Below are 139,596 nucleotides of genomic sequence, written 5' to 3'. Positions count from 1 at the left end.
TAATAACATTAACAGTAAACACCATGAACCGCTCAGCAAACCGGAGTTGAGTTTAAAACCAACGTTTCCCCTGTGAGCTCCAAGTTAGAGAAGATAGAACAACAGAGGGGCTCTCTGTTAAAGTGTTTTTACACCGTCTGACTGCATGAAAAGAAGAGTTCAAACAGACCAACACTCACCGGAACCTTTCTTCTCCAGCACCATCTTTGTTCACGTCCTCTGTACGGCGGCCGTGTAGGTCCCTGTCAAAGCAAACGAAGCGCGTTAGTCATCTGGACCGCTGATAGGACAATTAAAGGGTGACAATTTTTGATGATTTTGATGGCTGATCTTCATTCTACTTCATTCTAATTCTACTGTTTTCTGAAGTGAGTGTTTTATGTTTGTTATTTTAAATAAAGTTTGAGCGTTTTCTTCAGTCTGTTGTACCAAAATATGCTAAGAATTGCGCTGGGAGACACTTAACAGAAGTGGAGGAGCTACCGGTTTTGCGAGGAAAGAAAAGACGAGAGGTAAGTGTGTAAGCCTAACTATTAGCCTAAAAATCTGTCATTACTATTATATGAATCATGATGAAACACACCTAGCATGTTTTGGGTTCCTGCAACTGGTCCGTCAGGTTATTGTCTCCCCAGAAACACTTCCCTTGTGCCTTTGGAAATCTGTTTTTTTCCTATTTCTGTTTTGTTTTTTCCTATTTCCGTTGTGTTATGTGTTCTTTTGCAGTGTTTTTCTTATTGCTGGTGTTTTCTTAAGTTGCAGTCCGTTTGGCCTCTCGGGGCCACCAAAGTAGAATTGCCAACTGGAGATGAAATATTGTACTCGGTTATAGTGGTTTCATTGGACAATGATGAGCTGCCAGGCTGTAGGGAAATAGAAGATTCATAGATGAAGGGGCAGCACGGTGGCACGGTGGTTAGCACTGTTGCCGCACAGCAAGAAGGTCCTGAGTTCAATTCCAACATCAGGCTGGGGTCTTTCTGTGTGGAGTTTGCATGTTCTCCCCGTGTTTGCGTGGGTTCTCTCCGGGTACTCCGGCTTCCTCCCACCGTCCAAAGACATGCAGCTTGTGGGGATAGGTTAATTGGATAATCCAAATTGTCACTAGGTGTGAATGTGAGTGTGAATGGTTGTCTGTAACTGTGTGTTGGCCCTGCGACAGACTGGCGACCTGTCCAGGGTGTACCCCGCCTCTCGCCCTATGACAGCTGGGATAGGCTCCAGCGCCCCCCGCGACCCTGAAAAGGATAAGCGGAAGCGAATGGATGGATGGATAGATGTAATGAAAGAGGTCATGCTGAAGTCACTGAGCAGCCATTATGTAAAGTTCTGTGAATTAGTAAAACTCACATTTAATTTCATAAAAACATCACAAACCTTGAATTGCCTGATTGTACATCATCATCACTGTGGAAGCTTCAAGAGGTTTCACAATAATTTAAGTGAGAAAAACCAATCATGTCCAGAAAAGTATGTGCAGCAAACAAAAACAGTCTCTGAGAAGTTTAAATGTATTTTAGCTTATTGTTATAACTTAGTTATCTTGTGTTTTATATTTGGGAGGGGCATCTAAAGTAAAGGTAAGATATTTTACCTGGGAAACCTGTTTTGATCTTTTAAATGTAACTTATTTGCTTCTAATGGGGACCGAGCCCTGGAGGAAAAGACACACTGTTTTCTTAATGCTGAGAGTCCAGCTAAGCTTTGCTCTGTAAATGATGCAGCAGTTAAGAGATATAAATAGTTTTACCTGAGACTTACATCACTTATGTCTGCATGCATTGAAAACCTGATCAGATTCATATAGAAACTAAAGAGAAGTAAGCCTCGTCCCTCCGTTGCACAGGCACTCCTGACGTTCCTGACAACCTCCCCAACATGTGCAGCTTTGCTCTCAGGTCTGGAATGTAAAAAAAAATTTTTTTTTCTGGTCATTAAACGTCACTTTGTACGTCCCACGGCTCAAAACGGTTTATCCTTTCTCCCTCGTACTGAGGGGACTGAGGGGACTCGTCCAGCCTGACTGCCTTGACATCCAGGTGTCTTCCCTGCTTGCCCTGATATGAAGACACCCGAGAAGCCTTGCAGGTCAAATCTTATCAGTCATATTTATTATGGCCACTCCTCTCTAAATCGTGGTAGTTGTTGATCTGAGATGATTAGAGCTAAAGGCTAGAGCAACCTATTAGAGCTATTTGGGCTAATATAGATTTATACCCAGATTTATATGTTTATTGTTTTACAAGGGTTTAAAAGGGAATGTCCACAGTTTGGACTTTAATTGCAGAAGATTTGATTAAAACTGCTTGGCAGGAGCCAAGCAAAATAAAATAAATAAAAAGAATAATCAAATCACCTCAATTCAACTTATTTAATTAACCCACTGAGGTAATTCTGACTTTGTTCTTATCTTTGGGGGGGAGAGGCTGGTGGTGAGAAGATGTGTTCCACCTCAGTGCTCTGTGTTCATGGAATTAATCAGGAAAGCAGGATTCCTTGATTGATCCCACTTCTCTCAAAGCTATAATCAGCTGAGAAAACCTTGGAAGTCTTTAGAATCTTCTTGAGAATAATGGAAGTCCAAATCCTTCTCAGAATTATAATCCAACACAGTAATTATGATGATGATGATGATGATGATGAACAGAAGTAAAACCAAATCCAAGTCCAATCTGTAATTCCAATCTCTCCTTCATGGCTATGGTGGAATTTCCAAAGGCGAAAAGTGTGTGTGCTCTCATTAACACACACACACACACACACACACACACACACACACCTGATCAAAAACATAACCTAACTGTAACCCTGACACTAAAACCACATTTTGAGTCTCAAACATGCCTTCAAACTCACGGGGACCAGAATTTTGTCCCCATAAATCCCCCATTGTTATTAGAATCACTGTTATTCTATGTTGTGAGACAGTTAAATAAAGGTGTTTATTTTTCTGTGATAGATTCATGTTTAATTTAGTTCATTTATTTGTTGGAAAGAGTTAAAATGTATTAGACAAGATAATAAAAAGGGCAGCACTGACTGAAAACTTGTCTAAAATATGTGATTACAAAATAAGTGTTTATTAAAAGTTATAAGGTGTAAAGTGCTGTGAAGTTTGGTTGAGGTAGAATTTGTGATGGTCACATGACCAGAGCTTAGCTAAGAGCACAACCATTGCATTGTGGGTCAGCACTAGCATGGCTACAGAGGTGCAGATGTATTGCATTTTTTTCCTGCTGGGGCGATCGTGGCTCAAGAGTTGGCTGTTCGTCTTGTCATCGGAAGGTTGCCGGTTCGAGCCCCGGACAGTCTCGGTCGTTGTGTCCTTGGGCAAGACACTTCACCTGTTGCCTACTGGTGGTGGTCAGAGGGCCCGGTGGCGCCAGTGTCAGATGTTCTGGGAATCCATCCTACCCGTTGTTTCTACGCATGCGCACAACACGAAATTCAGTGGCGAACCATCCCACCTCTGTGAATATGAGCTGGAAGCATAATTTTACAGCTAGAATTCAGTGGCAATCATCTTACCTTTAATAACAGCTAGACACATACTCTGACGGGTAAAATTACGTGCCAAACCATGCTACCTTTGTGAATGTGACCTACAAGCATACTTTAACGGCTAAAGCGAAGTGACAAACCGTCCTGGCTTTATAATTATGAGCTATAAGCATACTCTGATGGGCAAAGTTAAGTGGCAAACCGTCATACCTACTTACATTTGCGCTGGAATAACTCTGTGACAGCAGAAATGTGCATAAACTACTTACAGTAGGACGTTTTGTCAGAACACCAGCAGCCTCAGTCAGTGCGCCCCAGGGCAGCTGTGGCTATAATGTAGCTTGCCCTCACGTGTGTGTGTGAATGAATGTAGTGTAAAGCGCTTTGGGGTCCTTAGGGACTAAGTAAAGCGCTATACAAATACAGGCCATTTACCAGTTTATCATTCCTGTTCTGCTAGTTCAAGACTGTTTATGGACCCTAATATGAGATTTTCACTGCTATGCAATTGATACCCACTTTTATTGGTTAAACTGCAGGGATGTCTTAAATCTCTTTATCTCTGTTGTGAACTTCACATGAAGTTTGTGTTAATAAAATCAAACTGATGCAGACCTTCTTTGAAAAATACACACTCACAAGACAAAATAAAAACAGACTGCTCAAAGTAAAAGCAGAGCCCCCCCCCCTCACCCCGCCCTCTATGTGCTCTTTTAACAGCTGGTAGTATAAAACACAGTGACAACGTGTGTATAAGATACACTCACTATAAGCATAAGATATAAAAAATGGAAACTGCAAGAATAGCATCCTAAAAAAAATGCATTCTGGGGGTTGTTACAGTGAAATAAAAACAAAAAACAAAACGCAGACATCTGAAAATGTTGAATTTTAGTAAAAACACTTCTTATAGCTTGATACTGTCATTACAAACAAAGTGAATATTCAAAGCCTTTGGGCGTGCATTTGAAATTCAGTAAGTGTCCTTATCAGCTGGAAGTATTAAAGCCATAAGATGACTTTTGAGAGCAGCTAAAAAGCATTAAACAACAGCAATGTTGAGCCTGTTCCAAAATTTAAATGTACATGCGTTGATGGCGGGACACTTGTTGAATTATTAAACATATTTTTCTTCAATCTGTAGAGGCTTAAATATCAGCCTAGGGTGCCTCTATTTATCATTGTTGAGTCAGTTATCTTTTTGTGCTAGTTTTTTTGAAGGATTGTGAAAGTGGGGATACATGCTCCTGGCTGAGCATTTCCGCTTACATCTTAGAATCTCAGTTTTAAATGAAAGAGTGTGTGAGGGTGTTAGTTGTGTTGTCCGAAAATAAGCTTATCTACAATGTGTCAGTAAAGAGTGACTTGCACTTCTGGCCCGTTGAGCAATGGTTTAAAAAATTTCACTGCAAACTATAAAAGGAACCTGGATTTAAATAGAACATAGTAGTGTCGGATGTAAGTGAAGGCAATACAAGTATAAGGTGTCTATGGAATACATCTTCAACGTTCACACTGACCAAGTGGAGGTCTACAGGCATTTCTCTCAGTCAGCTGATTGTGTTTAGGAAAAAAGTAGCTAAGTACACTATGATTGCTCCACGTTGTTAGTGAGGTAACTCTGGATGTCGGTGGGTTTTGTCAAGGTTGGTGTAAACAAAAGCAGAAAAACGGTAAAAGATGCAGACAGTGAAAATCTGGTTTATTTCATGATTACAATGAAACATTTCCACAGTTGTTTCATTGTAATCATTTTTAAGTAGCATACATGATAAATGGATACTACAACACAACATGGGCAGTGAGAAGAAAAACTCACCATCTTACCAGTTTTTATATTCTTATAAACTTAAAATAAACCTGTGATATTGGAGTTTAGTGTTTTAAGTCATCTGTTAAAAAACACGAGTCCAGAGTTTTTTCTACCAGCATCATTACTCAAGTTACACTTTAACGTACTGCTGATGCTTATACCATTGCGAAATTTGCTAAATAAATATGCTTAAGAGTCTTGTGTTGTTTGACATCCAGCTAAAAAGTTTAAAATAAATAAATGAATAAAAAATTATATATATATATATATATATATATATATATATATATATATATATATATATATATATATATATATATATATACATATATATAAATCAGTGACATTGGATATCTAGAGGAAAATGTTTTTTGGTTAACAAGCATATAGCTAATAATATTGATTTAAACTAAACCCATTGTTTGTTTGTTTATTTATTTGTTTTTTGTTTGTTTGTTCATTTGTTTATTTTTGCTCTTTTGAGTTTTTGGTTTTGGTTTATGGGTTTTATTTGTAATTTATATGAAAAAATATTACATATACATAACTGTATAATTGTTTAAATGAAATTTAAAAAAGAAAGAGAAAGAAAAAGAGAAAAACAACAAACGCGCAATATTTTTACTGCTATCTTAACCATGTAATTCTGCAACATGAACACCATTTCCCACAAGCCCTTGATGAAAGTCTGGTCGCTTTAGCGGCTGTAGTCCAATAAGGTGAGGGTCCTCCCCTATCTCCGCCAATTAGGACTCTGTTGCTGTCACTGCTTATATTTTTAGTAAATTGTTCAGCACCATATGAAACTACAAATATCCCTCCGCCATAGAAACTAGATCGCGCTGGGTCATTTATAATGTTCTAATAGCTGGAAAAGCGCACTCCCCGACTATACACTGGGGTGTTTGGCTTTTTGGCTATTCATGAAAACTGATTAATCAACATCATGCTATTTGTGCAGAAATTAAGGAGTCACTTTTATTTTTATCAGCTTAAATCTAGATAAACTAAACCTATGAAATACAGATAATAATATAGTGGCGACAGGAGCACATTATGCTTCGACAGGAGCGTCAGAACCGCTATGTTGAAAAGATAATAATAGGAAGAAAGTAGTCCCTGCCGTCACGGGGGTGTGGGCGAGTCACACTGTATAAATACGCTGGGTTGTCAAACAGCAAAGTTTACTGGACCCTCCATGCAAACTGTCAGCTGAAGACAAAGTGGGGAAACCTTGGAGAGGCTTTCAATTATTTGGGCAGCAGTGGGGGAGAAAAAAAAAATTTATCATAGTGAAAAAAATGTAAACTATTTCGCATCTGAACCAGTGAGTCGACACATGAAATCGGAGTCCTCGTAAGGGAATTTAAAAAAAACAAAGACAAGCTAGTACATCAGTGAAGCTAGGTGAGTAATTAACCGTCAGCCGGTGCGCGGAATTGGTTGCTTTTATGTTCAATAAAAAGGACTAGATGTTACAGTCGCTGATAATGCAAGGACTGTAAAAAAATTGTATAAACAAATATAAATTTGTTGACAGCGGGATGGTGCTGTTATTGTTCTTCTATTTTCTCTTCTAGAAGCTTTAGCTGTCCGTTAGAGAAGGTGCACAGGGTTGAGCCCCTGGAAAGACACAGCTTTTGTTTTGCCCGAGCCCGTTATAGATTAGCTAAAGCGAGCCTCCCGGAGTGTGTTCAGCTCATGTTTATTTTCCTTCTGCTGTGCTTGCGGGGGTGTTTATGCCGAGAGAGAGAGAGAGAGAGGGCTGCCGCCTTCGTTCCTCAAATACTTGGTCGATAGGCTGCTCACCACTTAATTAGCTTTATAATTTAATTTACAGCGACAATTTGCCAGGGAAGGCTTCTCCACTTGCACATCAGCTAAACCAATGTCCTCTCTGGTCCACTGCCTTTTGACTCGCAAATGTCACTAATCCTTTCTCCTGGTAGACCTTAATGCTTTCTTGCAAACATTGAAGACATTTGTCCATGTTTGTCTCTTTTTTTAAGGAGGCGCATGTGCACAAAATTCCAAACGTAAGGAAAATTAAAGTAGCAGACAGTTTAATTTCTGTTGGTAAGTGAGGGACACGAGTATAAATCCCTGCAACATTCATATCCTTATTCTAGGCAAGCATGCAGGCCTCCCTCTGCTGCCCTTTTTTGTTTTTGTTATTTTCATAGCAAATTGTGTAGCTGTGCCGCTTGTCTGGTATATAGTGGATGTTTAGCAGTACTCTGTCAGCGCTGTGCTAATGCCTGCATGTAAACAAAAAAAATACCACCCCAGATCCTGCTGATGACCTGACGAGAAGGAAAACAAGACTAGAATCAAGTCTGCCAGTGAAAATGCAAATGTTTCAGTTATTCAAGGTGGTGGGGCTTGTGGCTGTGGAAAGATTGGAGTCTTGTTTGTATTCCTCAGATTTCACTCTGAAAGCCATACATCTGCAGACAACAGCTGAGCTGTTTCTCTAATGTCATTGTTTGACATTGGATCTTGTGTATCTTGCTGCTTGCTTCCCTTTTTTTTAAAAAAAAAAAAAAGAGAGGTGGGAAATGCAGTAGGTGGCTTAGAGGTTTGTGCACTCAAGGTTTTTGGAGACACTGATGATGGCTGTTTCAGGTAAAAGACCGGTGCAGTCCTTTCTTTGTCAGTGTAACTCGTTATTAAGGTGAGGAATTTGCACCTCAGATGATGCAAAAACAGGGCCCCTACTTATAGGCTCATCCTAACAGCCCCCATCTTATCCTTCAATGTCACCCTTTTTTATGCAAGGGGAAAAATGCAAGACCTGTGGTTTTGTGTCACCCCTGCAGCCCTGCGCGCAGGCTGTGCAGCTTTATCTGTAGCAACATTAGAATTGCCTTTAATCTGAGGCATTTTTCTAATCTTAGCTTCCGAATCCCCATCTGGCAGGGAAGTGAATGTGAGTGAATTGTTTGTGTGCATGTAGGAAGGAGGAGGGGAGGAGAGGTGAAGGGAGGGAGATGGGGTGGTGTTGAACACATTCAGTGCATTCTGGGAAACCGTGTTCTATGGAGTCGGCTAACTGTCCTTCCATTTTACACATCTTCTCCGGTACATCCTTTTGTATTATGATATGCATATAATGTTGCTCTCAGTGGGAATGTGCATGGTGACGAGTGGACTCTTGTACGATTGTGTATTAAAGCAAGAAGCACTTCATGCAATTGCATTCAGATTATGCAGGATTTACGAAGCACACAGCATCTGTTACATCTATCCTGAGGCTGATAAACAGGAAATATAAAAGGGTACATTTTAGGATTGCTGCTTCTGAGTGAGAATTGTGCAGGAGTTATACTTCATATCACTACTGTTATTTAACAAATAAAATAAAATAAAATAAATACCAGTATGCATTTGAATCCATATCCCAATGCCTTGCACTGGTTGGCAGGTGCATGTATTATGCATTTTTCAATGTTGTTGGAAGCTTGTGACTCCATTAGGATTTTGGCATGTTTTTCTTTTTTCTTTTCCTTTTTGTAATTGGCAGGAATTTCTTCTCTTGTGATGTATTTTGTGTGGGTAATTGTCTTGTATGTAAGACTTCAGGGTTGTTGTTTTTTTTTTTTTAAGCACACTATAAAATAATACTCTGATTACAATCCCCCTGCAGCCCCGTCTTTCTGTGTTCCAAAAATACCACAACAACTGTCTGTTGTGAGAGATCAGCAGCAAAACAAATTCCTCATTTTCACACAAAGTTAAATTGCTCTTCTCTTCTTGTCTTCATAGTTGAGGACCTGCCAACACAAAACAGCTTGCAGCCTCTGCCTTCAAGGTGCCTTTACCATGGTGACACTAAAAGAATCAAACACTGCACAATAAGCCAGAGGGGGACAAAAAGATTTGTTGCCACTGCATTGCCTCACTTTCATCTCATCCCCTTTGAACACTTTGTTCCCACACTGGCACTAACCCGGTGCAGACATGCATCTGGAAGTGAAGGTCGCTCTCAACTTCATCGTGTCCTACCTGTACAACAAGCTGCCTCGTCGACGAGCCGACCTGTTTGGCGAGGAGCTGGAGAAGATACTAGTTTCTCGTTTTGAGGGTCACTGGTACCCCGAGGCCCCGCTCAGGGGTTCTGCTTTCCGCTGCATTCACCTGGGTGCACCGAGGGACCCTGTGGTGGAGTTGGCTGCCAAAAGAAGTGGGCTGGACACGGAGGAGGTGCGGGCAAATGTTCCTGCAGAGTTGAGCGTGTGGATTGACCCTTATGAGGTGTCCTACCAGATTGGAGAGAAGGGTGCGGTGAAAGTGCTCTATCTGGAGTCCCCCCCTGGCCTCGGTTGTGACAGCGAGCCGACCGAAGGGGTCATCAGAGAGGCCAAAGGAGATGCAGAGACGGAGGATGCCAAGAGCTTGGGCTTTAATCCAGATGCTCAAGTGTTTGTACCAGTTGGAAGTCAGGCATCTCCTTCCTTAATGCCATCCCTCTCCAGTTCTCCCACACCCCTATCTGCCCAGTCCTGCCCTGGAATCTTCAGCTACCCCAGCTCCAGCACACCCACCGATCCCAGCATCCATTCCTCCAACACATCTACTCCTTCTCCTCCGAGCGGCGGTCTGCCCTACCTCTCCACTCAGCAGCCACCTGCTGCTCTTCCTGCTGCCCGTCCACAACCAATCACCTTCACCACTGCCAGCTTCGCCGCCACCAAATTCGGCTCCACCAAAATGAAGAAGTGCAGTGGGGCCGGGTCAGGGTCCGCAGGCTCTGGTGTCATCGTACCACCATCCCAGAGGATACTCTCCCGCTCTCCTACCACCATCTCAGCACCAGAGCTGCTTAAGCACAAGCCCCTCTCTCTCTCCTTGCACTCCCTCGGGGGTCCCATCCACAGCCAGCTCTCCCCCAACGCCAAAGAGTTTGTCTACCCAGGATCTCCAGGCCCTCTTTACTTTGATGCAGACACCCAGCCCATTCAGCCTCTTACCAGCCCTTTCCAGCCCTCGCACACTATCAACACCCACCCACCCTTTGATCCGTTCTCCAGCCCTCCTGCCCAGAGCGTGGGCATCATTGGCAGCAGTGGAGGGATCTCTTACATGGAGAAGCCACCATTTGTTGAGGGTTTAGGAAGCTACAACCTGCAATATCCCAGCCAGTCTTTCCAGCCTGTCGTGCTGGCCAACTAAGCCTTCATTTGTAATAAGAATTGTTGCAGGAGCAGTTGGGTGTACAGCAATGACCCTCCTGATATTTTCAGTTTTTCTAACAAATTGTTCTAATACTAATGCGTGTTAAGAATTAGTTTTACTACAAAGATTTAAAATGTCCACTAAATATTTAGTGTGATTTGTTTGGTATCTCTATAACCCGCCCCAAACCCCACCCTGCTCCAACTTCCTGTGTCCATTGCTGTCACTCGTTATTTGTTATTTGTTATTTGTGTTGGCTTGGAATGGGTGCTTCTTTTTTTTGTCCACCTTTTTGCCGTCTCCAATTTCATGTTTATGATTTTGCAATGAATGCTAATGTGAGTTTTTTCCTTTTTTCTTCTTGTTTTTTGGGACTTGTAGTCTAGTGGACTCTAGTATAGCTCCATTTTGCACTGCACTGTCATGCTGTGAAAAAGGACTTTGCCAAGTCCTGCAGGGAACGACGGCTGTGGAAAACTCAGCACTTTGCTCTGCAATCTGCTCTGCCCTACTTGCCACAAATACGGGGTGGGGTTGGTGGAGGGGCTCTGCTCTCTGTGCGTATAGTTCGCTTCTGTTTGGTCGTGGTTCAGAGTGATTGAGAGACTCGTTGCTTGCACAGTGAAGCCCTGTTACCTTTGAAACAACCTGACGCACGGGCATATTTCAAGTCTTGTTGGTGGACGCATGTTGAAAGCAGGTTATCATCAGCTGGAATGGGCACGTGACCGGGGTTTCAATGAAGCAAGGGCAGCTAAGGGGAGAATCGAGGCGTTAAGAGTAATGTAGTTGAATGTATTGTACCTGTCAAGGGAAACTGCAGCTGTGAAGGTCGGCAAAATGGATTTGGGGGTGGGGGGGTACCTTTTTATGAATGTGAAAACAAATGAATCTTTTGAATTTTAAGGCGATAACCATGTGCTGATTAGGCCAGTTGTGCACATAAAGATGCAAATTATGGTTTCACACGTATTCAAACATACACCAGTCAGCAGCAGATGAAGGTGAACAGGCGGGGAAGGATGAGAGGTGAGAGTGGTGGTGGTGGGGGGGAATGCAGCAGCAGCTCAGCGTTAGGGATTGTGATAAATGGCTTAGCATGACTTTGACTATGAAGGAGAGGCTTTCCTCTGCATGGACAGGAGGGAGGGAGGGAGACAGGAAGAGAGAGAAGCAGCTAGAGGGTTCTGTTGCCCCCTGTGCCATTCAGGGTGTACTGGCTTAGAAAGCAACACTTTAACACCCAGAGCACGTTTCTGATGGGCTTAAATGGTATTGAAGCCAAAGGCTCACTATTCTCTCAGTCCTCTTAAAATTCTCCAGCGATCTCTGCTCCTCCGGCTGTTGCAAAGGAAAAACCAGAATCGTACAGTTCAGGTTGCTCTCTTTATTTTATTTTTTATTTTTTCCCAGCTGCAGTGATGCGAACAGAGATGCAATGAGGAGCGTTCTTCTGTGGCATCTGTCACGTCACTGGATAGCTTGTCAAAGATCTGATGTTTGTATTGGTGCAGTTTAACAGCGGGGCCTGATGTCATTGTTGGTTCGTCCCTGAAAGAGAAGGGTAACCTCCACATGTCCACGTCCAGCGGTCCAGCACTTTATTACCAGGCTCCCGATGCCGAACCGTTCCTTTGCCCTCCGTTTGGCTGTTGCACATTTTATTCAGATGTCATGAAATGCTTTGGAAACTCCAATGAGCTACATTTGCATCACAAACGGGAAAGAGATGCAGTCAGTCTCACTCTTGGTTGGCTGGTTGTTTAGTTTTTTGTTATTTTGTTAATGTTTTTCAGACTATAGATATTTTTGTACGAGAAGGACCCTTGTCTTGTCCTCACGTTGGTTTTGCAATGTGGCATTACTGTCATATGCAGCAAGCTTTAGTTCTTTTTGTTTAAGAGGGAATGAGTGGGTGAAGTGTACACCTCTGTAAATGTTACAGTTGTGAGGGAAAAGGCTTTTTTTTCTTTCCTTTTTGATCTTGAATCTATTTCCACCATTTTTTTTTTTTTATATTAGTTTTTGAAAATGATCACTTAAACATTTGTATAAGACATGCAGAGTCCAGGAATATGTGTATAAAAAGTTCTTATGTTGAGATTCTTTGTTTAGTTTCTTACATGCTGAAGTTATTTTTTCAGAAAAATAACATGAATATATGCAAATTGAGACGTAAATAAAGATGTACAGAATAAAGTATTGAATGTTTATTGTACCTTGTACACCATATGTCTAATAAGACGGGTAAATGTAATCATTCTTCAGTTTGCAGTTGGAGTTAGAAATGTTTACAGTGGGTTTGTGTAGGAAAAGATGGCTGATCACCTCTTTCTGTGCTCCGAGGGCAGTCTGACAGCACTCCTCCCCATAGGCATTACATTTAAACCAAAAAAATGTATTTTTTTTCTTTTTTTTTAATTTAAAGAAATTAATTAGTCCTATTTTCACGTAGCACACACTCTGTATATTATAAACTCCCCAACACTCTTAATTTATCTGCATTTCAATTCCCAGATCTGCTAATATTAAAAAGAACAAAATGTTCCTTCTATCCTTATCGTTTTGTTTTTTGTTTTTTCTTGACTGAGCCACCCTTGCTCCATCAGCCCGATCCTTATGGTACTGATACTATAGCCATAATCCCAGACTGTCTTTACTTACACACCCTTCTCCAATTCAATGAAATGCCATAAGTTTTTAAACAACCCTGAAGGATTCAAGGGGTTTCTACCTCTCTCCAGTATCTCTCTTCAATAGGAAAGCAACCGGTTTGGGAAAAGATGAAGGAAATGAATGTTGCTCTGAACTGTTGTCAACCCTGGTTTAGATGGCGTTAGGCTTTTTTAATGGTGGAAACATTTGGAGGGATTCTTTGAGTCAGAAACATTTCTCTGTACCCCTCACATCCTGATTAAAACCAAAATTGAAACAAAAAATCAGCATAGAGGAGATGGTGGTATTAAATTTCCTAATAACACAAGCTGGAGAGTCAGCTCTTAGATATTTGAAAGACGTAAATAAAGGGGGGAAGCACCATAAACCTGAATGCGGGCTGTTCTAAAATCAGGGTTGAGCAGGAATGATGATGGAGACAAGAATTTTGTATTCTGATGTCGTTTTGCTTATATTGATGTTTGCGTTTTACTTTGCACTTTGGGATATTTCATTGTCATAAAATAAATTTATTTTCTATGTAAAAAAAAAAAAGAAAAAGAAAAAAGTGAATAAACAGTAACATTTAAGAGTAAAATGGATCTAATAAAATGTTCAGATGATGTATAAATAGTGTTTTCTTTCCTGCCTGTATTTTATTATTATTCTTCCTATTTTGTATCTGATCTGTACACCCTGTAGATGTATAATGAATATTTCACTACTGAGATGCAATGACCTGTTTTCTGTGCTGCCCCCTCGGGAATGGGGAGTTACTACTGCAGTTTCTTATTGTATGAGATTCTTTTTTAAGTTTGTAATAAAAACAGATTGGCAAAAAAATTATAAGCATGGAAAAATTAAGCTGATTGTGTCGTCCTCATTTGTGCGTGAGAGTGCGGGGGTGAGTCCTCCTCCTTTGTGGTCTCTGTGTGGGTTCACACCCTCGGTTCGTGCGTGAGAGTCCTGGAGCAGCTCATTGCTCTGATTGCGGTAAACAGATTCGAGTGATGTTTGATCAATAATTCAAAGCAGGGATGAAATTCTCAAATGGTGAGCAGCCAGCTTGCTCACCAGCCCACCTCAGCTGGACCCATCCCAGCAGATATTACTTTGCATTTCATCACCTAGCACTCCGTCTGCCTGTCCTGCCCCGTGCTGGTGTCTGTGTACAGCCAGCTGGAAGGTTGGCTTGCTCATGTCGTGGTGTGACAACATGCATAGCTCTGCATCCTCAGCACCGCATCCCTCATTCTCTTTTCATCATCTAGCCATCTTCCCTCCCCCACTCTCCATCTTTACCACTACCTGATCCTTTCCACTGCTTGTCTCCACCTCCTGCTTCCTCGCCGTCTTTGCTCCATCTTCCACACACACACACCCATCCCTCTGGTCTTTAGAGGCTGCCTATGTGTTACGCAATTCTGCTCCCCTGTCTGTCGATGTGATCATTACGCAACATCTCCTACTCTGCTGGAATACTGATGAGCAGCAGGAGAGAGGTAATGGAGGGACAATAAAAAGGGGGGAAAAAAAGATGTGCACGCAGGGGGATTGTGTTTGTGTGTGTGTGTGTGCAAGCGCATCAAGGATGAGGACGATGCCTTCATTTATCCACCAGCTCCTTGTGTTACCCGACGTTTGTCACACAGCCGCCGCAGTTGGTCAGCAAATCAGGCAAGGTCAAAAAGACAAGCCCACGTGTCGGTAAAACTCCAAATTTATTTCATATGCATAATACAAGATACAATTAGGACACGATTCTGCAGTTGCATGTATCCAATACATGATAGGGACAATACAAAAATGAGAAAAAAAACCCCACATTTATATAAAAATCAGAACAGAAAGCCAAAAACACCACAAGTCTTTAAAAATGTTTCCAGAAAGAGATTTAAAATGGTTTTCCGGGAGCTACTTCAAATAAGTAAACAAGGGCACGGTGATGTTGATGCGAAGCATCTCAAACCAGTGTCAAGAGTTTCAAGCAATAACCTTAAAACTGAGGTTTAGACTGGAGATCTAGTCGTGCTGCTCTGAGCACACCTACAAACACCTGTGCGCACGCACACTTGTGCCAGATGTTCTCTGTCAATTATTTGTGCATTTCCAGGATTCTAGTTTTCCTTAAATGTTACCCAAAAGTGGCACAAAGGGTTTTAGAAGTGCAGGAGCCATTTTTTGTCAGTAGGTGGCAGAAGACGCGCCTACATCCAAAAGTCATAACTGCAGGTCTGCATGCAGAGAATTGGGGAAAAACTCCAACCTCTTTAAAAAGAAAAATGATTTCATAAGGAACTTCACATCAAACAGAAACTGCTACATACTTTATGCATCACTATACAAAATATGATCTTGATTTTATTGGCTTCTAAAAACCTCTCTTGGCCAGTACCAGTTTTTTCATTTTAAATGTCCAAGTTTGCATCCATCAGCTAGACTGATGTCTAAAGCTCAGTGCAGTCGATGTGACAGAAAAAAACCCCAAGAACCAGCTGTTACAATACACTATCAGGAAACATAAATGATCACATTAGCAATCAAGAAAAAAAAAAAAAAAAGCACCATCTGATTCCTGTGTATCCAGATATAGATCAATCTATAGCAAATTTTTAAAAAAAAATATAATAATAATCCACAGTGATTAAAAGATGCTGCTTTCAGCTGTTTTCACCACAAGGTCAAGCGCTGGCTGCACAAGGAAAGGCGGTGCTGTCATAAACAAAAGGACATCACAGCAAAGATGCTCTGCTTTTTTGTTTTTTTTTTAACTGTTCTGCACAACACACCATCAGCCTACGTCACCCCCCCAAAAAAACCAAAGAGCTCTAATTTTCAGTAATGGTTTACAGACATAAGTACACTTGGTATAAAACTTTTTTTCTTTTTAAAAAAAAAAACAAACAAACAAGGAACAGAGAGACAGACAGGTTCACTGGGTTTCATGCATTAAGATCCCGGACTACAGAGAAGTGAGAACTGGAAGCACGAATGACTTTGGGGCATTTCTATTTAGTACATCATAGTAAGTATACATACAACATCACTACTGAAATCAAACTAGCATTACATAACAGAGTATTATTGCCACATTTATTTTCTTTCCAGGATTATGAGCACAAGCTGGCTGATAAAAGTTTAAAAAAAAATTTAAAAGTTTGAGATACAGAGTCCCATAACAGTCTGCAACATATTTACTAATTAAGATTCACACTCAGAAGCTTTGGCGGAAAGAACTCAGTTTATAAAGTCGGATTTAAGGTTTTGCCAAATGGAACTAAGCTGCTTTGTACGTGTTCTTTGCTTCAACCAACACTTTGTAGCCGTGCTCCATGTTTTACCTTTCACAGTAGCAAGTGTTGGACGAGGTAAAGGAAAGTGCACCCTGTCTTTTGTGTGTTCACAACACAACACCCCCCCCCCCCCCCCCAACCCAAAAAATAAAGCCCACATTACTATATAAACCTGTTTTTAAAACAAACATCCAAAAGCACAGTTTACCCTTTGAATTCCCTGCTTTGTCATTGGTTTCATTATATAGGTATTGTTCCTAAGGAGAAATAAAATTATTGTTTGTACATCACAATCAACAAATCCATCATTACCCAAGAATAAATACAGCACTCATTCAACTATTTGGCAAATATAAGGAATATTGTAGGGTTAATAAAGACACAGAGTCCCCGTCTTAGCAAAATAAAGACCAGGAGACATATTTACAAGGTTCAGAAACAGCCGACTTTGAGCCTGCTTAAGATAAAAAACAAAAAGCAACCAATCAATCCAGTCCTCTCGACACCGTTAGGCAGGCAGTGACTCTAGCACACTAACTGCAGTGTGCAGTAAATAAACATCCCAACAGCGCTGTGAAAAACTCTTTAACCCACCCCTCATTTCTTTATATTTTGCTTTCAAGGAGCCACATTTTGTTATTGTTTAAAGTAGTATTGAGCAATAGTTCTCCAGGATTTCTAAAAAGCTCTTTCAAAGTTGTTGTTTTTTTGTTTTGTTTTTTTACACTTTTTCACTATTCCAAAGAAAGATTTTAAATTGTATTTTTGTTACTAGCAGTTGTCACAAAACACATACTTGTTTTAATTTTTTGTTGAATCTACGCAAAAGATCAAAAGTAACAGTTTGATGGGCATTAAACAGTTTTCAGATCTTGTTACTATTGATGAAATTATGAAGGCAGAAAAGTACTGTTAGATTTTGAGTCATCATACAATACTATGTGGAAAGTGTCATAATTGGAAACAGCTTTATTTTTCAGAATGGCATCTCAAACAACGCAGTGAAAGCATACCTGAATAGAAAAACATCAGTCATGGATTGGCCTCCCCAGAGCTCAGACCTCAGCATTATTGAAGCAGTGTAGGATCATGTTGACAGAGAACATGACAGAAAAGCAGAAACATCCAAAGAAGAGCTTAAAATTTCCTGGAGAACTATTCCTGAAGATGACTTAACGAAATGAGAAGAAAGCTGCCAAAGAGAGATCAGGAAGGGTTGAAGAATAAGGTGAACCTTCCAAATATCAACTTTCAAGCTGGTTAGAATAATACAAACTCTGTGTTTGTCTTAGACACTGTATTTCCATGTATGTCAATAAAATCCTGCATCTATATCCCACTTTATGAGCAAAATTTTAGGGAATGAAGGGTGGCACAAGACACATGCATAGTACTGTACATGTGAACATACCCCTCTACAATCAAAGGCCTGGGAGATCAAATGCACAGCATGCCTTTAACAGTAACCCACAGATAGAAACTACTACTCTTTCCCCATATATAAAACAATCTGCTCCTTCACTGAATCTTTGAGTCTCTGGAAGCTGATCTTAGTAGAAAAAAAGATGTTAAAAATCACAGAAGCTTTAAACTTTAGACCTACTTTGCATTTTCATTAGTATGCTACCATTAAAACAGCTTCCACTGTGATCATTGTTAATAAAGTAGACAGCTGCTACCAGCTTAATCTCCACACACCATGTGTGTGTTTTCTTTTCTGTTTTTTAATGAAAAAGTGCAAAATGGATTATAGACTAGAAAAATGGTGCAGAGAGATGATTATATATACATAACAGTTGTTTTTAAACAGTGTGCAGAGGAGTGCTTGTGTGACGGAAGAACTCTGACTGGACCACACCTTTCCTGAGGTCTCCCTCCTCTTACCCTCTCCAGACAGGAAGTACCACCTTGAACCTGACTCCGGCTCATTTTTCATCTGTTCCTCTCCTACACTGCGCAACTTCACTAAATATTATTCTTCTTCTGAGCCTCCTAATTAAGTGCAACACAAGGAAAACAGGAGGAGTGCATATGTGCACCTTTCTAAATATGCAACTTCTGACGGACGCTACTCGTGCTTTGGCCCATTAAGGTGTGCTGCGCTCTGACGGAAACTGCTGTATCGAATTTGAAAGTGTGCGATTCTTTCTAACCGACCCGCTCTTTTCATGTCGCTTGACTCTCTTTGAACTTTTCTCGAGACGACCATATTTTCCATGTTTGACCATGGGAGAATCCAGAACAGTCCACTTCCTCTCCGAGTGTAGGAGCCAGGCGCTCTCCACAGGCCTTCCTGTGACCACCGCTCCCATCATGCCTCACTGCCTGCCAGTGTGGATCCAAAACTCCAGCATAGAAACTGGAGCAGAACACAGTGACTGGAGGTCAGCAAAGACAACAGTGCAAATTTAGATTCCTTAGGTGTTTATATCTGTGTTGAAATTTGCGGGGAAGGGAGTTCTGCTTTTGTCTCGTCATGGGTTTTATTGTGAGTTTTCTATTTTTCCTTTTTTCTGTTATTTATTTATTTTTTACAGTGGGCCGTACTTTGCTTCGTATCGAGCCAGGACGTTCTTACAGCGACCGCAGTCCTTCCGCATCTCAGCCACTTGCTGCCTCAGAGCAGCATTTTCACGCTCCAGGAAGGATGCACGCACGGTGATCTGGTTCTCCTTAAGGCGGCGTGCATCACGGGAACGCTTCGCTGCCAGATTGTTCTTCTTTCTTCTCGACCAGTACTTCTCATCCTAGAGGAATGAAAAGGGACAGAAAGAAGAGTTAAACCTGCCCACATAAAAGAAGGGATTGGATTGAGGAGATCATCAGCTCAATTCGAATGTTTTATTGGACTAATGTAATCACATAGAAACACAAACTAGCTGATGGAGTTGGAGCTTAAACATCCTCAAACCCAATTTTGATAAATGCATTTTTCTGACAACTGAACAAGATGAAAAGAGTGGAAATTTTCTAAATATATGTCATACTTAATCTGTATGACATATATTAACTAGTTTTTACAACAGTGTTTTTTCAGACTGGAGTGAACTGATCTGAACTGCAGTTTGGGAAGAAGAAAATTTGATTCCACTGACCTTCTGCTCATCGGGAACAAAAACCTTCTTGGCCTTCTTGATCATCGGCTGCGGCTTCAGCTCCTCCTGGGAGAACCTGTGCTTGCGAGGGTTGAACAGCTCACCCCCGGGCACGCTGGACAGGACCAGGTCTGTGGGATCTGGCTGGAAATTAATGTCCACCTCAATGGCGTCTGGGTCGATCGGGGAGGGCGTGTTACGTTCTGCAGAGTCCAGCAGGGGAAAAAGTAAGCTTGGACACAAGACAGGTAAATGGCAATGAACCAGGTGGCCAGACTTCACACCACTACTGTGAAACCTTTTAGGGAGCTATGTAGGCTTCGTTGCTCTCAGCCGCTGATCCCACAAAGACATTTTATCATTGCAAACACTCATTTTTAAAAAAACAAACGAACAAACTGAGGGTTATACAAAAGAAGCACAAGTCTTTGTGGGAATAATAACCATACCTACATAAAACAATTATAAAACGTAGTAAAACAAATAAGTTCACTACATGCCACACTGGAAAAAAGGCTTTAAAAGTTTCTGTGCAGCTCAAATGAAAGGTGTCTAAGTTGGACACCTCCCAAAAATACATTTAAAAAATATTTCCATCACTGCTTCTGTGTCAGTTTGTTAACATGTGACTAAACTGCCTGCAGTGAAATTATTTGACTATATTAGCATTGAAGACCTAGATGAAAATTATATGCAAAGATCTGCCTTTCACCGCATCACTTTAGCAGAGTAATAATGCACAGAAATAGCTGGGCAAGCAACAAAATCTGTATAAGGTATGTCCTACTGCCAAATGTTCTGACATACCGCATTTTATAAAGTTGACGATATTCCTTATTTAATCCAGCCTATCCCGGTTGTCATGAGGTGAGAGGCAGGCTAAACCTGGGACTGGTCACCAGTCTGTCACAGAGCTTGTTTGGCCAGATTTGGTAACATTTATTAATCATTATGACTTAGGTAACCATGCCAGCATTGACATTCTTAGACCAAACTAAATAAAACTAGAGCTGCATAACTGAGAGGAAATAAGTTTTCATCGGGTGTTAATGTTTAACACATGCAGTAAATCTGCTCACCTGCTTTCTTTACTTCTGCTTTTGGCGTTGCCTCCTCAGGCAAAGATTCCTCTTTTTGCTCTTCCTCTTCCTCTTCTTCTCCTTCTTCTTCTTCTTCTTCTAGCTTAGCCGGTTGTAACGTGGTGACTGTCACAGGTTCCTCTGGATCTGGGGTAGCCATGGAGGCAGAGGGGGGAGATGATGAGTCTGCAGTAACAGGAGTAGTGGGAGTAGCTGTTTCAGTAGTAGTAGGAGTAGGAGTGGTGGTGGTAGCTCCTGCAATAGCCTTGGGAATGCCTTTGCCTTTGTCTTCAACTGTCAGTGTCTTCTGCAGCTCCTCCTCCTCCAGGGTCACAGGGATACCGTTCTCCAGGAGGAACTCATCCAAGTCCATGTACTCCAAGTGGAATGTCTCCCCATCATACGGAATGGTCTTCTCCCAAATGGCTGGGGTCAGGGAGGCTGATACCCCTCCACTGCCCCCACTTCCACCACCACCTCCTCTGGAGCCTCCACCAGCATTGGTTGCCACAGCCCCTCCTCCATCCACATCTTCAGATGAGCACAACTTCTCCTTCTCTATTTCTACATTAAAGACATAAAGCATAAAAAGAAAAGTGAAATTAATGGCTGCTTGCTGAAAATGAACAGTTCCCTTGTCCAAATATTATTCAGTAGTAGAGGGTGTATCAATCTAAAGGACAACAGTATCAACAAGATAGAGGATCGAAACAAAGTATCAATCCTAAGTTCAGTATATAACCCACTGAGTTTATTATTTTTTGGAAACAAAAAAAAAATAAGCAAAATATATATGTAACATTCAAGGTCTAAAAAAAAACAGTTTTAACAAACATGAAAAGTTGAAAGGCATGTATTAATTACAAAAAAATCCCAGTCATTAAAATGTGTTGCAAATTGGTGATGACCTCATGAGTAATGACACACTACTCTCTGCTACACAAGTTGCCTTTGTAAGTATCGCTATTGGCGATACTGGACCTGTATTTACTTGGGTGTTGAATGGATACCAAAATGCAGCATGGTACAACATTATTCAGGAGACACGGTAGGAAAGTGAAATTATGAATGAGAAGAGGCTGGGTGGAAAGGGGTGGTGGTGATGTGACACCTGACAAACAAGTGGATAAACAAAGGCGGGCTACATCCAAGAAGCCCTACAAGCGGTCTGACAGACTGAGGCAGAGAGAGGGAGTAGATGCTAAAATGAAAGAAGATAGTCAGAAAACACCATCACCATCAGCCAGGACCAAAGAAAAGTAGCTCGGGCTGTGAAACCCCAGGGAGTCCGCTCTGTCCTGACTGTTTCCAGCCTGGTTTAGCTCCTTTATTTTCAGCGCAGAGGAGCAGGAACTTTTTGTTCTTCATCGTTTGCTCCACGCAACAGAGGGCATGTGAGCCAAAACCACAACCACACGTTTTAGGCGAAACCCCAGACGCTGATTACTACCCAGCCTTAAAACCTATATACTCGTGGTTCATTTACAAGCTGGAAAACTGGGCAGCATTTTAATTTTAATTTTAATTTATTATTATTATTATTTATAATAATTAATAATGCTTACCGTCTTCTCCTTCCTCCAGGATGTTCGGGGGAGGTATGTCCATAATTTTCTTTAAAACAAAAGGAAAAGACTTCTGGGGTGACGCTGTAGCGGTATTACCGCTGGGCTCGAGCTCCGTTGCCATCGCGGCTTCGCCAGGCATTGTTCCGTGCCGAGCTCCGAGTAGACCGAGGCGACGCTGCTTTCTTTTACCGAGAGCTGCGTCCGAAAAACAGGAACACAAGAACCGCGTTTAGCCGCTGGACTCGACACTATCGCTGATTTTGAGCCTTTTAAGCCGAAAATGCAGCTTTCTAGAGTCAAAAACAACACCACACCAAGCCTCTTCTTATCCTTACCCACGGAGCGCGCTCGTTGGATATTCAGGAGTTCCGTGCCACGCCTCTTTCACGCAATAGTAGCAGCTGATTGGCTGTCAGTACTTCATATATGAATATATTACTGCAGCTTCATTTTGACTCTAATCTGTGGCAGCTCTACGTTTGGTCATTGGCCACAAACACACAAGGGAATCATGGCTTTACATAGAAGGAAAAAAACCCAGACCCTATAAGCGCAACGTGAATGCAACACTCGGCCTCGTGCAGTCATCATATTAACATCTTTATTAGAAGGCGTTAGAGGCACGAGGTACTCACACTTTCACGGCAAGAACTGCTTGTCATAGCACAAATACCCACACCCACATAAACACGTTGTGAGCTCGTGCAGTCGCTTGTTTTCTGAGCGTGATACTCGTGGCCAAACACGTGCGCCCCGCCCGCACCCGACTCACGTGAAAGCACACTCTGTCGATGGGCGTGGCTTAAAGATTCTCTGCACGTGCAAGCCAATGCGAGCTGGTTGAAGCGGGCACGCGTACGACAGTGTTTTTATTTTATATTGATTTAATAGTGCACGCGAGGTATAATCTATAACGTCTATCACATATTTCCCTAGATACGCTTTAACTCTACACGCACCAGCTTCCAGGTCCTCTCTAATGAGCACATTCACCGTGTTTAACTGCACCGAATAATAATAATTAGTCTAAAAAATAAACCCTCACTGCCACAAAAAAGTGACGTGCGTGTTTCCGCGCGACGGAGCGCGCACGACCTTGTCTCGAATATTGTTTTGTTTCAGGAACACGATGTTCAGCCGCAGTGAAGTTCATTTTTTCTCTCTCCCCCCTCCAAGTTCTGCACAAGTGCCACGAGCTTCTACAGACTGAACACTGAAACCGCACACCAAAAGACTGGTGTCCTAACACTCTGTCCACGTACAAAGTTAGACAGGGACACATGAGACCAGGGTTTTTATTAAGGTTTCTGTGGCCACGAATACTAGTGAGCACATGTGCAACATTTTGTATCGCATTTCAAGGATGATAAAGGTCAAACTGAAACAATAAGAAGAAGAAGAAGAAGGGGGAGTAGGAAGCATGTTTCAATATTGGAAATTAACTGTTAAATCATTTGTTATGCTTTCGGTTCACACAATACAAAGTTTTCATTCTAGGTCCTGCAGCTCACTGGAAAAAATACAAAACAAGAACTGGTCCTGGCTGGAGTCTGCTGTGTCTACAGAGCAAACCAGAGAACAATAAACACTTATCAGTGCCCTCTGCTGTCTGTTTAAACTGATTAAATTTACACTCTTGAAACAGCTGAGACAGGAGTCTGCTGTTGTTCAACACATGTGAACAGAGGGAACGTTGTATGCACACTGAGATGAGGAAGAAATAACTGAATTAAAAATTGATGGTGATGTTTTCTACATGCTTTACAGGGGAAATTACAGAAATATTAAGGCCTCAACCACAGTAAACACAATAACAATAACACAATAATCTGCCACTGAAGTGTCCTGCGAAGACACTGCACATCACAGGGCCAGCATATTATGTACTAGTGAGTCAGCATTGGTTGTCAATACTACAAGATAATAAAAGGCAATATTTATATTTGAGTTTCTAACACTATAATTACTTTGCATGTCTGTGGGATTTTTTCTGGTGTCACAAACATGTAAATCTAAAACCAAATATTGTATGCCAGGGTATCAGGGATGCAAAGGGTAGTGCTATTACAACTTTGTACAATTTCTTTATCTGTATACCAGCATCATGTAGGTAAATGTGCATAGAATAATTTATTAGCTTAAGATAATAATATAATAATCACAATATAATAATATGTAGTTAGCATGGTGAAAGACCATGAGAGCAAAACAAGTTTCTATAATGCTGCATTTTTTAACCTCTATCTACTCTACTGAAAGGCATCCTTGGCTTTCTTGAAAGACCCTATACAAATCTATGTTGTTATTATTATTTCAGGTTTGCTAAGCTAACTCTCAGACTACTGCAAAACCTGGTTTTGTTTTGTTTTTTACATAAATAATTTTGGATTTTTGTTATTTTTGCATGACTAGAAACATACTTACAAACTACTAAACATATTACAAACTTTACTGGCACATGATTTGCTTCTACTAGCCGACTCATTTTGCTTTATTTGAGTTTTATTTCTTTTACCGCAGAGTTCCTTTCAGATGTAACCACATTTACTTAAAGTGGCCCCCGAAGGTCAACTCTAGGTCATCATAGATTTTACATACAATGTATAACATACACTTATGACACACAGCTAAATATTTGCTGTAAATCTGCTAATACAGCACAACTCTGATTTCAGGGGCTGGATGATACAGACTGGTCTTTATGAAGGAAATCAAACTCCAGAGTGGTTTTATTTCCTATGCATCATTAGCCACAGCTTTACTGCAAGTTGTTTGACCCAAATCTGACACTGTGCCTTTGAGCTAGCTGTCTGGTTGTCTATGGAGATGAACAAACTCTCTCATTAGTCATGAGAAGATGGGGACTGCATACTAAGATTTATTTATCTATTTATTTTTTAACAGGTCAAGGTATATTCGAAACCTCACTGTGACCAACTTTAGTGATACTAGAGCAGTTAGGTGTTGTACCCACATAAGTGCCATCAAACGCTTAAGGAGACATCAGAGCACAGGTGAAGTAACACAACCCCAACACATTTAGTTCAGTTTCAGCTGGCAGTCTTTCTTGCATGCCCTGCATGTCACTCCCTCTCACATTTCCTATGTCATTGCACTAGCAACTTCTAATGAAAAATAAACCGAAGAATTTATTTATTTTTAACAGAAAGTAAGCTAGAAAGTGTGCATAACATAAGCAGAGTGCATAAAGAAGCTAATGAAATGATGAAACTCCGAGTGAGGACTGTTTCAGTGTTGTTGCATCAGTTTCAGGCTACACGGAGAAACAGCATAGACAGTCTACTGACACAATACACCTCACGGCTGTGAGGGTGGTTTTACTTCTATAGTTTCCCATACAGAAGGGTTTAAAGTGTCTGTTAGTAAAATAACTTTACACTAGAGCTGGATTAAGTACTTAGTTCAATGCTGAGATGTAATACAAACACTAGTCAGTTTTAACAGTCAAAATAACAGAAGTCACTTCATTAGCTTTATGTATAAAACCACTTCATGTGTATCACTGAAAGCAAGATAAATAAGATGAAGATACCATGAAGAATTGCAGGGCTGCTGCATTACTTTTATGTCAGACTCTAATAAAATGGCAACATAGCAACTGTCACAGGACAATATTAAATCATAAACCTTAAAAATAATGTAACTAATTAATTATACTCATTTTACAATCAGTGTCATAGTTTAATCCCTAATATTCATAGGCCTCTATGTCAAATTTCTATGTGGGAAAGTCACATAAAGTAATGAAATATAGTAAAAACGTACTTAGCGTTTCCACGAATGTAACTACACACCACCATATGCTACTTAAATAAGTCTGCCAACTACAGACTGCACGCTAGCAAAAGCAGCTCCCATAAAAAGATGCAAAAACAGTTATAAAGTTATTTTTAAAACATGCTTACCGCTGTCATCAAAGGCCGGGAAGGAGAAGGGACAGTCGGCCAAGGACCTGAGCAGGTCCGGCACGTCGCTCCTGTCCTCGAAAAACATTGGGTTAACCGCCGTCATGTTAGACAACTTGTGAAACTGCCTGCTCTGCTCAAAAACACAACTCTTATTTACTCCGACGAAGCGACTACGTGCGCTTTGACTCAACTTTTCAACGTCACGGGGACGGCTGCATGTGTCCGAACACAATCAGAGTTATAATTACCAATGCGAGCCACGCCCCCTCAGCGTGTTGACGCGGTGACAATTGAGCGCGCGCACGCCAATCATACCGCAGCGCCTATCAGAAAGCAGGGGGCGGGCTCTGGAGAATCACAACCAAAACAACAACCTTTAACGGCGCGGCTCCGGCTTTTCCCCCCACGCACGGCAGCACGTGCAGTGACACTGTGGGATCTGGAGCGCCACGTGCCACCTAGTGGCTTGATTAAAAATTGCACTACACAGTGACTTCACCATTCAAGCCAAGGTGTGTCAAACTATTATGCTGAAACTTGTTAACCACACTCAATGCCATTATAGCGTTATAATACTATTATAAAGTAATGCTTTATAGTATTAGAGCGTATATCTGTGAAGGTTCTCAGTCATCCAGGTCATTGTAGTCTAAGGAGGTGGGCAAAAAAAAGTGTCTGGACTACTTTGAGTTTGAGTTTTAAGAAACTCATCAGTCCAGATGCTTTTTCCGATTAGAGTGTATACTTCCACACATACAAATCACTACTTTCACCCTTTAATTCAAGGGGTTTAGCAAAAGTTTTGGATTAACTGTTTAGGAATTACAGGAATTTACACATGTTAGTCCTCCCCCTCAATTTTCAGAGGCTCCAGAATTATTGAGCTGCTATATTGAGGCTGTCAATCAGTTTCATGGCGGCTGAGGACTTTTACTTTTTACTTCACAACAAATGAAGCGTATAGATGAAGGGATGAATTTCCATTTATAGGTAACTAAATACGAGACCGAAATAAAGGGCAGTTCAACTGAAAGAGGTTTTCATTTGGCTGAAAAAAACAAAATAAAGCTATCACATACACAGCAGAAACATCAGTAGTAGCCCCAAATCAATAATCTGTTGCACTGTTAAAAAGAACAAATACACTGACCAGCTAAGTAAAAATGTCTGAAAGACCACAGAAGATGTTAAAGAAGCTAAAGTGCATGAGGGCAGAATTATTTCGATGGTTAACAAAAACAACTTCACAACATCTAACCAAGTCAGCACACTTATGAGGAGGCAGACATATTGTTCTAATTTACAATCAAAAGAGGCTTTCAGGAATGAAAAATGCAGAAAGTTTATCATGAGGTGAAAACTACTTGTTACAGATTAGACTTTGGCAGAAAACATCTAAAAGAGCCTTCACAGTTCTGGGAAATTCTATGAACAGATGAAAACAAGATGAACTTGTACAAGAATGATACAGAATACCACATTACCTTCAAACATGGTGGGAATGTTATGGCATGTGCATATAAAGATACCTTAAATACTACATTGCAAAAAAAAAAAAAAATGCTTGTCTTCCTTCACACACATATGAACTTGAGTGACATTCCATTCTTAATCAATAGGTTTTAATGTGATGTCAACCCACCATTGCAGCTATAACAGCTTCAGCTCTTCTGGGAAGCCTTTCCACAGGTTTAGTAGTGTTTATGGGAAACTCTATAATCTCCCCTCTACCAAACTTTAGACTTGGCACAATGTAGCCAGACAAGTACCGTTCTCCTGACATCCACCAAATCCAGAATCATTCATCAGATTGCCATATGGATAAGCATGAATCGTCTATGCTCTAGAGTCCAGTGTGTGCTTTATACTACTGAATCTGACGGTTTGTTGTGCTTTGTGATGTAAAGCTTGGTCATGAAGGCAGCTTGGTCAGCTGCCTGGTCATGAAAACCCATTGTATGAAGGTCTGGCTGCACTGTTCTTGACTTAATCTAAAGGTCAAATGAAGTTTGGAGGACTATAGCGGTTGATTCGTCAGAAAATTGGCAACGTCTGTGCTCTATAAGCCTCAGCATCCACGGAACCCACTCTGTGATTTTACATGTCCTACCACTTCATAGTAGAGTTGCTGTCATTTCCAGTCGTTTCCACTTTGTTGTAACACCACTAACAGCTGACTGTGGAATATTTAGCAGCAAGGACATTTCACGACTGGACTTGTTGCACAGATAGCATCCTATGACAGGACCACCCTGGAACTCACTGAGCCCCTGAGGATGACCCATTCTTTCATAAATGCAGTCTGCATGAATAGGTGGCGAAATTTATAAACCTGTGGCCATACAATTGATTTAAACACCTGAATTCAATGATTTGGATGGGTGACTGAATGCTTTTGGCAGTATAGTTTATACAAATAGCACTATAACTGGTTTACTTGTGTTCACTGATACTTTGACTGCTTATAGAAGCTGCAGGATGAATAGTGACGTGTACAGAGTTACACTCTCTGCCCAGATTCAGACAAATGCTACAAAACTGATCAGAGAGCTCTCCACAGTGCAAATGCACAATGATCCAAAGCACACTACAAAAACAACCCAAGAATCTCAAGGCAAAGGAATGATATTGTTTCATGGGTGAGATAGTCATTTGGGTCAAGTACTCCCTTACCACTCAATTAGTTTAAATGTATTAAACAGAACACAAAATTGGACCTCTGCTGTCTTTGCACAAGTACAAATCAGAAGTACAAGCCAGCTTGCCATATAGGGGACATTTTATTGCACAACGAAAGTTTTGAAAACCTCCTTTCTTAATGAACTGCACAATGAAGGCACACTTCAGTAACATTCCCTGATTGAGCAAAACACAAACAGAAGGTAAAACAACAAAGGCACGAGGAAGGCTGCAGGTATGGCATATGAAACCTTTATAAATCTTCACTGATGATCAATTTCTCTTTCTTTCTTAGTGTGGCACCACATAGCCTTACGCTCACAGCACAGTGCAGTTAATGTTTTGGCTGGAGAGACACGAGCTGTGAATGTAGCGCCGTGAAGTCACAAGAAAATTAAAATATGCGCTTTTTTAAATTCAAGTTTGTTAAATATATATATGTCTTCAAGTGAACTGCTGCTGTTGGTTTTGATTTGAAAACTCTTGACAAACTGAAATGCTGTTTGGCAGTTACAAAATTGGCTCACAAAGTCAAATTCTTCTTAGTCCTGAAGCAGGAAGTTGTATTTTCCAAAGTCGACCTCATCAGGCATGACGAGCATATCTTCCCTAGCTTTGGCCAGCTTTTGTCGTAAGAACTCTCGTCTCTCTATCCACTCCTGGAGCTCCTCCGGGCTATGGGCGTAGTCACAGCATGCACCATCAGGACAGCTGCCATCCAACCTGTCAGTTATTAAATGAAACACTATGTTGTGAGCTTTACTTTAACTAAACACTACCATACGATTTAGTCCACTCACTCAGCAGACTTTATAACTTAATCTTTGCTGGATGATAAAGTGTGAGAGTCCTACTGTATGTTAGGACCTGGATACTTCCTCCACACAAGTGACCTACAGCTCTGTACTGTTCCCAAACGCCTCATATCCTGTGCTGCACAGTTTGTTACAACAGCTCAGGTTTTGCAAACTGGTCATGTGATTTACACCTCACACAGTGGATCTATTATTCTCACTTATGTTTACTAAACTTTAAACTGTACTGAGGTAGTTTTGCATGATTTGCAGTTCACAGTGGACTTGGTGCAGCCCATCAGTTTCTTCTGTCTGAAACAAGCAGTTTTAGCTCCTTCCATCCTCAACTTAAGCCAGCTTTTCTCCGACTGGCTGTCCATCATAAACAGTGGGTGGGACCTCTGTGGTCACAGTCACATATGTGTCCCTGAGATGACCATACTCGGGATTTCCCCTCTCTATGACCTCATCAGAGCAAAGAGTAGGAAAGAAAATGGACTAAAACAGACACTCTCAGATCAGTCTGAAGCCTAAAGTGGCTCAAGTTGATTACTTGTACATATGCTGACTTAATTTCTTCATTTATTAAAAAAAATAAATAAAAAAGCATAATAGCTCACTTTTATTCATTGTCTGCATGTACAAACTGATCCAGAAAAATTTCTTACTTGGAGCACAGTTCAAAGCGTGTACCCGGGAAGCGGTAGCTCCACGTCAGAGCTTCATCTTCTCCCTCGCAGCTGAACACTCTGTCCTTGTGCTTCTCGGTGGAAATGTGCTGCTGCCACTGCCGCTCGCTGTTACTGTGTTTGCCACACAGGCGGCAGTGAAAGCCACTCTAAAATAAAGACGGGAAGAAATACTCTCATCTTTTCTTACTATCTGAAAGAACAATATGGGCGTTTTAAGATTTTCAGACTTTTGCTTTGTTGAAACAAAGAGAGAAAAGTTAAACCCACCATTGGCTCAGCATAATCAGTGGGCATAGTGATGTATTTTTCCTCAGGGCTGGGCTGGTTGACTGTGGATCCATCTGCTTGACGATTATAACCTCTTAATTCCAGCCACATGTCATACATCTGCTGCATGTCTTTCACTACAGGCACACAAACATCAGAACACTGAGAGGACATTCAGTGAGTGGACCTCTTCTCGTAAAAACTGCACTTTCCTCCTCATGCAGATAAGAAGTGCTTCCTTTATTTTTCCAATCAAACCAGATAGCGTTGGCTGCTTTTAGTAACTTACAGTCATTATTTTTCATATACATCCACATGTCCTTCTCCTCTGGGCTGTGAGCAAAGGTGCAGACCCCAGAGTAGTTACATTTCCTCTTCTCCAAAATCTGTGCACACATCTGTCAGGAGAAAGCATCACGCTGTTAAACACCGATCGCAGACGACGCCCTTCCCCATCATTTGAAATATCAACACTAGAGCCTGGACAATAATAGCTATTCGTTGATATATCGGTATCAGCATTTATAATGACTGACAAGTGAAATTTTAAGAAGCTAAGCAGTGATGGGGGAACACATTACTGTTCAACCAACAACGCACAGTGCCATTTGTGAGACAAAGTATCCAACTTCTCTACTGGAACGCTACAAATGCCACCAAATAATGTAACAAAGGTGAGGGAAGTCCTCATTTGTATCAGTGCAGGGATGATGTCTATGACGTAAGTCCTTGGTTTAAATGCCTTTCTGCTTTAAAGTGCAGACTTACATAATACTGTGCAGGGAGATCCTTGGCGTGTGGCAGTGGTCGCACCTGAACCCATTTACTTCTCTCTTGGGACTTGACCAGCAGCACTCGCCTGTCTTTAGTCCACCTGAAGGTGACGACAAAAACATTGTAAATATGCTCCGTGCTTTGGCGGATTTATCTGAACGCAATGGTGAGCAAGAGAGAAGCTGTAAAGGGTCCATTTAGGAGCCTTTGTAAGAGCATCTGCAGTTAAACAGCACTTTCTGTTTGATTGCAGTGACAGACATTGAGGGATTATCATTTGATTGGTTGGTGAAACAATTCTTCAACACAAAATGCCCAGGGGGGCGTTTTGACTGCTCGGCATTTTAAAAATCATGTAACTCTGTTAGATTAAAAGTCCAACATCTCTTATTTATGACTTTTTTAATATTCATATGGTGAATTTTGGCGTGTGTGTGGGACAAAAAGAAAAGAAAACACGGACTGTGTGATAAACTTTCCACTGTTGTACTTTAAAATAATTTATTTATTAAAATGTGTGCTGCTTATTAGCAAACTCTATATATTTTACCTTTATGATCTAAAATGAAATATTAAAAATCATTGCAAAATGAATAAAAATCCTAAAACTTAACCTGAAATGCTTTAAAAAAAATTAAATATTTCTTATATGAGAAAAATGAGCTGAATGACTTCCTTGTTATTGATGCTGTTGTTGCAGGACGTGGTCAAAGCGACCCCCCTGGAGGTTCTACTGTTAAAAATAAAATACAAGAGAAGTCGCTGCAGTGCAAAAAGTGTTTCTCTGTTAGTGATTCATTCATTCATTGCCAGACACACCCTGGAGGGAAAAGTCACATAAGGTCAGGAGGTCTGAATACAGTTTAATTGGCTGTGTTACAGCATGTTGAGGTGCACTGGACAATGATTAAGTTTTAATCACTGAAGTGATCGCCTAATATGACATAATATTATAAAATATTAAAAATAAAACTCTAGACTCGTACAGGAACTGAACACCTGTATTCACTTTACTCACGCATGTCTAGCTTTAGCACCGCAGTGCTTGAGGCCTTTGTCTGGCTCACTGATCAGGCCGTCCAACCAGCACTGACCGCAGGCAAACTTCATCCGCATGTTAAGACTCTTCCCAGCACCTCCTCCCCCTCCTGGTTTGCTCCCACCTCCTTCAAAAGGCACCTGTTTAAATTTAAATGACAAAAAAGGGACGTTCGTCCACAGATGAAATGTTAAATAAAGTCACAGGCTGCTGGATGGAAGTCTGCATTTAGTATTGATGGGTTTAGATTTTATTATTGTCATTTGTATTAGGAAGTATTTAACCATATATGCTTAGAGGTGTTTAATCAATTGTGTAGTGATAAGATATGTGATCTTTAGCAGGCTGCAAAGGCTTGGTGTGCATTCCAGAGTGTTCTGGAATCCACACCTACATCCTGGGAGCATGGGAAGAGGTCGTACTTTGTTTTATGGTTTTACGGTAGGATAAACGTAGCTATATCTGTTTTCGTCTGAGTGCCTTTTGTTTAGATGAACTGCTGGACTTTCCAGACCAGTAGGTTTAGGGAAGTCATTTATGGGGTCACACTCTGACCCCACACACACACACACACACACACACACACACACACACACAGCGTATTCTTTGTTCACATGTTTACCTATGTAAGATGTTATATGTTAATGACCCTATGCATATTCATGTAACCACAATAAAAGGAGTGCTATGGGGAACCTGGCTGAGAGTCTGACGGAGGTCAAGTGGTGGAACGACACTTGGCTCCAGGCAGGTCTCCCTCATGCATGAGTAACACAAAGAAATTTGGTGCCTTGTGTCTTGCTTTTTGCTGTGTAGCAAATTGTCCTTAACGTTCCAGCGAATAGGTTTATGCTACAAACCTATCAAGTATCAGCAGTAACGCAAACGCACACACACTGTCGGGCCACTACAAGCATACTGATGATAAGTATGACCGTCCTCATATCAAAATCTACTGAATGGTTAACAAGATGAAACATTCACCTTACAGAGCATCATCTCTCCAACACATATTGACAGTAATAACAGTAACATTAAAGAAGAGCCAGACTGGAACGGGTTAGTAAGAAAAATACTATTTCTATAAAAGTGATCATCACAATGCTTCTTACTCTGTTTCCTTTCTGTTTGCTTGAGTTTTGCTCTTGCTTGTCATGATACTTCGCGGATATTCTCACAATCTCATCAGGGCTGACACCTGAAAATAAAAATGCATAAACAAGGAGAACGATTACAGGACAACAGTGCACTTTGATGGACTTTTTGAATGAATATTATGGCAGTGAATGTTTTCCACAGTGGAAACACTGGCAGATCGCGATGGATTTTGTGTCATCGATGAATGAAATTAACTGTGTATTATTTCTATTTATAGTATAACTCATTTTCATTGAGTACAATTCTTCAGTGCAACTTAATTTTCACACTAAGCACTAGTAAAGTATTAGCAAGTGCTTACTTCTATAATTAAAATATCATTACTTCGCCTTAGTATGTCATTTATAAATACCATGTACAGCTATCACTGCTACTACATCACTGCTGTAAATGGCATACTAAGGAAGAGTGATGCTATATAAATGGTAAATGGCCTGCATTTGTATAGCGCTTTTCTAGTCCCTAAGAACCCCAAAGCGCTTCACACTACATTCAGTCATTCACCCATTCACACACACATTCACACACTGGCGATGGCAAGCTACATTGTAGCCACAGCTGCCCTGGGGCGCACTGACAGACGCGAGGCTGCCGGACACTAGCGCCACCGGACCCTCTGACCACCAACATATATGAATGATGAATTAAGCACTTACTACTAAAACATAATAGTGTGACATTATTATAAAGCACAGGTTTGGTTCAGATCATTTCAGCACACAAACTCTCAATCGGTTGTTCTAAGTTTGATCTCAGTAATTAACAGTAATATGACAACAGTAAAGCACAGTATTTGTCAGGTACCTGTTTCTCTCTGCACCTTCCAGGTTTTGAGCTCGATAACAGAGTGGGCGTAGTGGCAGTTGTCCTCTCGGAAACAACCATACCGGATGGCTTGGTTGCACAGATCCATGTGACACAGGATGCTCAACGGGCGAACCTTCTTGTAAATCACATTGTGGGTCCTCACCACAAAAGCCAAGCACCTGATGGGCACAGAGGGAAAAAGAAAGCGCGATAGAGACGGATGAGAAGGCATACGGAGCAAAGAGTTGGTGCAGGATTAGAAATGAGAGTGGGTGAGAGAACAAGGACTTGTAAGGACCCGTATGTTGTAAGCACACTCACTTATTAGCATCAAAGTTGTGGCGAACATCCAAGTTAGAGCAGATGGTCTGAATGTCTTGGAAGCGCTTGCTGATTATTCTCGGTTTACTGTCATAGCACGCCTGGAGAGACACGGCAGGAAGACGAAGATGTTGAAAGGAAAGGAAGAGAGACCGGTGATGGAAACAAAGGGAGAAAGATGGAGAAGATCATCTTAGAAATGAAATGAACATTTGTCGTGATGGAAGCGTGCTACATCCAGACACAAATATTACAAACATAGTGTGCATTGGCTAACATACAGTCAGCCGTTTACATCCACTCATCGTGGGATTGAACTGCATGGTGATTTAGGGCTTTTAATGGATGAATAATTTTCTTTTCAAATTCACATATAAGTGGTTATATAAATTATTACCACTGATATCTGTTTAAATGTCCCTTAGTAAGATGCACCTCAGCCAACACTTTTGATAGCAATCAACAAACTTCTGGCATAATTCTGGTTGAATATTTGAACACTCCTCTTGGAAGAATGGGTACCATAGTTCATTTAAACTGGTTAGTAGCCACACATTTTCAGCTCTCACAGTTCAAAAGAACAAATGGAAAGTGGTACTTTTGAAGTTTCCAGATTAAACATTTAATACACAAAACAAATGGAGAAACTCCAGCGTGCATCGTGTAAATCTGTAACATTAATCCGATCAGGTTAAAGAGCTTTTATACCCCTGTGCCATTATCAAAGAGAAAAACAGAGATTTCAAATAAACACAGCTCACGTGCACTAACCTGACAGAGGAACATGAACGTGCCTTTGTTTTCCTGTAGGAGGCATATGATGCTGCTCACAGGGTCCAGTTTAAAAGATTTTGTGCCAAACAGTCGGTTTCTGTCCAGCCTCCCTTTCTTCTCCTCTGTCCAAACATCGATCTCCATCTGGTTGTAGGCAAACGTGCATTTCTCTCCAAACTTACACACACCCAGCTCTCCAGACTTCAGCAACTCTGGAAATATAAGAAAACACACATTTCATTCACATAAGCACACTAAGTATGCGAGTTTTACTGCCTTCCTTCTTTCACTGCACAGAAATTTGAAGTGTCGTAATAGGCACACACACAGTATTCGTGTGCAATCCACAGCCGGCTCATTCTCAACTCTCTGCAGCAAATTAACAGAAAATCTGAACAATTTCCCTCAAATTTATCACATTTTTCAATGTTTTCAAAACATGCTCACCTGGTTAGGGAATATAGAAACAAGAAACACTGAGTCATTAAAATATCTCTGCGGTGACTTTGAAAACTAAAATGACTGTAAGCTCTAAGTTATTCCCGTATATTTGGAAAGACATGGTGATGAGTCAGCTGCTCTTGAACTTCAGGAACTGGTCTCACTGAAGGAATTTAGATGACTTGGATGTAGTTACTGAAAATGTTCTGCCTGAATATTACCACCCTTGTTTGTTTCTGGCACAGGAAAATGAATTTTATTGAAGTTTCAGGCTTTACTCGCAATGAAGTTTATAAATGTTTGATGTTTTTAGACATTTTTCAAATCAACTGTATGTTATGTGGCTTGTGTGGGGTTTTTCTGTGTGTATTTGTATGCGTGTTACTAGTTTATACAAGTCTTGGCCAGAACAGGACAGGTCAAAAATTTTGAAAGTCAACAGTCATATTTTCCTGGTTAAATAAAGATAAATAAATACATAAAATGTGTATTAAAATATTCTTCTCTCTTCCAACAGACTGCTCAGACGATTAAGGGAATTGGTATAATAAAATCCCCCCAAAATAGTTTTTAATTGTATTTTTTAATCATAAAAGAAATTAAACTTGATGAATGAAAAAGTGGGAAACTAGTCCCTTATTGTTGATTATCTGGCAACAACTTATAAATGTATGATTGTCACCATTTTCAGACTTTACCATTAAAGACGTATTTATCTGCAATAACAAGTAAATAACTATGAAAAATAGAAGAGATTCATGACCTTGATCTTGAGCTCCTTACCTTTGCAAAGTACAAATCGCCCACCAAAGGCCTTCAGTATGGGCAGCGGTCGCACTCTGGTCCAGTCTAACGGGGGATCGGCTTTCAGTCTGCATAGCAGAATGTCTCTCTTACAGTTGTGGACCAGGTCTGGCTTGTGAACATAAGTATATATCCCTACACCTGTGAAGGAATTAGTGCACAAATACACAAAACATATTCATCAAACATTAAAGAGGAAAACAAGTTCTTTTAAAGTTCCACTGAGAACAGCAGGGCATCAAACGTCCCACACTGTAAAACCATCACCGGCTGATAAGCAGCAGGACCATTTTGATGTCACTCAAATCCTACCATACCTTCTCGAGGGTAGCAAGCAGAGCAGGCCTGCAGGAACTCATGGGTGGAGGACAGAGGGTTATACACTGCACCCGGCCTTTGGTTTTCTTTCTCCTTTGTTTCCAAGGTAAGAATAAGACATCAGTTAATGCTGAGGAAAATACAAGGAAAGCAAACGTAACACAAGCCTGATCATCAGTCTTACTTTGTAATGATTTTTTGGAGATCGCATTACTGGAGCCGCAATACTATGAGAGCCTGAGATACCTGAGGAGCAAGGAGAGAACATAAATTATGAACTGCATGAGGTAAAAGGGCTGAAGCACCAACCTCAGACGCTAAAGGGGAACTGGCCACTTCATTAGGTACTGTTCATTAGTGAGTTCAGCTGCTCACTAATGTCAATATTTATCATATAATCACACGGCAGAAACCTGATGCATTTAGGGACACAGACATGGCTGAAGTTCAAACTCAGCTTCAGGATTTAAATGTGGCATAGTTGAATGTTTCAGAATCAGCCGATCTGCTGGGATTTTTCTATGCAACTATCTGTAAGGTTTACAGAGCGTGGTATCGGAAAGAGATAACATCCAGCGAGCAACAGTTCTTTGGGAGAAAATGCTTCGTTAATCCCTGGGGAGAATGGTCAGACTGCTTCAGTTATTACTAAATAATAACTGTTCTTCAGCCTTTCTGAATATCTTTAAATGGGCATGTGAATCATACAAATGTATATCGGTGGATGTTTGAGCACAAAAGCAGTGCATCCCTTATAATAAGCCAGATATAAATCATAGTCACCTGCTGAGTTGAAATCAGAGAGCGAGTCCAGGCCAGACCCCCCGACTAAGACTGCTGGCGAAGCTACTCTAACACCCTCCATCGAGGAAAATGAGTCCAAGGAATCAAGGGAGTCAAGCCGGTCTATGGATCTATTCCTAGTTTTAGAGACATGATCGCCCTGGCTGCTTGGATTATTGAGTGTCTCTAAGGGATCTAGTTCATCTAGCAGCTCATCAAGAGACTTTTCTCCTACATCCAGCTCTGTTTTGGCCTCGATAACTTCTTCAGCAGCAGCAGCCTTCGGCATCTTATCCAAGGCGTCATCGAGAGAATCGAGGGAATCCAGACCGTCCAGCTTCGTAGGGGTCAGTAGTAAGTTTGAAGCATCTGCAACACCACCTTTTTCAGAGGTCGAGAGGTCGTCTAGGATATCCAGTGTAGCAGCTGAGGTGCCGAGCCCAGAACCAGAAAAGGAGTCCAAGGAGTTGAGTTGGTTAACGGCGGAGCTGAAAAAGGCCGGGGGTAGTTGGGGTGTCGGTGCGGGCAGGACAGATGGGCCTCTTTGTGTGCAAGTGGATGTCCCGCTGGGCACTGAGAATACGTCCTGTCAAGAAAGGAGGCAGGATGTAAAAAACATAAGCAAAACATGACAATGGATGCTGGCCGACACAGCTGGTAAATAACCCATAATCAATACTGCATTAATCAATATTTTGGCCTAAGTAATGGATCAATAAAACCACTATGCACAGAGGGGAATCACCTGACTCTATAAAGTCCTTCATGCCTATTAGCTTGTTAGTTTTACTTCATCGTTTCTGTCCCCAAGTTATGTTAGCAACTACTACTGTTTTGACAGCTTGTTTCTAATCTTCCAAGCAGGGGTGTGTTTAAAAGGTTTAAAAGGAGGCATAAAGTGGCCCTGCTTGCCCCTGAAATATAATTTCTTCCCCATCTAGATACTGGAGGTTAGAGAAGGGGTTTGCTTTGATTGACAGGTATCCTGGCACAGAGATTGTAGCAGATTGGTGTCTTCTAATGCATTTTGGAGCATTTTAAATTGAATTTTTTGTTGAATAATATATCCTACTGTGTGATACAAACTATCCAAGATGTTTAGCTGAGTGAAATTATACTATTTTAGTAACCTGTTACTATGGGCCAGTTAGGAGATGTGTGCCTGGGAGTTGCACCCATGCAGTTTATTGATGAGGCTTGCAAGCATTAGCAGATATCTTAACTACAGCCCAACAAATATATTCACCAAAACATATATTATATATTGGACAAAAATGAGCTTTTTGCTGGTATATCAGCATCAGCACCTACAAACCCCCCAACAAGATTCTGAGAAACACCTTTCGAACATGTTATAATTGCCAATGTTGTCCACCAGAGGGCACTCTGCAACTTTCCAAATGTATTGGCAATAAGTTTGGAATGACACATCCTCAACAACCTGCCAATCCAAGCAGAGCATAAACTAATAATCCATGTTTTGTTGTGACAATAAAACAAGATTATTTTTAAACAGTACTGACATAAATAACTACAAATAACAAAAGTTAGGGAGATCTGTTGATATTTTGTGTGTCTGTAAGAAAAACCACTGACACTGAATCTTCCAAAACAAACAGCAGACATCGTGGTGGCCACATCCATCTTTTATATACAGTCCATGTTTGTTTCTTTCTTTCTTTTTTAAGTAGGCCTGTTACTTATGACAGGGTATTTTTTACACTGTATTCCGGCTACTTTAAAAGGGGATCTAATTATTTCTTCCATCAGTATGTGAAACATTTATTCAGAACAAAATAGTTCTCAATGCAACTCTGTGAAAAACTAGCTTTTTTCGTTTATGCTAATGCACAATAGTGAAAAAAAACAAACACATAAAGACAATGTTTCCAAATCAATTTTCAAAACTGTTTTCATGTCCAAACGTCCTTACTGGACTCTTGGTCTTCCTTTTGCCAAAAAAACCCTCCAGAAATATGCCTGTGTTCAGTAGACTCTTCTTTAATCTCTAAGTATTGTTGTATTTCACTCAGACCTCATCAAGGACTCACCATACTTTGCCTTGAAAGAGGTAAAAGGTAAACAGAATTTCCTTTGTTGGGTGAGCTGCTCAAAACAAGAAGTAAACTGTGTTTGATTTTCACTCAAATGAAACATGTCAGCACTTTTATCACACAAAAAAGTTAGTCCGCTGGTCTGAAAGGAAAAAAACACAGCACTTAGAGTTTACCTCAGCTGTTTCCGGCTCAGTAGAAACACAGTCCAGCAGACTGTCTATGTCATCTCCCATCAGCTCGGAGTCCTCAATAGTGCCCGCCCTTTCAGGTACTGCAGAGTTAGTAGGTGTGCTGCAGCTGGTAGGTGTGGAAGGAAATGAGGACTGAGGCACGCTGGGGAAGTTGACTAAAAAGGAACAGAAATGGATTTACTTGGACCATTCTTGTGTTTGTGTACAAAATGATCAAGAACAGAGAGTAGCAGAGGCACAAATGTCAAAATTCCCACCTGGTGCAACACCATTACCATTTTCTACATTACCGCCTGACATCTGGAGAGAAGAACATAAATCGCTGTCAGATGAAGGATAAAATGACTGTGTCCTGCCTGACTATGACTAAGCTGAAGGCTGACAAAGTCCTACAACCCACAATGAACCAGATTTAAACATTTACACACCTTTGTGCTGACGTAAGGTTTTCGAATCTTCAGTCCTAGATGGTTTGCCAGTTCCTGTGCGAGCTCATTCACCTGTTGGTCCTGCCAGCAGGTAAACGAATGGATTTACTGAAATGCTCCAAGCTACAATTAACATATATGCGATGAACAACACCGAGACTGAGACACAGATAAGTTTATCTCATCTTGTTAAAAGGTATTCATCGTTTCAGTTAGGGAAAAAAATGCATTCCTTCGATCGGATGCCTTCATTTTTAAAAAAAAATAAAAATTAAATGAATAGAAATGCAGACAACTGATTACATTTTACTAAACATGAATGAAAAAAGGAATGTGATGAAATCTCTCTCCTGACCTCCTCCATATACATTAACAGGGATTTAAAGATGCAGCGATTTTCTTCCACTTACATCCTGGACACCAGTATGTCACAGGGCTAAGACTTGGGGACATCTCTCAGGTCCTGTGTCTTTTCTAGTTGTTAAGTAGCAAAATTTGGGAATCACCTTGTTGTTATTTTATTTTCACTAAGAATTGGGGATGTGTTTTTGTGACAGGCTGTTAGGGCTGTCACGATTACGTCGACTATGAAAATCGTCGACGACTGACTTAATAGTCGACACGTTGTTTGAAGCTTTGTAAGATCACAAAAGACGCAGGAATAAGTAGTAGGATTTAAGAGTGTAATAACGGACGAAACAGAAGATGCCAGCACTGCATGTACAAGGATGCCAGCTGCCGTTAAACCCCAAAGAAGAAGAAGTAGCTGTGTCCCAGAATTTATAGCGCAGCCCAGCTCAGTTTCCAACAATAGCGGCAGCTAGTTAGTTTTAAAAATAAACGTTTAACATATTTTCAGGTCAGAACGTAACTGTGTAAACCTCAAATATCTGCTCAGTTTATCAAGACACCACATATTTCGAAAAGCGCTCCGACGTCTGTTACCCACTAGCTCGATAGCTAGCCGGGGGCAAAGCTCACTAGAACCGGTGAGAACCCCAGACTCCGGGCAAATCGTTTTCAAACCCACCGCCGTCTTTCGCTACTCAGGTTAAACGGTGATAAATAAGTCCCTTAGATAACTTAAAAATGTTATTGTTTGGCTTTTTTTAGTATTTTATTTGTTCCTGAGTAAATCGGTTTGGCTAAGATTAAAGTTATAGTTTTTACACAGCTGAATAAACATCAAGCAGACAACTAATTATCAGAAGTGTGAGATGCTCGAGAATATACTCCGGTTATATTTTAGATAGCAAGAAGTTTATTAAACTTCACCGAAACAATCTGCAAATTTCATTAAAATTTGATAAACTATCATCTTGTCTTTATTTTTAGTTAGCACATACCTTAAACACTTAAAGCTGTAAGCTAATGATAGTTATATAAGAGCAGATGCTGCTGGTGCAATAAGCTGTAGGTTTTACGTCCAATGGATGCATGATCTGATTAGTCAACTAATCACAAAAATAATCGGTGACTAGTCGACTATCAAAATAATCGTTTGTCGCAGCCCTACAGGCTGTAGTTACAGAGTGTCTGAAGATACTATTTAAAATTCATTATTTGCTAAGTTTCTTGTTATATAAAGACACAGCCCTGGTTCATCCTTTGATGAACCTTAGGTGCCTTTCTTATGCTTGACTGATTCATAGATCAGTGTTCAGTGGCGTAACAGTAATAAGGAGTGGCTCAAGATGTTTACACTGTACTGTATCTTGCTTCTACAAATCAGTGCTGCTGCTGATTTAACCAACAGATTTATATACAGTTCTTACTGAAAGCTTTTTATAAGACTATCAGCATTAACTCTCCCATTTCTGTCCATCCTTCACCTGAGGATTAATGAGCAGATAGCTGGCGCTGCAGTCGTAGGCCTCCTTATACTTCCCAAGCCCCTTCAAACAAAGGGCCTTCTTGTACAGCGCTCTGCGGCTGTCTTTGCACACCTCCAGAGCGCTGTTGCAGTCCAGCACACCTTGTTCATACTCCCCCTGTGAAAAACATGAGAGAAACACACAAAAGAAATCAAAGTAATATACCATCAATTCTTTACTTCATTTTCCCATCTAGCTTTAAGTAAGACTCTACAAGGTGAAGAAATCGCAGTCTCTTGGTTTAAACTGTGTGTAGCTGCTATGGAGCACTTCACTGGTATGCAGGTCAAAGGCTCTGTGGCCTTGAATGCAGACAAACACATCTGAATGATTTAGTGATGTTTACATATTAGAGGCAGTAAATCGGAACAGATCTGTTTTTATAAGTGGTTTCATAAATCAAGTGTGAGGGGTGGGAGGTTCAGGATTGCCTCAAGTTATGCGCTACAGGAAGAATAGCCGCTACATTGGATTTCTACCTTCCATCCATCCATTCGCTTCCGCTTATCCTTTTTCAGGGTCGCGGGGGGTGCTGGAGCCTATCCCAGCTGTCATAGGGCGAGAGGCAGGGTACACCCTTGACAGGTCGCCAGTCTGTCGCAGGGCTAACACACAGGAACAGACAACCATTCACACTCACATTCATTTGCACATTCACACCTAGTGACAATTTGGATTATCCAATTAACCTATCCCCACAAGCTGCATGTCTTTGGACGGTGGGAGGAAGCCGGAGTACCCGGAGGGAACCCACGCAAACACAGGGAGAACATGCAAACTCCACACAGAAAGACCCCGGCCTGATGTTGGAATTGAACTCAGGACCTTCTTGCTGTGCGGCAACAGTGCTAACCACCGTGCCACCGTGCCACCGTGCTGCCCGGGATTTCTACCCGTAGGCTTTGTTAAAGATTAAATTAGATGTTCCACGCTCCAGTGTTGCTCAAGCATTTGATTTTTGCATTTTATTTTCCAAAAACAGGGATAATGTCCACAAAAGTAGACATCAACTAAACCATCTATTATTAGCCTTTGTAATCACACAAGCATAGATTTGGCAATATCTGTGCTGACTGCTGGTAAACACTGCTGGGCTTGGCTGGATATTCGTGGACACATGCATGTCACAGACCTCTGGGCCGCTACAGTAGGATATTCAAGCAGGACAGCCTGAAACCGCCTGGGCATGAATTTTATTGTGTGTTTGGACCATTTGAAGAAGAAAAAAAAACATGCACAGCTGGTGACCTTGCAGTGTTGTGCACTGCTTTGAGTTAGAAGACACATGGACATCCACACCAAGCCACGTATGCACCCTCTGATAACCAAATTTCCATAACTTTTATAACACTTCAGCAGGAATTTACAACCATGCAAGCAGCTCTGTGGAACTGCTGTTGGAGACCTCTGTTGTACCCTTAATGACGAATTTTGATACCTGAAAAAATATCAACAAAATGTGGTTTGATGATCCCAACCCTAACCCGGTTAACACATTCACCTAATGTGTGAAAGACTTCCAGTTAAAGACCAGAAGGAGGCATAAACCCAACAAAAGTGACATAAGTGAGTCTGGAGCACAGTGGAGGAAGAGCCATGGAGTTCATGTTTAAGAATGTTTACAATTGGTTTTTGTTAAAGTAGAAAATATAGATGTTATCAACTAACCACTGGGGTTTTAATAGATATTAAAAGCTCAGGTTCAATCAACAATCATTTCAGGTTGATCCACTTTTATGTGGCTCATGCACATTTGGGTGTGGAGGAGAATTCCTCACAAGCGTTTGTTTCAAAATGTCTGAGCCATGGAAAAGATAAAAAACCTCATTCCCTTACATAGTGAGGTAGAGAAGCCTTATATGTATTACACATGCTGCTATACTAGAACTTCATCGTGAGATCTCACAGCATGAGACGTTAACCTGCCCCACTTCATTCCTATACGCAGAACGCTGCACAGACACAAGATCAAACGTTATCTCACCAAACTGTGGTAGGCAGCCGCCCGGTTGACATACAGGCTCTCGAGCAAAGCTTCGGGGATCTTGATCTCCTCCGTTTCAGCGTAGCATGACACATTCAAGCCTTCGCTGAATTCTTTGACAGCCTGCTCGCACTGGCCGTCTCTGAAGAAGGCGTTGCCCTCATCGAGCAGGTTGCACACTAACTGGGTCAGGAAGTCCTGTGAGGTGCAAAAGAAAAGAAAGGAATAAGAAGCTTTTTTTTTTTTTTTTAAACCTATGCGGACCTGTGCTAACGTCTTGTAAGTTACATTATGTTTTTAAGGTCCACCTTAATATTGACATGCATGCATTTGCATTAAGGGGGTTAGTATAGTATTTTAATACTATTCTAAGCAGGACTTTAAAGTGCATTAGAAAAAAATGTTGAATGTCTTTACAATTCATTTGGTTTATGTTAAATCATATATAATTTATTATCACTCTTTCTCATATGTAGACACATTTCTCCAAAATACATTTCACTTTTCATAGAGTTATGGAGTCACTGTGCAAAAATGGCCCATCGGGAATCAATCCGGGGGCTGCTAATCAAATGGAGCTGATTAACTGATTTTCAGCAAGTGTGAGCAAATCTATAAAAGCAGACAGTTTGCTGGTCTGGATCATTGAATTCAAAATGCTTTTCCAAACATTTTGAAGTCCATCACTTTGCAGTGAGAAAGATCATTCACAAGCGAGAAAGCTTTAAGACAAATAGTAATCTTCTCAGGAGTGGAAGTCCCGACAACTTCAACCCAAGGTCAGATTGTGCTCAGAGAAAATACAAAAACACCAAGAGTTGCAACGCAGACTCTACAGGCCTCAGTTCGCACCTTAAATGTTAAAGTTCATGACAGTACAATTAGAAAAAGTTTGAACAACTATGGTTCAGAAGGATCAGAATCACCAGACTGAAGCAAAGTTGTCAAGAAGAGTGGGCCAAAATTCCTCCATAACTGATGAAGTCATACAGAAACCCAGAGCTCCAAGTCATCGCTGCTACTACAAGATAGTGAATCATGCTGTGCACTTAGGACTGCACATAACCAAGATTAACTACCAATGGTTCATCACATACTGCTGCATGTTTTATAGAAAATTTCTCTGTTTTCTGAGTGCAGAATTATTATATGAAGAGGACTGGGTTCAACTGAAACCCACAACTAGAAACAGGATGTTACACAGCAGACGGATCAACACAACCTACAAGACAGCTGCAGAACTCCACAACTTTGCCTTTAGATTTCTGACACTTGCATGAGATGTAACAGAGACAAAGGTGCACTGTTTAATGGTATTCAAGCAGGAACCCCCGAGTCTACAGGTTTCCCTGTGGGGTTTATGCATTGTTCTGGAGGTGTAGAGTGGGGATATGGTTTGTTTCTTCATTTAAACAGTCATCAGTCAATAAACATTAATAGCAAGCAAACATGGACTGAACTGAGTAATGGGGGAAGATTATAAAGAGTCAAAAGAAAGCTATCTGGCGCTTGATTTTACATAGAGCCAGGAATAGAAAGAAGGAAGGTAGCAAAAAGAGACAGAGTGCTTCACACCAAAGCATGCACAGGGCCAGCTGCCCTTTTTATGCACAGGGCATAAAAAGCAAAAGCACATAACAGCATTAGCACTACCTGATAGCCGTCGGGGTCAGGATAGGCCAGGGAAGACCTAGAGCAGAGGAACTTGTTAAAATCGTAATGACACAGCTAGGCTGTGAGGCGTGAGTAACCCAGGGACAGTTTCACTTTCAGTCTGGGTGCGCTCAGCTAAAAATTAAAATGATCTTACTGTATAAAAGCCAGAGCTTTGTTTATCTCCTCCTTGCGTTTCTCTCGGCCAGGGTCCATGCTTGTCCACTGGAGTGGGAGACACACAGACAAACGGAGAGGGATTAGGAGGAAATACCAACTTCAGTGACAGTGGGTGTATCAGAGCTACTCTTCGATACACCCGCTTCCTTTGAAAGTAGTCGAAAAGAACTGCAAGCCTCTATAAACACTCCCACATTCAGCCTCATTCACCGTTTATCACTGGCGCAAACATCCAGCACGCGAGGCCGTTTGTGAGACCAGCCTGGGCCAGCATAGGACACACCTACCAGTAGAAGAAGAAGCCAGGAAGTTCATTGAGCCGAAGCAAAGTTTAAACGTGTGCCATGCTGTTTCCGGAGAGGGCGAAGACGGAGAGACTTTGACAGGAGCAAACCCCGAGGAGGTTTCGTTTGTGACCGCCCGACACTTCCCTCTCCTCGGATAAGTTTCGATTCTCTGCAGCCTGAGTACATCCAGACAGCTGCAGACCTCCTCCCCGTTACAGGCTGCAGTCACGTGACACGACAAGCGCCCATGCGTCACAACCGCGCGGCCAACCAGCGCGCTCATGTTGTCGTCGTGACCCTCGGAGACCTGGTGTTGTTTGTTTAGTGCGGCCTGCGAGGAAGACAGCGGTGCCGTGCTGTTTACATTACAAAAATATTAACTCGATTAATTGGTAGATAAATACAGTGCTGTGCAAAAAATTTTGAGCCATCCTTGATTTCGTTTGATTTTGCACAAGCAGTCGGACCTTCTCATTATTTTTAAAGCGCTCTTGAGCACCAGGTATCCGGGCTTTCTGTGGGTCTTTCAAAGGTCTTCTTTGGCTGCTTTTTCTTTCGTTTCAGTTTTGTATGGGACCATGTTTACAGGAACGTTGTTGTTGATTGTTAACCGGCTGAACTCTGATCTTTGAATCATTCAAATATTAAAAAGGCACTTAACTCAAGAGCAGACAAGTTAGAAGAGAACCAATTTTATATTTTTACATTTTAAACAACAACAAAAAACATAATTTGTTCACATTTCTTTAGTTGAATCTACAAAAACAAAAAACCAGTTTGACAGATATAAAATTGTATTTATCCATTACCAAGGTGATTATCTCAGCATGATGTCCAGTGTGTCCTTAAAACATCTGATAAGACAGGAGAAGTGGAGCACAAAAGAAGAAGCAGCAGGCTTAAATGAAGATAGATAAATAATAGATGTTTCATTCTGAAAGTTACGTGCTTAAAAATTTGCCGAAATCTAGCAAAGACCTGATACCTGAACCTTCAGCTGATTCATTTACTGTTCACTGAAGCCTCATCAGAAATGGTTTCAGTGTGAAAAGGCTGTCAAGAAGCCATTCTTAAGGGAGGGAAATAGGAAGAAAAGCCTGAGGTGTGGCACAGTATATGTAAACTGGACTTAAAATGATGGAGTGATCAATTCAAATTTGACATTTTTAGAAATTAGAGGACAGATACAAATGTATAAACACTGTCACGTCTTTTAAAAAGCTATCTTAAATTAACTGAGTTACTGTATTATGCAAAACATTCACATTTATTCCCAGTTTACTAGACCCCTCTTTTCCTTTTTTTACTCACATTGCAATCTTTGCTGTATTTCCCCCTACATTTTTTTAATTTAGTGTATGAAACATCCATCCATCCATCCATCTTCATCCGCTTTATCCGGGGCCGGGTCACGGGGGCAGCAGCGTAAGCAAAGTGGCCCAGACCTCCCTCTCCCCAGCCACCTCCTCCAGCTCATCCGGGGGAACACCAAGGCGTTCCCAGGCCAGCCGAGAGATATAATCTCTCCAGCGTGTCCTGGGTCTGCCCCGGGGCCTCCTCCCGGTGGGACATGCCTGGAACACCTCACCCAGGAGGCGCCCAGGGGGCATCCTTACCAGATGCCCAAACCACCTCAGCTGGCTCCTTTCGATGTGGAGCAGCAGCGGCTCTACTCTGAGCCCCTCCCGGATGGCCGAACTTCTCACCCTATCTCTAAGGGAGATGCCAGCCACCCTTCGGAGGAAGCTCATTTCCGCCGCTTGTATCCGCGAGCTCGTCCTTTCGGTCACTACCCACAGCTCGTGGCCATAGGTGAGGGTAGGGACGTAGATCGACCGGTAAATTGAGAGCTTCGCTTTTACACTCAGCTCCCTCTTCACCACGACGGACCGGTGCAGCGTCTGCATTACTGCAGCTGCAGCCCCAATCCGTCTGTCGATCTCCGGCTCCCTTCTCCCATCACTCGCGAACAAGACCCCGAGATACTTGAACTCCTCCACTTGGGGCAGGACCTCATCCCCGACCCGGAGTGGGCACTCCACCCTTTTCCGGCTGAGAACCATGGCCTCAGATTTGGAGGTGCTGATCCTCATTCCCGCTGCTTCACACTCGGCTGCGAACCGCTCCAGTGTGAGCTGGAGGCCCTCACCCAATGAAGCCAACAGAACCACATCATCCGCAAAGATCAGAGATGAGATCCTGAGGCCACCAAAGCGAAAGCCCTCCGCCACTTGGCTGCGCCTAGAAATCCTGTCCATAAAAATTATGAACAGAACCGGTGACAAAGGGCAGCCCTGGCGGAGCCCATCACCCACCGGGAACGAGTCCGACTTATTGCCGGCAATGCGAACCAAGCTCTTGCAACGGTTGTATAGGGATCGAATGGCCCGTAGCAGTGGGCCAGACACCCCATACTCCCGCAACACCTCCCACAGGACACCCCGAGGGACACGGTCGAATGCCTTCTCCAAGTCCACAAAACACATGTAGACTGGTTGGGCAAACTCCCATGCACCCTCAAGTATCCTCGAGAGGATGAAGAGCTGGTCCAGTGTTCCGCAACCAGGACGAAAACCGCATTGTTCCTCCTGCATCAGAGGTTCGACTAGCGGACGAACTCTCCTTTCCAGCACCCTGGCATAGACTTTCCCGGGGAGGCTGAGGAGTGTGATCCCCCTGTAGTTGGAACACACCCTCCGGTCCCCCTTCTTAAAGATGGGGACCACCACCCCGGTCTGCCAATCCACGGGTACTGCCCCTGATCTCCACGCAACATTGCAGAGGCGTGTCAGCCAGGACAGCCCTACAACGTCCAGAGCCTTCAGGAACTCGGGGCGGACCTCATCAACACCAGGGGCTCTGCCACCAAGGAGTTGTTTAACTGCCTCAGTGACCTCGCCCCCAGAAATTGGCGGGTCATTCCCCTCATCCCCAGACTCTGCTTCCTCCTTGGAAGACGCGTCAGTGGGATTGAGGAGGTCCTCGAAGTATTCCTTCCACCGCCTGACAATTTTCTCAGTCGACGTCAGCAGCGCTCTGCCAGCACTATACACAGTGCAGGTAGAGCACTGCTTTCCCCTCCTGAGACGCCTGACGGTTTGCCAGAACCTCTTCGAGGCAGTCCGAAAGTCTTTTTCCATGGCCTCTCCGAACTCCTCCCACACCCGAGTTTTTGCTTCAGCCACTGCCCGAGCCGCATTCCGCTTGGCCTGTTGATACCTGTCGGCTGCCTCCGGAGTCCCACAGGCTAACCAAGCCCGATAGGACTCCTTCTTCAGCCTGGTGGCTCCCTTCACCTCTGGTGTCCACCATTTGGTTCGGGGATTACCACCACGGCAGGCACCAACCACCTTGCGGCCGCAGCTCAATGCAGCAGCTTCGGCAATGGAGGCGCTGAACATGGTCCATTCGGACTCGATGTCCCCCGCCTCCCTCGGAATGCTGTTGAAGCTCTGCCGGAGGTGTGCGTTGAAGATCTCGCGGACTGGGGCCTCTGCTAGTCGTTCCCAGCACACCCTCACTACGCGTTTAGGTGCACCAGGTCTGTCCAGCGTCCTCCCCCGCCACCTGATCCAACTCACCACCAGGTGGTGATCAGTTGACAGCTCAGCCCCTCTCTTTACCCGAGTGTCCAGAACATATGGTCGCAGGTCTGGTGATACGATTACAAAATCGATCATCGACCTACGGCCTAGAGCGTCCTGGTGCCACGTGCACTTATGGACACTCTTATGTTCGAACAAGGTGTTCGTTATGGCCAAACTGTGATTAGCACAGAAGTCCAATAACAAAGCACCGCTCGGGTTCAGATCAGGGAGGCCGTTCCTCCCAATCACGCCCCTCCAGGTCTCGCTGTCGTTACCCACGTGAGCATTGAAGTCTCCCAGCAGGACAACAGAGTCTCCAGGTGGAGCACCTTCCAGCACCCCCCAGGGACTCTAAGAAGGCTGGGTACTCCGAACTGCCACTCGGCGCATAAGCGCAGATGACAGTCAGGACCCGTTCCCCGACCCTAAGGCGCAGGGAACAAACCCTCTCGTCCACCGGGAAAAACCCCAACGTACCGGCAGCAAGCCGAGGGGATATTAGAATACCCACCCCAGCCCGCCGCCTCTCACCAGGGGCAACTCCAGACTGAGACAGAGTCCAGCTCCTCTCCAGGAGACTGGTTCCAGAGCCCAAGCCTTGCGTAGAGGTGAGCCCGACTATATCTAGCCGGTACCTCTCAACCTCACGCACTAACTCAGGCTTCTTCCCCACCAGAGAGGTGACATTCCATGTCCCTATTGCCAGTCTTGGCAGCCGGGGGTCAGTCCGCCAGGGCCTCCGCTCCTGGCCGCCACCCGGCACACAATGCACCCGACCCCTATGGCGCCTCCTGCGGGTGGTGGGCCTGCGGGAGGATGGGCCCATGTCTCCTCTTCGGGCTGTGCCCGGCCGGGCCCCATGGACTAAGGCCCGGCCACCAGACGCTCGCCCTCGGGCACCCTCCCCGGGCCTGGCTCCAGGGCGGGGCCCCGGTAACCCTATCCCGGGCAGGGTAAACTGTTCCCTCTGTGTTTTTTTCATAGGGGTCTTCTGAATCGCTCTTTGTCTGGTCCCTCACCCAGGACCAATTTGCCATGGGAGACCCTACCAGGGGGCAAAAGCCCCCAGACAACATAGCCCCTGGGATCCCTGGGACACACAAACCCCTCCACCACGATAAGGTTGCGATTCACGGAGGAGTAGTGTATGAAACACTTCAATAATATTTAGAAATAATGATATGAACTGGCATTAAGCTGATGTATAAATAAAGCTGATATTGTTTGATTTACTCAAACTCACATGGTATTTGCATACAATAAAAATACAAACCATGATACATAATTTCTTTACAGGCATAACTTTACAAAATAAAATTCAGAGGGGTTTTATTTTGGTAATATGATAATATTTTAACAACAAAAAGCAAGATTGTTGCACCCCACTTTGTCTGCTGCACTGGAAACCTGTGAAACCTGTTAGTAAAGGAGATGAAGAAATGTTAGATAGATGAAACAGCACCATTTTGGAGGGGAAGAAATGATTGAATCAGCCAATCAGAAGCTGGTAAAGTGCTGTAGTGTTGGTGAGAAGGCATGCTTCAGACTGAAAACAGCAAGGACAACAAGGACACCTATATAATACTGTGATAAACTGATGATTAACTAACGGTTCATCTTATATTTATAAGTAATGTTAAACCTTTTAAGCACTAAAAGACAAAAATTGAACTAAAATCACACAACTATGGGTACCATAATATTTCCTGAGTCCGTTACACAGTCGCAGCACACAGAAGGAAATTTTGCATTTAGCAGAGCAGATCAGCACAGTCAAGAGATGATGAATCACATGATCATATCCTGTAAGTGCGACAAATAGAAGGAGATGACCTCTGATCTCTATTGAAATAAAACTGCCGCCCTTTAGAGCATCACAGACATATTTAACTTAACGAGCTAGGGCTTAACAGCTCTGACATCCACAAGAATAAAAGCAGTTTGACAAAGGCTGCATAAATATGCCAAAGACCTACCCTCTGAGTTATGCCATTTGTTGACTCGTCTTCACCCCCATACACATCTGGAATATATCAGAAAGAGGCCCACCATCACACTGCTGTATGGCACCTACAAGTGTCTGAAATTACAAAGGCAGCCCTCAGAGGAGAAAACATGCAATTTGACTTCATGACTGAGGACACACACAATCACATGCAGGCATAAGTGTTCATAACTCTGAGTGTCCAAGTTTAAAGTTTCTGGTGATCATAAAGATATGCAAAATCACCATTCAGATGGTAGTGAGACCTGCTATATTTAGTTTGGAGATGGTGGCACTGATAAAAAGGGAAGAAGCAATATTAAATATAAATAAAGGATGTTAAAGATGGAGCTGCCAGTTAAGAGGTTAATAAGAAGACTGCAGAGAATATACATTGATGCAGTGAAAGAGGACATGCAGAGAGTTGATGTGAGGAGGATGGTGAACTCTAAAGGGAACAGCCAAAAGAAGAACAAGAATAAAAGAGGATCTCTGTAATGTTGCGACTAGTTTGTGTTTTCCATGAGAAATAAAACATAACAAATTGGCATGGCAGAATATTTTCGAAGATTAATGGGTTATTAACATCTCAGGATTTGTTGCTTTTGTTTCTGGTTCACTTCCCGGCTGACCTTCGTATTTTATTTTTGTAGTTTGGCTGAAGTTCTGATGCTGGCTTGTTTTAGACAAGTAATCTAAAACATCAGTATAAGAACAAAAGCTATTCATTAAAGGCAAAGAAAATAAATAAACTAATTTAAAAAACAACTTCAAAATATAAAGGTTATGAGGCTGCTTTTTAATTTTTGAAGACAGACTAATATTTCTGTTAAGGTCATTCCTTACCAGTTGGTGGCGGTAATGCACCATTTTTGCTGTTTGCCAATCGCTGATAAAACTCACGAAGAAGAAGAAGAAGAGGCGCAATAGCGAGGGAGCGACCCGCCGGACTGTATTCAAGCGGCACAGCAGTGTTGTGGTAATGACAGCATTCATTTATATGAAGAGTAGACTCATGTTGAGCTAAAACGCGATTTAGGTTGTGTAAAATAACTAATTCAACCCGAGGGCTGGGGCTAACCTCGGCGCTGGCCAACTTGAACGGTTTGCTAACAGATGACTGACCGAGCTGTAACCACGTTGAATGTACCTTTGCTAGCACGTGAATCTTTTCTGTTCATAGTCGCATAAGAAAATATATAATTATGGCATAAAAATGGATTATAAATTCCAGAAACGATCGTAAAGGCTCCACGGACACGAGCCCGTTACAGTTCATGCAGGTATATTAGCATAACGGTAGCAACGTTAGCCCATGCTAGGCGCCGGTTGCTTGTAAGAGGAATTCCACCCCAAAACAACTCTGTCTCAGTGACCGTTACGTCAAAGCTGTCGGCTGTCTCCGGGTGTTAGACGAGCACGCAGAGTGCAGACGTTATGTAGGAGACTGTAGAGATTACTGGTTACACAGTGTAGACATGGGAGCTCCGGTGGTTTTCCAGACTTAAACTGTTTTTGAGGTGCATTATTCCCTCAGTGGAACAAGCGCTTTCAGCTGTTTTTGTGTCACAGTAAGGGTAGGTTTTCCAGAAAAACCCCGCGCTCTTTAAACCAGATTGTGCACACGCAGCTGAATAATTTAGAGTTTGAATGACTTCTTTTGGGTGTTTTTGTTTTGGTTCTGTTAGCATCTGGTATTGGGCAGAGGAGTCAGACAGCGGAGTTTATCATGAAGTTAAAAAAGTGATGCATTTGGTCCTCAGGTGCCAGGATGGCGACAGACGACGTTGCGCAGTTGGCTGACTCTCTGGCCAAAACTGGAGTGGAGGATGGAGAGCTCAGTTACAAAGGACAGGGAAGAAAGCTGGACGATGCTCAGTCAGGTGAGCGTCACTTAATCACTAAAATAATCCAAAGGCTTGGCTTTAATGATTTTTCTTATGTGTTACCTGTTTTAATATGATCATTTGAATCTCTGCAGTTGAGGAGATGGTGAAGGAGATCCAGGACTTTGAGGGTTTACAAGCTCTGAGATTGGAGGGAAACACTGTAGGTGTGGAGGCAGCACAGGCCATCGCTAAGGCCCTGGAGACAAAGAGTGCATTGATGGTGAGACGTTTTTCATCATCTCTGTAACTTTTCAGCAGTTTTAAAATTCTCCACAATAAATATGAACTAATAAAAATACAATTAATATTAATATTCCAAAGGCATATGATGAAAGGTGCTTTATCATAGCAAATGTTTGAAGTATGAAAATCTGGAATGAGAAATCCAAACGTTTATCCAATTCATGGCTTGGGTGAAGGGGGGTTGGCATCCTGCAGCTGCCTTAGGGCGATAGGTTGGGTGCACACTTAAAATAAAAGGTTTCATATGCAGATGAACTGATAACTTAGTCCGACACAATGTTTAAATATGGCAGCTTGCTGAAGGCTGACAACAGCCTTCTGCTGTCTGTCACACTGATACCTGCAACAAGCATGGGTGAATCTAATAATAATTGATATGATTAACTGCCCTGTAATGGAATACAATCAGTCAGTCAATCATCTTGTGGCTTCCACTGACACTGCTCTTGTCTCCTTGCTTCCTTCCTCCTCAGCGTTGTTACTGGAGTGACATGTTTACAGGTCGCCTGCGCTCTGAGATCCCACCTGCCCTGGTACTACATGATTATCAATAACACATCAATTTTGACTCCCAAGCGGTTAGTTTTGATTCACTTCCTATTTTCCTATTTTTGTTTTGTAGAATTCACTGGGTGATGCTCTGATGCTGGCGGGTGCCAGGCTCACAGTTTTAGACCTCAGCGACAATGCTTTTGGACCCGATGGAGTAAAGGGCATTGAGAATCTGCTAAAGAGTTCCACCTGCTACACACTGCAGGAGCTACGGCTCAATAACTGCGGCATGGGTGTCGGAGGTGGCAAGGTAAGTGTGGAGATGACACGTGTTCTTGGATAAGGTCGTCATTGTCAAGAATAAAGCATCAAAGATGAAAACCAGACAAGTGGAAAGATTCATCATAGATCATTATGACTGTACTTGTTTTGTACTCCTCAGATTTTAGCTGCATCATTGATCTACAACCATAAAAAATCCAGCGCTGCGGGATCGCCCCTCAGCCTGAAGGTGTTTGTTGCTGGAAGAAACCGACTGGAGAATGATGGAGCCACTGCCCTCGCTCAGGCTTTTAAGGTAAGACTGATTTTCATTGACAGGCTTCATTTTGATTCGTCAGAACGACTGTTTCACACACGTCTCTTAATGATTGACACGTTTTATTCTTGGACCACTTCGTATAAATAATTATCAGCTAGTTTATGCTGTCAGACACATTCAAAGTAGATCTTTACAGTTTTATCTTTTATGTGTAAGCAGCGAAAGTGTACGATTAAAGTTTGTCTTTCCAGCTTATGGGCAGCATGGAGGAGGTTCACATGCCCCAGAATGGCATCAACCACGCAGGTGTGACTGCGCTGGCCGAAGCCATGCAACATAATCCAGGACTTCGAATCCTCAATCTGAATGACAACACGTTCACTGAGAAGGGGGCTATCGCCATGGCTCAGGTATACATATGTAAGGGATTAGTAGTTGCATATCTAGACAGTAAGTTGTTTTTTTTAAACAGAGTTTGTGCACTCATGAAATACCTGAAAAGTATTTGAAAATGTTCATTTCCCAGGCCTGGAAAAAGAATCTTGGAAAGTCTTGAAAAAGGCATGGAAATCTGCTTCACTGACACCTGCACAAAAGAGTCTGATTGGTTTAAAAGCCACAGAGGAAAGATCTGTATTGTTTATATAACTCTTTAAAGTTATGCCTTCACAAGATACATTTGTACAGTGCCTGCAAAATAGGACAGAATGATTTGAATATAGTGAAAATATGCATCACCATTAGGGCTGGGCTATATCATACCGTTCACGATAATACCGGTGTAATGTTTGGCAACGATAGGAAAATGAAATATCGCAATAGAATATGGGTAAAACACGCATGCGCAGTGCCTATGTTTACATACGCACATGGTGGCGACGCAGAATGAGAAGAGTGAAAGCGGATCGTTGAATGAAACAGATGAACCAGAACTGGTTTGTAAAAATGCTGCAGCTTCAGTGGTGTGGAACTGGTTTGGCTTTCGTCCGTCAGATACACAACAAAGCACTATTTTTGGTAGAGCATGCTAGCTGGCCGTCGTTATTACCGTGTTGTTTGGAAAATACGGCACACTTAAAATCAATCCTTTGATTTTTCTGAAAGTCGACAGTGCCCCTTATAATTCCGTGTGCCTTATGTATGAATTCTGGTTGTGTTTACTGACCTCGAAATGATTTTATGTCGTACACGGTGCTCGAAAATCTGTCAAATGTTTCAGTACGACTTTGCTAAGCTACGAGGCCGCACCGCTTGATGGATTGTCGGAGCATTACGGCTATCGTAGGCGGAGCGATACGTACTGTGCTTCAAAATAATATTACCGTATTGTATGTGTATAACCTCTTTTTAAGTTTTGTGGATATTATACATGGTTATGCTGAGGATGCGTCGGCCAGTTTCCACTGGAAATGCCTTTTGGTTAAACTGTCAGCAAGGAATTTGCACTGTTACATTTTTATATAACTTTAATGCACATAAAAAAAACATCTGCTTGTTTAAGAGAAAATACATTGATGGTCTTTTGCACTAATAAATTTGAGGAGTTGTAAAGTATTTTGTCTAGTGTCAATTATATCGTCAGTTATATCGTTATCGCAAATTTTCAAATGTATATTGTGATAAATATTTTTGGTCATATCGCCCTGCTCTAATCACCATCATTTGTACTGGTTATTTTCAGCCTGATACAGCAGATATTGTCTGTGTCTTCACAGGCCTTGAAACACTTGCGGAGCATCCAGGTGATAAACTTTGGAGACTGTTTGGTACGACCGGAAGGAGCCAAAGCGATTGCAGTGAGCGTGTCAGAGGGGCTGCCGATCCTCAAGGTAAGTGAGGGCAACCCTCTACTACCAGCTCTTTGTTGCAAGTTGTTGTTGGCAGCAGGCTTGGACAATATTTAATTTTTTTTCCCCTATCATCCTGACAACAGGGCACAGGGTTAATGATGGTATTAGAGTTGTAACAATCCATCGATTAACTTGATTATAAAAAAAAAAATCCTTAATGTAAAAGTTTGCTTCGACGCTTATCATTTAATTCACGCTCAGTTGTCACCATGAAAGCTTTTCTCTCACATTTGCAACAAAGAATAGACCTGCAGTAGAAACCTATCTAGGAGCTCGCGTGTGAAGGAAAACTTTACTTTACAGCTGCTCCTATCCATCGCCTTTTGTTTTACATAGTGGAAGTCTACAGTGACGTTACAGAAGTTAAAATAAAAGCATATGTATGTACGTGGGACACCTTTCTGAATAAATAGTTTTTATGTTCCACAGGAGCTCAATCTGTCGTACGGTGAGATTACTGAGGATGCTGCTCTGGTCGTGGCACAGGCAGTAAAAGACAAGGACCAACTGGAGAAACTGGACCTAAATGGTACAAAGAATGCAGTCGGTGTCAGTCATGATGCTTCTGTTGTTTGTTTGTATTTGAGACATTATGGAGGAATGTTGTTTTAGCTGCATTTGGCTTCACGGCTTGTGTAAAAGGATCTCTGGTTTTCAGGTAACTGCATCGGAGAGGATGGTTGCAGAGCCTTGAAAGTCGCCATGGAAGCCATGAACATGAGCGAGCTACTTGGATCACTCAGGTAAATCACAGCTTACTCTGACTCCTGTTTGCTTGAGCTGCATCCACAGTGGTTGTGGTCATAGCAGAAAGTGACATTCAGACCCTTTCTCCCCCCCACAACTCTCTTTTTGAGGTTCTTCATATGAACTTACAGCAACTTAAAAAAGTATCTCAAAGACAAAATACTATAGATACATCTTTCATGCCTTGGATTTGTTAAAGTAGTCAAAGAGTTGCCAAATTACATGGAATAAGTCCCCCTTTTGAAGAGTCTGTGGCTTCGTTTGCTTCCAGTTCAACAGAATAAGTTTCCGTGCCAATAACTGCGCAAATCCGATTAACATGTATTAATTATTTGACAATTCTAAGGTTGCTGCTTTCACCCAAAATAATGTCTGGTTTGGGCCCCGAGCAATTTGCTTTAGCAAAACTTCTGACAAGGCCTGAAATGTCTTAGTGCAAAATCCTCGGATGTGTGGACAGGTTCAGGATTTTTGAGCTAGAGAAGCCGGTATTTGTTCGCTTCGATCGCAGGATGCAATAACAGAAGGAATCATTTTTATGAAGGAAGCCAGTTTGCGTTTTGATAAATGTAGCCTGTGTAGAACCTTGAATTGTAATAGGCCTTTATCTGGCACATGCTGACGAGGTCCGTAGATGCTCTTGGGCCTTCTGACATCTGCTGTCTATAATCTTTATACTGAGATCCTCCTGCCAGGCTTCTCTTAAATACTCAAATACTAACCAGCATGAAGTGGACAGTACCCGAGATAAACTTTTCTCAAATCCCAGGTGAGTGATTGAAATGGCTGCCAACTCAAGATACCATTGAATGACCCAGTAGTAAATACATCACATGTCAGATGTCAAATATCAGTTTATCAAGTGATGTGAAACGTGCAAATCGCATCTACTGTGGACGCAGCTTTAGGTCATGAAGTCTTTTTGCAAAGTCCTCACTACAGAGCTGTGCTTTAAAAAAAAACCTTCTTCAGTGATGATGAGGGCGAGCCAGAAGATGATGATGATGACGAGGAAGACGACGACGACGATGAGGAAGAAGATGATGACGAGGACGATGTGGACGAGGAGGAAGTAGAGGAAGAAGAGGAAGAAGAGGAGGAAGAGGAAAGCACTGGCAATAAGGTAAGACATGTCTGTTCGTTGCAATAGTTTTAATACAAGTTGGCTCAAGTTAAATGAGTAAAATGGCATCAAATGTGTCTGTAATTATAATTTTTTAAATTCTAACCATTGAATCTCTATAAGGAAAAAAATATACACTAGTTCTAAGTGGGATATATGTAAGATATGGGCCTCATTGAATCCAAATGATGACTAACATGTTAAAGTATTGAGGGATATCACTATTATGTCTAACAGAAGCCTCATTCTGTACTGAATAGGTGACAGGAAGTCTAAAATCCACACTAGCTGTGATCATATGCACACATTTATGGTTTGACTTTTTCCTCTTGCCTTGTTTTTACAGTTTTCCACCCCACAGTCAGCACCTCGACCCCCAGAAGTCTCCTCCTTCCTCAGCTTTCCCTCCCCTGACAAACTGCTTAAACTGGGCCCTACGAGAGCATTGCTTATTGAGCAGCAGGTACCAAAGAAATCTCCAGTGACATTAAAACACACTTGTAATCCTATGCAAAGATCCAGCAGTTCTTTAGTGTGTAAACATTTCTTCTTCTGGGCCCAGGTGGATGTTTCAGACGCTACAAAAACAGCTGAAGCCTTCCTCAAGATTGCATCTGTGTACAAGGAGGACAATACTGAAGTTAAGAATGCAGTGTTGGACAGTATTGGTAAGACACTTTGTGGAGTTGAATCATCTTGCAAATGCCAGACTTGTGTGACATTTGTGTATTTTGGTTATTTTGTGCTAAACTGTTTGATTCTTTCTTTTTTTTACATATTACTTTGAGTATTAGTATAGTTTTCTCATTTTCAGCTATTGCTGAAGCTTAAAATGCTCTTAATTTATTTTTATTTAATTTTATTTAAATAATCCTACAATTTACCTCATCTAAGTCATTAGAAAGCTCAGTCTACTCACGTTTGGCTGCCACTTGCAAACAAAAGGTTTGTGCGGAAGGTGGGCGGGGCTTCTGTCCTCACCGGTCTCATTGAGTTCATACAGAGTCCAAAATTTTAAGTGGAGCATTATAATAATAGATCCACTTAAATGTTTATTTAGAATAAAAGCCATGTGTAAAACTGGCATTTGTTTCTACTGTTGTATACAATATGTGCCAGAGTTTGTTTGTTTTTTTTTTGTTTTTTTTATGTTATTTATTAATTTTCATTGTTTTTACACTAGCATGGTTGTATGGATTTATGAAGCAGTATAAAATCATTAGCTTCAGATGCTGGTAGTTGTTTCCATCCAAGAGAGCCATGCTAACCTTAAGATATAACGATATATATATGTATACTTCCCCACACGTTGCACTTTTTTTTTCATATTATTGTAATTTTCCCCATCAACAAACAAATTGTGGGTGGAAACTTGTGCTTTAAAAAAAAAAATCTCATTTTGCTTTGCATAAATGTGTGTTTTGTGGTGCTTGGAGTTGGAGAAAGTAAACTTGTTGTCGGTGGTGTGTTATTCCAGTGTTGAAAATTCTGTTTGTTAAGATGTTTTTCCTCTTGCAGATGGGCTCCTGAGGAAAGCTTTCACCTCCTCTTCCTTCCAAGGCTACAGCTTTGTATCATCTTTGTTAGTGCTGCTTGGACTTATTAAGGTATGAAACACTCTGCAAAATGTGTCTTTGGTTTGCTTTCTTTTTTTTCCCCTAATGTTTCTGGTCCTCTACCTTCAGAGCGAGGATAAGGTGAAACCTGTGATTGTGGTCCCCGGCCACCTCCAAGCTTTGGAGCATGTCGTTCGACAGGACTACTTCCCCAAAGAGAGCGTGGCTGTGCTGGAGGCCTTCATGTCCCGGTAAGGACGTGACAGAATGAGCCAATCAAAAGGCAGCTTCCAGGTACAAAACGCTATTATTTCCTATCCTTAGTAACGTAGCACATAAATGCTTCTGCACCAGGTGCGTAAACAGATGGTGATTAATTCGCCCTGGTTTTATCTCACTTTTGTGTTGGAGAGGGTTCATTACATTCTTGATTAAACTATTTATATAATGCAATATTTTGGTGCAATTTACTTATAAAAAAAAAATTAATAATTAAATAATTATTGTTGATTTTGGGGTCTTTCATGGGATCCTAGAAAATCTCCAGATCTTTTAATGAAAAAAATTGTAATAATGGATAAATAATTGTACAATCTGCATGTGTCATTCTTAGGAATAACAAGACCTTGGAGTCATGTGGAAATGCTAAAAACAATCTCCAATCAACACTGCAGAGAGTCCGGTCTCAGAGCTGAGGACTGTGGACACGTGCGCATAGACTGATCATTCATGGCCTTTGGAAACCAGCACACACAAACACAAAAGTAAAAAAGAGGAGCACTTGAGAAAACCCCTTTTTTCCCTGGACTTCGGACATAACTTGAATACGTCTTATGAAATAGAAAAAGCTCTGAAGGTGTGAAATTGTTGAAGCCCTTTGTATATGTTCAAATAACTACCAGACAGCACTGACACCTTTAACTTCACCATCTTTGTATTCGGGTGAATGAGAAAAGGCCTCACGCTCCACAGGTGACAGCTGTAAACCAGGATCAGTGTGGACTTGGCACTCGCAGCTATTGTGGCTTCTCTATTTAATTTTCACCTTTGCTATTCTATTGTTTCACACCAAATATTTGTTATACGTTCACAAATATTGTCAAATTGTGATATTAAAATATCTATTGACAAGCAGAAACAAGACTGTAACATACCACATTAAAATGCATTAAATAAATTGAAATGTATTTTCAGGTTAAACCGTTGTTGATGAATTTGTGTTGCAAAAATAAAGCTCATTTGAGTGTTGTTGTTTTTTTTTCTAAGTCTCTGCATACTGACTGTGTAGTTTCTACAACCCTGATTCCAAAAAAGACAAAATGCTGTTTAAAGGAAATAAAACTGGAATGCAGTCATTTGCAAGTCTCATAAACCCATATTTTATTCACAATAAAACATGGAAAATGTTAAATATTTAAACTGATAAGGGAAACTACTGAAACAGCTGAAGGAAAATTCAGGTTAACTGGCAACGGGTCAGTAACGTGATTGGATATATATTAACCAATCTGGCAAAAGCCCTTGTCCACAATTTATGGAGCAATTTCAGAATAATCTGCACATATGAAGGGCACCATTAATGTTGAATGGTATAAGGTCAGCTTTTAGAGCAATATGTGCTCCCATCCAGATGATGTCTTTTTCAGAAAAAGGCCTTGCATATCTCAGCAAGACGATGCTAAACCTAGCGAAGAGGTTCAGTGCTGAAATGGCCTGGCTGCAGTTAAAAGAAGGAGGCTGTTGTGGTGAACGTGGCTCTTTCCCAAATAATTTTTTCCTTCTTCGAATGTTGCAGTCAGAATAAAAATGGGATTTATAAGCATTTCAAATCATTACACTCAGTTTTTTTTTAAATTTCAGACAGCATCCAAGCTTTTATTGGAACGAGTTTTATTCAAAAATAAAAAGCAAAACTTTAAACTCCAAAGATGTAATGCAGATACAGATTTTACAGTAATGTAAAACGGAGAAAGAAAAGTTGAAATGGTAGTAATAATTATTATTGCCTGATGAAGCAGGCTTTTTTTAAGGTTATAATGGAAGCTTATGGATGAAACTCCGGCATTCAGATTTAAAAGCCTTGATTTTTCCAAACCAGCAGTGAGTTATTTCATCTCATGTGTCAGCAAATAGAAGCTGCTCGCTTCTTGTGCCTCAGAAAATGTGAAGCCAGTGTGTTAATTTGCAGAGAGAGGACACAAAGACCAGGGGTCACCACAAAAGAATTTACCAAAGTCTTGTTTGTTAGCCTGTTGGACCACAGGCTGTAAGTACTGGACACACTCAGAGTGAAGTAAAGCCTTCAGTGGACAACTTAAGGCCCGAACTGGTAGATTAAATCCATCTCTAAGTCTTGTTACCAAGGAAACACTGATAGCACAGCCATATGGTTAAAGGTAAGCCAAGCTGCTTGTTTTCAGTGAGTTTGGGTTTTGAACTCTGATTTGCTTTGGAGTTTAGACTTCTCATATGGTAGCATTCAGTGTTAAGATGTATAGTGTAAGATATTGAGTATCAATCAGTTTTGATCATCACCTGCTACATCTATATTTTAAAAATGGCAGATAAATGATGTGTGCCATGTGTTGCTAAAGCCAAACCGTTGAGTTTTGGGATCCAGGAACCAGTTGTGGGAGACCAGGGAAAATCAAACAAAGTAAAAGGCTATGCTGGTTTCAACCGTGGAGAGCTCTTCTGCCTCCTTAAAGATACATTAGGTAAAATGACAATCCTTCAACAATATTTTATAGACATGAAAGGAAAAGCGAGTCCTTTATCCAAGTAAATGAGGAGGAATCCATGTTTCAAGACCCCCAAATCTGTTGTTTTGCTTCTGTAAGGTGCAGAATAGCTTTATAACTTGAACTAGTGTGTCTAGTGTCTGTGTCCCAACCCGGGGCCTTTAGCCACTCCTGTAATTCTATTTCTAACATGTGTTACTGGCACAGATGCAGATCTTCTCTGCTGAAGTCGTCCTCCTTGTTTTAACACTGTCTTTACCCGTGGAAGCCAAAAAGTGTCCCAGAGCCTGCAGCTGTGACAGCACCACACTCACAACAGCCTGTGTGAGCAAGAACCTAACAGATGTCCCCCCGACTGTGGAGGAGGTGAGGAATTCAGTGGTTTTGCTGTATCTTAGACATGTAGGCTTTTTAAACTGAGGGTTGATAACAAGCTGGATGGATCCTCTCCTCTTTACTCTAAAGGATGGCGCGTGCACGTGTTTCAATAACAATTTCAAATGCTCTCCTCTTAACCTGACTGAGATGCTCTGGCACGACCCGAAAAGGGTTTTCAATTAAGACATCCCAGAAATATTGATAAACAATTGAATTGATCAGAAACATCTAAAGGGAGTTTGCTGCTGCTAAAGAAGCTTCTGTAAAATACTGCGTGTAATTATTTTCCATCCTGTGTTGTTAATGATCACTCATTGTCCTCAGTAAAGAAAGAATGAAAGCGTATAATTATGAAGCACGGACCACATTCTGTGAGTAATTAGTGCTGAAATCAAGAGAGAGTGATTTTAGAACCAAATAGTGATTAGTTAACCAGACTTCTTATCTGAATAAACCAGCCTCACTCTGGTTTCCGTCCTGGCATGTAATTGTGTGTCCAATACTCATTGTTTCCTCTAGATTACTGTGAAACTCGACCTGAGGAATAACAACTTGCAGGTGCTGTCCAGGGGGGCATTCATGCACACACCCTACCTCACCCATCTCAACCTGCAGCGCTGCAACATCATCGAGATTAAAGAGGGCGCCTTTCGGACTCTTGGCCGAGTGGTCTCTCTAAACCTGGCTCACAACAAAATTGAAATCCTTTACCAAGTAAGATCAGAGGCCCGCAGTTTTTCCTCTCGAGTCTTTATTATGAGAATGATGTTCTCTTCTTTTCACTGCTGCAGGAGTCCTTTGACGGTCTCTCCTCCCTGAAAGAGCTGCGTCTTGACAACAATCGCATCGAGGAGATCCAGCCTGGAGCCTTCACACAGCTCGGCTTCCTCAACACACTGGCCGTCACCCACAACCAGCTGGTTTACATCCCTAACATGGTCTTCCAGGTACTCCAAATTATGGGTAAATACGTTAATAATAATCTTTTTGGATGTGTTTGGTAATGCGATTCCACAACGGTCCTCCTTCTCCTCCTCTTCCTCCTCAAGGGGCTGCAGAACATTAAGTTTCTTCGTCTTAGCCACAACTCTCTGAACAACCTGGCACCTGAGGCGTTTGCTGGGCTCTTCACCCTCAGCCGCCTCGACTTGGATCACAATGAGCTGCAGTTCTTCCCCACGCAGACAATGACGAGGTGGGACAACCTGGACGACTATTATGGGACGTATTGATATGTGTGTTTTAATGTGTGTTTAGTATTGAATCCTCAGCTGCAGCAGCACTCAGAAAGAAGTCAAACTACTGACCACAATAATATATATATATATATATATATATATATATATATGTATATATATATATATATATATACATATATATATATATATATATATATATATATATATATATATATATATATGTATATATATATATATATATATATATATACATATATATATATATATATGTATATATATATATATATATATGTATATATATATATATATATATATATATATACATATATATATATATATATATATATGTATATATATATATATATATATATATATACATATATATATATATATATATGTATATATATATATATATATATGTATATATATATATATATATATATATATATACATATATATACATATATATATATATATATATATATATATATATATATGTATATATATATATATATATACATATATATATATATATATATATAGTAAAATTTGTGATCTTTTAAGTGACAATTTTAAGTCGCCATGTCCTCCACCTGTTAAGACTCCGTGAGGTCACACGGCTGCACATGAACCACAACCCCATGGTCTACCTCGGGGAAGATTCCGTTTCCATGGCGAAGCTTACACACCTGTACCTCAGCCACATGTCCCTTCAGGACCTCTCAGACAAGGCCTTCTCTCAAGCCCCCCTCCTCTCACACCTTGACCTCAGCCACAACCATCTTCAGTACGTGGAGCCCCTCTCAGGCCCTAGAGAGCTCACCAGCCTCAACCTGACAGGTAAAGCCTGTGTTCTGGTATTTTTTATTGGACGCAGACTTTTACTTTAATATAACAGGCTTTCATTTTTTCCAAACCAGCAGATGTAAGTGATCTGACTTCTCATGTCTCATAGTGAGGCCAAGAAAGAAAGATGTAGGGGGTAATAGCATACTATGTGTCATTTTTACATGCTGACCAACAGGCATTTCTTACTTTTTCTAAAGGGAACCCCATCTACTGTAACTGCTACATGTCTCCACTGAGGCAGTGGGCGAGAGTTAGTGGTGTGAAGCTGCTGGGGGCCTGCTCTGGACCTCCTCACCTCTCAGATGAGCCTCTGCAGGCGGTGTCTCCTCTGGATCTGCGCTGCAGGAGGGGGAAGTCACCAGTGGAGGAGGAGGAGAGTACGGAAAGAGTCCCACCCACGGTCACAGCCACTGCCAAGCCAAAGCAGAAGGTCAAGTGTCCAGCTAACTGTGAATGTGATGTAAGTTGGAGACAGAAAACACTTCTGGGACACTTCCGTGAAAATTTCAGTTCAACTCCAGCATTTGCTGATCTCTCAACAACAAAAGCAGGAAGAAAAAATAAAAACTCCAGTTTCTCATAGATTTGCTGTTTTACCACACTCTCACTTGGCTCACTTGTACTTACTTACTTCACTAATCACAGTAGAGCACTTGGCTCTCAGACTGCGGCTTACTTGTGATTCGTAGGATATTTAAAAGTAGAATGGGAGGCAGAGCCTTCAGCTTTCAGGGCCCTAATCTGTGGGACCAGCTTCCAGTTTGGATTCAGGAGGCAGACACCCTCTTTAGTTTTAAGCTAGAGAGCTATGCTAAAAGGGTTTTGATAAAGCATATAGTTAGGAGTTGGATCAAGTGGCCATGCTATATAAATAAAATTGAGTTGAAAGCTCTAAAAATCCACTGTAGGTAGATGGGTAACATAGTGGTAGATGTTTGGCACACCACAAATAATGCTTCAAAGGCCTTTAAATGAAGGCTAATGCTGCATGCTACAAGGCAGCTGTTTCACTCATATGTTTATCAGTGTCTCAGAGCACTGTGATATGTCGGTATTCTATTAAGTAAACCCTCAGAGTACTTCCTCGATGACTGTTTGTTATTTCCACTGAGACGTTTTGCAGGTTTCACATTCAAAATTGATTTTCTCTAGATTGAGACCCAGCATGCCACATGTGAGGGTCGGGGCCATACTAGAGTCCCACGAGGCTTCCCCGCCCAGACGCAGTTGCTGGACCTCCACGATAATCACTTCCACTACCTTCCAGCCAACAGCTTCCCAGGCAGCAGCCAACTTGTTTCTCTTCACTTGCAGTCCTGCAAAATCCATGAAATTGAAGGTGGTGCCCTCCAAGGGATGAAAAACCTTTTGTATTTGTATCTTTCTGATAATGACCTCATGTCCTTGGACCCCAAGGCCTTTGCTGGAGCGCCCAAGCTCACCTACCTCCACCTGGAGAGGAACAAGCTGGCACAGTTCCCCGGATCAGGTCAGTGGATAAGTTACATTAAGTCTGCCTCAGTAGATACTATCTACAAGAAACACTGGAACTAAAACATGGCTGTTCTGTGTCTTTCTTCTAGCTTTGTCACTCTTACCAAGTCTGGTTGTGTTACACCTGGAGCAAAATGCCATCTCTAAACTTGAGACCAGTGGGTTGCTGTCCTCACTGGGCTCCAAACTTACTGAGTTATATCTGGGCAATAACAACTTAACTTACATTGCCAAGGGCGCTCTTGACTCTGACTCTCTATGTACCCTTCACCTGGATTCAAATCAGCTGACTGAGGTGCCCACCCACGCTCTGCTTGAGACCCCTAATCTGCAGGAGCTCAACCTCTCTGGGAACTCAGTTCATTGGGTGGGACCAAACGCTTTCCAGCCCTTATCCAAAAGTCTGAAGAGACTTTACATGGATCATACGGGAATGGAAAAGGTACGAGAGACCCTTTTAAGCTAATATCACAAGTTAGTTTGCAACGTGTTTATGTTTTCTCAGCATTGTCAGTATTTGAACACCAGCCATCATGCCAGGCTTCCAATATCTAGTCCAAACGTGACTGTACTGTTTATGTGAAAATATGTGCTGATTCACTGCACTGAGGGCTTGTTCAAGATAAATCATTTTCTTTTCAACTCTTTGTATTGCACCACTGTGCAGATCTCCAAGGATGCACTGCTGGGGCTGGCCTCAGAGCTGCGGACTTTGACTGTGAGAGGAAACCAGCTGGAGGAGTTTCCTGATCTGAGCCCACTCACTGGCCTGGAGACCGTGGACCTGCAGGACAACCCACTGCGTTGTGACTGCTCTCTGCTTCCTCTGCGCAGGTCGGTGTAAGATTTACCTGGGATTACAGTTAGAATGAACTGACAGCTTTACTGACTCTGTCTCTTTGTATCTGTGGCTCAGGTGGATGGAGAATGTTAGTTTGGAGCTGACCGCAACTTGTGGTCACCCTCCTGAGCTCAGAGGCCAGAAGGTCCAGGGCATCCACGTCTTCAAGTCCTGTCAAGAGAACATTTCTCCACCAGAAAAGAAGAGTGCTGCAGATCCAAAAGTGAAGAAATTCAAAGCACAGACCACAGCTAAAGTCGCCAAACTGCCCAGGAAGCAGCCTCAAAGAAAACCTGGGCCACCAAAAGTAACAAAGAAAAAGAAGATACTGAAATAAGAACATGTAACTCATTTTCCTTTTCCTCTTTTTTTGCAATAAACCTGAGTGTTAAGGTTTAAGGGTTTCTTGAAAGCTACATTTTTTTGGTTCTAAATTAAAATGTTGAGCCATGCAAGTCTTTTGTATCCAAGCGAAAAATCAAAGTCAAAAAGTCAGAGGAAACCTGACAGTCACTCAGCCAATCTCTCACCTTTCTTGCAGGGATACTTTAATGCAACACTAAAAAGGTTTGTTGAGAGAGAATAACAACGCATTTTTAGAGGAGCCCAACTGCTATGGATATTACAGAAATGTATATTTAGTGGTGCACATACTAATTTACAGGGGCCAAGCATCAAGTGTCTATAGGTGAAATCAGCGAGGCCATGTTATCCCACAGTGTCCCTATGTGAGACTGCACAGCAATATCCCACATTGGGATTGAGTGTAGTTTATAGAAGGGAACCACATAGCAAAAAAAAATCTTATCTATGGGTGTAAAGTACTGAAAGCTAACAAAAACGGACAAACACAGCTAGTTCTGTGCAGTACTGCAAATTTTGGTATTGATCTGATATCAAGCCAGTATTCCCTATACCAATACCAATATTTTTAGCCTATAAGAGCAGCTTATGTAAGGGAGAGCAGTGTTTCATGATTTATGAAATGAGTCATCAATATGCAAATTCTGAACACATTTTAATGACCACTAAAATCACTTTGATTTTTTTTTTTTAAATTTCCCACGATAATTAGTTAACACGACAACAAAACAAATCTTTCACTTTCTTAATTATTTTAAAACTATTCTTTTTTTTAGACCTGTCTTTTAAGCACTTTTGGTCAACATCTGTTATCTAAATGTGCTATAGGTTTTAAATATTCTAGACGTGACGGTACATACAAAATCTTTCAGATATTTTCATACAGCATGTCTGAGCTATAGTTTTTTAATTACAAAATTCAGTGGGCTACAAACTGAACTTATAGGATAGAAGCAAAGTATTGATCCTATCACGGTAGCATCGATGGGAGATCAATAGTAATTCAAACTACTTGGCAGTGTTAGCAACATTTGTGCTCTAACAATTTACTATATCTAACGGGGAATGACAGACCATTGTACTTGTGATACCCACCTTTATAACGAGCTGTAGTTGACAGGTCGTCGTGGGGGTTCCATGGTGTAATGGTTAGCACTCTGGACTCTGAATCCAGCGATCCGAGTTCAAATCTCGGTGGAACCTAAATATTTTGGATCATGGAGAAGCTTTTCGCTTTGTGTTCATGAAAGTTAACATTGTTAGCTTTTGAAATAAATATAAGAAAATAACTATGATCTGTCTTCATTACGCCGTCAAATATCGATATAATACGCGTTAAAATTTCTCAAATTCGCCGGCGGAAACTGCCGCTCTTCTTCCGCCTGATTTGGCTCATACGGCATACTCTTCCGTTCAAGATGGCAGCAGCAATGGACGTGGATACACCGAGCGGTACTAATAGCGCAAGCAAGAAACGATTTGAAGTAAAGAAGGTATGGCTGTAAAAAGTCTCTCACCGGGGAGTTACTAAGAAGCTGTCTAATGTTAACAATGGACGCTGCTGGCCCTCGTGTGGCTCATTACCGCTCACTGCCTTTACTAAGCTAACTCTAGCATGCTAACTTTAGCGCTAAGTCACTGTGGCATAGAATCAGTTAGGACACTGGGCTTGTAGCTGTTAGTAACGAACACCCACGAATTTGCACTTCCCATTAAGGGGCCGAGAATCAACGCCCTCACAGATATCTCTGAATTAATAACAAAGGTGTAATGGGCAGAAACACATCAGCTGTTCAAACGGTACCCCGGCGGAATTAGCTTAGCTACACATCACACGTAATTTTTGCTTTGTATTTAAAAATAATGTTTACACGTTTGACATGTTTTCGATGGCGACTGTGTGTCTCGTTCTTATGCTATTCTTTTCTCAATAAGCTAGACTCAAATGATATATTTAGGGCCCCATGCCTTAAATGAGATCTTAAATCTCTGATGATTTGAGGACTTCTATAGAGTTTACAGTAACATCTCAGGCGTGTTTCTGGGATGGGGAAGTGGATAAGGCCCTCTTACAGACACCCAAGAGATGCTTTTGCTTCTTCTTTTTCAAATCAAAAGACATTTGACACTCATAATGAACCAAAGTTAAAATATATATTTTTAAATAAAACGTATGTTTATGTAATGTTTGTTTTTAAGCTCAAAAAGTGCCCCTCAAGTCACAGCAGTTTGTGCACTGCTGGCCCTCGTGTGGTTCAAATAAGGGGATATAGACATTTTTTAAATGACATAATCTCCAGATTATGAATCTTGGATCATATATTTGTGTGATTTTATTTTTTTCCCCACTCAGTGGAATGCTGTTGCGCTCTGGGCCTGGGACATTGTGGTGGACAACTGTGCTATCTGTAGGAACCACATCATGGATCTCTGTGAGTTCAGTTTTACATTTTGGTCTTTGATCTCTTCTTTGGTGCACATTTGACAGTAAATGAGGTTTGCTTATCATTGTCGGTGATATGGTGCTTTTTATGTTGACACATTTCTCTTTTCCCCCCTCACCCATTAGGCATAGAGTGCCAGGCCAACCAAGCTTCTGCAACCTCTGAAGAGTGCACTGTAGCCTGGGGTGTTTGCAACGTAAGTTTCTATATAACATGTACGGTGTGATCAAAATGGTCTCAGCTCCCCTTTGAGACCATTGCTCTTTGTTTGGATTGCACTGTGGAAGCAAAATCCTAATCTGACCACTTGATTTTCTCTGCTTTCTCTCTCTCTTTGCTGTGTGTGATTGGCTTTTGTTGCCAATCACACACAGCAAAGAAGATGAAAATGGGTGTCTGAAATTATTTTTTTGGGAACAAAGGAGGAAGTCATAGGAAGTGTGTGTGCCCTGCACTTCACAGTTCAGGTTGTTTCTACTAAATGATCTCCCTGGGACAACTCAGGATATCACAGTAGAACTGAGTCTTCACAGTCTGACCCTGGTGTCTGTAGCACTGACAGTTGTTGATGCTCCCTGTTCAAATTTGGCATTCATACTGAAAACATGCAGATTCACAAAGTCAGATTAGGACTTCTAAGGAGTGATCTTAAAAAGACAATGACAGGCACCTCCTGTAACAATCATCTCTGCTGCCAGGAAGGGCAGATATAGGAAGTTCTACGTATCAGGCAGAGGTGATCTTCCAGATGATATGTCATTATCGCCATTATTCATAATTTCAACTGTTGTTACTAAATGATTTCCCAAATATCAGATAAAGTATATTATTTATTTTATTTGTAGATGCTCTTGATCATGATTCATATTAACCAAAAATGATAAGCATGTTGATCCATAAAGGTGAGAGGAATCATGTTAAACACAAATTAATATTAGTATAACTTCTGAAGCGATGTTCCCAACATTGATCATAATGAACTTTATTTAGGCATTTCCTGCACAAGGCTGTTGTGTTTATAAGAGCTTGCTCATGCCAGGTTTATATGCAGGAACTATACATGCGATGAACAGTATTTAAATGGAAGGTTTTAAAATTTCCTGAATCCTTAAAAATGGTTTTAAATAATCTGGGATAACTTGATCCTCTGGTCATTTTGTTATTTTAAGCGCACACGATCTATTTCTTTGTTTTCCAGTTGTGCCTCAAAGTTTGATTGTTGTCATGTGGAAGTACAAAGAATTAGAGTATTAGCAGTATTGCCAGGTCTCTCTTGGAAATTAGATTTTTACCTGGATAAATAAAGGACTAATAATAAATAAAATTACAATTCAGGGGAATGGAGATACATGATACTTAAATATTGTAAACCTGAAGTAAAATATCGATTTTCCACTAGAGAAATTATTTTTGTTAAATAAAATTCTTTTAGGTAGTTTTACCATCCTTCTACTGTTTCTGTTTTCCAGCATGCTTTCCACTTCCACTGTATTTCTCGCTGGCTGAAGACCAGACAGGTGTGTCCTCTGGACAACAGGGAGTGGGAGTTTCAGAAGTGAGTACCATGCATTACATTGTATACAGTTTTACTGTGTGGTCCAATCACAAGGGTTTAAGGGGTTCCTTGGTTAACAGTGCATTTGATCATTTGTTGACCCAGAGAAAATTGTTTATTCTTTAAAACTGAAGAGCTGTACTGACAGAACATCTTCTCTGTCATGTTTTCACAGATATGGACACTAGCTCGTTTATCCTTCACCCCTTTGTTGGCTTCTGCAAGCAGCACCCTCACTTTATCCTTGTTCTGACCCGCTTATAAAAGCTAATTTTTTCTGCTCATGTATTTTGTTCTGGTATATTGTAAGTACAGAAATAAACAGGAATCTTGTGAAAAATACAGCTTGTGTGACTTGTGTTGTCGGAATTTTAAAGAGGAAGGGACAAGCAGCACATTTTCAGGGGTTGTGGGCAAAAGACTGAGTTATTGAAGGCGATCCAAAGGACAAATCAGCCGTCTGCTGTGACAGGACAGTGCTCAGTCAGATCTGCTTTGATAAGAGCCCAGCCGGCTGTGTGTTAGAGTGGTAATCCTCTGGCTGAAAGACAGATGTTGTGGATGGATTAAGTAGCTGGTGACCCACTCTCCCACCAGGCCTGATTTATCAAAATACCTTTAAAGACTCACATTTGGAACCAGCTGTGTTTGTAAACAGATTGAGGCAATGATTATGACAGGTGAAAAGATGAGTCGAGTTTTCTGATCATTCTTTCCAGTTTAATTATCACAGGAAAACTGAAGTCAAAATAAAAATGAGTGAACTCTTTTACACATGACATTTAACGGGAAACAGAACTAGAAATGCAGATCAAACCTGATTTGCAGGAACAGAGCTTTTATTTTTGTGAATTATTTTTCCAACAGGGTCAAACATGTTCAATACTTTTTATAATAATACATCTGATAACAAGAAGGGCCCACAGTGGTGTGAGAGTTCAGCTCCGTCCACAGAAAGAAACCAGTAGCTAAATCATAGAGAGTATTAAACAGCGGTAGAAATGTTTCTAAGCTAGCGTCTTAATGCAGGAGGCTCCCGGTTTGGCTGTTCATGACGCAGGTTAGAAAACGTCAACCTGTGGTTTAAGTGAATTCCCAGCTGAGATGTGCTGGACGGGGTGTATAAGTATCAGACCTGACTCCTAACCACCGGGCTGCTTTGTTGACATGTTGCTAAGTGCTAACAGGCTGATTAAGAACATTAAAAAAAAAAAAAAAAGAAATTGCCAACCTTCCTCTACACCATGCCAGTTAACCCGTCACCTGCTCCCCTGTTTGAACTACACACAGTGAATAATTGTTGAAAAGCTTTGCTCTCCAGATTGTTTCACCACATCCACTCGTTCTTCTCTCCCATTTCTGTCCCGTCCTGTCTATGGCTGTGGAGGAGCTCCAAATTTAGAGCTCAGCTTGGTGACGAGGGCCATGATTTTGGGGTTGTTCTGATACTTGGAGATGTTGGCCGGGTTCTGGGCGACATCCTGGAAGGCGGCCATCACCTCAGGGTCCTGGAGTAGGATATTGGACAAAAATGGGGTCAACTTTGCTCACCCAGGGCATTTCTAAATCAGCTTAACAAAAACTGTTGGATGTTTTATTTACCATAGGTCATATGGTGGTCTTACTGATTCAACAATGCATAACAGCCATGTGTGGCTGAATGATTTATGTCAGGAGTAGGCAACTCCAGGCCTCAATTGCCAGTGTCCTGCAGGTTTTAGATATCACCCTGGGTCAATACACCTAAATCAAATGATTAGTTCATTACAAGGCCTCTGGAGAACTTCAAGACATGTTGAGGAGGTAATTTAGCAATTTGAATCAGCTGTGTTGGATCGAGGACACATCTAAAACCTGCACGCAAACGAAAACACTGGGAGCTGCAAATACTTTTTGACATCTAAAATGAAGATAACACTGTATATATTGTTTTTTACCTTTATGCTTTGTGTGAACAACTAAGGTGTGTTGCTTATGAAATCCTTGAAGTGCTACAGAGAAAATTACATTTTATTTATGTAATTAACACATTTTGAACTCTTAAAGAAATATAACAAAAGGAAAGACACCCAGCTGAACTAAAATGATCCATGTAGCAAACAAAAACTGCTGTAAGCCACCCTTATATCGCCTTTGGGCTTTTGGAGCCTTGACCTGACTTTTAAAAAAATAATTGGAAAAAAAGCACTATGCTGCTAAAAGATGAAAAATAGAAATTTGCAAAATTCTGCCTAAATATGTATTTTACCCGGTTAATGTGTGTGGCGGGGCGTGGTCTGCAGCGCCTCTGCAGGGGAGGCAGACGCACCTGAGCGGCACCCACAATCACGCCTCGCCGCCTTAACGTCTGTGCTCTCTATGCTGTTGTGTTGGTATGTGTCGGGCTGTGAACTGAAAAGCTACAGCCGGCTGTATGTGTACAGCAACCGTGTGTGAAAAGTGGTCAATAAAGAGATGCTGAAAAGCGTGTTCATGGAAACATCGTCAGGTCTGCCGTGGTATGTTTACAATGGGACTTCTGCTCCTGAACCTCTGCGCACAGCGTCTGCAAATCGGGGCTGTATGAAGTCACTTTCATCTTTACGCAGGACTGTAAGCTGTCGTCTGTGAGGCGTGAGCGGTGTTTGGTTTTAACATAGTTCACGGTGGAGAACAGCTGCCGACCTAATGTGGATCCGAAGATCCATAATTGGCCTACCTGGGGTTGAAAGTCTCGATAAATGCACGCCGTTTCGGCGGGTACACCGGCTTCCGCGAGTGTGACTCTTATTTTGAGCGATGAAAAAATAATAGAATATAATTTTATTTTTATATTTCAATATCACAATAATCTTCCAATTTAGAACTACAAGTTAAAAAAGAACTAACATAAATAAATTACACTTCAGCTAAATACTTCTAATTTATTTTCCCAAACCACACAGAGCTGCACTATAAGGACTAAAGAGCCGCAGGTTGCCGACCCCTGGACTAGACATACAGCTGTACCTAACAAAGTGGCTGGTGAGTGTATTGTACCTTCAGCTTTTGGCTGTGACACTAACATTACAATTCTTTCATGGATAAATAAATATTTACAGACTACACTAGACTACATTTACTGACCTAACTGCTGACACTGGCAGTTTACTGTACAGAGTAGTTTGATTAAAAAAAACAAAACAAAAAAAACAGACTTCCTTCAAGGTGCTTTATATTGCCTGATAAAGATTCTACAATGTTAAAGGTGACATCAATGATTTTTTAAATGTTGAAACAATGAGAAATTTTCCTAAACCAAGTAGAAATACAGTTTCTAGGTATCTGCCTTTATTGAGGTGCTGGCTACACTGTGCAGACAGCTTTGTCAGTGAGTAAACATTAGAACAACAACTAAATTCATCTCCATGCTGCCCTAAAGGCTAAAATAATCATTTGTTACTGTGTGGGCATCAAAATTGTTCTATTAGCCGTCCTGTCTACAAGACTCTCCTCAGCACTATATTACGTGTTAAAATGACCAACCCTAACCATGGGACAGCTGTGATGTGGAGGACAGAGTTAGTCACCTTCATGGCATTAAGCAGCTCAGGATCCTTCAGGAGTTCACCTAGACCAGCCATGCCGGGACCAGCTCCGGCTCCACCTGGGAATCCGCCTGGGAATCCACCCGGACCTGCCAAGCAATGATTACACTTATACTTGCACTAATGTGTCTAATAAATGGATGCATAACAGAACCCTGACATGAACACGCAGCTTCACACATTGTTCTAACCCTGGACGTTGCAGACACGGGATGATCAATAAAACAATCAGTGTTTAGAGGAGTATAAATTATGGGACTCCATCATAAGGCATCCGGCAGTAAAATGAGTTGCTTTTGCTCTCCTACCTGGGAAGAATCCTCCTCCAGCCTGTCGTGCTTCCTCTTCCTGTTGCAAAACAATGAATAAGACATTCATCAGTGTCATACAGTTTTTGGATTTTTTCACTCCTGGAAAATCTGTGATATTCCTCCCGGCAACTCACCCTCTGAGCCCGTGCGTGCTCCTCTCTGGCTTTCTTTATCCGGTCTTGCTTCTCTTTGATCTCCTTCTCTTCTCTCTTGCGCTCATATTTGCGTCTGTGCTCTATGATTTTGTTGGCCTGAAAATTACAAAGAGTTCATCTGCATTAAGATCATGTAAACAGATCAGGACTTTGCTGTTTAACTGCAACCTTCTACATATTGAACTACCTGCATTACTGTTCCCACCACAAAATGAAACTGTGGCAAAGCGTTTTTTTAATCTTTCTCTTCACGTCACTGTTACCTTTGGCTGGACCTCCTTCAGCATTGCACTGGCATCCTCATCATAGTCCAGTTTACAGGCTGTGGCCAGGTCCCTGGCTGCCTCCTCCCAGTGTCCCAGCAGCCTGCAGCAGGACAAACATCAATTTACTGACAATATTTGGTTTCCATTTCCAGTTACCTTCTTCAGAACTTTAATAACTCACATATTTAATCACTTTAGGACTTATATGGCTGCTTGAGTTAAAGGTATTTCTAAAAGCTCCTAAAAAGCCTTCAGTTGATCCAAAATGCTGCTGAAGCAGAGCTGACAGAGATCTGCTTAACATCACCTCCCTTAATCTGACTCACTGAAGTGTTTTTATCTGTTGTTGGTGCTATTTGGAGCATTTTTAAGGCCCCATTCACACAGGCCAAGAGGGAAAAATGCACATTCCTCCGTCTGTTTGGTGATTGGTGGTTGCTGAGGGCTGCTGGCTGTTGCTAGGTGAAAGAGGGTGCTGTACCAAAAAACCTTGTCACATGTAGTTTGCATGGAAGACATCAACTTGTCTGCAAACTTCAAAATTTTACTCTCCGACTGGTTGTGAAAGCTGAAAAAGTGTGACATGAACCAGAAATGGAGAATATTCGCCTTCAAAATAAAAGCATGTCTTATCACTGCAAACATCATGAGCACTGACCAGTCTCGAAGCACAGAGACTAAAAATGGAAAATGTGTACACATTTAGACTATGATGTCTAGTATATATATATCCCAGGACTAAAGTAAAGGGCTTGGGTAGTTTATTCATTTTAAAGAGAAATGTTAATCAAACCCCATCAGATGATTAAATATTACCAAGCCCATTTAGGGGAGTAATTCAGGCCTGAATGATGCTTTTGTGGAAGCTTGGAATGAGAATTTGGCTATGTTGCCTGTGCAGCAGAAGCTCTCTCGTACCTGTGAGCTTTCCCCCTCCACTTGTAAGGCTGTGCAGAGTCTGGATTGATGCTGATGGCTTTGTCACAGTCTCTTATGGCTGCGTTGGGTTTCTGCATCTGGATGTAGACACTAAAACGAAGAAAATAACCAGTTACACTCAAAGGCATTCAGAACAGACGGTATCTGGGGGAAGAAGAGGTGGTGGTTTCAATTGAAGGACACAGTGGACTCTCACCTTGCTCTCTTGGCATAGAGGATGGCAAGGCAGGGGTTAAGCTTGATGGCTTCAGTGAAAAGATCCAGAGCTTTCTGCAGATCACCTAAAATATATTTAAAATTAGACATTACAGATCATAGAGTCATTTTAATTTCTTCTTCCATGTAAAAGGAAAAGCATTCAGGAATTGCATTCACTGTTCATTGTAAACAGACCATCAACCCACCTTCTCCTAGAGCGTTAATGGCCTCCATCTTCTTCTCATTGGCCTGGTCCATCATTTCCTCTGTGACCTTAAAACAGCGCAAATAATGTATAAAGTAAGAAATAAATTGCTTCCAAAAGAAATCTGTAAATTGTTCATAGAAAGAGAAGGTAGGTATAACTTAAGAGGGAAATGGAATTTAAAAATACAAAGTGCTAGAACAACTTTGAGAACTATGTCTATCTCAATTGCAGGAGTTAAATTATGGAACAGTCTAACAGAAGAAATAAAAGACAGTAAAAACATAAAACAGTTTAAAGTAAAATATAAAAACCTAATTTTAAATAAGTATAAGAATGAAGAAAACGGGGTTAACCCAGGACGGTAATGTTGCTGGTAATGGTGTTGTGGTTCTTTTTTGGGTTTTTTTGTTTGTTTGTTTGTTTTTCCATAACTTGTGTATCTGCAAATATACACCTTCTGTATTTTTCATATGAAAGAAACTATACTGTGGTGGGGCTTGCTAATTTCTTGTTTTTGATTTATGTATGTTTTGTTTTGCTTTACTTTTGTTTCATATGTTGTTTGTTTAATTTAAGACTAAAAAAAAAATTAAATGAATGAGAGGTAAAACCTGAGGGGGTAGGGACAAATAAGTGAATACTTCTGCCTACTCCTTTTCAAACAAATAATGGAATGATATTTTGTAATGATTGTGAAGGCTCATGTTTGAAATAAAAATGAACTGAACTGAACTGAACCTGTGGGAGAGTATGGATATCTATGCCTCAAGTCTCTCTAAAATTTAAAATATAGTAATTTCTCTGTCTCTGAATCTTAGTCAGGGGCTCAGCTTCCAACTAAGATAGGGTTTAAATTTTGATTTAATGTATGTGCATAACTTTACCTCAATGTCTTCAAGCTCGCCCATATCCTGCGGGTCATCAATGTCTGGCTCGATCACTCCCTCTCTGTCGATTTCTGAGAAACCAAACACAAAAACATAACATAAATAATTAAGACGGGAGCGCTTTGTTCTATAACTTGGAGGGTAGACAATTACTCGCATCAGCATCCCTGCAGGACTGAACCATTATTGTTGGCGGGGAACGTTTACTCAGCTCCACACTAACTGAAATAAGCTCAATAAAAATTATTGGTGTAGCTTAAAAACAGGTTAACAGCTAGCAAAAACTGCACCACATCTCAGCTACCAACAAGGGATATAATGTAAAAACATTCTGTGTTGGGATGTTACACCAATTTTTATGTGACCACATCAGAATTGTTATATATCAGTGAGCTATTTTTCTGCACATGCGTTCAGCCACATCTCCACTGTGCTCCATCTGTCGATAGCATTAGCTTTTTCAGCCTGGATGGAACTGATCTGAAATGGCTCAAGTTGAAGCCAACTGGACTTATTTTGGGTTTCACGTCTCATCCAGTAAGCCCCTTCAGCTCTAAAAGCTCACGGGATTGTCAGCGTGGAAACACGAATGGTGGTTAAATCAAAACTGGATGTAGACTGCCTCCTGTTCTCTGTCCAAAATGTGAACATTAGAATCCTCAGGAGAGCATCCTTTGTCCTTTAAAAGCAAACATACAGCCCAGTCTCATCCTGTAGAAGAGGCGTTGTGCCATGTGTCTGTGGAATGGTTGCTCTCATGTCTATAACCAAGCACTCCTCTCTGCACTGAGTTGTTTAGCTAGGGTTTTTGTCTGAGTGTGTGGCTGGGTCTGAAGTGCCGTGGATGACAGTGTTATTCTCCCAGTCACTGTGCTCCTCACTGGTTGATGCCTCAGGTTCTTTTCGGTGCATTTTTGGTGACTTGATAAAGGCCCAGTTTGGATATCTTTTAATATGTTTATGTCTGTGTGTGTGTGTTTTCCCCGGCATCCTCCTTGGTGAACTTAATGTTTGTATCCTGATGGTAACTGTTCAAGTAATTTCTCTTTAGTATTCTTACTTGATTCTTGTGTTAACTCCCTCATTGTTATAGTTTTGAAATATTTAGAATAAGGAATTTAGATGATTGCGGGTAAGCTCTGAGTCTGTTTCAGTACTAAATAATGATGTTAAAATGCTTTAATAGGATGTAAATAGAAGTGTTTTCTGTTTATTTATAATTAATTAAAACATTCATTGATAAATAAAGGACTAGCAGTTAAAGTGTACTCTATTAAAAAAATTCTTCCGTAAATTGTGTACATTATTTCATTTAATCTATTAAATTTACAGCATGTAAATCAAAGCTCCAGGCTGTCATGAAACAAAGTGTTGAGTGGGCCATACAGTACCTATTTCACTCTCCTCGCTCTCAGACGGCACAGCAGGCGCAGGCTCAGGCTCAGGCTCAGGCTCAGGAGGCGAAGCTGCGGTGGGTGGAGGGCCACAGGGACAGCCACCCTACAAGTCAGAAAGCACGCTTTGTTACGATGAGGTGTAATTTCTGACATTAGCATGAAGTAAAAGGCAATTAAATAATATTTTAGGCATCACCTGGCATGAGTCACTTGTCTTGGGTGGTGGAGGGATTGTTGCACCCATGCTGCAAAACAGAACAATAAAATAAACACAAAACACTAAATTTTAAGACATTGTTTTGGAGGAAAAGCCTAAACAGATATTGTAACAGGGTTACTTCACCTGAACATATTGCTTAGTTAATTTCTCAACATTTTAGTGTAATCAAATCATATACACCATCAGATTTAAAGTTACGTCCCTCTCCTTGGTACCACTTCACTGAACCACAGCATGTAAAACTGCAAAAAGTGAGCTTAAATTGAGTAAAACAAGCAGCGCACAAAGTAAGGCCACTTTAATGATCCCTGCGTGGCTGGTTTCTGATGAGGATTTTGAGATCACATCCTGTGTTGCGAGACCCAATCTTTGTGGCGTGTTGGCCGGTTCTGCACCTCTTGAGTTTTGTAACTTGGTTCGTTGCCCCGCAGAAGTCGCAGGTTGTTTGAAGACACAAGTGTACTGACGCACAGAGGGAGAAATTGCAACTGTTTGAAAACGTAAGTGTGTAGAAAGAATCCCCCCCCTAAAGAAAAAGACACTCAACAAAGTCTTGGTTTCCAGTTTTGACTTCTTCTCTTTCTTATCGGTGCTTGTGATGCGATATTGTCGGAGCCCTGACAACTATCATTTAGGAAAATACTGCAGCGACTTCTCATGGCTTAACAGCCAGTATAACAGCCAGATGACGGTGCGGAGTGAGCAAAGCGACCACAGTGGACGATATATTGGCACCTTAAAACATTCATTCCGTGAACTTTGATTTGAGATTTTGTCCCACATGCCTCTATGATAATAATTGTGAGGACAGATGCTGAGAAGGTGTACTCACTAGCCTCTTACCCTACCTAACCCTATTTAACCTGTCCCAAACCTTTAAAGACCGTTCTTTTATCCCCACAGGAAGTTGTGTCAGACCCCCAACAATCATAGTGGGGTCCTGGTGAGCCCAAGAGCGTAGTAAAACAAAACCTGTATTCAAATCCATCAGAAAACTAATGATTTGTAGTTAGGTGATTAAACAGTCAAGTTAGAGCTCAGCAGCACACACATATCAGATCTGTCCTTTGGTGGGTGTCTGAATACTAGTAGTCTAGTTTTTAATGTTTTGGCTAATTGGTTTTTAATTGAGTTTTTCCAAGCAGTTTATTTCTAAAAATTCTCAGCTGCACAGACAAAAGTCTGCTACTTTAGTTAAAGTTACAGTGCTGAAAATCTCACCACCAGATGTCAGTCTTTTGCAGACTGCAGTCAACTGATTTCAGCTTGTTTTTAACCCCGCCCCCCCCCCCCCCCCCTCAGTTGTCATGTGTTTCTAGGTCTATTTACACTGGAGGCAGCTGTAAAACTGCGAAAGCTTTGAAAGAGTCTGAAACGAATCAGTGGGTCAGTGAGGCTCGCTTTCTTCAGATAACAGTGTCACTGAGGTTTGTTTATCACATGGAACAGCAATTTTTAGGACACAAGAGCTTAAAATTACCTGGCATAATGTTAGCTTATAACCAACCTTTGTTGTTTAGCCTGTTCATTGTCTGCTCAGGAGGGTCGCGTGTCTAATCGGCTGACAATACCCAACAATATCAAGAATAAATAAGCATGTTTATGCACGTTTCTGTGTGTTAGACCTCTCTGAATTCAATTAAGGAGATGAGGCTTGAGGTGAGGAGCAAGAGGATGATGTTTTATTAAGATGCCATCGTGCGTTTTTCACTTCTTTGGTGAAGGGGACCGATAAAACCTAGGTGTAACTTTTCATATCTTGAGTGTGAAGGCGCAGACAAATTAAATCTCACCTCCACCGCATGCGAATGCTTACGATTTCTCTGCGGCCTCTGACGTATGCTGCTGGTCTCTACCCACATACAGTGATGTACATCTCAGTCACTGTATTCAAGTTTGCAGAGTAACATGGCGGCTTCCATAAAGTGACACCTGTACCTCTGTATTTTTTTTTTTTTTTAAGAGAACTAATTAGTTTATAAGAACATCAATTTGTTGGACAATATAATTACACACTAATCGATGCATATTCATAAGCACAATATCTTTTTCTATTAAACAAACTCAAAAAAATAAGTGACTGCACCTTAAAAACATATACAAATAACAGTACCACAGTCCGATCTGAGCTCATCTGAGCTGTTCAGATGAAAAAACAAAACAGTTTTCTGCATTGCAGAGTTGAGGTATTAACAACAACGGAAGCAAAATAACCTCTGGGGTTTTACTTTAACAATTCGTTGTGTTGTGAGCAGTGTTGGTCAAGTTACTTGAAAAAAGTAATCAGTAATTAATTACTGATTACTTCCCCAAAAAAGTAATCCCGTTACTTTACTGATTACTTATTTTCAAAAGTAATTAATTACTTAGTTACTTAGTTACTTAGTTACTTTTTAAAAACATGATTTACAACCTGAATAGGTGATAAAGCGATAGATCTTTCAGCCCAATTCTACTTTTTCTACATAATCCATCATACAAAATGTAATCAAATGGAAAAGTCTCTTTTTAAAACTTGTTTTGTTAGTTTTAATCTTTTAACTTTATGCATGAAGCAAAATTTTAATTATATGCACCATTCTCTGACTGGAAGAAATTAGTTTAACATTTAAACCTATTTTCTGCACATTCCAGCACATTATATATATATCTATATATATAATTTTTTTGTGTTTACACTCACTCTTTCAGATGCAAGTAAAACACAGCAGAAAATAAATAAAGTCAAAGACTAGCGGTCCTTTTGCTCTATTTTCACCTGTAAAGCAGGAGTAGAGTAGGCGGAGGTTTATCCTGGTGCAGGTGTGCCGCAGCGGTCAGTGGAAGGATACCGCAGTTTCTCTGTGAGTTTCTCATTACGTCTTAGCTACTCGGTGCTTGCTTGGAAGTTTAGGGGGTTTTTTTCGCTGTAAAAAGAAGTTTTCTTCCCACGCACAGCGGACACTAATGTTTTTGTCTCTTTTTACGGAATCAAACTCAAAATAAGGTCAGTACTTCCACGTTTTAAACGCTGCACGCTCATACTCTCTCCGCACTCGATATATTATCCATTGTTGATCTGCACACAGCTGTTGTCACGAACATCACACTCGCTTACCTCACTGTCATGAGACATTCTCGCAAGAAAATCACGGTTTTAGTAACGCAGTAACGCAGCGTTCCTACGGGAAAGTAACGGTAATCTAATTACCGTTTTTGCAATAGTAATCCCTTACTTTACTCGTTACTTGAAAAAAGTAATCAGATTACAGTAACGCGTTACAAGTAACGCGTTACTGCCCATCTCTGGTTGTGAGGCTTTGCTTTGTGCACCCTACGGTGGGGGGCCGTGTTCTTTACCGTTAGGTGGGCAGAACAGGGCATGTGGTCAACCCTACAATCTGTTTGAGATCTCACCTAAGCACTTGTTTTGGCATTATGAAAAAAAAAAAAATCATCTGTGATTCCTTAAACCAGGAAGACCAGCATTAGACAATGGCTTCCCACTGTTTTTAGCAACAGGTAAGTTCCTAGTGTACTGACTTTAGCAGCCACGTCCGGAAGAAGCCCATCTCTGGAAGGTGCAGGATCCCGGGATTAGCCTCGCACAACTGCACGAAGCCTTTCAGCTCGGCCACTTTCCGTGGGTCCATGCTACAGTTTCACGTCCACCAGACGGAGCTCTACGTGCAGGGGGAAACCAGAGAGGAAAAACAATCAACAGCTTAGCAAAGTCCGGAGTTGTGTTTAGCTGCACGTAAACAAATGACAGCATCCGTAAGCTAGGTATGCTAACGCACAAGGATTGAATGAGCGTGCGCAGTAACCAGCTCCACAGTTCAATATAAAACCAGCAACAAGCGCTACTGAAGCTTTACAAATGAACCAACCACTCAACGACTACGGGTAGTGACTGTTTCAGGGGTCGTAGGTCAGAAGTTTCTAGAAATGTGAATTCATCTGTGACGCGGCGACCGTTTGACGCATAATAACGTCGTTAGCTTGCTGCACCGCGGGCCGTGATTAATCAAAATAGTTCGTAGATGCAAACATTATTTTCAGGAATAAAAGCAAACTCACCTGGCCGAAGATATGCCTAACTGACAGTTAAGGAAAAAACACACAGAGGAAGCCTGCAGTCGATGTTAGTACTATAATACACCTTCACCGACAGTGGCGTCGCTCCTGGGTTTTCATTCAGGCGTGTTATCGGACAGACCAAGGGGGTAAGGGTGGTGTGTGCCCTGAACTTGGCCTGACAGGAACGGTTCTGCTTCACAGCGCGTGCGAATCAACTCAGCTCCCCCAAACTTTGTAAACCCTAGAAGTACGAGATTATTTCATTAGAGGGGTTAATGAACCCAAGTAGTAAAAACGTTAACATTTTTTCTTCTTATATAAATATCTGTAAATAGAAATATTAAATACAAATTAATACAAATATATATAAATATTTAATATTCTTTCTACTGACATAGTGAATAGCATTTCCTGTAGTTGTACTGGATCATTTTAATATAACAGTGCATTTAGATTTTTTTTAGATTTTTTTTTTTACTAGTCATGGCTGTATCAGCATCGTGACAATAATAATAAATAAATGAATAAGCAAAGTTTATTTATTAAACACTTTAACAGGCAAACAGTCACAAAGCGCTGTATACAAGAAGAGGAACATAGATACGAAAATTAAGTGCAATAATAGGCAATAACAACATACAAACCCATCCCACCTTGAACCTTGTCTCGTTATTCCCTGAAATGTCACGCTCAGGGTTAAAATGCACAGGCAGCAAGTTACCTCATCATTGAATTGGACCAGTTTTCCCGGAGTCTAGCCTCCCAGGCAGTAACGCGCCTGACGGTTTAGGCACTTTCATTTTCTAATCATATACGCTGAATTTCATAGTGTAAATCGCTAATAAATATACACGTATTTGTTGTTTCTACCATGTAGTAGAAATGCTAGAAAGAAGCTCCTGTAATATTCTGCATTTTTCTTTTCTTGTTGTAAGTTAAAATCATACTAAATAATAGAGTGACAGTGTTGTGCTGGTTTCTAGTTTAGTAGTTTATTTTTTTTATGAGAGAGCAATGTTTGTGACTTGTTTTTACAAGCTGATGGTGTATTTTATGGAGGACATACAGTGCCTCAATGAATCAAATAAATACATCATTCAGTAAATAATAAAATGTGATAATTAATTAAAATATGAAATACTACATTAAATAAATCTATACATAATTAATTGAAATATCAATAATGTCATTTAAAACATTTAATAATTTATTTGTTAACCATTTTAATTAATTACATTTAATTAATTGTTTAACTAGTTATTTGATTCCTTTTGGCACTCGATAGCCTCCATTTTATTGAGTGTACAAATAAGTAAAATAAAAGCTCACTTGTAGTCGGTTCAACAAGTAGTAAAGGGAGAGGGTTCCGCTTCTCTACCTAGGAAACCAAACTCAGGGAAGCAATTCTCCTGAACTACAAACGAGCGTGGCTAGCAGACGTGAGAATAGCGAGCTAGCTAGGTGTAGCTGTCATTCAGGGTACAAATAACTGCTGGAGGAGAGACTGTTAACCTCGGTAAGTGATAATAAGTTACTTCAGAGTGTCTCTGTGAATATGAGTGCTCCGTAGTTCGCTGACTGTCACACTTTGTTCCGCAGGGGAGCGACATGCTGTGACTGATCGGTGTCCTCAAGTTGCAGCAACAATGTTGCTCTCAGCGAGCGCCTTGGTGAGGACCGCTGTCAAGCTGATGCCACGGACCTGGAGTGGAGGTTAGAGACAGTAACTTTACAATCACTACAATGACATTACTGTGCAAAAGTCCTGAACCACGTCTCTCTTATGTACATGTTGGGTGGGAATTGGGGGGGAAAACCCGTCTAGAGACAGTATATAAGGCAATAACAGAGTTTGAATAATTCTAACCAGCTTGAAAGTCAGTATTTGGTACGACCACCTTTTTTCTTCAACACAGTCTAACGTCTTTTAGGCAGCTTTCTTTTCATTTCTCTAAGTAATCTTCAGGAATCGTTCTCCAGGATTCTTGAAGGACATTTAAAGCTCTTCTCTGGATGTTGGTTTTGTTCTATTCTCTTTCAACATGATCCCACACTGCTTCAATAATGTTGAGGTCTGTGCTCTGGGGAGGCCAATCCATGGCTGATAGTGTTATTGTGTGTTTTTCTAGGTATGCTTTTACTGCATTGGTAGTGTGTTTGGGATCCTTATCATCCTGAAAAATCAGACACTTTCCAGATAGTATCCGGTTGTTAAGTGATGACGTATAAACCCTGTTTCCATTAAGGCTGGTGTCTTTTAAAAGTGTTTGTATTGTGTTCAGTTTAATCTGAACAAGCCCTTAAAATAGTCAGTGATCACTGGCTGATCACATCTCTGGGTTTTTATTACTGCCATTTGTCTGCAGCACGTTGTAAAGCTCATTTGATTTAAACCAGCTTATGGTTTGAGAGCCACCAAATATCTGAATGTGTCAGAAAAGTATCACTCTGAGGCTAACGAAGATTTGAATGGGTGCATGAAGCTGAGGATCAGGAATTTGTTCATAGCGAGTAATCAGAACTATGCAGCAGGATATCAGTGACTGACCTCGTGCTGGGGATGGATCATCACAGGTGTTCTGCTGACTGATGTTTGGTCCGTTTTCAGTGTCTTTTTCCTGTTGTATGATTGCATTTGTCTTTGCCCATCGGGGTCCCTCACATTACTTTCATTGAGGGCAAAAAAGTTAGCGTTCATCTTCCAACTTCACTGTGCTAATGTGTTTTTATTTTCCATATCAACCATAGCTCTGTCAGCTAGCCCAACTTCAGTAACCTTACAAACATTGCTGCTGTTTAGTTTTCTGTCTTCATGCATGTCCAAAGTGATTGCTGCGCTGTACTTTTCATTTTTCAGGATAACTCAGTCAGAATATTGTATATCATCTTTGGATAGAAACTAGCGAACTTACTCCTCACTAACCTCTAACTTCATAAATCCTGTTTTTTATGGATGCCTGAATCTTAAACTTGATTGTTACACCTGGTAGAGCAGCCACACTTTTTACTTCATTACAAACTAAAGAATTTTGGCACTTTTTAGCTCCCAGTGATGCGGCAGTGTTTGTTTGAGTTTGGGAACTGAAGAGGAGTTTGAACCCTGAAACGGCGAATGACGTCAGACTTAAAAGGCAGATTGCATGGTGGATCAAAGTCTGATGGTGCTTTTCTGCGTTCGTAATTCCGTCAATTTTGACAAGATCCCCAACACCACTGGCTTAAATGCAACTCCAAACCATGATAGAGCCTCCACCCTGTTTTACAGATTGCTGTAGACACTCACTGTTGCACCTCTCTCTTGACTTCCCCTGTACATACTGATGACAGTTTGAACCAGAAATGTCACATTTGGATTCAACACTCCATCAGACCTGTTGTCACTGATTTTTGGTCCAGTTCTTGTGTAATTTGGCATCCCTCAACCTTCCACTGAGACCATTTCTAATGACCCTTCAGTGAACAGTAGGTGGATCAACAAAAAGTTCTTATGGACACAGCCACCCCTGTGCTTCTTCATTTGGCTCAAAACTTTTGCACAGTACTGGAGCTTAGATCCACTGAACTGAACTGGCATGTAGTTACAATGCAATGATTTTTTTTTCTTCTTCCTGATTTATTTATTTATTTATTGCATATGTGTCCCATTTATGTGGTTTAGCTAATGAATATGCAAAGATGACCTGAGAAAATACAAAATGTGGTCCTTAAATGAAGGTTTAATTTAAAAAAAAAAATAGTTAAATTGAAATTGCACTCAGCTTTCCAAAAATGTGGTTAATTAATCACAGTTCATGATTTAGCAAAATACTTTTTCACATTGGGACAGGTAGGGTTTTTTTCTCCTTATTAAATAAAATATTCACTTAAAACTGAATTTTGTATTTACTCAGGTTATATTTTTCTAATTTTTAAAAAAAAGTGTTTGTTGATGAGCTTGATGATGATGTGTACCGACTATGCAGAAAACGAAGAAATCAGGAATCATGGAAATGCTTTTTCACAGCACTGTACAGATGGTCTACTCTAACTTCACCATTGCTTCAACCTGTAAAATACAGCATATGTTGGTGCTCAGATAATAAATATCTAATAAAGTCATAATAATTTTACATTGTCCAGCGCCGCTGTGCTTTTTAGTTGTTTATATAAAGGTATGTTTTGTAATCGCTCTTTTAAAAAAATGTAACTTCAAACCTTCACCACCAGTGGGCAGCGATTTACCCGTCGGTACACTGAAATATTTTCTGATGTGAGACGCTGTTCTATGCTGATAAAGCTGCTGTGACGCAACTTATTGGTCTGCGAGGCCTGGAGCTGATCATTGTCACTCCCCCCCACCTCTAGGTGATTGCTAAATGAGCCCCCCCCCCTTCTTCTTTTTTTTTTTTTTAATGTTTTGTATGGATAAAGTTTTACATATTGGCTGACATCAGACACACTGTAACTGAATACATATGTATAATATTACATTTGCTCCAGTTTTACACTTTAAAAAAATCTGTTAATGTCACAGGGCTTAGATCACTCACCAATTTTAATAGTCAGTTGTCCCATGACATCCTGTTGTTACCTAGTAACATGAGCAAAAGATAAGTAGGTGGGAGATTGTTAATGCAACTGATCTCTCTCTCTATCTCATTTTGAAGACACCCACTCGTCCCACTGATATGTTGCATGAAACCGTAAGGACAGGCAGACTTCTACCCAGTAAATAATCATCGGGATGCTTTGTAGTGGCCTGAAAATTGCTATAAATGGGGTTGGGTCTTTTTTTTTTTTTTTAACTTTTACTCACTTTTAGTACCGAACTCTAAAATTGTTTAAAAAGATGCATGAGAAAAAACTACTATATACAATGCTCCAGCATCACCCAGCGGACAGAACTGATATAACTTTGCTTTAGTCAAACTGAATTGACCAAAGCACCTGTTTACAGTCTGTGTGTGTTTCTGTCTGTAGGATGTATTTGGTGCCTGTGCAGAAACATTTCTGTAAAACCTGGCGGGTTGAAGCCAAAGACGGTTCCACCTCGTTACCTTGGCCAGCCCAGTCCTTTCACTCATCCGCACCTCATCAAACATGGTGAGTATTGTTTACAGTGGACAGCTGATCTTGTAAAATGTCATTTCTTAATTTATTTCTTTAAGGAAAGCATGCTTCTCCTCAGGTGAGGTAACCCCAGGTTTGAGCCAGACGGAATATGAGCTCCGCAGACACCGACTGGCCTCGCTTATCGAGGCTCAGGCCGAAAGACTCGGACCTTCTGCTTCCTCCAGCACCCATGTGGCCATCATTTTGTCTCACCCAACTAGATACATGACCAATGACATCCCTTATCCCTTCCATCAGAACCAGGTGAGCACTTGGTTTCAAGTTGCATTCAGTTCAGAATTCTTCAGAAAGGAGAAAAAATTGGATTTTGCTCTTCTTCCTTTTCCTGGGTGAAATTTTATCTTGGTCTACTGAGTACTTCTTGTAATTTTAGCAAGTTTTTACTAATTCATCTCAAAACATATGTTCCTCAGGATTTCCTCTACCTCAGTGGTTTTCTCGAACCTGACAGTGCCTTGGTTCTTCACGGGAATGGTCGACCAGACCAGGCTATTTTGTTCGTCCCCCGCAGAGACCCGGGGAGAGAACTGTGGGACGGACCGCGGTCGGGGAAGGACGGAGCAGCTGCTTTGACTGGCATAGAGAGAGTTCATAGCATAGAAGAACTGGGTGTTGTACTCAAGAGCCTGAAAGGTGGGTGCGTGGGAGTGGCGGGGATTACTCTTTGCAATCCTGCGGAGAGAAAAAAAAAAAGTATTATGGTTCATTCCTACCAGATCACTAACTGCCATATCTTTCTCTGAGAAAGGAAAAGGAGGCCCAATGGTTTTGGGTGGTCAGTCTGAATTACGTATGTTGCTTGAATAAAGAAGCAAAGTGACACTGCTTCAGGGTCTTTCACAAACCTTATTATCACAGGAATATATATATGTATGCAGTGTTTTGGAAGCAAACCTTCTGCCCAGGAGTGGTGGCCCTAACAAATTAACCTCAAGGTCAGAAAATCTGCAAAAGACCCAAAAGTTCATGATTGTACAGTTTGGGGGGGGATTAGGTTTACAATGATGCAACAAGCCACACGTTTGGCATTATGGCCATAATACACAGCACAGGGGAAAACCAACCACAGCATATCAGCACAAGCACTTCGTATCAACTGTCAGCACGATGAATGGGCTCATTTTCAGCCACAGGACTCGGGCACCTTGAAGTCATTGAGTTGACAATGAACTCCTCTTCATACCAAAGTATGCTCCACGCAGACAGGAGGCCCTCTGCACAGCAGCTGAAGCTTGGCACAAATTAAGCCATGCATTAGGACTATGATCCCTAACAGCAAATGGGTGGAAAAGAAAAATCAAGGTGTCAGTCAGACCTCATCTGACAGGCCTAGACTCGCCTCAAGTCCAGACCTCAGCACAACTAAAATGCTTTGGTGGAAGCTTAAGAGAGCTGTGCATAAATGAATGCCCACAAACCTCAATGAGGTGAAGCAACGTTGTAAAGAGTGGACCAAACTCCCTCCACAATTATGTAAGAAACTGATAATTGAGGTTATTGCTGCTGAGGTGGGTTGCTCTTCATCTTCATAAATGAAGAGCAGGCGTACTCAAAACTTCACTAGATGCAATAAATAAGGATTCTAGGGTTGTGCAATGTGTGACCTGTTGATTATTGTTCTGTGTTCACATTTTTTTGGCCCTGCACCTGCGGATCTGCGTGGATTCTTTTGTCCTTCAACTGTAAAATGTTAATGTGTTTTGTCATCACCCCATTGAGCAGCCGGGTGGGCAGCGTGGATGTGATAACTCAAGAGTGAGGCAAAGTAGGATTTACAAATTGATACCATAGGTGCATCTCAAAATCTGGGATGAGTATATAATAGTGCCAGTGTTTTAAGTTTTTTATTGACTGATGTGAAGACAGGACGGTAGTAAAGAAAGATGGGACGTGTGAGGTAAATAAAAATGCAGTTGTTGGATAAATGCTTTCCTATTTCAGTGCCAAAACTTTTCATTTAGGTATTAAAATATTTTTCATTTTTCATTTTTTTTTTTTCATTTCACTTAGCATTTCTGTCTTCTCTGATCCTTTTCCAGGCACTATGCTGTGGTACGACACTTCTCAGCCGGCTCACCCTCGGCTCCACCAGGCTCACGTGTGTCCCGTTCTGGAGGCGGGGCCGACACCACGCACTCTCAGACCTCTCATACACTCTCTCAGGGCCCTCAAAAGCTCAGCCGAAGTGGCTCTCATGCAAGAAGCGGGTCGAATCACAGCACAGGTTGACGTTTAAATTGGTTCTTGTGAAGCTCTTGAAGACTCCAAGTGAATGTTAGATTTATAAAGTGTACTTGCAGCAGCTCATATTGTTATCTTTCAGGCTTTTAGGAGGACAATGGCTCTGTCTCAAGGAGATGTGGATGAAGCTGTTCTGTTTGCTAAGGTGACTTCTGTGATGACCTTTATTTCTTCACTGCCTTTACGTGTGTGAGCAGTCATTATCTTTGTGTCTTTCACTGATTAGGCTAATGATGTAATTATTAGAACAGTAAGTGTTAGTTTATTGATTTTTACAGTTGGAGAAGCAGCATTGAAATGTTCCAAAATTACCTCCTAATTTCACAAATCTGCTTTAAAAGAGCAGGTATGGAACTCCAGAGAGTTGTACCTTAAACTGAAAATGCCGTTTAAGTCTTACAGTGTCTACTTTATTTGTTACGTACTGTACTGTGCAAAAGTCTTGAGCTTTTGAGCGTTCTTTATATTTAACATAACCTTTTTCCAGTTTGATTTTGAGAATCGGATCCATGGTGCTAACTTTCTTGCGTACCCTCCTGTGATTGCTGGAGGAAATCGAGCTAATACTCTGCACTACATAAATAACAACCAAATAATCAAGGTAATTACTCCATGAACACGTCAGAGGACACAGATATTCCTGAGAATAATTACTTTACATGTATTTAAGTAGCATATATGACTCACTACGTTTTGCTCCCTCCTCTTTGTCTCCATCAGGATGGTGAGATGGTGTTGCTGGATGGTGGTTGTGAATACTTTGGTTATGTCAGCGATATCACTCGAACGTGGCCAATAAATGGAAAGTAAGTAAGCTGATTACATGGACCCTTAAAATATTTGGTGCCAACTGTTTACAGAAGTGATAGTTTGTTTAATGAGCTCATGTGTAATCACTACATTACATTATGAATAGACAAAGATCTTTTCTTGATACTCTATCAAAGAGTAAAATGAAAAGTCTGTCACATTCCTCTCAGTGAAAAATGCCATTTTTGCCATCTATAAATGCATCGTGCATTTTTGTGTTGGGTTCCTTTTAGTCCAGTTTTTTAGAATCAGTCTCAGTTATGCAAAACCCAGCCATGAGAGTCACATGCCAGAGTGCTGCTTGTGCCAGTCCCATAAATATGGAGAGTTTATGCCCTCAAGAAGGACACAAAAGCTTTTTCAATATGGGGATCTGAAAAATTACCTACCACAGTGCGTATTGGCTTGCATAGCAACAGATGATCTAGTGTGGCAACCCTTAATAGAACCAGCCAATTTTTAAAAAAAAAAAAAGGGTGATCTAGCTTTTGGAAATGAGATAAACTAAACTACAATCACTGATTGTAGTTTTCAATCCTTTACGCCTTAAGTTCTTTTCCATCTGTTATCATGATTTCGCTAAGGATAGAGTGAAGTTGCCATTTGTGCATCGCAGCCCATGAGTCAGTGTACAGTGTAAATTTGTTAAACTTCATTTTACACCCAGGTTTATTTAGTCATCTATTTGTTCCAAGTATTTGTTTCCAGAATGCATGTGTTAATAAAGGTGGTTCACATCACCTCCAGTCCTGGTTTGGTGATCGTGGTATTCAACTTTAAACTTCATTTGATCTGATTTCTAGAATTTAGGTCCCTTAAATTAAAGAAACTGTAGTCTGTTTTTGAAGGTTGATCAGTTCAAGTCACAGAAATAAACTTTTTTTTTTTCTTTTGTTCAATACTAGATTCAGTCCTGCACAGATTGAGCTCTACGAATCCGTCCTGGAGGTCCAGCGCTCCTGTTTATCTCTTTGCTCTCCAGGCGTCAGTCTGGATCACATCTACAGCACCATGCTGGCTCTGCTGGGACGACAGCTTAAGCGGCTTGGCATCCTCGAGGCCAGTACCAGTGATGCTGAGGCACTACAGGTAATAATTGGAAAACCACTGGGTGCCCAGATTGGTTGGTAGATTGGTTGTGCACTTTATATTTAATGAGGCTCATCTGCACAGTGTCATGGTCCCTAGAGGAGGAGTCTGGACAAATCTTACTTTTCCTCAGAATTTTTACACATGCAGCGGACTTCAAGTGGTCGTCAAAGAAGTATAACAGGAACTAACTACTCTGTTGTCGGGTCTTCGGCTGTCCGTATCTGCAACAGAGTATAATTTAGGCTTCAGAAGGAATGCTGGCGTTATATTCTTATGAAGTCAGATTTCCCTTTCAGTATTACAGGTGATATCTTGTGTTGGTAGTTACTAAAGCTGGGGCTTCAATTCAACATTTCAAAAAGTTGACCAGATGACCTAATCCAGAGGATTCCTCTCAGGTCCATGCTGGACTTCCATTCATCTTTTATTTTGGTGTTTTAAGTGCTCTTTAATGTGGTTGTGCTTTGTTAAGGTTTATGTGAGGTTTGACTTAGTTGAACCACTCGTCTGACTGCTGCAGCCTTTTTCACTATTTATTTATTTAAATTCCAGGCTGCAAGGCGGTACTGCCCCCACCACGTTGGCCATTACCTGGGCATGGATGTCCACGACACTCCTGAACTATCTCGCTCGCAACCTCTTCAGCCAGGAATGGCCATCACCATAGAGCCAGGTTTGAAATCCACACGGCTGCACGTGCATGTAAATGCTCTGTCCCGTTACCGTTACGGCTCACATTGTGTCTTGCTGCAGGGCTATACATCTGTGAAGACAACGACCAAGCGCCGAAGCACTTTCGAGGCCTGGGTGTCAGGATTGAGGATGACGTGGTGATCAGAGAGAAGGGAGGACCTCTGATTCTGTCCTCTGACGCACCAAAGACCATCGTTGATGTAGAGCGGGCCTGTGCACAGAGATAGAGCAGGGAGAGAAAGAGAACTGACCGAGTGCTACTCACTGCTATCTGTTTATATCATGAGACTCAGGGCCGTGGTGCATTACAGGTGGGAGCACACAATAAGACTTTCGTTTTTAAGTCACAACAACCTGTTATCCTCACTACTCTATGAAATACTGGCTGCATTAGAACAACTCAGCTCCAAGACATAAAACCAAACTCTTCTATCAGTGAGCCAAATCTGACACTAAAGTCTAAATCAACATCTACAAACAACAGCTAACATCCAGCTACCACGAAAGTATTTTACGTGATAAAACCGGTTTGATTCTCATCATGTTTTCTGAACTACGGTTCATTTTCATATCTCACTGAAGAAGTTGCACACAGAAGTGCATAATTGTTTTCCAACTCATACTGCAGTACAAAGGATCCAAACCCTGAGTACTGAACAGACTGTCTGAAAAGGCTGCTCGTCATAAATCTGGAGTTACTGTGATGTCTTCATTAATCTGCTGAATGTGAAAAAGGTCACAAGAGTGTCAGTTTGTGTTGGATTTTGTTTTTCTTTTAGCAGAGAGGAGAGTTGTGTTGTTTTCTAAATTATTGTGTTTTAAAATATTTCCAATATTTCTTTCATAACTAATAAATTCAATGGGTTTAACTTGGGTTACTTGTGGAGGATGTTTTGTTGGTTGATCATAGTGAGAGATGACATTTCCTTCACTATATTATAAGGGTCAGTTGTCCCCTTATGTCTTGGACAAAAAGGACAGTATCGTAGGACCATTCATTCAGTTCAGTTTTTATCTACATGGTGCCAAATCACGACAGAATTCGCTTCAATGTGGTTTATATTGTAAAGTAAAGACCCTACAATAGGCAGGAAGAAAGTTGAAGTGATACCAGACTGTGGACAGACCAGCCCTAATTCAATGCTTTATCAAAAATGAAAGTTTTAAGTCTAATCTTAAAAGTAGAGAGGTGGTCGGTCTCCTGAATCCAAACTGGGAGCTGGTTCCAGAGAAGAGGGGCCTGAAAGCTGAAGGCTCTGCCTCCCATTCTACTTTAAATACTCTGGACACCTTAAATAAGCCTGCAGTGTGAGAGCCAAGTGCTCTTTTGGAATGATAAAAGTAATGAAATGCTTTGGTCCTATTGTCAAATCTCAAGGTTTAAATTTAAAAGATCTCAGTGCATTTCAGGTGACAGCTGGTATATTTATACTTACTATCTAACTAGTATATTTTTAATAAAAAAAAAATATTTAATGTCAAAGTCAGGGAAGGTTCAAGAGTTTTTGGTGGTTAATCTGAATGTATATGTTGCTTGAATGAAGACGGAGAGTATTAGTATTAATGCAGTATTAGTATTAGTTCAAGGCCAATTACAGACCTTATCATCACAGGGCTTTGCGCAGTCCTGCGGAGTATCAAGTTCACCCTTATTGCTTCCATAGAGACTCAGAGGGTAATCAAAAGCACTTCAGTAATTGATCATAACAGGTGTGCTTTGTGTGGATTCATTTGTGGAATTTCTGGCTTTCTTAATGATGTTGGGACCATCAGTTGTGTTTTTCAGAGGTTGACAGCCCTATTTGACAACTGTTAGAATTCATATTGTGGTAAGAACCAATCAGCTAAGTAAAGAGAAATGACAGTCTATCATTACTTTAAGAACTGAAGGTCAGTCAGTCTGAAAAATTGCTAAAACTCTGAATGTGTCCCCAAATAAAGTCGCACAAACTATCAAGCGCTTAACAGCACTTCAGATTAGAGCCCAAATAAATGCCACACAGAGTTCCAGCAGCTGACACATCTCTACATCAACTGTTCAGAGGAGACTGTGTGAATCAGGCCTTGGTGGTCAAATAGCTGCTAAGGAACAGCTACTAAGGAAAAGCAACAAGCAGAAGAGATTTGTTTGGGCCAAGAAACACCAGGAATGGACATTAGACCAGTGGAAATCTGTGCTTTTTGAACAGTTGGTCTCTACATGCATGGTTCGCCCTGTGAAGCATGGAGGAGGTGATGTGATGATGTGGGGGGGCTTTGCTGGTCACACTGTTGGGGATTTATTCAAAATTGAAGACACACTGAACCAGCATGGTTACCACAGCATCCTGCAGTGACATGCCATCCCTTCTGGTTTGCATTTAGTTGGACCATCATTTATTCTTCAACAGGACAATGACCCCAAACACACATCCAGGATGTGTAAGGGCCATTTAGAGAAGAAGGAGAGTGATGGAGTGCTGCACCAGACGGCCTGGCCTCCACAGTCACCTGACCTAAACCCAGTCGAGATGGTTTGAGATAAGATGGACTGCAGAATGAAGGCAAAGGGCCAACAAGCACTCAGCATCTCTGGAACTCATTCAAGACTGTTGGAAGGCCATTTCAGGTGACGACCTCATGAGGGAATGGAGAAAATGCAGGAGTGTGCAAAGCAGTAATCAAAGCAAAGGGTGGCTATTTTGAATCTAACATATAAAACTTATTTTGAACTGTTTCACACTTTTTTGTTTACTACATAATTCCATATGTGTTCATTCATAATTTTGATCCCTTCAGTGAAAATCTACAATGTAAATAGTCATGAAAATAAATGAGAAGGTGTGTATTGAACGTCAATCAGGAGAATATTAGAAACCCTTTTAAACATAATGCAGTCTAGTACATTATCATGAATGATCATATTATTTTGACACTGGGAAAAGGAAACTGGGAGCTTAATGCATAATATATAGTATATTTTAAATATCATTACTTTGCATTAACATAAAACACCTATGTAAAATGGACATATGAGTTAAACTGATTACATTAAAAATCATTGCATTCCATTTAATTTTTTATAAATCCATATAATACCATGTTTTTTTTTTTTGTTTTTTTTTGACACTGTAGTTTTTATTGATAGTTGTGTCACAGTTTAAACACAGACATGTATTACATTTCAGGAGAAATAACCAAACAAGCACACAGTCAAAACAAACAGAACTAAAGCGAACAAAATGTGTGGGTGCCAATTCTAATCAACTACCATATGCATACCTGCCTTTACTCCGCAGCATACGTACTCCAGCTTATATACATACTTTTATACATGCATGCATATATGGATATACAAAGTTATAGACCTCAAACGCTTTGTTCGTTCATTAATTTTCCTTGGTGCCATATAATGGCAGTTCCAGTTTGTACCAGTTTCTTGTTATAGCTTTCTTTGCAGCTATCAATAGGATTTTCGTCAAATACAAGTCGTCATACATAACATACTCTCTAATATTCCCAAGATATACAGTTTTAAAATTGTGTGGTAATTGATAGCCCAAGATATTGCCTATTACAAGAGTCACATTCTTCCAAAAATTATGCAGTTTCAGGCACTCCCAAAACACGTGCGTACGATGTGCTTCCATGTTACCACATCTTCTCCAGCATGGCAAACTGTCTTGAGTCTGCTTACTTTTGATTTTTGGTGTAATAAAGAATCGAGTAAGATGTTTCCATCCAAATTCTCTCCAGCATCTTGAGTTAGTCGTTGTGTTCTGGGTTTCACACATATCTAACCATTCCTCAGTTGAGATATCAGTTTTTATTTCCTGCTCCCATTTCTTTTTTATGTATTCAGTTGACGTTGCCGTGTTCTCTCTTAGGTTTTTATATAGTACAGAAATTTCCTTGAATTGGAGGCCCCTGTATGATTTGATTACGCAATCAAGCACGCCATAAGACGTATGTGAACTTCGTACTTCCTTTGAAAAGTAGTCTCTGAGTTGCAGGTACCGGTAAAAATCTGTTTTCTCTAGGCTATACCGATCTTTTAAATCTTGGAAACTCATCAAATGGCCATCTTTCATTATTGTACAAATCGCTGTTATTCCTTTTTTTCACACTTCCTGAATCCTGAATCGTGAGGACTTGGTATAACACCAACATCATAGGCAGCCCAGTTTAACATCTTAACCTCCCTTTCCAACTTACTTTGTTTAACTAGGCCAAACCATATCTCTAGTGTGTGGGATGTTATAGGATCAAGGAAATGCTGTAAAGTTTTCTTAAGTTGCTAATTTCCAAGAAAAGTCTGGACTGGGACATCCTGTACTCTTATTTCAATATCTTTCCATTTAGCATTAAAGTTCTGATCACACCACTTTATCGCTGGCCTGGTTTGGGCCGCATGGTGATAATCTTTTAGATTAGGGAATCCCACAGCACCTTGCTTCCTAGATAGTTGTAATGTTGTGTATTTTATTCTAGGCCTTTTACCGTTCCATACAAATCTAGAGATGAGCCTGTCCCAGTCCTTAAATATTTCCACTGGGATCTTAACTGGCAGAGATTGGAAAGGGTACAATAGCCGTGGGAGGATACTCATTTTTATTGTTGTGATTCTTGCACTAAAGTCTAGTGTAAGAGTTGACCATCGGTTTAGATCGTGTTTAATCTGAGTGGTCAGTCCATCATAATTTGTTTTAAAAAGGTCACTCAATTGTTTAGTCACAGTTACACCCAGGTATTTTATTTGTTTTGCAGTCCAGTTCAGTTTAAACTTATTTTTAACTTCTTTGGATGGCAAATAGTTGAAAGCGAGTATCTGAGTTTTGGTCACATTAATTTTGTACCCCGAATGTTCAGCAAAGATATTAATTACATTAAACAGTGGAATTAAAGTTTAGTTTGGATTTTCTAGGTAGAGTATGATATCATCTGCAAATAAGCTGATGATGTGGTCTTCCCCTTTAATATTTATTCCTCTCACTTCCTCACTTTGTCGGATGGCCTGTGCCGGGGGTTCAATATATAGAGCAAAGGGAAGAGGTGAGAGGCAACAACCCTGGCGGGTACCCCTCTCGAGAGAGATTTGCTCCGTTAGGCTGCCATTGATTCTAATCGAGCCGTAGGAGATTGGTAAATAGATTTGATGCACATCACAGCACCGTCATTAAAGCCAAACCTTTCAAGCACGGCATATAGGAAGTTCCAATCTACACTGTCGAAAGCCTTCTCTGCATCCAGACTTACTAGGGCAGCACTGCCCTTTTTTGTTTTTATCGAATTAACTATCTGGAGGGTCCTTATACTATCTTGAGTTCTACGTCCTGAGATAAAGTCAGTTTGGTCTTCATTAATTAAATCTGTCATAATAGCCCCATATCGCTTAGCAATTATAGATGTGTATAGTTTGTAGTCCACATTAAGTACCGACATGGGTCTGTAATTGTTACAATATACTGTCTCTTTTCCCTCTTTAGGGATTACTGAGATAATCGCCTCTCTCCATGGGAGAGGGGTTACACCCTCCGCAAGGGTATGATTGAATGATGATTGAAGCATTGGTATCAACTCCTCCTTAAAGTTCTTGTACCACTCTGAGGGAAATCCATCGGCCCCCGGTGATTTATTAGCTTTAAGTCTTGAAATTGCTCTAGATATTTCTTCATGACTGATGGGGGCAGTTAGTTTGCTGTTTTGCTGCGTACCAATAAGTGGTAAGTCTAGGGCATAGGTGGCCAAATTTGGCCCACAGCCTAATTACATTTGGCCCGTGAAGCCATACCAAATTATTATTAGAGCTGGCCTACTGGTATTATACAGCTAATATATATATTGTTTAGTATTAAGCTTTGCTTGATCTATATTCAGTTTTTCAGCAAAACTTGTTTGAGTCCATAAGAAGAGATTCATTCTTAAATCTGGAGGAAGATTTTTTTTTTAAATAAATATTAATGTTAGCCCGCGACCTTGTTCCAGTTTGAATTTTGGCCCACTGTGTATTTGAGTTTGACATCCCTGGTGTAGGGAGTTAAGAAAAGCAGTTTTTTTGTCTTTATTTGAGGAACGTGGTTGTTTATACAGGTTTTCGTAATATTTCCTAAATGTTTCTTCTATTGCTTCCTGGCTATAATGCAAGTTATTTGTAGATGGGTCCCTAATCTTGTGAATTGTATTAGCAGCTTGCTGCTGTCTAAGACGCCGTGCTAACAGTCTAGCTGCTTTTGGGCCGTTCTCATAATAATCCTGTTTCAAGTTTTTTTTCCACTTCTTCAGTCAATATATTGTCAATTTCCTTTTTTAGTGTTTTGATTCTGTCTTGGATGTTTTGTTTTTTAATAAGAAAAGATATTGTTTCACAATTTTATTTTTGTAAAATTCGATTCTTATCAGTTCACAACACGAGTTAAATCCATAGAACGTAGATTTGGAATCTGAGCAGAGGATTGGAAATCAGCTTGTGCTATAACACAGATGCTGAACTCACGCTTCGGAATAACACACTAAAAATACTGCATTTTATGCAGCTGTAAAACAGCTTGTTTCCGTTTAAGCGCTGTTTTCAATAAATCGCATGCTCAAAAAAATGTTTCGTCTCACTCACATTTCTTCTTGTTGCATGTTGAAGCTCTACTTGGAACCTTGTTAAGAGCCAACCATGCAAAATATGATTTTTTTGCTGTTTTTCAAGTGGTCTTAAACTTCGGATTGGGACTGTTTATTGTGAAAGCCAGAAAATATTTGGAGACCTCTTTTGAACTTAATTTTTTTTTTTTTTTTTAAAAAGCCAGTTGGTATAACCTGATATATGTTTGGGGTTTTTTAGAAACAAGGAAAAGTTTTATGTAGTTTAACATCTTGTTTGTTATACTTAGTTACAAAAAAGGTTTTATTTTAATATGGATTGGTGTTTATCAATGTGATAAATATTTCCATATGCCTTTTGTTTTCTTTTTTTCTGTTTTAATGTTAATAATATTTGGGAAAAAAAGGTGGTGAGAGTGTCTCGTCTCCAGATGCATGACATTGTAATGATGGGGACTCTGACGATCCATCTTCTAGCAGCTCATCTGTCTCCCAGTTATTCACTCAGGCACAGTTAAATGACTGGAATGAGATTTAGATGTGCCAAAGGAAGCGACTGTCGCCTCAGTGAGAAAAACCTCCTGCCTCCAGAAATCAAATTTTTGAGAATGATCTTATTCCATTCGTCCAAGTGGATGATGATTTTATCTTTGTGTTGATGTTAAAGGTCTTTTGAGTGCAATGGGTTGTTACAATGCAGAGGACTGGAGGTTGTTTGTTGGTAGTTTAAATGCCAGCCTAATCTGGGTCTTGCTGCAATGAAGGCAGGTAGTTTGCATCTGTGCCAATTGGTCGTTCTGTCCAGTTACACCTATGAAACCAATAAAAATATGCAAATTGTGTTGAAAAAGCTGAAATACAACCAGCACAAATCGGCCAAATGAGAGAAAAAAAATGTATTTGTGACAAAACTGTACATGATTGAATATTTTATAAGATTTTTTAAAATGTTTATTAAGTAATATTAACTCTTTTCTGCTAAATAGAATGCTTATATTTATTGATGCAGGGCTGTGATGTTAAAGATTTCATGAAAATTTAAAGGGGTTATTATTCTGCTATTGGGATTGTGTTCACATACCAGCGCTGTGGAACTCAACTGGTATTCACCACTGGCAGATCCATGACTGCACATATGATGTTGGGACAGCAGGTTTCCCACGGTGTCTCCAGACGCACACATTTGTCACATGTGCTCAGTCTGAACCTGCTCTCATCTCTCATCACCAGCAGTGGTCTGTGGCCACCACCTGCAAACCATTTCCTTTTTTTAGCAGTGTATTGTCTCTGTAACAGAAAACACTTAAAGAATTCTGCATTTTATTAGAATCCAAGTATCTTCAAATCACTTGGATGAGTGATGAAACGTTTCTCCCACTGAAAACGCTACATCCAGATGAACAGAATCAACTTTTGGGGATAGAATCAAAGTTATTTTAGAATATTTCATTAAACACTAATGTGTAAATGTTAGTCGCCCCTTATATTCTTTTGCTTAGAAAAATGGGAAATAAGTGCGGGAATTTATTGAAACATGTGCAAACGTACATGTAAATACAATATATAAGGTAAAAAAAGGATGTCTGTGATTCTAGAGCTTGATTTTCAAACTCTAAACCACATTTATGCTTCAACACAGTCTAATCTCTTTGAGGCAGCTTTCTTGTCATTTCTTTAAGTAGTCTTCAGAAATACTTCTCCAAGCTTCTTGAAAGACATTAAAAGCTCTTCTTTGGATCCCGTTGCCTGCCTTTTGTTTTGTTCTCCTTTCAGGATGAAACCTATTTTCAGTGATATCAACGATAATAGCAGGAAATTAAGTAGGCATATAATTAATTTTCTCTTTTTGTTGCCATGTTTTTCAAGTAACCTATATTTGACAACAGCGAAACTGGAAATTCTGTTTTTGGTGTGCCACCCCAATATTTTTAGCAGCCCCTATATGGCCACCAAAAAATTCTGGACGCACCCCTGTTTAAAAACTGTACTTTTCAATATTATTGTCAAGTAAGTCGCTCTCCACTTTCGCTGTAGTGAAAGCCGCTGTATTTGACTGACATAAAAGTGGAGCGCCACTGTCCCCTGCAGATTGAAATCGGCAGAAATCCTCAGAAAAAAGGAAAGAAAATGAGAAAAAAGAGCCCACAACCGGTTTCCGGACACTCCCGAACATTTACGAAGACAACCTCTTCTTCCCGTCGTCGCGCGCTCCCTCCTCCCCCCTTTCACGCCTAATGTTGCTGTACCTCAAACCCTCCCCCCGTATCAGAGGAGTAGAAACAACAAGCCGCCATTTTGTTTGTGCGGACAGACCGTCAGAAACAGGAGGAGATAACCGAGAGAAGGAGCGACTCCGCGACCCACGACAGCCGCTCCGGGAACCGCCGGGGGACGAAAGAGTGCCCGAATCCCGTCCGTGCTATCCGGGGAGAGAAAGCGTCACGAAAACCGATAAGACGTCAGTGGAGGGAAAACCGAGTCGGTGACATATATATGTGTATATGTATGCATGAGAAGGAAATACTCCGAAAAAATCCAAGGAAGGGGGTGTTTGCGGAGCGGAGACGGGGAGGAGAGGCGGAAGAGGACTGTGTCTCATAACGAGGGGGGAAAAACCTGCCAAAAAAAAGAGAGGAGGGAAAACATCAACATGAAAAATCATAATGTGTCCGTCGCGGAGGAAGGAGAGAGCCCGCATAGACAATTATATAAATAAATTGCTGCCGGGCAGAAGAGAGAGGTGGAAAGAAAGACGGGTTTAAAGAGAAGGGGGGGAAAAATTGCCAGGATCAACGCGGAGGGGGAGCATTCACCATCACAAAGAGTCAATGAGAGGATTTTGTCAGCCAAAAATATTTCAAGGAGGAGGGGGTGTCAACATTATTGTGCCGATCTGAAGCTTTCCGCTTCCGAAATAGCCGTCAGATTTTGATCAATTTTTCTCCAGTCGCCGTTGATCCTCTGCTTTTGCTTCAGAGCTTTTCTTTCTTTTTTCCTCCTCCACGCGTGGCCAAGACATCCTTAAAAGCGACGATATTTGTGATTTAATCTGAGGTTTTTTTCCTCTCAAGTGTTTTTTAAAATACCAGGAGAGGAACCTCTTGTGCACAAGATAAGTAACCCAACAGACCGTCCTCTGCAAGAGAGGAAAAATACTGCTTGGATCAATCTGACTGCCCGCTGATTGGCAATTTGCGCTGTGATCGTCCTCGGGAAGTGTACGGAGAGATAAAGTGTGCATGTGGGGAGATTGCACAAGAACTGTGATTTTTTTCTTCTTCTTTTTTTGGTTTTGAAGATCTTCTGTTTGCAGCCGTGCTGACTGCAAGACATCTCGCGCAAGCGGGTTGCAACAACCACTACGTGCAATACGAGTCCTGTTCTTTCTGACTACAGTGCCTTTTGCATGGTCAAACACTTAAGTGCACAAACAAGTCGGCATGTATACGCAGAACACAACGAATTCTATCATTGGGTTATATGTAGTGAGACATATACAGCCGCGATAGACTTTTTTACCCGAGAAACCGTAAGCCCGGCGTGTCTCTCTGTGGAGCTGACTAATTTCTTCAGCTACTTTAAAGCTGGTGCAGGCTGTTTGTAGTGCAACTTTAACCGTGTCCACTGCCTTGTTTTACTTCTGGGGGAAATCAGTGGCACTGAGAGAGGTCCGATCAGAGAGGAGGAGAGAAATCTGTTGCATGAGAGAGCTTGGCTCCTGGAGTTAACACAGGAGACTGAAAGAAAGGAGGAAAAAAAACAACTCCTGGCTTCTGTTTGCTGGATCGCAGTTGTCTTTTTTGTGCCCTGACAAATTGCTCTCCACCCCCCTCACCCGGCTTGGAGCGATTCGGATTTGAAACGGAGATTTTCTCCGCCGACTATGCTGGGCAGGACTGAGTACAGCCCGGAGGACAGATCTTGGGACGGGTTTTGTGTCGCAGAAGAGGCTACATGAGGTTGTCAGAGGGCCGCACGCTTGCCTTTTTTGCCGACTCCACCTTCCCACCTCCGCCGCCGCCTCCTCCTCCTCCTGCTGCTGCTGCTCAAATCTGTGAAGAAACAAAATCTCCGACTGGGGAGGGGGACTGATATCTGCAGAGAGGAATAAAAACGAGAGGGGAGAACTGAAAGACCTCAACACTGCTGTGCCTCTCTCCCCTACCGTCCCCCCGAGCGGTGGGGGAACGATCAGAAAGGTTTATTAAAAGGACTGGGAGACGCAAATAAAGGGGGTGGGGGATTGCATTTGCCCTCCGTGGATCTAAAGCGTTTTATTTTTAATTCTTCCAAAAAAATATGGCCGATAATGTTCTGGAGTCCGGCCCGCCTTCAGCCAAGAGGCCCAAGCTGTCCTCTCCTGCTCTCTCGGTGTCTGCCAGTGATGGAAATGGTAAATATTTGGCATGCGTTATTAAGGCTGGATAAAATATAAACCAGCTTCACTGTGAGGTGTGTGTAAATTGCCGGTCAGTTTTCGGAGTCCCTGCAGAGTTGCATTAGTTGCTTTGACTGACATGGTAAAAAAGTTGCTGCTCGCGAACAGCAACATGTTGTTGTCTTGGGGAGTTTGTTTGCTTGTTTATTTTTTAAAGTCTTAATCCGAGAGTTTTTGGCCGCTAATCGGGGAACATGGTAATAGTTGTGGCGACAGGAACAACTTTTCCAGCACTTGTGTTTTGATGCGTTAGCCTCAACAAGCTAGCTAGCAGCAACTATTAGGGTCCACCTCCAAACAATGGAAGAGGCGAGTGAGCCCGGTTTGCTTCAAGTTGTAGAGGTAGTTTTGAATTGAGTAATTTGAAGAATTAAAGTGCCGACACATTAAGCACCAGGCTTCTTGGATATCCCGATAAAAACTAGAGAAAGATAGGGTTTTTCCGAGGCAGCTTTAAGAGAAAGTGAGGGTAGCCGAGCAGCTAGCTAGTAGCTAGGCAGATAAACCCACCAGACCGGCTCAACTGAGCCCTGCATCTGGTTAGCAAAGACAAAAACCTCAATGAAACAAGTCTTTTTGAGTATCAGTCGATAACCAGTGACTCTGGAGAGAGAAATACCGTTTGCGGTATGATTATTGTGTCTTTAGCGCTAAGCATACTGGGTTTTTAATAAACTATTGTTATATACAAGCTAGCTATTGTTCGACTTGAATAAGTTAGGCAGAGCGTCCTTGTCCCGCAGAAGTTACAGCTTTGTTAATTTTCTCACTGCTGCCGGGTTTAAACGAAACAGTAAGCAAGCCACAGACTTTGACATGTCTTCTTTGGTGCCCTTTGTTCAGAGGCCTTTTCCTTTTAGCTTTTTGGTCGTACTATCAGAGCCCATTCTGGTTCTCTATCCCCATTGTTTGGCTACACGGCGACGCTGCGCCGCACTTGGTGCAGCTCACTTTTTAAATCTAATAACAACAAAGCGTGTCGCAGGCAGAGCAGCTGGACGTGTATCACCTCGTATGTGAAGTTGGATCTGTTAGTGCAAGACATTCTTGCGAGGCGCAGTGCAATCTTTGGAAGTATTTGATCCAAAAAGTGAGAAGTCATTATGGGAATTTCAAGTTTAGTGAGGTGCCAACATCTCATAAACTACCATAAAAATGTAGGTAATGCTCTTGTCACTTTTAAATGAAAGGTTATGACAGGTTATGATTTTAATGTGCCTCCTGTTGCAGTAGATATGACTTCCTGCACGTCTCTGCAGTTTGTTCCCCTGAACCATAGAACTGCAGTTCAAATTCACACACCTTCCAAGGTGCTGCACTGTTTACCTCTGCGGCTTCTCGCCTTGTCCCGACTCCATGTGTGGCATCCCACAAACCACAAACTGGGGCTCTGGGGAGAGGTCCAGGCTGTGAGAGGCAGCTAGTGCTGGTCTTGTTTCCTGCCTATACACTCTAATAATTGATTATTAAAAACAAAACACAAAAACCCTGTTAACGAAATCTCTAGTTTTCTGGCTGGTAATAATTCTGTTTTCCTCCTCTATGCCTAGATTTCGGTTCACTCTTTGAACTGGAGCATGACCTCCCAGACGAGCTCATCAGTTCTTCGGAATTGGGATTGACTAACGGAGGGGATGCCAGTCAACTCCACAGCAGCCTCGGAGGGGTCGGAGGAGGTGGTCAGGATGCAGCTGCAAAACACCAGCAGCTGTCTGAGCTCCTGCGCGCAGTAGCAGCACCACAGCAGGGTGGCCCCACTTCTAATAGCACGCCATCTGGGGCATCCATGGGGATGATGGGGGGTGTCAGCGTTGCCCCAGGAGGACCTCAAGGCATGCCTCCCCAGAGCCAGCCGCAGCAAGCTGGATTAATGCAGCAGGTCGGAATGGTTGGAGCGCACAATCGGGCAGCAGCTATGGTGGGAGCCCAGAAGGGCAACGGTGGACAGCAGCCTCAGCAGGGGCTGATGGGGGGCCAGGTTGTTAATGGCTCACCTAGAATGGGCTACCCCAGCAGTGCTGGCATGGGAAACAACAGTAATCTTTTGCCAGATGGCCTACAACATCAGCAGCAAGGCGGTCAGCAAATGGGAGCCGGGAGTCAGGCAGGGATGAGACCACAGCAGCCTGGAGCACTGAACAAGGTAGGCAGACTCAAAGCAGGTCTCATTGTGTTTAAAATACTATTTTTCAAAGAGATTGAACTGGTCAAACTGGCAGGTTAAACGGTTTATGGCATGCTTTTAGTCTTATTTTTTGTAAAGTAACAGCTTTAAAATAAGTTATCTTAAAGTATTTGGGATGTACCTGTCAGAGTTCAATTCCTCACATGGATATAAAATATGAAAGTTACTGCTGAAGCCTGGAGGTATATGTCTGATTAGTGCATGGAAAGCTGTAGGCAGACGAAGCTGTGCACTTGCCACTCGGATAAAACTACTCATCTCCAGCACAGGTGCAGATAGAAATGCGGTTACATGTTGGATGTACAGCTGCATCACAGTTTACTCTGTGGTATCGATGGTTAACCCACTTGCTGGTGACTTGTTAGCCACATGATGATTGTGATTTTTATTCTAGAGGTGTGAAGACGTTATCGGAAAAGACGGTTAAATGGTCTTAAACAAGGATTACTTCTTTGCGTTAGTTTGCGTCTCTGGGACTTTTTCTCAAGAGTAACAGGCCTGCAGCTTTGACTGTCTGTTATGTGTGCAAAGGAAATTGCACTGTTAAACCCAGTAAATTGCTTTATTTTCTCTCTGAGCTTGTAAGTAGGGATCAGCAGTTCAATTAGACACTTACACATGGCAGCAGGTTACCACCCACCTCACAGTGCTGGTACTAAAGTCTCACTCTCACTGAAGTTTTGGCCGTGATTTGCTGCTGTGATAAGAGAATAGTTTGGCCAGATGCTGAAGACCATCGCTGATACTGAAATTGTTTTCCAAGTCGAAGAGGTGGCAATAAATCATGTCTGTGTCGTTAGTTTATTGTGAAGAGGGAGGTGAAGTACAGTAACCAGACACTCATGTTATTTAAAAGGTGACTGAATGTGTTGATTGTCTGGTTATAGTACATGTTGTGAAAAGTAACCTTTTAAACTGTTTATTATCACACTTCTTTCTTACATTGTCTTGTCTCCTCCTCCCCCACTTTTCATTTTAACCCCCTCACCCTTTTCTCCACCGCTCTCCAGATGAATATGATGGCCAACGCGGGCCCCTATGGCGGTCCGTACGGCCAGACCGCTGGCCAGGGGATGCCTGGAGCAGGGCTGGGCCCACAGCTCCAGAATAAAGCAGGCCTCCCCAGCAATATGGCTGCGCAGTTTAGCATGGAGAAGAAGACACCAGCGGGTCAAGGCATGTCTGGGATGGTAGGATTTGTTGGTTTTTCTTCTGTTTAAAACTCTGTAGCCCATATAGGAGCCTTTTGGCCCTTACTGCAAATTAACTCTGAATGATTCAAAGTAAAACCAAATATTGAATGAGATTCAGATTGGAAGAAAAAGTGTTGAGGGTATTTCACAGTCATCCTTACTGTATTAAATATATCCTTTGAAAGCCCTGAAAACCAACTATCGTTGCCTCCGGTGCTTTTTTCTCTCCAATATTGACAACTGGCAAATGTATGGAGGTGGAAAAGTAGACGCCAGAGAGCCTAAACTTTTTACCTTATTCTTTACAGAAGTGCTTCAGTAACTTTACATTGCTATATATGATTGCACAGCTTTTGAGATTTGCCATTTGCAACACATCCTATCAGAGGTGATTAGATGATGTGTCTTATAAACTAGATCACAGTTTGAGAGCCAGAGACAGATGGGAATTTGTTTTATTTTGTGCCTTTAATTACTCAGAAAGGCAGTGTCCAGATGAGCATTTTTTTTTGCTTCAAATATTGGCCTTTCACTGGCAGTCGTACAAGAAGTCTTTTACTCCCTTCCAGACAGTGTAGCAGCTGAGAGGACATTGACACAGAGCCTTGCTGACACATAATAATAATGATAATAATAATTTTTAAAAACTTGCATGACTCAACCTGAAATGATTTTATTTATTTATTTCCCCCCAAAACTTTCCCTTATCCCCATCGTTGTACAGCTCGGGGTTTCCGTCACAGTTTTCAGGTACCTTTTAAAACGTCTGCCGAAAATGACAAATTTGCTCAAGCCTGCTGATTTCTGGCTCCACATTTCCAGGGTTCGTATAAAAGTCCTCTCTGTTAAAATTTTTTTTAGTTTTAAGTTGTCTACAAACCACGCTGAACAAATAATTAACACCATCTGTCATACTCCCTGACAGAGTTGCATTTATTAAGTCAGTGCAAGAAATATACTGCAAGTTAGTGCAGCTAAGCTGTGATTTTTATGTGCTGGGCTCTTCCAAAGAAAACTGACACGTCACTGGGGAGAGGGGGTTTAAAAGTTTTGAATGTCATTTTTTCCCATTTTTGTTGGTGCGTTGTCAGACTGGGATGGGGTCATATTTCCGACTCGATCTCAACACCCGGTCTCCACACTTGGCTTCAGTCAGCTTGTAGGTCTCATTGATGACTTCCAGTTTGTTTTTGGTTTGTCATTACCTCTTTAGAAAAGATGGGCTGCCTCTGCTAAATAACTGTGTCCTGTGTTATCTTAATGAACACAGTTGTGGTGGAGGGAGTTTTTGGTAAATAAGTAGCTCAGATCGCCTTTATAATAATCCCACCTATCTCACAGAGATGAATCATCATAAAGATCAACCAAAAGCCTCAGGAGTGTAGTGTCAGATTGCAGTGACTCACTGCAGGTTGTTAACTTAGTCTGTGTGTTTGAGTGTAAGAGCTGCCCCCAATTTTTGAGTTCATTCACATTTCCAATTAAATGAGCAGGTGGATGTTCTGCACTGATCATCATTAGCCAAGAGAGATGATCAGAAGTCAGCTGGGCACTGTCACCTGCTCTGTTTACAGAGTTACTTATTATGCTGTATACCATTTGGCTCTAATTAAAAACTGGTCTTTTTTGTGCTTTTCAGCAGGCTCGTTCGTGCTTTAGATTTTTCTGCTGTATTTAATTATTAAATAGCTGAAAGCATTATTCAGAAGTAGACTTTTTCCTCATTTCTTCCCATATTAGTTTACTGATTGTTGAATCAAGTACCTGATCTTACCGAGTGTATTAAACTTCTGAAACTTATGGCAAAAACTGCCGTTTCAAAGATCCATGCTCAAAGACTTCTTGCAGCATGGATCTTTAGCTGCTAGTTGCTCAGCAGTTATAAGATTGGTTACTGAAAGTAATCATTTTGTGGTGGATAATTCTTTCTAATGTGGCCTGTGCCTCTTTTCTACTCTCCATCCTAAGACGACTCCTCAGCAGCAGCAGCCTGGACCAGTTGGCGGTGTGTCGGTCAGCGGGGCAGCAGCAGCAGTGGGAGGGGTGCAGGTTGGACTCAATGCTGTGGGGGCGGGACCCGGCGCCACACCTCCTACTGCAGACCCCGAGAAGCGGAAGCTGATTCAACAGCAGTTGGTCCTCTTGCTGCACGCGCACAAATGCCAGCGGAGGGAGCAGGCCAACGGAGAGGTACGACAGTGCAACCTGCCTCACTGTCGCACCATGAAGAACGTGCTGAACCACATGACTCATTGCCAGCTTGGCAAGTCCTGCCAGGGTAAGTCTGCTGAATTACACCGATAGCTAGTTTATAGGGTGTGTGGTATATCTCATAAACACGATGGTGTCATGCATCTGCAGCACTTTTTCCCCTTCTCTTGTTCTTTTACATATTTTCTTTTAATCCCTGTTGGTTTGCCTCCCAGTTTTTCTCTATCAGGATGAGTTATTTTCTCTTCAGCTGGCTGTTTTACTGTAATTCCTCTCCTTGTCTCACCGAGTCTCCATCTGGACGTAGTTTTGTTTTACTGAGTGACTCATATAATAAGTTATTACCTTTTGGCTCTTATTTTGCTTTTTTGTTCATCCTTGTCATGTTAATCATCTCTTGCCTTCACTCTGTCACCGTTTCCCTCCACTTGCTCTCCCATCTTTTTTACTCTTCATTTTTTATTTCCTTTTCTAAAACATTTCCTCACCCTTGTCTTCTCCTCCAGTGGCGCACTGTGCCTCATCCAGACAGATCATTTCTCATTGGAAGAACTGCACACGACACGACTGTCCTGTCTGTCTGCCACTGAAAAATGCTGGGGACAAGAGGAATCAGCAGCGTGAGTCCTTTTCAGTCTTTGGCTGTATCTGCACATTAATTCCTTAATTAATTATTATTTCTAATTTAAACAATAAAGTGCATCACAGTGGGCTAGAATTCACGATACTCATCTCTCGTTACCTCTGTTTCTTTCTCCTGTTGCCACAGCTCTGGGCAACAGTGCTGGGGTGGGTTTAGTGAACTCCTTAGGTTCAGGTGTGCCAGGAGGACAGTCCAACGCACCGAACCTGAACCCTCCCAACCAGATTGACCCCAGCTCCATAGAGAGAGCCTATGCTGCACTGGGCCTCACTTACCAGGGCAACCAGATGCCACAGCAGCCGTCGCAGGCCAGCGTGCCAAACCAGGGGCTGCAGGGACAGCCCGGGATTAGGACTGTAAACAGCATGGGTTAGTATATAGAAACCTGCTAGGAATATGATGTCCTTGACCTTTGGGGAACAACTTAAGCAGCCCTGTAATGTTTAAAGCAGAGCTTTTCGGAAACTTCGAATGAGCTGTTTAAAGTTGTTCAGAGCTTGTCATCAGTTGCTGGCGCTGCCTCAGGTGTTATGAAAGAGGCCTAAACATGTAACTTTACAAGTCTTTGGTGAATGCTGAGTGTTCTTTAGTTCTCCTTAATCTTTTACAGCTCTCCACTGAAGTTTAATTTACATTTCAGTGACGCTGAATGCAACAGTCTATGCTAACATTGTTTGTATTTCTTCCCCGCCTATATTCACACTGTACTTAACAATCCAGACCGAAGTACACTTCAGTTTGTCTGGGCATCTCGGCTCCTCTCACTCACTCACTCACTCACTCACTCACTCACTCACTCACTCACTCACTCACATACATACTTTCAAGGAGTGTTTTTTTTAGAGCACAATGTGATTTTTGTGGCTCAAGTTGAGACGTTTTTATAAACGGTGAGAAACGGTCTTTTCACATGCCTTAAAGGTTTGCTAATTATTTAACAGTGATTTCCCTGGTGCCAGCTGTCATTGTAAAAGCGTGACGTTTTTATGCTTTGGCGTGGTTAGCGATCACACCAGATGCGTACCATATATGGGTCCAACTGAACCGTGTACTGGGATCGGTGCGCAGTGATCGCACTAGTCAGACCAACCTGGCTTTATCAGACAAATGTGATAGGGCACGATATAGACAGTGTAGTGTGAGTACACTCTAAAATCTAAGGTAAACACTAGTCTACTTCCTATTTTCTATTCTAACTCCAAAACCCTCTCTTTCCAGGGGGAAACTCTATGGGAGTGAACGGTGGAGTTGGGGTGCAGACCTCCAACCAGCATTCCTCGCTACTGCCAGATGCCATGTTGCACAACTGTATGAACGCACAGAGGTCAGACTGCCTTTCATTGGCCACATCTATTTACTACTTTTTCATTCGGGTTGCGCTGGCTGAGACCTTAACTAACTCATCTGTCATTTCTCTCAGTCTGATGAATGATGGTGTGGGGAGCCTTGGTTCCTTGCCCACAGCTACTTCACCTTCTGCTGGAGGCATGAGGAAGTCTTGGCATGAAGACATCACACAGGACCTCCGCAACCACCTTGTCCACAAGCTGTGAGTCTGTTGTGTCCTGCAAACGTTCCAACAGAACAGAGGCAATGAAATGAATAAACAAGTTATTTCCAACAGTCGGTGTAAACGTAATTGTAGATGCACATTTTTCCTATTCGTGTGTGTGTATCTGAGCAGTGTGCAGGCCATCTTCCCCACTCCTGACCCAGCTGCACTGAAGGACCGGCGGATGGATAATCTGGTGGCTTACGCTCGAAAAGTAGAGGGAGATATGTATGAGTCAGCCAACAGCAGGGTAAGAATGCAGTGTGACTATTAGTTGGCAGATATAGAAAAAATAACTTTACATACATTAGTGTTATGTGCTGTTGGGATTTATCCTGTAAATTCCGCTTGCTGCGACTCTTCTAGGCGGAGTACTACCACCTGCTGGCAGAGAAGATCTACAAAATCCAAAAAGAGCTGGAAGAGAAGAGAAGGACGCGGCTCCAGAAGCAGGGCATCATGCCTGGCCAGCCTGGCATACCCTCTGCGGGCCTCCCACAGGGGCCTCCTGGCATGGGACAACCTCCCATGCCGCCGGGGCAACCACCTAGTGAGTAAACATTATGTTATTACCTCAGTCAGACACTCGTCTACAAATACTGCTGGCATACAAATAATCAAACTGATTGCCACCCGTCACATCTTTGCCTGGTACAAGATACAAAACACAAAATTGCCTTCTCAAAAATGAAATGTAGTCCAGAGGCAAAGGTGTAATTTTGAAGTAGAAAAGGAGCTCACTTTGATTCCTCGTTATTGCTCTGTCAGATGGGCCTCACGTTGATCCATCCATGGTCAGACCAGCCGGCCCCAATCAGATGGTCAACAGGATGCAGAATCCAGCAGGTACACCTCAAACAAGTATAAATGACTTAAAATCAATGGATTCTTGAGTAAATGTCATATACTGTATTTATTTTAGACAGGAGTTCTAGACCAGTATTTAAAAAAAAATTAGAAATCAGGAAGTAGATATGGCTTTTCCCCATTGTGGAAATGTTTAGCAGAGAGCTGCATTAGAGGGTTGGTTCACCCAAATTATGTGCAGATATTTATTTCTTTCTCTCTGCTGCCATCCCAAATCATCAGAGGTGAGCCGAATTTTGTTTGTGGTTTTCATTTTTGCCATTTTTTTGTCTGCAGTTTATGTTAAATCTTAAAAAGCTACAGACTTTGCTTAACATTTTTTGTTAATTCAAACTTTCTACCAAAAAAATGTCCTTATATAAACTGCTGATAATCTATATTACTAATATGGTTATCACTCTAATCTTTGTGAACCGAGGCTTAAACATCTTCAGAAAACGTTTGAGCCAAATTTAAATGAGATTACACGCTGCCACGACCAGGAAATACTTACTCTATATATCACTTTCTTTAAAATGTCTGCATAATCCTAACAGTTACAGCAATGCCCAGTGAAAAGTGTTTTCACATGCCTCGATTTTGTCCTCTTTTTTTTTTTTAGGAATGAACCAGTTTGGTCAGATTGGTGGGATGCAGTCGATGGGTCAGAGGTCGACGCCTCCTCTTGCTCCGCTGAACCAGGTTGGCATCACTGTTGCATTCTCTGTCATTGCTTTGGGTTCATATGAATATCATTTATTGACTCATGTGCTGTGAAAAGCTCTAACTGCAGTAGAAGAGGTTACATGAGACTTTACATAACTTGTTTTGTTTCCAGATGGGTATGGGAACAACGAGGATGAGTCAGCCTAACGCCACACCGTTACAGAACCAGTACCTCCCTCCAGGCCAGTTTCCTGGGTCCAGTCCAGGACTTGGTCCTGGTGCCGTTGGTATGAATCAGTCAGGAACACAGAATGCTGTGCATGCGGTAAGGATTGAGTTGAAGAGTGACATTACTTTGTCACAAGTTTGGAATGATAAAGTTTCAAAGAGGATGACTAAACATTATCCTGTGTCCTACTCTCTGCATCAGAACCAGATGTCAACACCGCCATCCCACCCAGCCAGCAGCCCCGCTCCCCAGTCCGCCCCTTCTGTTCCAGGCTCCGGAGCCCCCGTAGGCTCTATGGGGTCTGTGAATGCTGGTGGCACTGGGTCTCTGCCTAACCTGCCTCCATCCTCCAACCAGTCCAACGCTTTCCCTCATTGTCCGCCTATGCGAACAAACTCCCCGTCACCAGCACGCAGCTTAACACCTCAACCCCATCAGACGCCCCCGAGATTACCTGGTTGTCAGACCCCGCAGCCGCAGACCCCCAGCACACCCCAGCTGCCCCATCCCCAGCACCCTCAGCAGCAGCAACAGCAACAGCAAGCCTCGCAGCCGCAGCCATCAGTGCACACGATGAACTCTGAGAAAGCTAATCACCTTCAACAGCAGACACTTGGGGACACGGCCTCCTCAGGCCCTCAAACAAATCAGACTTCTTCAGTGCTGAATCAGAATGCTCACGTGCCATCACAGCAGCCGCAGACCCCGGTGAGCAGATTAGAGTCTTTCTTTATTTTCTTCCCCTAAGACTGTTTTGTGAGGCTTTCGTTTTGAATTGGTTCCCTATCTGACTCTCTTATTTTTTTGTACTCACAGGAAATATGGGGAAAAAACATCATGTTTAGTTTTAGCAGATGACTGTGTAAACCCAACATAACATGGCACGTGTCCCGTTTGCCTTTTCTAAACCTCACTCCATCTCTGCCTGCTCTGCCTCAGCTATCTGCGAAGCCTTCTCTGACAGCAGATGGTCAGGTTTGCTCTCCAGCATCAGTCACCAGCAGCACTGATCCCACCTCTCAGCTCGCTTCAGCCAACGGCCCTGCTCCCAGCCAGGAAGATGTGAAAATGGAGGTGAAGAAACAAGAAGAGGACGACGAAGGAGCCGATGCTCAAGGAGACGGCAAGGGGAAGATGGGAAAGGGTCAAGCTGATGTGAAGATGGAGGAGAAACCAGAGGTGAGGCTCTTCAAAATGAACTTCCTGATGTTTTATTTTAGTCTTCATTCTGATAAAGAAATTTGTTAACTGACACACAAACCTTTCTCCCAGATAAAGAAAGAGAAGCCATCAGGAGACGGGTGTAAAGGAGAGCCCATGGACACGTCTTCATCTTGTGTGTCATTGTCAGTAGCGACAAGTGAAGACAAGAAGCCAGAAGTGAAGAAAGAGGAAGGGTCAGGGTCAGCAGCCACCAACAGCTCCCCAGCTAACACTCAGAGCAAGAAGAAAAGTAAGCGTCCACTGTTGTCTTTGTTAGTGATTAACAGCTGTAGCATCTCCACAGTGACAGCTGTGTAACCACAAACTGTGACTCATGTGAAGCACTGTCATAGAGAAATAAGTCGAAATCACATGAATCTACTCGAGGAGAAAGATGAGCTTCCGTAAACTTTATCATTGTTTCTGACAGTGCTGGCCTGTGAATGTGAAGTAGCGAAAGCTGTCGTAGCTTATTAACAGTGTTGTTCATCATACCACAGAATAATATGCAAAACATTGCATTATGTATGAGTGGTAGGCTCACACAAGCTGTTGCTTATGCCTGCACCCATTATTCCTGAATTATAGTGGTTCTGTTCTTTTCCCCCTTTTTAGGAAATGTTGCCCCCCCTCCCCCAAATCAGACAGAAAGAAAATGAACAATGAATAAATTAAAGAATAAACACACAGAGCTGGAAATGAGCACAAGACGTCCTCTTTTAATAATGCAGTTGGGGGGCGGGGGGGTTACTGACCGCTCCCTGATCCACTCCCTGACTGATTCTCCTTTTCCAGTTTTTAAGCCCGAGGAGCTGCGTCAGGCTCTGATGCCCACCCTGGAATCTCTGTACCGGCAGGACCCGGAGTCCCTTCCCTTCCGTCAGCCGGTGGACCCCCAGTTACTGGGAATACCCGTACGTATTCGAACTAGTAACAAAACTAACCTGGTAAGGGACTGCACTGGCTGCCATTTTGCTTCAACTCCTCTCAAAATTTAGCTTATTTTTGTTTTCGTTTCTTCCATCTTAAATATTTTTCTTTCTCATACTTTTCGTATTTTTTTTTCACACTTTTATTTTACTTTGTACTCCTACCTCAATGTTTTTGTTGTTGTTTTTTTCCCCCCACTGCATGTCATATGTTTACGTGTTTGTATTTGTATGCTACTTTTTGCCATTTGTAAATGAAAGCAGTGGCTCTTATGAATGCAAATTTAATATGAAACAACATCAAAAGGTATTAACAGCTGAAATGTATTTTAACTCCATATTTAAAAACTTCATAATATAAGAAAAAAAAACGGTTGAAAGAATATTACACATACCTAAAAATAAAGACTTTGCACGGGATACACTCTGGATGATTTGCAGTTCACGAGCCAGTCGCTTTCATTTATGTATTTTAATTTGTTGCCATTTGACATCAAGTTTTAAAGTTGCATTGCTTCAAAAAATGTTTTTTTAAAATATATCATTATCATTATCATCATCGTGGTAGTGTCCCATTGCTAGCTTTCTAGTTCAGTTCCTCACCAGTAGTAGTGTAACGGTGTTCAGGTGGGCAGTGTGTAGAGGTGGGAGACCTTCAGTGGGTCCAATTTGGAGGGAAGACTACTTGATAAGATTCAGGATGCTTTTACTCTGAATCAGAGCAACTGTGTCTGTCCTCCCACTGCAAATATGAACATTAATAAACAGCAGTGATTAGCAAGCCTCAGGCTTTTGGCTCACATCTCGTTCTGGAGCACCCACATTCAAGGGATGTAACTTTCTGCTGCTGAATAACCATTCAGCTCTTTTTGGGTGGAATGTAACTTACAATAGGTTGGATTAATAAAAAACAAAATGAAGCACATTGCTGTGATATATATTCGGCCCTGTAATAGAAATTAGGCACTGCTTGTTTGTTTTTATCAGGGTTTTTTTTCCTCTTGTGAGTGTTTTCACTCAGAACCGATGGACCTCCTTTCTTGTTGGTTCCTTTCTTCTGACACTCCTCTCTGCCTCTTTTTCAAACTGTGCTTTAGTTTGAGGAGAAGCAGAATCCCTAAGACAGGAAAAGAAAAACAACCCAGAGAGTCGTCCCTCCTCTCACACTCACTTGCTTCACCTCAGCCCTGTTGATTTTAACTCAGCCAACATATTGCCGCTCGTGCTGCTAGCGTAGCTGACGCCGACCACTCGGCTGCTAGAAACAGTTTATCTCTGTCTGCCTTGTTGCTTTTGCCGCTGCTCTGTTCTTCTTGGTTTTGCACCCTGATCACAACCCAGAGACTCATTTTCCCCCCGGCTGTGTGGCAAAATGAGCCGACATACTTCCCAAAGCAAATTGATAAATAATAATTTCACAGTCACATTACTGGGTGTCATTTGCATTATGTTTACATGTCATCTTTTGGTAGTGTTTAAATGGGTGTATGAGCTGACAGCACAGACAGGGACTTGACTTTTAAAGTAGGGTGCAAAGCAGAGAGCTGGAGGGCAGAAGTTGTCATGTCTCTCTGTTTGCACGCGAACCTTCTTCTCTACAGCGCTCAACAACATTGTCCCCCTGCACCCTCTTCTCTCCCTACTCTGGTCCCGCCTGGTTGACTGCGACGCCGTCATCGCACCTTCACCTGATGACCACGACAACGATGACCTTGATCATACTCTTCTTCCCCATCTCTCAAACTCTTCCCTTGGGTGATCAAATGCTCCCACATCTTGCTGCTCTTTCCTCTCTCCCTGCTTCTAAATCTTTCTCAACTACCTGAACTTTACATTGACCTGCCATTCTTACCTGGACGGCGTCCCTTCCAAACCAGGACTACTTTGACATCGTGAAGAACCCCATGGACCTGTCGACCATCAAACGGAAGCTGGACACAGGGCAATACCAGGAGCCGTGGCAGTATATAGAGGACATCTGGTTGATGTTCAACAACGCCTGGCTGTACAACCGCAAAACCTCCCGCGTCTACAAGTACTGCTCCAAGCTGGCTGAGGTGTTCGAGTCGGAGATTGATCCCGTCATGCAGGGCCTAGGGTACTGCTGTGGGAGGAAGGTGAGGCAGAACCATGTTTTTTATCGTTCCTGTGTGTCTGCAGGTGTAGACTAATAAGTGAAAAACTTTATCTACTTTTTCTGCAAATCAAACCTGCTGAATAGAACCTTTTTTGTTTTGAATCTAGTTGAACTTCAGGTAGTTTCCAGAGTGGGTTTTCTTATTTCAGTTTGGTTTTTGTTGTTTGAAAATGTTGCATTTTAGTTTTTATTAGGTTCAGTGTTAACCTTGGTGTTTTTAATGATTACTATATGGAGGGCATATGTCAGAGGCAGGTATTGCAATAAAAACACACAACTTTTTGAAAGCAGTTGACTCCCAGTCTCAGTAAACACATACCAAACCAAATGTAACCAAACTATCAGATACTAAAACTAAAGATTTTTCCTGCATTTTAATTTTAGTTTTTGAAGTTCACAAAATCGTTTCAATTTTATTTTATTTAAAGTCTAGTTTTTATAGATATTTTGGTTAACTAAAATGTTTTTTTCACATCTTAATATTAGTTTTACTTTAGTTTTAGTTAATTGTAATAACCTTAGTTGTCTCCACTCAGACAAATCCTCCACATCACTGCGTGGATTAGGATATAGGATTAGATGAAGCTGAAAAGGGAGCAAAGAAATGTAATGTGTTAGTTAGTTTTGAATTCAGATAAGTTGTCCCCCTGGTTGCCATTGGAGACAAAGACCCCGAAGTCCATCTTTTTCTTTTTTTAGTCTGTGACTTTATGTAAACCTGGTACATCTAGTGTTAGTGTGTTTTTAAACATTTATTCATATGAGATTTCTTTTTGTCTCCTCATTGCAGTTTGAGTTTTCCCCCCAAACGCTATGCTGCTATGGAAAACAGTTATGCACCATCCAACGTGACGCTGCTTATTTTAGCTACCAGAACAGGTAAGGGCTGTCGGCAGAACTTAGTTCTCATTTATTTTTTTCTTTTTTGCTGTGACAATGCAGACAGTGAGATCACCTCGTATGTGTCGTGTCGTATTCCTCACACTGATATTTCCTACAGCATAGCATCAATCAGTCAGTTCAATCACAGAGGAGTTTTAATTTGGCTTCAAATGGTTACCCTGGCACCATCTCCATACTTCACCACTTTAATTTCCATGTTGTCGTCATTCATAAAGTGGGCTCCCGTCGTCCTGCACAGTTCCTCTTTTTTTAAAAACATTTGTTGCACCACTGTTCTCACAACCAAGTTGATTTCACATTTTCTAAAATGTACCGCCATGAGCAGAGTGGGAGGAGGTGGTGGTGGTGTCATGCTCGTCACCAGAAGAAAGGTTCCCACTTTATAAATGACCAGAAAGGATGATGGGTCTCTGTTGCTTTACCATTTAATAATTAATTTTTTTCCTCATCCACCTTTTCATGTATGGAGACTCCTCACTCCCTTCCTCCTCCACAGCTCCTAGTGGTCTCTCATGTTGCTGTAATGTTGTTGTTGTTGTTGTTTATCACTGAACGTCTGATGCTAATCTTTGCTTTGCCTTGGCTCTCTGTCCTCTGTTGGTTGTTGTTCACATCCTTCTCCTTCCATGCTCCTCGACCCCTCCTCCCTCTGTCCCTCCCTCTTCATCGTCTCCGTCTGATCTGTAACGTTTTATTTCACGCTTTTTTTTTCTTTTTCTTTTTTTATATTCATTTTGACCTCCCTTTCCCCGTCTCCCTCCCCTCCCTCCTCCCTTTTCCCTTCCCTTCTCCTCCCCCTCTCTCCCTCCTTGTGTTTTTTAACGCTTGTGATGTCTGCATTGGCCTGCTTTGGTGTGACCAATCATCCACTCCGAAATTTACGCGCAAAATCAAAACACCCGCCCACACAAAAACCCTGCATCACGATTGGCTGCCGGCGACGACCTACCTTGCCCTCTGCCTCCTCCTGTGTGTCCACCCCCTGGCCTGTCCTGCCCTGATTGGCGGCTGCTTCTTCGTGCCCTCTCTGTGATTGGCTGTGCTGATGACGAACGGTGTAGTTCACCAAAATATGGGCTTCTTGCTGACAGGTATCACTTCTGTGAGAAGTGTTTCAACGAAATCCAAGGCGAGAGTGTCTCCCTGGGGGATGACCCCTCCCAGCCTCAGACGTGAGTACCATCACATTGTCTCCTTCATGCAACGCACAACACAAGACAGCTTGCTTCATCTCAGAGGTCCTTGTGTAATGCTTGAAAACCACTCCTTTTCTTTAGGCTATCAAATATATTTGTGAATTTATTAAAAACTAATTAGAAACATTATTTTGTTTTTGTTTTTTTTAAGAAGAAATGCTTCTGTCCTCCTGAGTGAAACACAGTTTAACACACTGATTTGGATAGGGTTGTTGTGAATGCAGTGAAAGACTATTGTGCAAGTGACCAGCACTAAATTACGTCACGAAAATATCATTTAGTGATCAAAAATACAGTTTAAAAGTTAGTTTATGTCCTCTAAACGGTATCATCAGTGTCTCCCAACACTGCAGAGCAGCTTTTCTGCAGCGATGCCTCCACAGAGGAACATCTTTGGAAATAAAACTGCACAAAAAAAGTGTTAACAAAACTAAATATTAAGTTGTTACCTTTAAAAGGCACTCAAATGTCTCCTGTTGTGTACACCTGTAGCTGAGCTGCAGTTTTTTTGTTTTGTTTGTTAGTTTTGTTTTTAGTTCCTCAAGCCGCTTTTTCTTAATTAATGTTACTGTTGTAAAAGCATTGTATTTTTATTAGTGGCGCCACACTGTAGTGATTCACTCATTTGCTTAACACACATAAGATTCCAGTTCAAGATCGGGAGGACTTCTGGTGTAAAATCTGCTGAAAGAAGCTTCACTTCTTTCCTTTTTATAATTTAAGTCTGTGTTTCTCTTAGGTGTGGATTTGTTGCTTGTCTGTATTTGATTTCACTGTAACATAATTGTCCTGGAGCTTTCTGTTAGCCAAAATGAGAACCAATGCCACACACTTATCACACATGGTAGTAAACTGAGCTCAGCCTGGGCAAAACATTCGCTAAGTGTCATCTTGCAGCTTAGGAAACAGGCTGCAGATTTTACTGATCAAATGAATAATGAAATAATCAGTCACAAAGTTCTAGTCCTGATATTTATTGACCCAGTTGTTGAATGAGCGAGAAAATGGTCCAGATAATTAACCGTGAGTCCTGTAGGATTAAACAGTGTTGAGCTGCACAGGATTAGTTTGTGGCGGCTCTGTGGGTTAGAAGAGCTTCCTATTATTGCTTTGTCTTCCACGACAGATGATCAGGATGAGAGCATGTAGAGGGGAAGTGTTGAGGCAGTGGGCACATTTTGAATTTGTTGTAAACGTTTCCGAATGAAGGAAACGCAGCCTGCAGTCTGCAGAAGGCTGAGTTGATTACAGCTGGTTCTTTCTGATTTTTCCCACAGCTCCATCAACAAAGACCAGTTCCAGCGGAAGAAGAACGACACGCTTGACCCCGAGCTGTATGTAGCCCTTCTTCACTCATTTGAGAGCCATTATTGTGTTAAAGGTTCTCGAGGAATCGAGCGGGTTATTTCCTCGGGTGTGATGTTTTCACTGTACTAACTTTTGAACGTCTGTCTTTTGTCTCCTCGCGCTCTCTCCCCGCTCAGACTTGTGGAATGTATCGACTGCGGCCGTAAAATGCACCAGATCTGCGTCCTCCATAATGAAACCATATGGCCGTCAGGGTGAGCCAGCTATCACAGACACACACGCGAACACACACGCTCTCTGCACAGTGCATTGCGTGACTGGGTCTGGAATATAATCTCTATTCTTTTTTTTTTTTTCTTTTTTTTAACTAAAATCACTTAATATGCCCAACTACAAATGTTGGGTCTGACATTCACATTTCCAGCTGCTGCTGATTTAAAATAGGTTTTAAATCTCAAACGCTACATCGGGGTGGGGGTGTCAAAAATGCCTGACAGCGTGGTGGCAGTCCCGTAGCAAAGAGACTCATTCCTCCAAGATTGACCTCCCTACATGTGCGATCTGTTTTTAATTGAGAGATGTGAGTGATTTCCCACTCATTAGAGTTGTTTAAAGAAAGGAGGACTAGCATGAAAGGCCGAGTCATGTCTTGATTAGAGCCGCTTTGTCACTGTCACTGCTGATTATTGTGACAGAGCTGATGGTAACCTCCAAATCTAACCGTTGACTTTTCACTTTCAGATTTGTTTGTGACAGCTGTCTGAAAAAGGCCAATAAGACACGGAAAGAAAACAAATACGCCGCCAAAAGTAAGTGGAATAAAGCTGGGCTCGTCTAATGCTTAGTCCTTACAGCTCTGCTTCTCTTCTTCGCCCTACCCACATATTTTTAATAAAGCACCTGTTTGAGAGAGGCAACTAATCAGAAGAAAATTGGCTTGGACAATTATTTTGATCAGTGCTGAGATTGTGATTATGTGTCAGGATTGGTCATCGATTTTTATATATTTATTGTAGTGACAAATGTTTTTATTGCACTGTCACATAAACATAACACTGCGTTCACACTGTTATAACACTGGTGTGCTACATTACTGCTAATGTACAAATCTTCTCTTCACATGAATTCAATGCCTCTCTTAGAAGATAAATGAAAAATGTATATAATTTAAAAAATGTACCAAAACTTGCCACAGAATAAAATTAATGTTGACTGTCTTTATGTTTACATTATGCTACATCACTGTTAAACAAACTTGATAAATTAATCTAGACAAATAAGGTTTGTGTCACCGGCAGTAAGTATGGATTTACTTCCACTAATATATGTTTCAAGCGCAAGCATGAATAAAACCTTCAGTATATATTTTTTTCATCTTTATTGTCGTGAAATATTGTGATTATAATTTCAAGGCAATATCAGCCACCCTCTACTTCCTCATTTAAAGTGTGACCTAGAGATGAGGGGCAAAAAATTAGACTGACCGACGAGTCTAAAACTAGGAAACACAGTTAAAATCTAAAATAACAAAACAATAAATCATCGAGCCATTTTATCCCAATTATGTGAAATCGAGTCTCGGGGGCAAGGAAGACCCGACCTCCTTTTTGCCAGCCACCTCCTCTTGTCTGGGGAATCACCAAGGCATTCCCAGGCCAGCCAAGAGGGAGATTGTGTCCTGGGTCTCCCCCGGGGGGCCTGCTCTCAGTAGGACATCCCTAACCCGAACACCTTACCTAAGAGGCACCTGCGTTAGCTGGCTCCTTTTGATGTAGAGGAGCAGCGGCTCTACTTTGAGCCCCTGCTGAATGACTGAACTCCTCACCCTATGCTAGTGAAGAGCCCATCCACCCTTTGGAGAAAGCTTATTTCCACCGCTTGTGTCCACAATTTCATTATTTTTTCCTTTAAAAGAAAAACGATAATAGTGTTAACAAAAAGATCAGGCTGAGATTAAAAGCACAAAAGTAGCCAAAGTAGTATTTTCCCTGGACATTGAGGCAACAGTAACTAAAGTAACCTAACCTTGAAAATCTGTCTGGGTTGTTGTATCTTTGATCTTTTTAGCTGCTTGAAGCCCTCACTTCGAAGCATGTAACCGCATCAGTGATTTCTGTCCACTGTATGCTCTTCCTGTCATGTGGAGTGCAGCTCACAAATGCTCCAGTGGTGCTCGGCAGGCTCTTTTGTTTACATCTGGGTTGCACATCAGCAGCTGTTAGTATCTCCTCCTTCGTAGCCTGGTTATACTCGACGGTGTGGTTTTTGCCTCAAGTGGTTAAACAAGTTTGTTTTCACCTTCAGCAGGAACACGTTTCTTGTATATTTTGAAAAGCACTGCACTTCAGATGTTTTTGAGGCAGTGTCCTTTATATGTACTTAGTCATCATCTGACACAGTTTTTAGGAATGCTCAGGATCATCTAATTGTTGCAGGCACTAGGGAGTGTAAATCTATGGCACTGTCATAGCAATAATATGACCTTATGTCTTTATACCAGTATTATCGCAGACAGTATGATAGTGCAATTCATTTATTTACACTTTTAAATACCAGTTTCTACAATTCTGTTCAGTATTACCCCCCTGCTATACACTGCAGGATAAATGAGGATTATTTTGAACTGTAAATTGTGCAAAGTTACTAGAATGGTGTTGTTTTTGTCACCAGCAGACTCAGAAAAACAGTAAAGAAAGCTGCCAACAAGGTTAGGAGTAATAACACACTGGATCATTAGTCTGTGTATCAGAAAGTAGAGAGTATCCTGCTGTGTAGGGATGTTTATGCTGAACATAGCTTAAGGATATTGTGACACGTGGCTCTTTTTTGTTTTTTGACATAGATTTGGATTTTACTCAACTAGTTTTACAAAAACTATGCCTGGTTAGCATTAGTCATCCATGCTGAAAGAAGGGATTTCTCAGTGTTTTTATAAGTACATTTAACTTAGAAATGCCATCCTATACATAAACTTGAGTTTCCCTTCATTTCTTTACACTTTGCTTTCCAATGATCCAGACCGTCCTGACTTTAGTTTTTTGTGTTTTCGTGGTCTTGAGCAGCAGTTTCTTCATCTTCCAAAGTTTTTGGACATTGGCTGCTTTTTCAGTCCAGTCCTTGCATCTGACCTTTTTCAGGTCCAGTTTGATCGGGTAGTCTTTTGAAATGAAATTTGCCTCCCATCAGTTCTAGCAATGCGCTTTCTTCTGATGCTTTATAGCTCTGATATGTGCATCAGTGTAATCGGTATACCAGGAAATCATGCATCAACAAAAGTTCCCCTTAGCTTGGAATTCAAAGTGCAATTAAAAGCGTTATTTTTTAATGCATTATATTTTCAAATTCATTGCAATTAATGCGTTAAATTTCCACCCCTACTTTAAACACTTTGTTACTAGCAGCCTGTCACAAAAACACATTGTTTGTTCCCTTTTCTTTAGTTTAATATATGAAAATGCCATCGGTAACACCGTTTGGCAGACATAAAATGGTGTTTTTGCACCAATGAGTTGATTCATTGAGATATCTCCCATATCTCTGTGGGGTGTGCAGTGTGTGCTTTAAAAACCTGAGGAAACTGAACAAATGGAGGACAAAAGATTAGATTGATTATACTGGAGTGAGACTGATGAAATGATGTGTTGTATGGAGGTCTGTTTCCTGGATACAAGGTAGTAGATAATTGTTGGTGGAGGTTTTCAATGAATGAAGTCAGAAAAAGGCTCTGTCCCACAGCTGCAGCCAGTTTTTCACAAATAAAGAAGTTAAAATACTTGTTCACCAAAAACTACAGTGTGAGAATAGTGGTACCTCTCAGCTCTGTTATTTGGTCACACCTGTTTCTCTGTTTCCGCAGGGCTTCCTCAAACCAAGTTGGGGAACTTTTTAGAAACACGCGTGAACGACTACATCAAGCGGCAAAACCATCCCGAGTCTGGAGAGGTCACCATTCGTGTGGTCCATGTCTCAGACAAGGTGGTTGAAGTCAAGCCGGGAATGAAGTCCAGGTAAACAGTTAAATTTCACTGCTGCTGCAGGTTTTTGGGGAACATAATTACTGATTAGAGGTGGGAATCCCATGGAAACTCCTAATTGCTATGGGAGGAGTTATTAAGCTGTGATTTTGGTAGGTGAAAGTTTTGAGGTGCTACATATTATTACATGTATTAACAATAATATCAGTTTGTGCATAAAAAAATGTAAGTGAAGGGTAAAAAGTTAAGATCATGTTTGTCAGTTTTGCAGGAACAATGATTTAACAACTCTAAATCAGTTTAGTTAAATAAAGCCCAAAAATGTAAAAATAAATGACTATGGAAGGAAAAAATAATATAGTGCAGAATAGTCGGTGGAGTGGTATAGAGACTAATAGAAGTGGAGAATGGATCATCATTTCTTCATTCAGGAGTTGTTGGGGCTGATATTTTGTCTCAGCGCTAATCGCCTCTAAATCACTGCAAATTTAACAGCTGGAAGGAGTCTTGCTCAGGAGCATCTGTGAGTGTGAGAAAACACTGATCCCTGTTCTACATAGAGTTAGAGCAGATATATCAGCGTGGCAGATATATCGGTGGATATTGATACTGATATGTTATCGGTATCATTCTTTATATCAGTGTTTGTAATGGTCAATAAATGAAAATTAAAGTAAAAAAACATAGGAGAGAAATATCCTAAACAAGGTTATGAGATGTAGTGTTGTGTATATTGTCCTCTAGGGGGCACTCTGCACCTTCCCTGTTAATATCATTTGTTTGAAACCCGATAAACGCTCAAAACAATATTTTAAACTGCATTGTCCTACTATCTTAGTAGAAACTCATTAAGAAAAACTACAGATAACAAATGTTGGGTAAATCTGTGTCTGCTTTGTGTGTCTGAAATGAATAAGAAAACCATCAGCTAATATATCAGAGTTTTAAATGACCAAATATTCTGTCGGGCTCTGCATGCATGCATGTATGAATCCTTGAGGGAATCAGTGAGAAGAATACTTCCCTACGTTTCACAGCTAAGAGGCAAATCATTATGAGATTATCAAAAGGGAAGATGAGAGGTGACTCAGCAGTGAGTGAGGAGATTAAAGATTAAAACAAGTGTCCAGCAATTCGAGAAGGAGGAAAGCTGCAATCTGAATCTATTTCAGTGATTACTTGCGTCTCATTTAACATCCAACCCCTTTGGCTTTGACAGTTTTGTCCTAACCAGATTTTAGCTCACTAAAAGCGCTGCATGGCTGTAGTCTGTGTTCACACGTCCCACAGTCAAGTTTCTTCATTTGCTGATAATGTTTGACGCCGGTTTTCTTCACCTATTTTTGTTCCCTGTCAGGTTTGTGGACAACGGAGAGATGGCCGAGTCTTTCCCGTACAGGATGAAAGCCCTGTTTGCATTCGAGGACATTGACGGAGCGGACGTTTGCTTTTTCGGCATGCACGTTCAAGAGTACGGCTCAGATTGCCCTCCTCCCAATCAGAGGCGAGTGTACATTTCCTACCTGGACAGCGTGCACTTCTTCAAACCTCGACACCTCAGGACTGCAGTCTATCACGAGATCCTGCTGGGCTACCTGGAGTATGTCAAAAGGCTGGGGTAAGACAGGAGCTTAGAGTTTCTTTGTGTTACATTTGCTGTTTCTGAATGCTTTTAGTTGCATGAAAAGCTCAGTTTTATATAAAGGCTCCTTGTCTCCCTGTCTCAGGTTTACAACAGGGCATATCTGGGCCTGTCCTCCTAGTGAAGGGGATGACTACATCTTCCACTGTCACCCACTGGACCAGAAGATCCCCAAGCCTAAACGCTTGCAGGAATGGTACAAGAAGATGCTGGACAAGGCTGTGTCTGAGCGCGTAGTCCATGATTACAAGGTGAGACAGTTTAGCCCTAATTCTCATGCTCTGTGTCTGGTTGTCCCCGATTCTTTGAGCAAATGAGTCCATTTACAAGCTGTTCTTGTAGGTACTCTGGTAGTTTCATGTGGCTTCTTACAGTTTCCATCGCCCTGGACTGTCTTTAAAATAGTTTTCTTGCATGCTTTGTGTGACCCTCTGAAACCTCATTAACAGCATTACCTTGTTTCGTCCTCGTCATCCCTTTAGGACATTTTCAAGCAGGCAACAGAAGACCGGCTGACCAGTGCCAAGGAGCTGCCATACTTTGAGGGCGACTTCTGGCCTAACGTCCTGGAGGAGAGCATCAAGGAACTGGAACAGGAGGAGGAGGAGAGGAAGAGGGAGGAGAACAGCACCTCTAATGAGAGCACAGATGTGAGTGGAACAATGTCCTCAATTTTTGTCACAATATATATTGGTGGTGTGCTCTTGCTTAATTGACATTTAAACATTCACAGGCCATAAAAGGAGACAGCAAGAATGCCAAAAAGAAGAACAATAAAAAGACGAGCAAGAACAAAAGCAGCTTGAGCCGAGCCAATAAGAAAAAACCAGGGATGCCCAACGTTTCCAACGACCTTTCCCAGAAACTTTACGCCACAATGGAGAAACATAAAGAGGTATGCAAGTCTAATATAGTCGTAGTGCCGCTGCTTACTCTCTTACTCGACACTGCAGTATATTTATACCACTATCAGCCATCAGACTGATTTGTGGAGCAGTTCTGATATTACTTACTTAATACGGCTGCATTAAAACACAAAGCTCAAAGATGCCTTTTGGCAACACAACCATTAACAAGAAAGTCACCTTGTTTCATGGCCTGTATATAAAAGATGGAAACAGCCACTGTTATGCCACTGCTGGTTTGTGAGCTCCCGTTTTTGAAGCTTCATCCATACCATCATGACCTGTCGTCAGCTGTGTTTTTGGCACCAGAAGTGACTACAGCTGGACAAAAGGGGGAAGTGAAGTTATCAGCTGACACCAAAAAGCAAGTTGCACACATACATTGTATGCAACAGACTAATAAAATCCTTTAATTTCACGCACTGAAATAAATTATTTTGAAGAGGCCACAAAGCAAGGAGCTGCATTTAAGTCTGCCCCAGTTCAGAGGTCCAGTTCTGTGACACCTAGCAGGAAGCTAGTGGTCTGAGTGGCACCTACTTGACCTTTAAAGCAACTACGCTTCTAATGATCCTCAACTTTAAGGCTTAAAAAAAAAGAGACCAAAATTGTTTAGTGCAATGATGGTAACATTTTATTTTAAAAAAACAAAAAACAAACAAAAAAACACTGACTCACTGATCTGCAGGGGGAAAAAAGACACATTTTCCCTCAGTTTTATCTTCCCGCATAAAAATACCAAATCAGATCTTGTTAACCCTTTAAAGCCGGTCAGAGCGGGCATGCTCTGTTTTGCATAACTATTTTAAAATCCCGGTAGCACTGCAACCACGTGAGCTAGCGCAATAATTTTTTTTGCATATGAAACCTGAGGAGTTGTACTTACATCTTATGCCATTAGTTTGTCCTAGGTCACGGTTTCCTTCCACATATAGCTTTGCAAAAACTGCATAAAAAGCACTTGCAGCAACAAATACATAATATTCCAGAAACAGGCTTGGTTTTTTACCATCAGGGCCTCATGAGCCTATACTCGTGTTTTTAAAAGTTATCTTTGACTTTATGACTTTCTGTGTCGTTTCTGGGATGCTTAGGACTCATATTGCACTGCTGGAAATAGTTTATTTTGATGCATATGCTGCTTTTTTGCAAATTTGCATTATAATATTTATTTTCGTTTTTCCTGCAGTTTATAAAAATTGGTGTATTTCAAAAATAAAACTATGAAGACACTCAAAATAAATTTCCTGTGCTGGGAAACTATTTTGTGCAACTTTTTTGTATTTACAGTTTTGAGGGATAAACCTCTTAAATTTCTCTAACTAGAAATATATGTTAAAAAAACAAAAACAACTTTCAATTTTTTTTGTAGTTTATTGCACTTTTTTGCAATTTATGTAATTACTATGCACTTAATGCATATATATTATTAAAATTTGGGCTATAATGGTTGTATTGATGTATAGCAACTTGGTTCTATGGTAGGTCTTAAAGGGTTCAAGGTTGGTTAAATATTAGGTTAAATATTTTCCTCGCTTTTAACTGGCAGGTCTTCTTCGTCATCCGCCTCATTGCTGGTCCCACCGCCAACTCACTGCCCCCCATCACCGACCCAGATCCTCTAATGGCCTGCGATCTGATGGACGGCCGTGATGCCTTTCTAACTCTGGCCAGAGACAAGCACTTGGAGTTCAGCTCTCTCAGGAGGTCCAAGTGGAGCTCCATGTGTATGTTGGTGGAGCTCCACAACCAGAGCCAGGACCGCTTCGTCTATACCTGCAACGAGTGTAAACACCACGTGGAGACTCGCTTCCACTGCACTGTCTGCGAGGTGAGAAACATTTAAACTGTACTTTATGAATATGCAAATCTTTTTTTAAAGCACAATTTTTCATTTCACAGTAGCATATGTTAATCTATCAGTTTTGTGTTATTAAACTATTAATTTTGCCTAATTTTCCAGGACTATGACTTGTGCATCACCTGCTACAACACTAAGGGTCATGAGCACAAGATGGAAAAGCTGGGGCTTGGCCTGGATGACGACAGCAGCAACCAGGCAGCGGCAGCTACTCAAAGCCCCGGTGACTCTCGCCGCCTCAGCATCCAGCGCTGCATCCAGTCGCTGGTCCACGCTTGCCAGTGTCGCAATGCCAACTGCTCGCTGCCGTCCTGTCAGAAGATGAAGCGCGTTGTGCAGCACACAAAGGGCTGCAAGCGCAAGACCAATGGCGGCTGTCCTATCTGCAAGCAGCTCATTGCTCTGTGCTGCTACCACGCCAAACACTGCCAGGAGAACAAATGTCCTGTCCCGTTCTGTCTGAACATTAAGCAGAAACTCCGGCAGCAGCAGCTGCAGCACAGACTGCAGCAGGCCCAGATGCTGAGAAGGAGGATGGCCACCATGCAGCGGGTGACCCAGCCAGCTGGAGGGCCACCGGGCGGATCTGCAGTTGGACTTCCATCACCAGGAAACAATGTTACCACAGCGCCTAGTACCCCAACATCTGGTGGAACGCAACCCCCAACTCCTCAAACCCCGACTCAGTCAATGCCTCCAGTCTCGCAGCAGGGAATGGGTCCTGGTCCAGGAGTGCAGCAGCAGCCAGGAGGGATGCCTCCCCAGCTTGCCCTTCATCATCAGTTCCAGCAAATTCCAGGAGGGGGAGGTGGTGGTGGGATAATGAACTCTCCACAACATCAGCAGCAGCAGCAGCAGCCGCCCAGTGGAGCAGTGACCAACCCTCAGCAGCTCCAGCAGCACCACAACAGTTTGCCTCAATTTTCCAGCAGACCTCCAGGCTCCACACCGGTCCACCAGTCCCAAGGTAAACCAGTCCTTGGCTCTGCCACGCCTCCCCAACAACAGCAGCAGCCTGGTGGCGCTGTCATGACTGGAAACATTGGGAGCCAGCAACCTCCTAACCAGCCGCCGAGCCAGCCCTCCCTTCCACAGCAGCAACCTTCTGGCCCTCCACCGGCAGCTGTAGAAATCGCTATGAAGATTCAGCAGGTGGCTGACGCTCAAAGGAAGATGGCACTACAGAGACAGGCAGCCCAGGCAGCTGGAAAGTTGATGCCTTCTCACTCTCAACATCAACAAGGTCAAGGTCAGCAGATGGGCATGGGACACCCAGGGTCTGTAGGCATGGTAGGACCCCAGGGCATGCCACCGCAGACCCAAGTGGCAGTGACAGCTGCTCGGGTCCACATGGATCAGCAGCAAGGTGCTCCTACAGGGATGATGGTTGGCACCAGCGGGCCCATGCAGCAGCCTCCTCAGCAAGGTAACATCCCACAGGGCCAGCTCCCCCCTCAGGTACAGCTCCAGCAGCAGAGGATGGGAGCTCCACTTCAGAACCCACAACAGCAGCAAACACAGTGGACAGCCCAGGGGATGCCGTCCCACCAGAGGCAAGCTATGATGAACCAAGTGGGCCACACTGGCATGATGGCCGCTCAGCAGCAGCAGCAGCAGCACCAACAGGCTCAGGGCCATGCTGCCTTGATGAATATGGTGCAGCAGCAGCAAGGCGCTGGAGGCGGGGTCACAGGGGGAGGTGTACCTGGAGCGACTGGTATCCAGGGGGTTGGCGCTGCTGGTGGAAACTTCCCCCAAGCAGCCCTCCAGGAGCTGTTACGGATGCTCCGGTCACCTAGCTCTCCACCTCAGCAACAGCAAGTCCTCAACATCTTGCGGTCAAACCCACAGCTGATGGCTGCTTTTATCAAACAGAGGGCATCAAAGTATAAGGGGGGGCAGGGGGGCCCTGGCGGACCAGGGGGTGTGCCGGGAGGACCAGGTCCCACAGGGGGGCCTGTTGGAAATGTCATTGGAGGTGGGGCACCACAGGTGAACTTGAATGCTGCTGGTGTTAGTCAGCCAGGCATGCACATGGGGGGTCAGGGAGGGGCCAATGTGAACATCGCCACCATGGCTCAGCTGCAGCAAGTACAGCAGCTGCAGCAGCAGCAGCAGCAGAGGCCAATGCTCAGCGGTTTACAGCAGCAGCAGGTTGCAGCTCTGCAGCAGCAGCAGCAGCAGCAGGGAGTGGGGAGAGGAATCCAGGGCCAGGGGCCACAGATGGGAAACATCAGCAATCCTCAGCTTAGAGACTTGTTCATGAGACGGCATCTTCAGCAGCAGCAGCAGCAGCAGCAGATGGGTATTAATCATGGTCAGTTTCAGCAACCACAGCCACCACAGGGCCAGGGATTCATGGGACAGCCGGGGATGCAGCCTCCCACTGTGGGACAGGGTCCTCCTGGAGGTCCGCCTCTTGGTCCCCAGCAGCCTGGTGGTCCACCGGGCCAGCAGGGGCAAGGCTACCCAGGCTCCGTGGCCCAGCAGCAGGCACTCCAACAGAGGCTTCAACAACAGCATCACCTCCAGATGCAGCAGCAGCAGCAGCAACATACCATGGCTGGCCTGCCAGGGGGTGATGCAGGTCCAGGTGGAGAGGGTGTAGGAGGCCCTCAGCAGCCACCCCAGGTCCCTCAATCTGCACAAAGTGGACCCCAACCTTCTCAGGCCCTACAAGTGCTCCACCAGAGGCTGCTCCAGCAGCGACATATGGGCCCCGCTGGGTCACCAGCCCAGCACAGTAACCCCATGAGCCCTCAGCAGCCGCAGCAGATCGCCCAGTCTCCACATCCACACCTGCAGGGCCAGCCTCTGCCCACATCCTTGGCTAACCAGGTGCGGTCCCCACAGCCGTCACCCAGACCCCAGTCCCAGCCGCCGCACTCCAGCCCGTCCCCACGCATGCAGCCTCAGCCTTCTCCGCACCACATCTCCCCCCAGTTGCAGACAGGTTCGCCACACTCAAGCCATCTAAACCAGCACCACCCGGGAATGGTAGTTCCTTCACAGCAACAGCAGCAGCCAACGACTCAGCAGCAGCAGCAGAACACTATGGAGCAATTTGGGTCAGACCAGAGTGCCATGCTGTCCCAGCTGAGTGGCATGGCCGGTCTGCACGGGCCAGGGGGCAACAGCCAGGACCCGCTGAGCCAGAACATGAATCACAACCCTTTAAACATCATGTAGGACTTCTCCTCAAAGTGTCAAGCTGAGCTGAAGTTCTCTGTGATCCTTCGCACAGACTGCACTCGCCCAGGACAGTATTACTGTTATTATTCAGCCTTCCCTTTCTTTTTTTTCTTCCTTTTTTTAATACTATTATTAAATGTTATTTAAAATGTTTTCAATAAAGATGCATTGAACTGAACTTCCTATGGGAGATGAACAATAAATCAAGCAGTTGTTAAATGAATTAGAATAAATAAATTGTAAGTTATTGCTGTTAATATATATATATTTTTTGCCAATTGTGGACAAAGAGGGAGTTGGCTTCTCTAGCACCCCCACCCACCCCCATCCTGCCACCTGTTACAGAGTACACAAAAGGTGATATTTTTGGGGGATAAATACAAGTACTTGCCTTTTTTGTTGTTGTTGTTGTTGTTTTTTCAGAAATGGTTTTTAAGATTTTAAAAGTGATCGAGAATTAAAGAGGAAATGATTTCATGCATACAATTTTTTTTTTAAAATAAATATATATCCATTTTGTTTTGCTTATGTCAAACTCTTTCTGTTTTAGAGTGATGTGGATAATTGTTAATGTAGATCCAAACACGATGCATATCTTCCCTTTTTTTATTTTTTAATGTTTGGGTTTGCTTTATTTATTTCTTTTATTTTGGGAGGGGGCGGGGTTATGTACCTTGAGACTGCTACGATTCCTATAGAAATATATTTTTGTTATTGACTGTTAAGATTTAGATGTCTGTAGTCGACTCTCTCCAGCTGGGGAAAATGTTGGTGTTTTCTCGCAGAGGTTGAGGGTCTGCTCCGAGTCTGACGTGTTGAACGGATGTGTTTCCGACGTTCCCGGACAGCTTTTTGTTTTTCTGGGACATCAGTCATGCTGGAAGACACTCTTCTCCCCCCGCCTCACAAACATGCAAAGCCCTCTCCCTCGAATGTGTGTGCACTCCTTCCTTTTTAAAGACGCTTAAAACGGAGCAGTGGAGGCTTGGGGAGGGGGGTGCATACCTGTGTGCCTGTAACATTTTGAGTACATTGGCTGGGATATGAAAAACAAAAAGAGTGGGGTGGGGTTTTAGTGTTTTTAGGATTCTGCTGTTTTGAAGTAAACAGAGGATAACGATCCAAATGAACTGTGTTGCACAGAACTGAGGCAAAAGAAGGTGATGTGAGCAGCTGGTTTCCGTCTCTTTCTGCCTCGTCCCCTTTGCTGCTTCCCTTGGACTTTAAATCCCCCCTGCCTACTCTTTGAGAGGGAGTTGGGGTGAGCTTCCTCCCCATGAACTCCATCCTCTTTATCTTTCTGCTAAGACCTTTGGGAGGTTAATTTAATATTTTTTACTGTACAAAGGAAACAAACTGTGGACTCAAATACTGTTTTTATAATAAAATGAAAATTACCAATAGCGGTGCGTCCTGTGTGTGGCTCTTTGTTAGTGCTGTGCAATATCGATCCAATAAACACAGGGCCAGCCAATACGATACTAATAACCTATAAAGGCAGCCTGTATAAGCAAGAATCAGTGTGCCATGATTTATCAGATTATAAATTGCACATTCTAAGCACTGGATTGAGGATTACTAAATCATTTTTACTTTTCACAATAATTACTTGATAATAAAGAACATCTTTCAGCATTTCATGCATTTTGAAACTAGGCTTTCAGAGACCTGGAAATGTTCCCGTCTCTAAAGCACTTTGGGTCAACTTCTGTAGTTTAAATGTGTTAAAAGACTAAAGAAAATTGACATGACAGTTGACAAAAAGATTCAGACATTTTTCACAGTGCATGTTTGAGGTACATTTTTCATTTCCAAATAAGGAAAAATACATATTAGAGGATAGAAACAAAGTATCGATCTGATGCCAATACCAGCGTTGGTGTTGACGGATGAAATGTGCTACAGACGAGCTCCACATCAGGCGCTCACATCCAAACCACAACCATTCCAAAGTGATCTCTCAGGGATACAGTTTTGAAAGCTTAGAAGAATCACTTAGCTGTCCCAGACTTCCCATTAATCCAGTCTTATGACGTTAAATACATGATCAATGACGAAGATGATCACAGTTTACAAGCTTCTGCTTGCCCTTGATCCTCAATCTGGGGGGCTATTTGCACATTTTCCAGCGTGATATCACGAGATAAAAATGATAACTAAATGGCCTGGAGATCATCAAATTCACATTTTGGATCCATGGCCAGGAAACTCCCCAGATCTTAATCCAACTGAGGATTAGTGGTCAATCCTTTAAAAGCAGGTGGACAAGGAGAAGCCAGCAAACTGTGATCGCCATCAATCAGGATTTGGCCAAGAAGCTGATATCCAGCAACAGAAATGATGAAGAAGAAGGGCTGAGGCTGCAAACACAGAGCACTTTGTATAGATTTGATTTATTTGCCAGTGAAGTCTTACTTAAACTTAACGTAATGCTTACTTTGTTCTTTGCTACATCACAGAAACAACAGCATTTGTCTATGTCCACATCTCTCTGGATATTTCTGTGAGTGTGTGGAGTTACAAAAAGCACCCATTTATGGCATCACAGTTCAGTTCTTTGTTTGTAACATCTAACCCTGAACACTTTGTCATTGCCAAGAAAGGTCAAGAAATGTGACGCTTGCTAAACCCTGAACCTGCTTCATGCTGAAGACTCACGGCCGTGATGCAACGAAGATAGCTTACAATAAAGGACACAAAATTCAAAGAACAAGCTTGGAACACCCTGATGGTTACAGAGCGGTACATCATAACTAAGTAACAACCAGCCCGAAAAGCTTATATGAGTGTATCATTAATTAAACATGAACAGTTACTTAATGGTTATCAGTAAGTAGACCTAATCCACCAACTTCTCCATTACTCCTTTATTATTTCTGCATCCGTGCATTGTTGATTCCTCCGTGTTTCACACAAATTCCCTATTAATTAAGTTGTACTTAAGGTTTGTGAGGGGAGACAGTAGAAATCTGCAGCACTTACTCTTCGGTAAGTCCAATTTAGAAATGATAACTTCTAAATCCTCCAGTACAGTACAGTCACCTCTGAGTATTTTGACTATGTCGTCTATCTTATGCATAATTTCCAACTCCAGGCTGTGTACGCTTGAATGGATATTGGATTCAGGGATGTCAGGGGATGTGTCTTTGTGTAATGAGGGAGAATGCGGCCTAAGGAGCTCAACAGCCCATTTCAAGATAGAAGATAAATAATTGGCAGTGTCTTTTCCTTGGGCGAAATGGGACAAAAAAAGAGATTTGACTGACTCTGACAAGCAAAATAGAAAAAGTAAAAAGTTTTTCAGAGGAGTGAGAGGAGTGCAGCATGTGCCATGATCACAGAACCATCAAACATTTTGTTGGCAGTAGTCAAAAAGTTCACAAAAAACATGCTGTGAAAAGAAAAGATGCAAATGAATTGCCAGAAATTGGAGAAGAATCAAATGTGAAGGTGCCAGGAAGCCGTTATCCTCCAGCGCTGTCATAATCCAGTACTGCAGCCTACCTGCAGTGCCCAGATGGTGAAAGGCGTTCAGTGCTCAGAGACACGGAAGCTGCGTATCCGACTGAAAAGTCAAGACTGGGCCAAGAAATATCCAAGGACAAACTTATGGACCAATGAGATGAGAGTAACTCTTGACAGAGGATATGGATGGTGGCTCTTCCACTTCAAATCAGACTCCAAGGTGGAGGTGAGGTAGTGGTGTGGGCTGGTGTTATTAAAGATGAGAAGGTCTGCATCTTTCAAGAATACTGTGAATTTTAAACTGGCTAATGCTCCATCGCAGCCCTTAAAGATGAAAGAATAATGACTCACGGATTCAGTCCCAAACCACACCTAAATCCCACCGAGAGCCTGTAGGAGAGTCACTGTGAAGGAAAACAGCACACCTCTCTGAACAGTGTCTGGGAGGCCGCGGATGCTGCATGAAAGGTTGATCGTCAGCAGATCAAGAAACTGAAAGATGCCATGAATGGAGCTGTCTGGCAACAGCTTTGGTGTTTCAGTTTGGATGTATCCGTAGGTCGGCATACCTTCTTTGAACAACATATGACGATCAAAGCAATTTGACCCCCTTATGAGCCAGCCCCTGTGAGAAACTGAAACAGTAACTCAAGCAAAAAAGAAAGTAGTTTTTTATTGTGTGCTCCTGCTTCATTTCCTTTTTGTAGTTTCCCTCACATTCAGCAAAATCTGCAAAGCTTCAGACTTCTTGGTGTCTTGGGTAATTCTCCCTGTTGGATAATAGACAGCCTAACCTTCCTCTGATTACAACAGAAAGGATTCCCTTCACATACATTAGGTAAAAGCCATGCTCCATAAAAGTGCATGCCCTGTGCTCATCCATTTCTACTTGTTGTTATTGAAAGCCCTGTGCTAGTTTTTCTCTCCCCATGATTGTGGGAATTGACACTGATTTTCCCCTCTTCCAGTTAAACACTGTTATTTCAGCAGCTCCACCATTTCCCGTGCTGCACACCTCTGACACGCTGACCCATGAATCACACTGTTCACTAGAATCTCATAGTGTCACTTACAGGAATGTTTTGCGTGAGAGCATTATGCCCTCTAGTGGAGGGTTTTAAACAAAAACAAAAACAAAACAAAAACAACCAAATTTCAAATCACTGGATGAAGAATACAGTGTTGTTTGTCTTTAAAGAGGTATTGATAGAAGTGTGCGAGTGACTGAAGAGAAATGAAGAGAAGTTTGGCAATACGTGTTCAGGTTACTGTCTCCTCTTTGATCATTAGAAACTGAAATATGTGGAATAAAGCAGGACTTTCTTACCTTCAGTTTTGTACTTGATAACTGAAAGGCATGCTCTGCTGGACTGAGATCAGGTGACTGACCTGGCCATTCAAGAATCTCCCGTTTCATTTCATCAGGCTGCTTCTATCAGCAGTCGCATCAACCAGACCCACTCCGGAGCAGGTTAAGATTCAGATTAGAGATCAACAGGTATGAAATCAGCACCCAGTAACAAATCAGTTCTCCAGAAAATTGCATCACCATTTTTCAGTAGTCTCCAAAGTCTCTCTGTTTCCCTGATGAGCATCAGTAATAAATAATGATCAATTCTGATTTTAGACACAACTTATATTCTTAATTGTTTTTCCCCTGTTGCCTGAAAGCAATTTTACCACAACCTCTCACTGACCTCACATCAAATTGAATTCTGTCTTTATATTTAAACGTTGCTCTCACACCCTTAAACAACAAGTAAATGGAGTGGGTTATTCTTTGGTGTAAACTTGGCTTTTTCCTTTTACATTTTCACTGACTCTCTTTTACTCTAAGTACAGCTACTAGCACACAGGACAAACACCAAGAATATCTGTTCAATCAGTCACATTAACTTCACTCTG

At 41.8% G+C, this 139,596-nt stretch overlaps 10 protein-coding genes and 1 non-coding gene across 20 annotated transcripts in view; 7 read left to right on the top strand and 4 right to left on the bottom strand.

Annotated features, from left to right (window-relative positions):
* The window catches only part of znhit1 (zinc finger, HIT-type containing 1), a 3,961-nt gene extending 3,355 nt beyond the window's left edge, over window positions 1–606 (bottom strand). The window contains exon 1 of the mRNA XM_087839639.1: window positions 180–606. Within this exon, the coding sequence (XP_087695765.1) occupies window positions 180–204 (25 nt within the window). The 5' untranslated portion in view covers window positions 205–606. The remainder of the gene's footprint in view (window positions 1–179) is intronic.
* A 5,885-nt stretch (window positions 607–6,491) lies between these two features.
* tob2 (transducer of ERBB2, 2) lies at window positions 6,492–14,002 on the top strand. The gene is made up of 2 exons (XM_006797980.3): window positions 6,492–6,721; window positions 9,080–14,002. The coding sequence occupies exon 2, from the start codon at window positions 9,275–9,277 to the stop codon at window positions 10,484–10,486; it is 1,212 nt and encodes a 403-aa protein (XP_006798043.2). The 5' UTR covers window positions 6,492–6,721; window positions 9,080–9,274; the 3' UTR covers window positions 10,487–14,002.
* Window positions 14,003–14,848: 846 nt separating this feature from the next.
* On the bottom strand, window positions 14,849–26,340 carry LOC102788256 (thyrotroph embryonic factor). Of its 2 annotated transcripts, none has more exons than XM_087839642.1 (4): window positions 26,106–26,340; window positions 20,612–21,175; window positions 19,533–19,735; window positions 14,849–19,184 (listed from the first exon to the last, which is right to left on the bottom strand). In XM_087839642.1, exons 1-4 carry the CDS (start codon window positions 26,209–26,211, stop codon window positions 18,969–18,971), a joined length of 1,089 nt encoding a protein of 362 aa, XP_087695768.1. In that variant the 5' UTR covers window positions 26,212–26,340; the 3' UTR covers window positions 14,849–18,968. The 2 variants fall into 2 exon arrangements, with proteins under 2 accessions (XP_087695768.1, XP_087695767.1); XM_087839641.1 differs by lacking the exon at window positions 26,106–26,340 and adding an exon at window positions 22,177–22,689.
* Window positions 26,341–28,869: 2,529 nt separating this feature from the next.
* LOC102787983 (zinc finger CCCH domain-containing protein 7B-like) lies at window positions 28,870–53,299 on the bottom strand. Of its 3 annotated transcripts, XM_087839635.1 has the most exons (23): window positions 52,831–53,299; window positions 51,977–52,080; window positions 46,104–46,171; window positions 45,947–45,983; window positions 44,294–44,491; window positions 42,268–42,426; window positions 40,436–40,516; window positions 40,265–40,307; window positions 39,990–40,162; window positions 37,760–38,345; window positions 37,161–37,222; window positions 36,976–37,069; window positions 36,638–36,799; window positions 35,411–35,625; window positions 34,640–34,740; window positions 34,316–34,497; window positions 33,466–33,551; window positions 32,333–32,493; window positions 31,309–31,414; window positions 30,830–30,938; window positions 30,541–30,677; window positions 30,250–30,419; window positions 28,870–29,510 (listed from the first exon to the last, which is right to left on the bottom strand). In XM_087839635.1, the coding sequence occupies exons 3-23, from the start codon at window positions 46,160–46,162 to the stop codon at window positions 29,330–29,332; spliced, it is 3,102 nt and encodes a 1,033-aa protein (XP_087695761.1). In that variant the 5' UTR covers window positions 46,163–46,171; window positions 51,977–52,080; window positions 52,831–53,299; the 3' UTR covers window positions 28,870–29,329. The 3 variants fall into 3 exon arrangements, with proteins under 3 accessions (XP_087695761.1, XP_087695760.1, XP_087695762.1); XM_087839634.1 differs by lacking the exons at window positions 51,977–52,080; window positions 52,831–53,299 and adding an exon at window positions 46,414–46,546; XM_087839636.1 differs by lacking the exons at window positions 45,947–45,983; window positions 51,977–52,080; window positions 52,831–53,299 and adding an exon at window positions 46,414–46,696.
* Window positions 52,854–61,673, top strand: rangap1a (RAN GTPase activating protein 1a). Of its 2 annotated transcripts, none has more exons than XM_087839637.1 (16): window positions 52,854–52,963; window positions 53,748–53,867; window positions 53,966–54,093; window positions 54,590–54,649; window positions 54,739–54,918; window positions 55,051–55,185; window positions 55,401–55,559; window positions 56,865–56,978; window positions 57,429–57,528; window positions 57,658–57,742; window positions 58,719–58,869; window positions 59,216–59,332; window positions 59,432–59,537; window positions 60,388–60,476; window positions 60,555–60,676; window positions 61,039–61,673. In XM_087839637.1, exons 2-16 carry the CDS (start codon window positions 53,756–53,758, stop codon window positions 61,118–61,120), a joined length of 1,740 nt encoding a protein of 579 aa, XP_087695763.1. In that variant the 5' UTR covers window positions 52,854–52,963; window positions 53,748–53,755; the 3' UTR covers window positions 61,121–61,673. The 2 variants fall into 2 exon arrangements, with proteins under 2 accessions (XP_087695763.1, XP_087695764.1); XM_087839638.1 differs by having other exon boundaries at window positions 60,555–60,719.
* A 1,700-nt stretch (window positions 61,674–63,373) lies between these two features.
* Window positions 63,374–68,297, top strand: chadla (chondroadherin-like a). Its single transcript, XM_087840248.1, has 10 exons — window positions 63,374–63,532; window positions 64,064–64,258; window positions 64,336–64,491; window positions 64,594–64,739; window positions 65,345–65,583; window positions 65,790–66,052; window positions 66,745–67,081; window positions 67,176–67,528; window positions 67,754–67,920; window positions 68,003–68,297. Exons 1-10 carry the CDS (start codon window positions 63,374–63,376, stop codon window positions 68,262–68,264), a joined length of 2,277 nt encoding a protein of 758 aa, XP_087696374.1. The 3' UTR covers window positions 68,265–68,297.
* A 1,124-nt stretch (window positions 68,298–69,421) lies between these two features.
* trnaq-cug (transfer RNA glutamine (anticodon CUG)) lies at window positions 69,422–69,493 on the top strand. The gene has a single exon. It is a non-coding gene; the product is annotated as a tRNA-Gln (tRNA).
* A 167-nt stretch (window positions 69,494–69,660) lies between these two features.
* Window positions 69,661–72,631, top strand: rbx1 (ring-box 1, E3 ubiquitin protein ligase). Its single transcript, XM_006797979.3, has 5 exons — window positions 69,661–69,783; window positions 70,644–70,722; window positions 70,860–70,930; window positions 72,204–72,289; window positions 72,465–72,631. The coding sequence occupies exons 1-5, from the start codon at window positions 69,709–69,711 to the stop codon at window positions 72,475–72,477; spliced, it is 324 nt and encodes a 107-aa protein (XP_006798042.2). The 5' UTR covers window positions 69,661–69,708; the 3' UTR covers window positions 72,478–72,631.
* A 356-nt stretch (window positions 72,632–72,987) lies between these two features.
* st13 (ST13 Hsp70 interacting protein) lies at window positions 72,988–84,652 on the bottom strand. 3 transcript variants are annotated; one of them, XM_087839631.1, is made up of 13 exons: window positions 84,496–84,652; window positions 83,959–84,098; window positions 80,413–80,461; window positions 80,211–80,319; window positions 78,817–78,890; window positions 77,931–77,997; window positions 77,723–77,807; window positions 77,506–77,616; window positions 76,585–76,687; window positions 76,301–76,417; window positions 76,164–76,203; window positions 75,838–75,944; window positions 72,988–73,797 (listed from the first exon to the last, which is right to left on the bottom strand). In XM_087839631.1, the coding sequence occupies exons 2-13, from the start codon at window positions 84,066–84,068 to the stop codon at window positions 73,663–73,665; spliced, it is 1,107 nt and encodes a 368-aa protein (XP_087695757.1). In that variant the 5' UTR covers window positions 84,069–84,098; window positions 84,496–84,652; the 3' UTR covers window positions 72,988–73,662. The 3 variants fall into 3 exon arrangements, with proteins under 3 accessions (XP_087695757.1, XP_087695759.1, XP_087695758.1); XM_087839633.1 differs by lacking the exon at window positions 84,496–84,652 and adding an exon at window positions 84,306–84,426; XM_087839632.1 differs by lacking the exon at window positions 84,496–84,652 and adding an exon at window positions 84,216–84,370.
* A 1,075-nt stretch (window positions 84,653–85,727) lies between these two features.
* xpnpep3 (X-prolyl aminopeptidase 3, mitochondrial) lies at window positions 85,728–95,316 on the top strand. Its single transcript, XM_006797978.3, has 12 exons — window positions 85,728–86,011; window positions 86,095–86,208; window positions 89,455–89,577; window positions 89,663–89,850; window positions 90,021–90,240; window positions 91,647–91,831; window positions 91,931–91,993; window positions 92,336–92,449; window positions 92,569–92,654; window positions 93,564–93,747; window positions 94,303–94,423; window positions 94,504–95,316. Exons 2-12 carry the CDS (start codon window positions 86,142–86,144, stop codon window positions 94,668–94,670), a joined length of 1,518 nt encoding a protein of 505 aa, XP_006798041.2. The 5' UTR covers window positions 85,728–86,011; window positions 86,095–86,141; the 3' UTR covers window positions 94,671–95,316.
* Window positions 95,317–103,295: 7,979 nt separating this feature from the next.
* On the top strand, window positions 103,296–135,629 carry ep300b (EP300 lysine acetyltransferase b). Of its 4 annotated transcripts, none has more exons than XM_006797977.2 (30): window positions 103,296–105,406; window positions 107,002–107,594; window positions 108,647–108,826; window positions 110,798–111,107; window positions 111,547–111,660; window positions 111,810–112,052; window positions 112,902–113,007; window positions 113,104–113,232; window positions 113,368–113,485; window positions 113,602–113,785; window positions 114,004–114,081; window positions 114,704–114,783; window positions 114,920–115,072; window positions 115,178–115,684; window positions 115,916–116,155; window positions 116,249–116,429; window positions 116,975–117,093; window positions 118,986–119,225; window positions 120,036–120,124; window positions 121,240–121,320; window positions 122,622–122,678; window positions 122,829–122,906; window positions 123,394–123,461; window positions 126,509–126,659; window positions 127,984–128,244; window positions 128,354–128,519; window positions 128,751–128,918; window positions 129,002–129,163; window positions 130,723–131,004; window positions 131,137–135,629. In XM_006797977.2, the coding sequence occupies exons 1-30, from the start codon at window positions 105,313–105,315 to the stop codon at window positions 134,221–134,223; spliced, it is 8,319 nt and encodes a 2,772-aa protein (XP_006798040.2). In that variant the 5' UTR covers window positions 103,296–105,312; the 3' UTR covers window positions 134,224–135,629. The 4 variants fall into 4 exon arrangements, with proteins under 4 accessions (XP_006798040.2, XP_006798039.2, XP_006798038.2 ...); XM_006797976.2 differs by having other exon boundaries at window positions 121,210–121,320; XM_006797975.2 differs by having other exon boundaries at window positions 116,975–117,126.
* The last annotated feature ends 3,967 nt before the right edge of the window (window positions 135,630–139,596 follow it).

This window comes from Neolamprologus brichardi, chromosome 4, assembly GCF_056152115.1.
Source record: "Neolamprologus brichardi isolate AB-2024 chromosome 4, ASM5615211v1, whole genome shotgun sequence".
NCBI lineage: Eukaryota > Metazoa > Chordata > Actinopteri > Cichliformes > Cichlidae > Neolamprologus > Neolamprologus brichardi.
Note: the sequence above shows the minus strand (reverse complement) of the source record. Positions and strands in the feature narration are given on the sequence as shown.

Excerpts from the sequence above, each read along its gene's own strand:
- tob2 (XM_006797980.3), top strand. The coding sequence starts at position 9,275 with ATGCATCTGGAAGTGAAGGTCGCTCTCAACTTCATCGTGTCCTACCTG.
- LOC102788256 (XM_087839641.1), bottom strand. The coding sequence starts at position 22,318 with ATGCCTGGCGAAGCCGCGATGGCAACGGAGCTCGAGCCCAGCGGTAAT. Across the intron at positions 19,736-20,611 it reads AGCAGAAGTAAAGAAAGCAG|AACGTAACACGCCCTCCCCG; the intron begins GTGAGCAGATTT and ends TGGACTCTGCAG. Across the intron at positions 19,185-19,532 it reads TTGTTCCCGATGAGCAGAAG|GATGAGAAGTACTGGTCGAG; the intron begins GTCAGTGGAATC and ends TCATTCCTCTAG.
- LOC102787983 (XM_087839636.1), bottom strand. The coding sequence starts at position 46,696 with ATGAGCGCGCTGGTTGGCCGCGCGGTTGTGACGCATGGGCGCTTGTCG. Across the intron at positions 40,308-40,435 it reads AACCTTACGTCAGCACAAAG|ATGTCAGGCGGTAATGTAGA; the intron begins GTGTGTAAATGT and ends TCTTCTCTCCAG. Across the intron at positions 40,163-40,264 it reads TGGTAATGGTGTTGCACCAG|TCAACTTCCCCAGCGTGCCT; the intron begins GTGGGAATTTTG and ends GTTCCTTTTTAG.
- rangap1a (XM_087839637.1), top strand. The coding sequence starts at position 53,756 with ATGGCGACAGACGACGTTGCGCAGTTGGCTGACTCTCTGGCCAAAACT. Across the intron at positions 54,919-55,050 it reads TGGGTGTCGGAGGTGGCAAG|ATTTTAGCTGCATCATTGAT; the intron begins GTAAGTGTGGAG and ends TGTACTCCTCAG. Across the intron at positions 55,560-56,864 it reads GGGCTATCGCCATGGCTCAG|GCCTTGAAACACTTGCGGAG; the intron begins GTATACATATGT and ends GTGTCTTCACAG.
- chadla (XM_087840248.1), top strand. The coding sequence starts at position 63,374 with ATGCAGATCTTCTCTGCTGAAGTCGTCCTCCTTGTTTTAACACTGTCT. Across the intron at positions 66,053-66,744 it reads CAGCTAACTGTGAATGTGAT|ATTGAGACCCAGCATGCCAC; the intron begins GTAAGTTGGAGA and ends GATTTTCTCTAG. Across the intron at positions 67,082-67,175 it reads GGCACAGTTCCCCGGATCAG|CTTTGTCACTCTTACCAAGT; the intron begins GTCAGTGGATAA and ends TCTTTCTTCTAG.
- rbx1 (XM_006797979.3), top strand. The coding sequence starts at position 69,709 with ATGGCAGCAGCAATGGACGTGGATACACCGAGCGGTACTAATAGCGCA. Across the intron at positions 70,723-70,859 it reads GAACCACATCATGGATCTCT|GCATAGAGTGCCAGGCCAAC; the intron begins GTGAGTTCAGTT and ends CTCACCCATTAG. Across the intron at positions 70,931-72,203 it reads TAGCCTGGGGTGTTTGCAAC|CATGCTTTCCACTTCCACTG; the intron begins GTAAGTTTCTAT and ends TCTGTTTTCCAG.
- st13 (XM_087839631.1), bottom strand. The coding sequence starts at position 84,068 with ATGGACCCACGGAAAGTGGCCGAGCTGAAAGGCTTCGTGCAGTTGTGC. Across the intron at positions 78,891-80,210 it reads GAGCGAGGAGAGTGAAATAG|AAATCGACAGAGAGGGAGTG; the intron begins GTACTGTATGGC and ends TTGGTTTCTCAG. Across the intron at positions 76,204-76,300 it reads AGCACGCACGGGCTCAGAGG|GAAGAGGAAGCACGACAGGC; the intron begins GTGAGTTGCCGG and ends GTTTTGCAACAG.
- xpnpep3 (XM_006797978.3), top strand. The coding sequence starts at position 86,142 with ATGTTGCTCTCAGCGAGCGCCTTGGTGAGGACCGCTGTCAAGCTGATG. Across the intron at positions 86,209-89,454 it reads GCCACGGACCTGGAGTGGAG|GATGTATTTGGTGCCTGTGC; the intron begins GTTAGAGACAGT and ends TTCTGTCTGTAG. Across the intron at positions 91,994-92,335 it reads AAGCTGTTCTGTTTGCTAAG|TTTGATTTTGAGAATCGGAT; the intron begins GTGACTTCTGTG and ends ACCTTTTTCCAG.
- ep300b (XM_006797974.2), top strand. The coding sequence starts at position 105,313 with ATGGCCGATAATGTTCTGGAGTCCGGCCCGCCTTCAGCCAAGAGGCCC. Across the intron at positions 111,108-111,546 it reads GCTTGGCAAGTCCTGCCAGG|TGGCGCACTGTGCCTCATCC; the intron begins GTAAGTCTGCTG and ends CTTCTCCTCCAG. Across the intron at positions 119,226-120,035 it reads GGTACTGCTGTGGGAGGAAG|TTTGAGTTTTCCCCCCAAAC; the intron begins GTGAGGCAGAAC and ends TCCTCATTGCAG.